The sequence below is a fragment of the Alnus glutinosa genome, chromosome 10 (genome assembly GCF_958979055.1).
Source record: "Alnus glutinosa chromosome 10, dhAlnGlut1.1, whole genome shotgun sequence".
In the NCBI taxonomy this organism is placed as follows: Eukaryota; Viridiplantae; Streptophyta; class Magnoliopsida; order Fagales; family Betulaceae; genus Alnus; species Alnus glutinosa.
This window is the reverse complement of record NC_084895.1, coordinates 2669091-2813269: the sequence shown is the minus strand read 5'-3', so window position 1 is coordinate 2813269 and position 144179 is coordinate 2669091. Positions and strand designations below refer to the sequence as shown.

Genomic DNA, 144179 nt, shown 5'->3' with positions numbered 1-144179 from the left:
TGGCGACGTGGCAATAATCCACGTGGCCAATTATCTACGCAAAATATTTCGCTACGTGGTAGATTACCCACATGGCAAAATCGCGACGTGGGTAATCTACTACGTAGCGAAATCACCACATGGTTACAGTACCGATTACTGTAGCCATGTAGCAAAAATATTAGTTTTTTGTAGTGTATAAGGAGGTGGATGCTTAACTAATATATAAGCACTATTATTTTTTAAAAAAATAATAAATAAAAGGGGTGGCTCCTCTCCTTGGTTGGGCTGACCTGCCAGCCAAAGCTAGCTGGGGTGGCCCTTTTATTTTTTAAAAAGAAAAATTAAAAAAATAATAATTCTTTAAGTTTTTTATTTATTTATTTATTTTAGTTTTATATATTTTATATTTATATTTTTTTATTATGAGTGACACGTGTCGTCATTTTATTGGCGCTGACGTGGCACACCAACGGAATTTGTTTAGTTTTTTTTACGAAATTTGACTGCAAGAAGTGATTTGTTTTTTTGCATACCGAAGGACCTCTGAAATCATTTTGATAACACATGAAACTAGTTAAGATCAGGTAAACCACATGCATTGATTTTGCATTTTTTTTTCCTTAATTTCTTTTAAGAATTGTGATTTCTAAGACTAAGCTATTCACGTGAAAGATTAGACATTATAGGACTTCATTACTTCCTTATCCACTGAGCTTTGACTCACACAAACTATACCAATGTCCAATGAGATGCCTTTGCATTCAAACAAGAATAACAGAGGAGAAGGTAACCATGGAAGGAATGAACAACACAATTGATTTTTGGGATCCATTGGAAAGGGTTGCCATTACAAAAGGCATTTTAATAAGGGAAAAATACAAATTTAGCCTTCAAACTACTACTGTTTTTTCGAATGGCCTTCCAAACTATTAAGACTTACAATCTAACCCCTTAAACTACCAAAACCTTTGAACAAATCCCATTTTGACGAAATATCTTAATAATACCCTTGCCACGTGTCATTTTTCAATTAAAAAATTAATAAAATTAAAAATTTTAAAATTTTAAAAAATCAATAAATAAATAAACTAAAATTTTGTTTCTTATTTTTATTTTTATTTTAAAAAGATGAGTGTTTGGGGTCGCGTTATTTCCCAACTACGATCCAATCTTCCCGACAGTACCCCTCCGGTCACCATTTGTTTGCAACGCCATGATGATTGATGTTATAGCCCGGCTCGACAAGTTTCGATTTGCAACCATCAACTCGCTAATCTCGGTTGAGCTCAAGCTCGCCCTACTCTAGAAAAATCATCAACTTGTAAGAAAAGCTGGTGATTCTTGAGCTCTAGGTAGCTATTGACCAACGTTTTGAATGCCAAAAAATTACAGAGAGGATTGATATGAACATCAACGAATAAGCTCACAACTATTGATTTCTTCGTCAGAAACCGATCGAAGTCTTCCACAACGATGATAAACTTGCTTGTCGTTTGCAATATTTTTTTAAAAAATAAAATAAAAAAATAAAAGTTTTTTTTTTAAAAAAAAATTAATTTTTAATTTTTTCTAATTTTTTAATTTTTTTTAATTGAAAAATAACATATGGCAAGAGTATTATAAGCATATTTCGCCAAAAATAGCATTTTCCAAAGATTTTAGTAATTTGGAGGGTCAGATTTCAAAATTTAATAGTTTGGAGAGCCATTAAAAAAAGAGTGATAATTTAGAAGGACTAAATTATATTTTTTCCTCTTAATAACGTCAACTGTGGATGTATGAAACAAGGGTTTGACCGTTTGAGAAAGAACTACTGATTCGATCAGCTCACTCTTTAAGGAACGGTAGCTATTAATTCAGCTCAACTGCCAAGTCTGCCATCCATTTAAGTCCCACGTGTCTCTCGCTTTAACATTCGTCGTCGTCGTCGTCTCTCTCTCTCTTTCTAATTACTCTAAGATATATACAAATCAGAGAGAGAGAGAGAGGGAGAGAGAGAGAACTGTTTGTGTTGGTTCTGAGAGTGTTTGGTATAGCCGTATAGGTAATCTTAGAGAATGGAGGAGTGGAAAGACGGTGTGGGAGCAAATGAGGCAGAAGATAGTTTCGCAATGGAAAGCAATCTTAGCCAAGATTGGGTATGCATGATCCCATGCATTGATCACAAGTGTGACCAAATAATTCATTTAAGACAGTTTCTGATCATGTCAGTTAGGCAACTGGCTAGGGAATCAGTAGGGCTAGCTATCAACTGGCCTTGGCTAAGTGTTTTCACGACTATAAACCAAACATATGAAAACACAGACTGTAAAGGACCTGGCAACAAGCTGAAACATTGAAGATGATCAATCTGTGCTCCCCAAAGTCCATAACCACAGTCAAAGCAGCCAAAAAACCAGGAACTAATTAAATGGGGTTCAGAAGAAAGAAAATCTTCACACTTCCATCACATTAGCCAGATATATATTGGATAAAAACATAAAAATTAATGTGGGTTTCAGTACTGTCTGCTTCACATTTGCATTTGTAACACAAACACATCCACACTGTAATTTGGGTTCAGAATAAAAGGGGGGGTCAATAAGTCAATTTAGTAGGCTTATATACTTACACAGCATAAACTCTCTCCAAAGGGGAAGACAAACAATAAGGTCACACAGCATAAACTCTCTCCAAAGGGGAAGACAAACAATAAGGTCAACAAAGGATCCCAAAATTTGAAAACTGGATGTTCGAAGAGGCAAACATCCTCTGTCCAACTTGAGAAACAAACAAAATGAAATAAGAACTGCACACAATCTATAGAATATATTCCCATAAAAAAGTAGAAATATATATATAGCAATCATCCAATAAAGAACAGATACCTATGTCACAAATGACTGTAATTCTGCAGGGTTGTTAATGAAGATATGAGACCAGCATTTGGGAACCCTCTAGTGAACAGCAAGTATCCATCTGCAGTGGCAACCCATCGCATGGCATCTGTTTTTTCTCCGTGATCCACTGTTTACAGGTCTCCAAAATATTTGAAAAAAGTAATTGTGCCAAGTCATGCATATAAAATGATACCCATCCTCTTTTTCTTTTTTTTTTTTATACATGTCCACACAGTAGGGGAGGGAGAATTTAAACTAGTAACCTCCACTTCATAAAGCAAGGCCTCCAGCCGATTGAAGTACTCCTTAAGAACGATACCCATCCTTTTCGAGATGATGTAAAATAGGTTAGTCTCAAAGACACTTAGACACTCATTTATCTTCGCACTCGGCATTTAACTACAAAATATTTAATACTATAAATGAGACTATTGCGAACACGGATTTGAATCCTGTGTAATGATCAGGTCGTTCGTTATATTGTTCAAATCTTATTTGTTCGGACAAAATAGCTCGAGCAAGGAGAGTGCTTAATTAGCTATCCGAACAGGTAAAGTTTGAGCTAGCAACCTCATTGCAATTGTACTAAAATGCAGATCCTAAATTCACCGTACCATGTGAATCTAGGAGTGGTACCACCCATGCCTTTGGGGTCTTGGGTCACCACAAAATTTAATTTTTTTTTTATTATTTATTTTGGTTCAATGGATCTCCAAAATTAATTTTTACCTCCAAATTTTTTTAATTTTTTTTTTAGTTTTGTCTCCCTCTCTTAATATTCAGTTCTGCCAGTGTGAATCTACCATGAAACCTGATGAGAGATCTTAATAACCATTAGAATATAACATTTTCTGACCATATTATCACCCAAAATTTCATATAAAATTTAGCTAGATGAAAGTTTGACTGCGTATGATTACCAGAGCCTCATTAATTTTTGACCAGTCACCAGTGATGCTACATTAATGCACTTTGACATAGACTTTTTGACAGTTGAAAATTAGTGCATTTTGTCACAATATATATATAGGGCCAGCTCTCCCACCGGGCTGCTTAGGCAACCGCTAGTGGAAGGAGGCTCCTATAAAATAAGTTTGTGAAAAAAAAAAAATTAAATTAGGCCTATGCAAAAAAAAGAATAAGGCCCTATCTTGATAAAAAAAAAATAATAATAATAAAAAATAAGGCCCATAAATAAGTTTTTAGAAAAAAAAAAAATATAAATAAAAAAATAAAAAAATTGAGGCTTTTACAAGGATTTGACAAAAGAAATGTTCATTATCTCTACTTGGAGACTTTTAAACTTTCATAAAAAAAATCAATAGTTAGGGGTTCAAGAACACAACATTAATACCCTCCAAAAAAAAAAAAAAAAAAAGTTCATTATCTCCCTCTCACAAAAAATCAATTGCCTAGAAACACAACAATTCTAAAAATAAATAAATAAAATAATCCATTATCACACCGGGAGGCTCTAGCTAGAACTCCGGCATATAAGAACAAACAGTCATGCCAAGGAAGACATTTTTTAAAAAAAAAAAAAAGAAAAAAAAAATATATACACAAATTTTATTTCCTAAACAATCTCTTCAGAATTCCTCTACAATCCTCGAGGTAAGAGGCCCAAAACCACCGCTAGGACCTCACAGCATGACCATCAGCCTAGACTTGCTTCCTCTTTCTTTCTTTTTTTCTTTTTTTTTTTTCTTTTCTTTTTCTGTTTCTTTTTCTTTTTTCTTCTAGTAGTCTAGTACTAACCTTGATGGTAGCATCACACCAAGAGATAAGGCAAGATGTGTACGTGGCTGTGGAGTGTGGAATACTTTTTTTTTTTTTTTTTTTTTTTTTTTTTCTTTTTTTCCTTTTTTTTTGGGAATTGAGATGGTAATTTGGGCTTTATTTTTTTATTATTTTTTTTCCCTCTCTTATTTCAGGTTTCATTTTTGTCAACAAAAACCAAGTACTATTTATAAGACAAAAGCAAAAACTTAAAAGTAGATCCATTGTGTTATGTCTCTCAATACAAGATAAAGTCTGAAGAAATTCTCAACCATCAACAGGCCAGGAAATACTATAAATTTATTTTGAATAATAAAATTGTTTTAAAAAAAATATTATTGTGTCTTTGCTTTTATAGGTTGAGCTAGGGAATTAGATGATCTTAACATAAAGTGAAGTTGAAAAAGATCTTTGATAAATCGGGTTCTGTTCTTCTTTTATTTTAATTTTATATCATGGATAATTTTTTTTATTATTTACAATTAATTTTTGTTATATATGTTTGCGAAAAATATGCATTTGAATATATAAAAAACTGCAAAAAATAGAAGAGTAAACGAATTAATTGAAACTCAAAATAAATTATACAAATTTGATACTAGCAATATATATAATATTCAATTTCTTGATAGCGTTACTCTAACTTAGGGTTTGTTTGGGTTTGCGATTTCAAAAAGTATGATTTAAAATAATGATTTTAAAATGTGCGATTTAAAAAAGAGAATAACTTTAATCCGGATGTGGTGTAAACTCACTTATTTACAGCATCCAATAGCAGCTGGACACATCAGCTTGAAACACAAAAGAAGATGTACACAAAAAATACAAGATTAGCCCATTGATGCAGAGGATACACGTTTCCCTCATCTACATTTCACTGCATCACCCACCCATGGTTGTTGCCCATTCCAGAAACCACCGGATCCACCAAGATCCGCCTCCTCCCCCAAACACTGCCGTTGAAATCAGCCAAAGGACATCGGCCCACCTCCTCCTAAAGCCTCCCGATCAAGATTTTCTAAGAAGCCATGCTCCCAAGGATTTTCTCAGCAACCAGGGACGGAGCTAGACATTTAGTTGGGAGGGGGCCAAACAAAAAATAAACTAAAATATGTAGTTAAAGTATAAATACAAAATATATTGGGTGGATTTGGTATCTCTTCATCTTCAAGTTTTTTCAATACCTTATTGAGTCTTTTAAGTGCTTTAAAAATAAAAAAAAAAATAAAAAGAAAAAGGCGGCTCCCCTTTTCTCTTCTTTTTATTTTATTTTTTGTCTCAACTCTACACTACATCATCTACAATACAAACTAATATTTCCTTTTATTCAACAGGTTATATCAGTCACAATATGTTGGAGTGATGCTTTTCACGGCGTGGTTAAACCGCCTATTATTTCAAAATTTCTTCATAAGATTCCAACTCCTGCAAAGATTAATATTCTTAAGTTTTTGTTTTTGATTTTTTTTTTGGAAAAATTACATTTTAGCCCCCCAAATTACCACCCGTTTTGCGTTTAGCCCCATAAACTGTCAGCACTCTGACTCTGGCCCCCCAAACTACCGACGACTCCGAAAATGGCCACTCCGTCACCTCTTTCCGTCAAAATGGATGGAAAAACCATCACGTGCCGTGCACGTGATATTTTAATACACAAATCACCGAAAATGCCCGTCTTCAAAATTGAAAGTACAAAATGGTCATTTTAAACAAAACAAGCGTACTACAGGTAGGCTACGGCCACCACTGATCGTCGGAGTCACAAACTCCGGCTTCTACTTCTACCACACTCCCCTTCTCAACAACTTTACAACGATTGTTGACATTTGTTGACATTCTTAAGAGCTCCCTTGCTGAAACTCTCACCTTTTGCAGGAAGAATCGTTCAAAACCCAAATACTGGTGAGCCTGAGATTTTTTTGTGACAACATTGGTGCTCTGGTTGTAGAAGCCCAAGCAAATATCCTTTTGAAAGAATTAAACTTTTACAACCTTAATCAATCTTTGCAAGGGAAGCTAGTTTCTATCAGCACCAACTTTGCCGTGCAAATCCAAGTAACAAAATACACTTGTGGAGGCATTTCAATAACCTTCACCTTCTACCATGCACTAGGCAATGCGAGCTTCATCAGTTCTTCGATGATTTGTTTGCATGGTTTTCATGTCTGCGTGAGTAGTCTTCAAGTCCTTTGAGAAAGGACATAAAAATCTAAGGTCCCTTTTGCAAATACGTGAATATAGCGCCTTCTAGTTTAAAATGTGGGCAACCCGCGTCCTTTGATCACATCTTCAAGTCCTGCGTCTTTATCTTCAAGTCCAGCATCCTGCGTCCTTTGATATAGCTACACGCAGAACTTGAACAAAATCAACGTGTCAATCCAGCTGGGGGAGAGAATCTAGAAGAGGTAACAAGTCTGGGATACGTGTAAGCCAAACCGAGTTTGCATGTGTACTTTTGGTTACAAGTGGGTGGACCGGTGGACCCTCCTCAATCAGCAAGATTCAGAATCATGCAACATGAGTTGATGCTCTTTTGAAAATACACCATTGCTTAGAAACTCCAAAGTCCACAACAAAACACACCAAAAAAACTTTTTCTTTCACTTTCGCCCCAACAACAGTTCGATAAAATATCTGCCATGATTCCTCTGAGCAAGCTCGGCACGGCATTCACCGTGGTGTTTGCTGTCTCTGTCGTAGCCATACTTGCTCAGCTCTTCTGCGTGCTACGGAGATGGAGAAGGATCCGACGGTAGACCCTCTTCGTCGTGGAAAATTCCCTCTACAACCCCTCAAAGGAGCTCTTCTACTTTTTCTGCTGGAAAAACCAGTCCCGCATCTCCCTCTACAACCCTTCGAAGGAGCTCCTCTACTTTTTCTGCTGGAAAAATCAATCCCGCATCTCCCTCTCCACCTCTCTACACGGAAGAAACGATGGAGATGGACAACGTTTTAAAGTGGCGGGGGCTATACATGTACGGACCGTCTAGGTTTTTGTTTATGATCGTGGAGGAGAGAGGGGGTGTGGACTCTGAGAACTGTTCTTCTTCGTAGAAAGGGACGAAGAAATCAAAGAGGCTGATTACAGAGGAGCGCATTGGGGTCGTTGAGGTGTCAAGCTCATTGCCAGTGGTTGCCGTGACAGTCGATGTGGATGAAGCGACGCCGTTTTTGTACTTTCAATTTTGAAGACGGGCATTTTCGGTGATTTGTGTCTTAAAATGTCACGTGCATGGCATGTGATAGGTTTTCCATCCATTTTGACGGGAAGAGGTAACAGAGTGGCCATTTTTGAAATCGTCGGTAGTTTGGGAGGTCGGAGTCAGAGTGTTGGCAGTTTGTGGGGCTAAACGCAAAATAGGTGGTAATTTGGGGGGCTAAACTGTAATTTTCCCTTTTTTTTATTTTTTTTTTTCTAAATCTTCATCTTCCCAAGTTAATTCTCAACACTCAAGAACGAACCTAAAAAAAAAAAATATTGAGAAATTTGCTCCTTTATTTTCGGCTTGCACCCATACTTAATTCATTTCTATTTCTCTACAAATTATAGACCATTTTACAAAAAGCCAATCGACACAAATAAGTTCTAAAAGATTTATTCCTTCACACTTTAATAACAAAAATAGGCCAAAATTTCTATAAAGCAAAAATGGGCCATAATTTCTGTACCATAGCACTGCTAGACATGCCTCCAAAGTTAGCAAAATAATCCTGATCATCATTCCCCCTTATCGGATTAAAATCCAACAGCAGCAAAGAGTAATCTAGTGGCTTCACGCAAGATATAGGCTGCGGGTAATTAATCCCCTCTACTTCCATATTCTTCTGAAGTATCATCGTCTGAGTACCTATTATTCCTGATGTTGTATCTTTCATGATCACCATATAATCATCATTTTTTTTTTTCAAATGAGCTGGGGGGGGGGGGGGGGGGGGGGGCATGGCCCCTACTGGCCACCCCCCAGTTCCGTCTCTGTCAGCAAGCAAACAGATTGTATAGATAGAGTGAAAATGGTGCCTTTTTGTGTTCTCTGGTGACTAGTGTTGTGTTTTGCGTGGATTTCAACATCGTTTGGTTCTTCCTCCGTCGTCATGGTGGTTGTCGGCATTGTCTGAGTGTCACCGGAGAACTTCCAGGGAGCTCCGGAGAAGAAGCCTACCATTTGGTTGCTGGTATTTACTGTTCCTCATCCAGGATAAGGATATTTGTGATCTAATTCAAGCCAAGTCTCGTTGAAAAGTTGACGTCGTAGTAGTAGTTGGTGTCACCGGCTAGATCTGATTTCCTGCCAACCTTTCATGGTGGTTTACGGCACTGACTGAACGTCTCCAGTGTGTAGTGGTCGTTTTCCAGTGAGATCTGGACGTCGTTGGCGAGATTCAGGCGAGTTATTGAGTTTTTGGAGACGAAGGTTTCTGTTTGGCTGAAAAATAGGGTGTTTTCATCCTATTATTTTGTATAGTGTTTTTCTGATGTGTTAAATTTCTAGTGAAGGCTGTAAAAATGATATTTTACAGCCCATTCGTATAGTTGGGGCTCTCTTTAAAAAAATGATTTTTAAAAACGCAGTTAAGCGTTTGGCAAAATCGTAGTTTAACCTTTAAAATCGTAAATTAGCCTTTAAAATTTCGCGTTTAAAAAAAAAAATCTTAACTGTGATTTGAAAAAACAGATTTTCTGCGTTTTCAAATCACAATTTTTAAAAACACAGTTTTCAAATTTATGCTCTGTGATTTGGTTTAAAATTGCACTTATTGTCTACGAAATCGCAATCTCAAACGCACTCTTACTCTCACTTTACCACATTTCGACTAAAAATAATCAGATCGAATAGCTACAGTCACAAAAGTTCATGACATATACTCAAGTAGTATCCATGATTTCATGTAAGCCTAGCCTTTGAGGGGTTGGGGGGGAAACGCTGATATTTCACTGCATGATAATGATGAAATATTACATAAAATCATATTGGTATATGCTAATCACTGCTTAAACTCAGAGACTTCAATACAACTCTAATAATCTAAAGCAATAAGGAGACCGATTTACTTTCCCCTATGTGCAGCTAGAACTGCCTTGGTTGGATGGGGAACAAATGCTTAAGTTGCTTCAAAAGTACATGGAAAAACCTATAATGGTAATGCCACTACAAGAATTGGCAAGTGAACTCTATTACGTACCTCTGGAGTCTAGATATACTACCATATGAATCCCAAATCCTACTACTATTAGTAGTTACCATAACTTTTTATTTGTTTTCTCTAAGAAGCAATATTCATCTTAATTTGTTACAAATCACATAGTAGATATATACAAGGAAATAGAATCTGGTATCTCAAAGGAGAAGAAAGAAAAAATTAAATCTAAATTTTGGCTTGAATTCTTGATCACTTACTTCCAGATATTCAATCAGCTCTTTTGTTGAAGGCTTCACATTGCTCTCGTTTACTAGAAGATCGATCGATAAACAAGTTCAAGGGCCCTTATCCGAATTGAAGCATCTGAATCCTGAAAGCGAAAAGGTCACATGATGTTACACACTACTAGAAGACTCAGTTTTTATCAATAGTAGTGCGGAAGAGTCAAACAAGAAGGCAATGCATCAATTCCACATAAAACTGTATTCCAGAAAATATCGGACTCGATCAATCCAAAGTCTTCATACTTATTCTGTAAACAAGTCAAAAATAATGCTTTAAACGATAAATATTTGCTTTCACAGGGAGAATAAAAGCATCACATATATATTCCGTAGACTACTGCAAACTAGACAAGCCAAAATATCTTGTGCAAAGAGGCTGTATATGAAGCGACTGTGTGTACTTCAATCATTGGAGAAAAGCAATAAGGAGGATAAGGGGAAGAAGAAAATAATAAAAAAAGGACATTTTTTGATTCATTAGATCCAAAATTTAATAGTGATTTTAAAAGCCACTTGTTGGTTGTTGCCACGCTGATAACATGGCCATTAAACCACCATATATATGTCTAACCGCACTTCAAAGTATGGTTGAACAATCCCTGATCAAAAAAGTATGGTTGAACAATGCAACCCAGTTTCATCTTTTGCATATATATTGACCATTTTGTGTGTAATTTGAGACAATAAATTATATAGTAATTAGGGAAACTAACCTCAATAGAGAGAGAGAGATTGATTATTTGCAAACAGAATTTTCATACGAGAGTGTTGCTAGGGGTATTATAAGCTTTCTTACAAACTGATGTGGTAGCCCAGCCCATGATTGGTGTAATGATTAACTAAACAATCTCGTTTGTCAATTTAGTTAAATAGTAGTGAGCTTGTCGACCATATACTCTTAATTATTTTACCAATTTATATAGAATATCACGTCAGTTTGTAATGCAAAAGAGGGAGTAACGTATGGCCTCGAGGACAGGGTCCTTGAGCGAAATGGCAGTGTCTAGGGCTTGGGATACGTGCACAAGGCTCAAGTGACTTCAATATGGTATCAGAGTCACAAGCCCTTGGATAATGTTGGGCCTTCCCTCCTGATGTTGAACACGTGTTTGGCCAAAAGATGCCACACGTGAAGGGGCGTGTTAAGAGTCCCACATTGCCAAGGTATGCCTGGGTTGTGGGCTTTATAAGCCTTGAGCAAACCTATTCCCTTGAGGTGCCTTTTGGGAATGAGTAAGGCTCAAGTGACTTCACGCGCTTCTACGCGCCTCCCCAGATGACAACCTGCTCCACGCTCCACCTCACGCCGCCACGAGCCACCTTTTTCAGACACGACCACCGGATCCTTGTTCGAAGGCTGCCGATCTACTTGACGCAGCCATGAACGCGCCGCCAACTTCAGCCAAGCGCTTCCACGCGCCACTATCCACTTTGTTGTTCAGTTGGGCTCATCTGTCCAACCTGTACCTGCGCCACACCGGAACCCAGCCCGAGGTTCCACCTGAATTGCAGCACACCGAATCACAGCCGTGAGGGCTCACAGGTTTAAGGTGCTCCTGCATGCACCAGATCTCAACCCATCCAGTGGGTTTTAAAAAAATAAAAAAAAATAAAAAAAAAATCAAAATCAAAAGAGGCCAAGTTGCCCATATTATTCTTGCCCATAGTTGGCTCATTCTCTTTTGGCCCATAGTTGGCCCCATCTATCTTTTCTTTTGGCATTTAAGGTACTCTTTAAAACCCATGCCCTTTTTCAGCCCATAGTTGGCCCCATCTTTCTTTTCTTTCTTTGGCCCATAGTTGGCCCCATCTTTCTTCTCCTTTCACTTTCTTTGGCCCATAGTTGGCCCCTTCTATTTTGGCATTTGAAAAGTGTTATCATGCCTTATTTAGCCCACAGTTGGCTTCCATGTAAGGTCATAGTTGACCCGTTCCGGCCCAAAAGTTGCTGCTGTTCAAGAGCTGCCGATGCTTCCAAATCTGACGTCATCAAGAAGCAAACTCAAGTTTTCACAAGTTTCCACCTTGAGTTTGAGGAGGAATGTTAGAGATAATATGTTGGTTGTCCCACATTGCCTAAGTGAGGAGAAGCTTTGGCCATTGGCTTCATCCTCTTGTCCCACATTGTTAAGATAGAAGGCTCATTTCTATTCTAGTCTCTATAAATAAGAGAGCACTCATTGTATTCAAATCATTCAATAAAAAAAACATAATGTAGCCCTTTGGGCTTTATCTTGTGGATGTAGGTCATAGACCGAACCACGTAAATCTCTTGTCTCTTTTATTTTATTATTCCGCATTTTATTTCTTTTAGATTTAGATTTCTTACATATCATCGCAAGTCATGCAATCAAACCATATCAAGCAAGATCTCACTATTGGCAAGCAACCACACAAGGAAAGTATATTCAACAATCAATTATGCAGCAAAGGCAATTCGTATATTGCAGACACGCAGTCAATCCTCTAGATTAGGAAAGTTGCTATTCATTGTCATTTTCCATGTAAACTCAGTGTGTATATATAGACATGTAAACTACAGAGAAATATATTGGAATAATAAAATAAAATGCGGAATAATAAAATAAAAGAGACAAGAGATTTACGTGGTTCGGTCTATGACCTACATCCACAAGATAAAGCCCAAAGGGCTACATTATGTTTTTTTTATTGAATGATTTGAATACAATGAGTGCTCTCTTATTTATAGAGACTAGAATAGAAATGAGCCTTCTATCTTAACAATGTGGGACAAGAGGATGAAGCCAATGGCCAAAGCTTCTCCTCACTTAGGCAATGTGGGACAACCAACATATTATCTCTAACATTCCCCCTCAAACTCAAGGTGGAAACTTGTGAAAACTTGAGTTTGCTTCTTGATGACGTCAGATTTGGAAGCATCGGCAGCTCTTGAACAGCAGCAACTTTTGGGCCGGAACGGGCCAACTATGACCTTACATGGAAGCCAACTGTGGGCTAAATAAGGCATGATAACACTTTTCAAATGCCAAAATAGAAGGGGCCAACTATGGGCCAAAGAAAGTGAAAAGAGAAGAAAGATGGGGCCAACTATGGGCCAAAAAGAAGTGAGCCAACTATGGGCTAAATAAGGCATGATAACACTTTTCAAATGCCAAAATAGAATGGGCCAACTATGGGCCAAAGAAAGAAAAGAAAGATGGGGCCAACTATGGGCCAAAAGAAAGTGAGCCAACTATGGGCTGAAAAAGGGCATGGGTTTTAAAGAGTACCTCAAATGCCAAAAGAAAAGAGAGATGGGGCCAACTATGGGCCAAAAGAGAATGAGCCAACTATGGGCAAGAATAATATGGGCAACTTGGCCTCTTTTGATTTTGATTTTTTTTTTTATTATTATTTTTGAAAGAAAACATGGGCAACTTGGCCTCTTTTGATTTGATTTTATTTGATTTGATTTTTTTTTTTTTTGAAACCCACTGGATGGGTTGAGATCTGGTGCATGCAGGAGCACCTTAAACCTGTGAGCCCTCACGGCTGTGATTCGGTGTGCTGCAATTCAGGTGGAACCTCGGGCTGGGTTCCGGTGTAGCGCAGGTACAGGTTGGACAGATGAGCCCAACTGAACAACAAAGTGGATAGTGGCGCGTGGAAGCGCTTGGCTGAAGTTGGCGGCGCGTTCATGGCTGCGTCAAGTAGATCGGCAGCCTTCGAACAAGGATCCGGTGGTCGTGTCTGAAAAAGGTGGCTCGTGACGACGTGAGGTGGAGCGTGGAGCAAGTTGTCATCTGGGGAGGCGCGTAGAAGCGTGGTGGCCGGTGGAGGGGCGTGGAGCGCGTGAGAAACATGCAGGAACTTCTGGAGGCGCGTGAAAGCGCGTGGATGGTCGGAAGGAAGTTTTCTGGGCATATTTGGGACGAACGGAGGAAGATCTGTCTGATGGAGTGACTTTCGATGTGGTGGGAGGACTGTGGTGGTGCGTGGCTGAACGGACAGATTTTTATTTTATTTTATTTTATTTTTTATTTTTTTGTTGTTGTTGGGTTCCTCTGATTGAACAGCAACATAAAAGACACTAGTAGCATGGGTTGGAAGAAAGTTTATCTCCAACTCATGCACACCACTATTTGACAAAACAAAAGAAAGAACAGAAGAAAAACAGAGAATGAAAATAAAAGAAACAAAGGGCTTTGATCGATGAATGATATGGTGAACCATAAGAAAGAGAGAGGAAGAAGCCATGACTCAAAGAGACATGGGCAATACAGTATTAAAAAAAAAATCCAAAAAAGAAATAAATAAAAGAAATTACAGAAAAATAAAAGAAAATGAAGGTTTCATGATTGTAAAACAATCTAAACCAAAACAAAAGAAAAAGAAAAGAAAATAAAAGAGAATAAAAGAAAATGAGGGTTTCATGATTGTAAAACAATCTGAACCAAAACAAAAAAAAAAAATAAAAGAACTAAAGAAAAGTAAATAAATTTTAAAAAAAATATAAAGGAAGAAAAAGACTTAACCCAGAATCTAATAATTGGCGTTAGCCTATTAGCTCTGATACCATGAAAAAAATCTAAATCTAAAAGAAATAAAATGCGGAATAATAAAATAAAAGAGACAAGAGATTTACGTGGTTCGGTCTATGACCTACATCCACAGGATAAAGCCCAAAGGGCTACATTATGCTTTTATTGAATGAGTTGAATACAATGAGTGCTCTCTTATTTATAGAGACTAGAATAGAAATGAGCCTTCTATCTTAACAATGTGGGACAAGAGGATGAAGCTTTTATATAAGCCAATGGCCAAAGCTTCTCCTCACTTAGGCAATGTAGGACAACCAACATATTATCTCTAACATGAAAGAAAACTAAATCTAAAAGAAATAAAATGCGAAATAATAAAATAAAATGCGGAATAATAAAATAAAAGAGACAAGAGATTTATGTGGTTCGGTCTATAACCTACATCCACAAGATAAAGCCCAAAGGGCTACATTATGCTTTTATTGAATGAGTTGAATACAATGAGTGCTCTCTTATTTATAGAGACTAGAATAGAAATGAGCCTTCTATCTTAGCAATGTGGGACAAGAGGATGAAGCTTTTATATAAGCCAATGGCCAAAGCTTCTCCTCACTTAGGCAATGTGGGACAACCAACATATTATCTCTAACATTCCCCCTCAAACTCAAGGTGAAAACTTGTGAAATCTTGAGTTTGCTTCTTGATGACGTCAGATTTGGAAGCATCGGCAGTTCTTGAACAGCAGCAACTTTTGGGCCGGAACGGGCCAACTATGACCTTACATGGAAGCCAACTGTGGGCTAAATAAGGCATGATAATACTTTTCAAATGCCAAAATAGAAGGAGCCAACTATGGGCCAAAGAAAGTGAAAGGAGAAGAAAGATGGGGCCAAATATGGGCCAAAAAGAAGTGAGCCAACTATGGGCTAAATAAGGCATGATAACACTTTTCAAATGCCAAAATAGAATGGGCCAATTATGGGCCAAAGAAAGAAAAGAAAGATGGGGCCAACTATGGGCCAAAAGAAAGTGAGCCAACTATGAGCTGAAAAAAGGCATGGGTTTTAAAGAGTACTTCAAATGCCAAAAGAAAAGAGAGATGGGGCCAACTATGGGCCAAAAGAGAATGAGCCAACTATGGGCAAGAATAATATGGGCAACTTGGCCTCTTTTGATTTTGATTTTTTTTTTTTTTTTTTTTTTTTTTTTTTTTTTTTTTTTTTGTGAAAGTAAACATGGGCAACTTGGCCTCTTTTGATTTTTTTATTTTTTTTTTTGAAATAAAACATGGGCAACTTGGCCTCTTTTGATTTTGATTTTTTTTTTTTTTTTGAAAGAAAACATGGGCAACTTGGCCTCTTTTGATTTTTTTTTTTTTTTTTTTTTTGAAACCCACTGGATGGGTTGAGATCTGGTGCATGCAGGAGCACCTTAAACCTGTGAGCCCTCACGGCTGTGATTCGGTGTGCTGTAATTCAAGTGGAACCTCGGGCTGGGTTTCGGTGTGGCGCAGGTACAGGTTGGACAGATGAGCCCAACTGAACAACAAAGTGGATAGTGGCGCGTGGAAGCGCTTGGCTGAAGTTGGCGGCGCGTTCATGGCTGCGTCAAGTAGATCGGCAGCCTTCGAACAAGGATTCGGTGGTCGTGTCTGAAAAAGGTGGCTCGTGACGGCGTGAGGTGGAGTGTGGAGCAAGTTGTCATCTGGGGAGGCGCGTAGAAGCGTGGTGGCCGGTGGAGGCGCGTGGAGCACGTGAGAAACATGCATTAACTTCTGGAGGCGCGTGAAAGCGCGTGAATGGTCGGAAGGAAGTTTTCTGGGCATATTTGGGACGAACGGAGGAAGATCTGTCTGATGGAGTGACTTTCGATGTGGTGGGAGGACTTTCATGGTATCACAATATATATTTTTTTTTTCTCCACACCCTCCATGGCCTCTTCCACCAACACTGATTCCCTCGACTCTGCCACTCCCCCAACATCAACCCCTGTCTCCCCACCAAACTCTGCACCACCCACTTTCACATTTCCAAATGTTACCACTTTTGTCTATATCAAACTGGATGGGCCCAACTACGACATGTGGCTCAGCCAGTTTCTCCCGGTCCTACGCCTCCATGATCTCATGGGCGTTGTAGACGGTTCCGAGTCATGCCCCTCTCAGTTTCTCCTTGATGATCAAGGGAACCCGACACTCACTGTCAACCCTGCCTTCTCCACTTGGAGAAAGAAGGATCAAAGTATTTTGAGTTGGATTAATGCCACTCTCATCGAGAAGGTTCTTTCCATGGTCTATGGCCTTAATACCTCTTGTCAGGTCTGGGCATACCTTGCTACCAAATTTGCCTCGCAATCTCGATCTCGGATTGCCCATCTCAAGCGTCAACTCCAGCACCTTCACCAAGGCTCCAAGTCGTGCTCCGACTACCTTCAAGCTACCAAGTTCCTAGCCGACCAACTTGCCATTGTAGGCAAACCGGTTGATGAAGACGATTTGATCTCATATGTGATCAGTGGCCTCAATGCGTCCTATGGACCATTTATCACCTCAATCTCAGTTGCTACACGCAACCATTCCATGTCATTTGAGGACTTTCAGGCTGAATTGCTCTCTCACGAGCTTTTTTTGGAGAATCACAACTCCTCCATTCCTCCCAGTAACACTTCTTTTGCTATGTTCTCTAACAAAAAGCACTCCTCTCCTACTTTCCACAGGAAGTCACGTGGATCCTTCTCCAATACACAAAGGAGGGATACTCGTCCCCCACACCAGCAGCCCCGGCAGTTTGCTCCACCACGACCTGCTTCTGCAAGAACATCCCAATCCAGCTCTTCTGTTCCAAGGCCTGCCTGCCAGATTTGTGGCAAACAAAGCCACCAAGCTTTGGACTGCTACCACCGCATGGACTATGCCTTTCAGGGCCGTCATCCACCATCTCAGTTGGCTGCCATGGTTGCCCAGAACAACACCCTTGTTGAAGATGACTGGTATGCTGACAGTGGGGCCAATGCCCACATCACTGCTGATTTGGACAAACTTTCTATTCAGCAGCCCTTCCATGGCCAAGACACGGTAGCAGTGGGTAATGGATCTGGTCTCCAGATTCAGAACACAGGTTCCACCTTTCTTCGTACCCCTCACTCCAAATTCCTTCTCACCCGTGTTCTTCACTGTCCTAATGTTGCAGCCAATTTACTCTCAATTAATCGTTTTTGTCTTGATAATGACTGCTTCTCTATACTAACTGGCACTCATTTTCTTATCAAGGCAAACCTGACGGGCCAAACCATCCTTGAAGGCCCCAGCATCAATGGCTTCTATCCAATAAATCTGCAACGCTGTTCTCTTAATAAAGCTCGTTCCTGCGTCGCCTTGCTTGGTGTGTCTGCTTCCTTTGATACATGGCATGCTCGGTTGGGCCATGCAGCGTCTGGTGTAGTTTCTCGTGTCCTTCGTACCACTCATCTACCAGTGTCATCTCGTCCGAATAAAACTTCCGTTTGTGAATTCTGTCAGTATGGAAAATCCAAGCAGCTGCCATTTGCTCACTCTTCTCGGGTTACAACATCCCCTTTGGAGTTAGTACATTCAGATGTCTGGACGTCCCCATCCGTGTCTCTTGGTGGCTGTCGCTACTATGTTGTTTTTATTGATGATTTTAGTCGCTTTTGTTGGGTTTACCCCTTAGCTCAAAAATCAGATGTCTTTCTTTCCTTTGTCAAATTTAAAGCTCTTGTTGAGAATCAGCTTTGTACTCGAATAAAACAATTTCAATCTGATAATGGAGGCGAGTTTGTTTCTAAAACTTTTTCTGATTTCTTTGCACTGCATGGAATATTACATCGACGATCTTGTCCTCATACAGCCCAACAAAATGGCTTAGCTGAACGTAAACACCGTCACCTCATGGAAATGGGATTATCACTACTTGCTCAATCTCATCTCCCTAATTTGTTTTGGGTTGATGCCCTTTTACACTCTGCCTATATCATCAACAGGCTGCCCACACCCTTGCTGTCCAATGAATCCCCTTTCTCCAAACTCTTTCAGTGCTCACCCGACTACTCTCTGTTTCGTGTCTTCGGTTGTGCTGCATATCCATTACTTCGTCCATACCTTCCCCACAAACTTGCATTTAAAAGCAAGCAATGTGTGTTCATTGGTTTCAGCCCCCACCACAAAGGCTATCGATGCCTTGATCCAGTTACTCATCGTGTTTACCTTTCCCGGAATGTGGTTTTTGATGAACAGTTGTTTCCAGCCCAACATCGATCTCTTCTTCCTCCTCCTCCCCGGGTTCCAGCACCTGAGACACCACCCGTTGTCATCCAGCTGCCCGACACTGTCATCCCACATTCTGCCCCTATTCCTCCTGCTACATCTCCCCCTTCTCCACAGGCTTTTCCAACACAATCTGTGTCCTCTCCTACTCGGAGTCCTGCCTCTTCTCCAGTTTCTTCTCCTTCCCCTGCTCGTCCTGATTCTGGAGCCCTTAACACATTATCTACTGCTTCTGTTTCTTCTTTGCAGGTGGTTCCAGCAACTACATCACCCCAGGCTGCCCCATCCCTCCCAGCCTCCCATCAGATGGTCACCCGCTCAAAGACAGGCTCCCTTCGGCCCAAGAGCTACACTGATTTCCAGCTCTTTTACTCCACTCGTCACCCCCTACGGGCCTTGCACAGCACCATTGTGTCAGAACCAACTTGCTTCTCCGATGCTTCCAAGTCCCCAGAATGGCGTGATGCCATGAATCAGGAGTTTGATGCTCTCCTGTCTCAAAATACATTGTCTCTTTGCCCTCTCCTAGTTGGACGTCATGCAGTTCGGAATAAGTGGGTGTACAAGCTCAAGCAAAAGCCGGATGGTTCCATCGAGCGCTATAAAGTGCGTCTTGTAGCCAAGGGCTTTGATCAGCGTTGTGGACTTGATTACACAGAGATCTTCAGCCCTGTGATCAAGCCAGCCACTGTCCGGGTTGTCCTTGCCATTGCCGTCCACTTCAACTGGTCCGTTCGACAATTAGACATCTCCAACGCATTCCTTCATGGCCAGTTGCAAGAAGATGTCTATATGACTCAACCTCAAGGATTTGTCCATCCAGAGTTTCCAAACCACGTGTGCAAGCTCCACAAAGCCATTTATGGCTTTAAGCAAGCACCCCATGCTTGGTTCAACCGTCTTTCAGATTCACTTTTAGAATTTGGATTTACTCAGTCCCTGGTTGATACCTCATTGTTCCTGTTTCATCAAGGAGCTGTTCATTTGTTTCTCCTCATATATGTTGACGATATTTTGATTACAGGAACCCATAGCAGTGTCATTGTCACTCTTCTTGCAAAGCTGCGGACAGATTTTGCGCTGAAAGATCTCGGTGAGCTGAGCTACTTCCTTGGTATCCAGGTGCAACGTACAGCCACATCCCTTCACCTACGGCAGTCTAAATACATTCTAGACTTACTGCATAAAGCCAGGATGGTTGGTGCTAAATCCTCTCGCTCTCCCTGCGTCACAGGATCCAAATTATCCTCCTTAGATGGCACTCCACTTGAGGATATCACTGAATACCGGCAGCTTGTTGGAGGCCTGCAATATTGCACTCTCACCCGCCCTGAAATCGCCTATTCAGTCAATCAGCTCTGTCAACATCTCCACTCGCCTACATCCACTCATTGGACAGCCCTCAAACTTGTTCTCCGATATTTGAAAGGATCGGTCGACCATGGCCTCTTCTACACTTCAGGTCCTCTTACTTTACAAGCCTACTGTGACTCCGATTGGGCCGGTGATCCTGATGATCGCCGGTCCACCACTGGCTTTGGCGTTTTCCTTGGCCCTTGTCTCATTTCCTGGTGTGCTAAGAAGCAGCCCGTTGTGGCTCGCTCAAGCACGGAAGCCGAATACCGGGCTATGGCTATGGCTACTACTGAACTATATTGGCTTCGCATGTTACTTAAAGACCTTCATCTTCCCCTCTCCATGCCTCCTATTATTCGGTGTGACAATCTTGGTGCCATGGCTCTTGCCTCTAACCCTATCTATCATGCTCGGACTAAGCATATAGAGGTTGATTACCATTTCATTAGAGAAAAGGTCTTGAACAAAGACATCAGCCTTGGATTTATCTCCACCTGCGATCAACCAGCTGATATCTTTACTAAGGGGCTGACTTCGTCTCGCTTTCAACTCCTTCGCGACAAGCTCATGGTTTGTCCCCCTCCCATTCGCTTGAGGGGGGATGTTAACCAAGATTCTACAGATACGAAGGTTGCAGCTCACCATGCTGCACCCTTCCTTCCAAGGCAACCAACAGCTCACAGTATGCCTTACAGAGATTCCTCCAATCAAGCATTTGTCAAGGATATCACAGATCATGGAAAACCTTCCATACCTACAGAGATGTCAACAATCAAAGACTCATTAAGATCATCGCAAGTCATGCAATCAAACCATATCAAGCAAGACCTCACTATTGGCAAGCAACCACACAAGGAAAGTATATACAGCAATCAATTATGCAGCAAAGGCAATTCGTATATTGCAGACACGCAGTCAATCCTCTAGATTAGGAAAGTTGCTATTCATTGTCATTTTCCATGTAAACTCAGTGTGTATATATAGACATGTAAACTACAGAGAAATACAATTCAAAACTTTCATTCTCTTCTGCAATATTCTTTCAGTTTCATCTTTTGCATACATATTGACCATTTTGTGTGTAATTTGAGACAATAAATTATATAGTAATTAAGGAAACTAACCTCAATAGAGAGAGAGAGATTGATTATTTGCAAACAGAATTTTCATACGAGAGTGTTGCTAGGGGTATTATAAGCTTTCTTACAAACTGATGTGGTAGCCCAGCCCATGATTGGTGTAATGATTAACTAAACAATCTCGTTTGTCAATTTAGTTAAATAGTAGTGAGCTTGTCGACCATATACTCTTAATTATTTTACCAATTTATATAGAATATCACGTCAGTTTGTAATGCAAAAGAGGGAGTAACGTATGGCCTCGAGGACAGGGTCCTTGAGCGAAATGGCAGTGTCTAGGGCTTGGTTGATGGAATTGGCCTTTTAATTAAAGCATTTAGGTCTTAAAATTGAAAGTGGGTCTTGGGCCAGGGATGAAACTATGAAATTTTGTTGAAGTGGATCGAAGCATGAATGACAAATATATTAAGACGGGATCAAAGTATGGACCGAAAATATATTAAGATTGAAGAATTAATCAATATATAAAAAATGTTAGAGCATCTCCATCATGTAAAGTTAAATTAACTATTTAAAAATTACAAATATTTACTATTTATTTTCTTAAAATATTATTTTTCAATCTTTTTTTATTGTTTTATTTTTTTTTCTCTCTTCCGTCCCCATCCTCAACCCTATCAAACCCACCCAAACCAGCCTGGCGGTGGAGATGGCGTCGAGGTCTGGCTTTCATTGGCTTCAAAGTGGAATCGAGCGGTGAGGAAGAGGAAAGTGAGCTTGTTCGACGTGGTGGACAAGACCTCGATCTCGGCGAAGATCTCCAAATCGAATGGTGGAGGAGCTGCAATGAACAACAACAATGGCGGGATCAATCGGATGACGGGAAGGCCGTACTCGCAGAGGTACTACGAGATATTAGAGAAGAGGAGCTTACCAGTGTGGTTCCAGAAGGATGAGTTCTTGCAGGTCCTCAAGGCCAACCAGACCATCATCCTTGTCGGTGAGACTGGCCGGTAGTGGCAAAACCACTCAGTTCCTGCAGGTCCTCTTGCCGTTTGGTTGCTGAGAAAGCGGAGGAAAAATAATGGCCATTGGCCGATAGCTTTTGGTTTCGTCAGTTGCCATCATTAAGAGAGGGACGAAGAGTGAGAGAAGAGAGATAAAATATTAATAAACAAAGTTTTATGTTCACCGTTAAGGAAAAAAGGCAAAAAGGCTAATCTGCTGAAAAAATAAAAAAAAAATGTAAAAATAATCAAATTTGACTATTTTAACTAAAGTAGTAACTCTGGAGTAATGCTACATGTCATACTCATGTCCCTCTTGTGTCCCTCTAAAAATGAGGTGGCTTTTAAAATCACCATTGAGCTTGTGATTGATCAAAATTGAATTTTGATCACATGGTGATTTTAAAAGCCACATCATTTTTAGAGGGACACAAGAGGGACATGGGTATGACGTTTAGAATTACTCGTAACTCTGTTGGAGATGCTCTTAAGAAATATAAGCAAAGATAAAAGATACAAAATGATGATTTCTTAATATATTCCAACTTTCATTTCATTCGCCCATCAAAATGGAATTCGACGTTCTTTTAAATCCTAAATATTATTTATGATTGAATTTGTACTAAATTTTTCAGAAATTTCTCTTTCGATGTACAATATCAAAGAATCAGTTAGAAACTCATCTTCAATTTTATTACGAAGTATAGGTTTAACAATATTCATGGCTGAAAATGGTTGTTCTATAGTTGCCTTAGAAACAAGAGCAAGCTAGATGGCATTAGGGGAAAAATCAGATTTTTTTCATTTTTTTTCCTTTTTATGATTTCTCATTTTTTTTAAATGATGTTGTGGTGGTGACTCAATCAGATGTATGTGTCAAAATTTGATGGGATATATAGCAAAACTGAAGTTCTGTTAAGAATTCAACAGAGAAAAAGAAAGAAATTTCAAGATAAAGAAAAAGAATTGAAGAGAAAGATAAGAATTTTATTGAACAAGCCTATTCAAGATGGCCAATCTCCAATCCTTGGCAATTCAAGGATCCAAGTAACCTCCAGAGTTCACTATGAGCGAATTACAAAACAGAATGCCTTCTCTTTACTCATTTTTCTCTCTTTTGTACAAGTAAAGAAAACAACTAACTTAACGACTAAAACGACTAACTGTTTACAACCGCCTCGCAACCGTCAACCCGCAACAGCTTCACCACGTGTGATGATCTTCTTCTCGAGCTAACTACCACATGTCATCACTACTTACAGCCACATGTACCTCAAAGACTGGTCTGTTCCAGGATATGATGTGATTATGAGCCTATGTCTCTTTGTTCGAGGTAATTAAAAATTCTAGTAGAATGGGGGATTGCATAATAGTGCATACTTTAAATGAGTAATTTGATGCATTTTAAACCTTAAAAGAATGATTTAATAAAAGGTTTTGATTTAGGGCTTCTGTGCCTTTCATTGTGCAATATAAAACACCATTCTTTCTTCTCAACAATGCAGCCGGGTATAGCAACAAGGGGTGGTTTTGAATGCTTCAATCAACCTATCAAACAACACAAAGGTTGTGTCTGCAAAGCATTAAACAAGGCACTGATAAGCAAAAAAGATACTTACGAAAGAAAACAAAAAGAAACAAGCTTTAATGAAACTTAAAATGAGAACCAAAATCAATAAGAAGAACTAAATCTGTTGAACACCCAGATGATATCTTCATGCTCAAAACTTGAAAATCAGTCAAAATCATAAAAATGACAGATTCTGAGGTCTGGACAGAAATCTTACCACAAGTAGCAGTAAATTAAGTTTCCAGCAAGAAACCTAAAAAGAATTGATTTTGAAGGGAACCCAGAAAGGATTTCAATGTCAAACAAGGTAATAATATGCCAATAAATAATAATAATAATAATGATAATAGTAGGCATCCGATACTTGCTAGAAATTACCTAAGGAGGGCTTGTACGTGTTTTAATTAGAAAGTAATGGGTTTTAATTTTTTTTTTTATTTATTTTATTGATATTCTTTTGGGAAAAGTACACATAACCCCCTCAAACTACCACCTCATTGTCAATGTCCTTCTTAAACTACCAATTATGTCAATGTCTCCCCCCTAAACTACCAAAAACTGTCAATGTCCCCCTAATGACAAAAATACCCTTCATAAAATTATTAAAATAAAATAAAAACTAAAAAAATATTTTAAAAAATATAAAATAACAAAAATTTATACAAAAAAAATTAAAAATTAAAAAAATGTTTTTTTTTTCGTTTTTTTTTTTGTTAAAACAAATTATTTTTGTAAGTTCAGATATTTTTTCGTTTAGTTTTTTTTTTAAAACAAAAAATCATTTTTTTTTAATTTAATAAAAAACTGGGTTTTCCTTTTTCTTTTTCGTTTGTTTTTTTTAAAAAAAAAATAAAATTGTTTTTATATTTTTCAGTTATTTTTTCGTTTTTTTTTTTTTAAAAAAAAAAACTTTCTTTTTCGTTTTTTTATTTTTTCTTTTTCGTTTTTTATTTAATTTTTTTTAAAAAAAATAATATTTTAGTTTTATTTTTTTTTCCAATTTATAAGGACATATTTGTCTTATTCAAAAAAATTTAGGGTTATTTTTGTCTTTTTGTTGGTGTTAGGAGGGACATTGACATTTTTTAGTAGTTTGAGAGGGGGCAATTGACACAACTGGTAGTTTGGGAGGTACACATTGACAATTAAGTGGTAGTTTGAAAGGAATATGTGTATTTTTCCCTATTCTTTTTATATACGAAATCGTAATAACAAATACACCTTCTCCAAATGTTTCATTCAAAATAACATTTTTCTTTTCACAATTATAAAAATCCTGCTAAAAAAAAATGTTTATTCACCAATTTATTTGTCAAAATTTTATATGAACGGCCAGATGAGTTTTGTAAAGAAACGTTTTCTTAGAAATAACAGTTTTCTAACAAAAAACTTCAATTCAATTCGTTGAGCTTTTTCACGAATAGATCTTTATTATACTTACCACTTTCTAACACAATGATATAAAAGTACTGTAAATTAGTGCTTTTTTTTTCCCCCTGTAAATTAGAGGTTGAAACATGTAAACGTGCCTTCTGCGATTTAAAAGGTAAAACCAGATTTTGGATATCCAGATTTCGTCAAACTGCAATTTCATTCTCAAAGTTTAAAAGTTTTCAATTTACTCTTTAAAATATATTATTTTTATCAATGTCATCTTGTCTACGTTTGGTACACTAAAATGTTGATTTTTTTGGGAGTAGGAATGAGTAGTATTAGTAAGGGTGTAATGCCGGCCAGTAATCGGTAACCAAGTACCAATTGGTAACCGGCCAACTGGTTTGGTACACGTATGAAAATAATCAATAACCGACTCTATTGAAGCGGTTATCGGTTTTAAAAATATTAAAACCGGTTATAACTAGTGACTGGGTATATATATATACACACACACATATATATATTTTAAAAAAATAAAATAATAAAATTTAGGGTTTTACACTTTTACTTCCATTCTAAATTAGGCCAACATATGATGCCAAAAAATGTTGAAATGTTTTTTTAAAGGGCTAAAAAATTCTATATTAAGCCTAAAAAACAGGTCTAATACCCAAATTAGGCCCATAAAATTGACTTTTTTAAAATTTTGGTTACCGATCTGGATAATCAAGTACCAACTATTAACCGCCGATTATTAAATAACCGGTTAATTGGCTACCCGGCTATCGGAGCCGGTTGACCATTTTGACCAATAGGCTACGCCGGTTACGGTTACCTATTTTAACTAATAACTGGTAATCGTAAACGAGTTTTCACCCCTAAATATTAGGAATACAATAAACTATAATGGAATATTGATCATTCTTTCGCTTGGTGACAGTATATAAATGACTAAATTTTCTCACTGAAATTGAATCAATTTTCTTAAAATAATCTAGCTCTAAAAACTATTTTCTTAAAAACCTTTTTTATTTTTATTTTGCACACCTATTTTTTTAAAAAAATAAATAAATAAATAAAAATCATCACATGGGTTGCTAAAAAGCCTGACATGAGGATCAGTTATGAAGTTTTTATTTATTTATTTATTTTTATTTTTGAATTTAAAGATATTTTGTTTTGGAAGATGTCATTCTATTAATGTAAGAATAGTTATTATTCTCATTTTTGGAGGAATAATTATTGTTTTTAGGATAGAATTTTCCTCTACATTAGGTTGAAGTTTTTTCAAATCAGTCTATAAAGATGTCATATGTTCCTTTTACATGTGAGAAGTATATGCTTTTAAAATGGTAATAACAAAGTTGGAAGAAATTTTATTTAAAAAACATGTGTCTCTTCCAAATTTGTCCTTATTATTTAAAAGGTAAATGTATCATAAATCCTTTAATCAACATGCAATTTGAAATCACTCATTCACTTTTTTAAAAATCAACTTTCACTCCTTAATTATTTCGCAGATTTGAAAGGCTTTATTCCATGAATTTTCCGTCCAAATATTTGACATTTGCTATTGCCACATCATAAAATACAACTAACTTTTTCTCTTGTGTCCCCATATAAGAGCATCTCCAACAGAATAAGCAAATGACTCATAATAGTCATTATGAGCTATTTTTCGTCTCCAGCAGAATAGACAAAAGGTATAATTGCACCATTGATCCATGTGGTATGTCGTAATTACAAATCACTCCCTATGATTTAAAAAGTTCATTGGAGGTCATTGTGGTAAACTATAATTACAAATCGATCCCTAGACTCAAATTCCGTTAAAATTTTTGACAGATTCTGTTAAATGCCACGTCAACGCCACATCAAACCAATAAGATGGCGACACGTGTCCATCTTAATAAAAAAATATAAATTTATTAAAAAAAATAAATAAACTTATTTTTTTAAAAAAAATTAAAATTCAAAAAAAAAAAAAAAAAAAGGAAGGGTGACCGCGCGCCACCCCCGGCCACCTTTGGGGGTGGCTGCGGCCTCCCTAGAAGGTCTAGGGGTGGCCAGGCCACCCCCATTCCTTTTTTGTTTTTTGTTTTTTGTTTTTTTTTGTTTTTTTTTTTTTTAATTTTGTTTTTTTTTAAAAAATACGTTTATTTATTTATTTTTTAATAAATTTATATTTTTTTTATTAAGATGGACACGTGTCGCCATCTTATTGGTTTGATGTGATACTGACGTGGCATTTAACAGAATCTGTCAAAAAATTTAGCGGAATTTGATTCCAAGGATCAATTTGTAATTATAGTTTACCACAATGACCTTCCATGAACATTTTAAACCATAGGGAGTTATTTGTAATTATAGCATACCACAAGGACCAATGGTGCAATTATCTCTAAGCAAAATAAAGTTTTTCCTTTTAGTGTGAATAGAAAACAGGCAGAAGTGCATATTCACTATTCACACTACAAACTGTTTTTTATTGTTTTCTTTCTCTTCGTTTCCTTCTTTTACATACTCTTTCTCCCTCTTTCTTTCACATTCTCTTTTATACAAAATAATATTTAACAAAAATAAAAAGTAGAACAAAAAATTTGTTGGAGATAGTATAGAAAAAAAAAATAGTTAAAGTAGAGAGTTGTACTTTTTCAATAACTACTTTAACTATTATTGCTGGAGATGCTCTAGGGTTGAAAACTCAATTTTCACCCCTAGTAGTAATATAGTGTATATATTATACTGTAGTAAATCTGTAAGCATAAATAACTAGGCTAATATGCTTACATTTCATTATATAACTATAGTGTATGACAATCTTTTTTATGTATATATAACATATTACTAATGGTTACCAACTTACTAGTATTAGCATCTTAATTATATATGGTAATATAATATGTGCATTATACAATACCATAATAACATATCATATATGGTTACTACTAAATAGTATATGTAACTATTAAGTACTAACTATTAACTAGCATACATATTATACGATGGTGACTATAATATATAATATGTAACTACTAACTAGTTAATATATATTAAGCATTAACTAAATCTTATTAGATGACAATCACTTATTTTACAAGGCAAACTCAGTGGAGTGGCGGTGGTTAATGAAGATTCTAGAAAAATACGAAGTAGTCTCGGGGCATAAATTAAATCTGAGCAAAAACTCTTTTTTTTTTTTTTTCTTTTTTTCAGTCGCAACACTAGTACATTGAAGAGGCAGAAAATTACCCAACTATCCGGATTGCAAGCCACAGACAGGTATGACAAATGTTTAGGCTTACCAGCACTGGTTGGGAAATCAAGAATGAATGCCTTCCAAAGCATAAAAGACAGAGTGTGGAAGCGTTTACAAAATTGGAATAACAAATTTTTATTCCAAGCTGGAAAAGAGATCTTCTTGAAAGCAGTAATACAAACTATCCCAACATAAAGTATGAGTGTCTTCCTACTACCAATCACTCTATGCAAAAGTTCTGGTGGGGGCATCAATAAAATTCTTTCAAGATTCATTAGCTGAGTTGGGAGGGCATGGGGTCTTCAAAGAATCAATTAAGGTGGCATAGGATTCAGAGATCTGGTTTTATTCAACCAAGCCCTACTAGCCAAGCAAATATGGCATCTGATATAAGACCCCTCCTCCTTAGTAGCTTGTATTATGAAAGCAAAATATCATCCCTAGTGTTCGGTAATGGAGGCACCTTTGGGGAGGAAACCTTCTTCTGCATGGAGGAATATATCCTCAGCTCAACCGATGATCAAAAATGGCCTAGTATGGCGGGTGGGTAATGGTAGAGACATTAACATATGGGGGGATAAAGGGCTTCCAACCCCAACAACTTTTGCAATCCTGACTCCAAGGAGAATTATGGTGGAACAAGCACGGGTAGACAAACTCATTGATCCAACCACCAAGAGTTGGAACTTGACACTCATCATAGCAGTCTTTCAGGAGGAGGAGGCACAGATTATTTCCAGCATTTCTTTAAGTCCTCTGCAACCAAAGGATCACTTAATATGGAGAGGTACGAAAAATGGTAAGTTCACAATGAGGAGTGCTTGTTACTTGGAAGTTGAGAAACAAGGGCAAAGTAGAGGGGAAAGCTTAGGGACTAGCTCTATGGAAAAAATATGGAAGATGCTATGGTCATTAGCTGTTCCTAACTCTGTAAAAGTGTTCATCTGGAAAGCTTGTAACAATATTATCCCAACAAAGGAGATTTTGTTTAGAAGGAAAGTAGTGGACAATACAACATGCCCAATTTGTGAAAGGGATGAGGAAACAGTTCTCCATGCTCTCTGGGCATGTCCAGCTGCCCAAGATGCTTGGGGATGTGGACTGGCAAAACTGCAAAAATTATCTACTAATTGACTCAGCTTTCTGAACTTAGTTGAGGATTTAATGGACAAATGCGAAAGAGAGGAGATAGACTTGGGAGCTATGCTAGCTCAAAAAATATGGTTGCGTCGGAACTCTGTAGTTTATGGGGGGTCCTTTCGCCCATCCTGCCCAAATATTCAAGGAAGCCAAGGCGACCGTGGAGGATTTTCACTGGTTTAATGTCAAAGAGAATGGAGGTATTGTATTGCAAGAAAATCAATCGCTATCCATTTGAAAGCCACTAGCTAGTGGAACTTTCAAAGCAAATTAGGATGCGGCTGGGAGGCATGCATTTTGGCTGCTCGCAGTTCCACATTTTTTTCTTGCAATTGATTCCACAATGGCAGAAGCATGGGCAGCTCTTCTAGCAGTGCTCTTTTGTAAGGACTTGGGTTTTTTTGATATTTGCCTAGAAGGAGATTCCTTGCAAATTGTAAGAGAATGAGCGACAGATTTGGCCAGCATGAGCAGATATGATCATTTATTGGAGGGTATCAAATCTGGCATGCAGTTTTTTCGAATTGCAAACCTAATCTATGTCAAACGTGAGGCTAATTAAGCAGCTCAATAATTAGCTCGAAAGGCTGTCACCTATATTGTATACTCAATCTGGATGAAAGAAATTTCTCCCCAGATATATGATATTGTAATTAGGAAACTTGTTGTCCCTAAGGGCGGTGGAGTGATCTCCCCCGAGTTCGAGCCAAGCCAAGTAATCTATTAGGTACTTGGCTAGGGTTCTACCAACCTGAGTACGAACAAAATTTGAATACTCGCTCGAGTTCAAGTTGAATTTGATCACTCTTATAGATTTGCTGAGCCGAGTCTGAATAGTCAAAACTCAACTCAACTCCGTCCATGTAGAGCCCTAATATCACTAGTATATTTTGTTTGATACATAAAAGTTAAGAGGAAAAAGTAATATGTCGCATGAAATTTTTAATCTTAGAAAAAAATTCACATATTCATTTTCAAAATACAACTCAATTGATATTGTCTCTCAAATTACTAACAAATTGTCAACATTCCCCGACGGAAGGAAAAAAAGCAAAAAAAATAAAAAAGCCCCTAAATTTTTTCAGTAAGACAAAATTCCACTCTACTTTTTTTTTTTCTTTTTTTTTTTTTAATTTTTTAATTTTTTTTTAATTTTTTTTTAATTTTTTTAATTTTTTAATTTTTTCTAAACTCCACGTGTAGATACTTTACATTCTATTTTAGTATTTAGTTTATTCGGCAGAAAGTGAACGCTGACAAGACTGTGAAGACATAAGCTAAAAACCCCATACCCCACTATCCGTACACTTTTGCATCCTTTTGGCATCCAGCAAGTGGGGGGGAGACACAGACACTTGCTGGGTTGCATGTGTACCATCCTTCACCCACTCCCTTTGTATCTCTCTCTGTCTCTTTGTTCCTGAAGAAATAAAGAGAAAAAGGAAAGGTAAGCCAAAGTTCCTCATGGGAAAAAAAAAAGGGATAATTACTACTCCAAAACAGCGGATTTTTTTTTTAAAATCTTATTTCTTTTTCCTCTTTAAAAGAGTTGATTTGATTATGGGTTTTTTCATTTGGAGCTATCTGGTTGGGATTTCATACTGTAAATAACAATTTAAGTTTCTGTAAAGTTTTTTTTTTCCCTTTAAATTTGGGATCTTCTGTTGTTGATAGAGTTAGATTCTTACTGCGTAGTGTTAACTGTTGCATTGATTTTAATTTTAATTTTTTTTAATTTTTTTTTTTCAAGTTTGATACATTTAATTATTCCATTAAATGTCGAATGTAGTTTTTTCCTCTGGTGCTTGTTATTAGAAGTTGCTTGCTTAGGAGGCTTTTGGACTCTTATACCTTGACAGAATTTCTGAAGTATTTCTTAACCTCCTGTTTGGTTGCTAAGAAAGTGAATGAAAGAATAAGAATACAGAGTTTTGAGTGTGTCTCAGGATTCAGCGAAAACCAATAGCGACAGAGAATTAGAGAAAGAAAAGAAAAAACCTTAAACTTGTTTTTAATGGTAAATACTACGAAAAAAAAAAAGAAGAAGAAAATTCAATTGAGTATTGACTCGCATTGATTGTTCTAGAGAACAACTTATTTTTGTAGTACTTTTTTCTGCGATTACTTCTATAGATTAGCAAATTTGTTGGGGCTTGTAAGTGTGCAACTTGTAATGTTGCAAAGAAAGTTCATCGTTTTTTTTTTTTTGGGTAATTTTTATTTCTATGTTTTATCGCACAAATCATAGTTTTTTGTTTTCTTCAATTAAACTTTTGTTGTGTCCTTTTTTGGGTTTGTTTTTTCAACCTCATAATTTTTGTTTTCCTCTTGTAAAGTTCTTTTCCAGTAAGTTAGGTTAGATTGATGGCAGAAACATGGCATTAAGCTTATAGAGGGAGGAAAATGTTGTCTTCTGTTTTGGTCATAAAAGAGACTGAAAGAAGTTTAATCATGGTAAATTATGAGAAGCCAACCAGCACCCTGTAAATTAAGTTCACCATGTCAAGGCAAGCTCGCCTTCCTCCACGCTGCCCAATCCAGAAGAAACCCATTGCTAGCATTAATGACTCTGTCTTTCAGTCCCTGCACATCGATGAATCATATCCGCCGCACCATAACTCTTCCTACCAAAGCTCCGTCCCGGAGGAGCCGCCAACATGGCTTGATGACTTATTAAGTGACCAAGACTCCATTGCCAAAGGAATGTACCATCGTCGATCAGTTAGCGACTCTATTGCACTTTTGGATGCTCTTGCAGACACGCTTCCAAGTCTGGCTCTGCATAAAGATGATGAGAACTCAGTTGTTAATGAGACTTGTAATGGGTTGGATTCAGCTTGTACCTATGGTCCTAATTCCCCTAGGAAAAAAAGCAATTTAACATTTGTAGAGAATGCCATAGTTTCAGCATTGTCTGAATCTGTTTCTCAGGACCCTACACATTATGTAGATGGGAATCTTCGCATTTCTGCAACTACTCACGCTGATTGGAAAGGAGACAATTGTAATTCAGTTGGTGATCTCAACACTGAGAAAAAGGCTGTAAAAGGGTTAGAATCTAAACTCATCTGTTAATTTTTTGAATTCAGTTGCTATCACAGGTATGGTTCAACTATGTGTTGCCCAAAAAGCGTTATGATGTGTGCTTTACTATATTTATTTCAGTAGTATGTTTTAATTAGGGACATAGTTTCTGTTAATGGAAATGTTAATTTTGTGTGTGTGTGTGTGTCATTTTGGTGATTCTAGACTTCTGTTAGTTGTAGATATTACCAACATCTTACTTAAATTTGGCTGCTTGTGCATTGCTTTTGAAATGTATACCACAACAGCCAAGTGAAAGCCTTTCTGCACATTCTGTCTTTCCAATTATAAAGTGAAAATTAGAGATAAAATGATGATAAATGTTCCTGTGATTCCATGTAGAGATCAAATTTCTCATTATCATTTCTTGGAATAATTTAGATGCAAGAACTTAAATTAGGAATAGAGTTTCAAGGGAGAAAAGAACAAAAGATCCACTCTGCTGTGCCCAATTCATTTTGAAAAACATCTGAAGTCAGGAACAGATGGCTTGCATAGGTGACAATGAAGTGTACTGATAATCTCACAAATAATATACATTGTTGTCGTAAACTTCATGGAACGTGTGTATGTGAGGATGTGCATGTGTGGGGGCAATCCCTTGCAGTGAACAATGTACATTTATATATGTAATCTATGCATCTGTCAGTTTGTAATTGTGTTTTCTCTTACCCGGTAATGGTGTTCATTTTCAATCTAGTTTACCTTTGGTGAACAAGTTTGTTGGCATATATAGTTGCACTGTCAAGGATTGCTCTTCTTACTTTTTTTTTTTATTGGTTATTGAAAACAGAGGACTTTGGCCACAAAACAAGGGCCCAAAAAGGAATTTTTTTTTTTCCTGAGCAATTTAACCATTACATCACAATAAACTAAAATTACAAAAGGAGAGGGTAGGGGACCCCAACAAACACCCCAAAAACAGCCAATGCAATGCAAGAAATTAAAACTACAAATAAAAAAAAATATCTAAATAGATCTGGTCTCATAGTTACTTGACCAAAACGCCAACGGCCACCATGACAACGGTAACTGATTCAATCTGATGATTGGTTGGTGAAAAAATGGTGCACTGACAATGACTGCGATAAGGCAGTCGATGAAGATCACCTTTCTTGCATCCATGGATGAACGAGCATGCTCCATGATAGTGTCCTTTTGGACAAAAGAGAGAATCATTCCCGCTTTATTTAGGGAGGAGGTAGGGACGAGCTCTCAAAGAGAAAGTTGGAACCGAAGACCATTGGAGGGAATGGTGCGTGTGCCTCATGTACCAATGGAGAAGGTGGCATGTGGGCCTCATGTCGGGGGAGAGGCTTGTGGTAGATCTGGGGGCTGGGAGGCCAATGGATGGGTGCGTGCACGATGGAGGTGGATGGACGACAGTAGATCTGGCTTCCAACTTTCAAAAAACAAAGAGACAAGTAAAGATAAAAATAAAAAGAGGAAAGAGATGAAGGGCGATAGTCAGTGGCAGAGGAGGAAGGGAGGGGAGGGAGAGAAAAATGAGATCGGCCACTACCAATGGGGGTAGCGCATGAGCCTTACGCACTGGAGGAGGGATAGAAATGATGGCAGCTTGTGGTGGGAAGCCAGGGAGGAGGTGCGTGCAAGGTGAACGTTACTAGGCGGCGGTAGATCTAGCTTCCAAACTCCCACCAAAAAAAGAGAGGGTAAAAAAAAAGGTTGAAAAAAGTGGTAAGGGAGAAGAGGTGGAGGGAGGGAGAAGGCTCCTCCTTTTCCCTCCCCCTAGAAGGCTCACAAAGGGGGTTTTCAAATGGGTTTTTTCCTGGGAGGGGAGAGAGCACTGAATAAAGTCGGTTTACAAAATTTTGTCACAGCTCATTCGAACCTAGCTAGGGTTTCTTTGTATACTGGGTTGAATTCACAACTTCCTCAACAGCTCGTTCGAACCCAACTTTAGACGAGTTATCGAATGAGCTATTCTGCCAACTTGTTTGAACGTGAATTATGGACGAGCTATTCTGTCCAGCTTTTCAATATTCTCTTTCCAGTCGGTTTTGACCCAGTAAACGTTGTAATTAGCAAAACTTCATGAAACATGATTTTGTAGCCCTCTAAATGGGCTTTCCAACGCCACCAAGTATGCCCTGATCCGATATCAGAATCATGGGATATGACCCTTTTATTAAAGCAAGTCTAATTGAAAACCGCTTTGCATGAGTAGTTAATCTACTCTGTCATGAATCTAATGACTTTACAAGCATCTTGGCCCCAAAATGCTTTGTCAATATGAACTTTGTTCTTTCCCTTGAAGAAGTGTATATAGATATATTTATGAAGTATCCAAGAATTGGGAATGTGGATTCTGGGAGAAAAACGTTCCACTTAATATGTATTGGTAGAGAGTACCATGTGCTGTTGGGCCTTAAATTTTGGATAACTTATAATAGATGATGAGGTTATGTTTGGAAAAGAACCATGGAAATCCATCACTGCCCGTATCATATTATATCCCTTGTTATGTACACATGTTTCCTTTATAATTTTCATATATAGTTGATGATAAATCCATAAAAAAATTTGACATTCAATCACCAAATTGTTTTATACATGCCCATTTGAATTTGATTATGTATCTGTGCCTTTTTCAAAATTTTACTGGTTTGATGACTTCCTACAGGCATTCTGGGCAGCGATCAAGGGTTCGTAAACTCCAGTATATTGCTGAACTGGAAAGAACTGTAGATGTTTTGCAGGTAACTTTTGAGGAAAACAAAATGAGATAATATGGAACTGTCTGCTACTTCATTGAAGTATACTCGGATCTGTCTTTGTTGAGATGGCATGCAAAAGGGCTCTCTCATTATTCAAACAATAAATTCTATGTCACCAAGATTATCTAAACTTCTGAGGTAAACTAGGCTGCATGTGGTAACATATATGCTGCTATTTTTAGCCAAAACTGAAAGGAAAAAGACAATCGGAATCAGCTTTGAGTGTCCATATGCAGGTGTGTGCAGAAAGTAAAAGTCAAATATTTACACCATGTTGTAAATATTTGAGGATTCCCATGATGTAATTCCCCCTTTCATCACTATTTGAGGATTCATTATCTCTAATGCTTTGGAGCTTGGCCTTATGGAATGCCTTTTTCAGTCGGTTTAGGTTGTCTTGGGTGATGCCTAGTCGATTGGCTAACTTATTTAATTATTGGTGGACTGGTGGTAGAAGTAGAAGTGTCGCTGTGTGGAAGATAGTGCCTTCTTACCTCATGTGATGTCTTTGGAGAAAAAGAAATTACCTAAGTTTCGAGGACTGCGAGAGGAAATTGGCGGAGCTTTGCTTTTTTTTTTTTTTTTTTTTTTTGGACAACTACATTTGTAGCTCGTTTAGTGCTTAGTTTTTATGATTTTCTTGTTCTTTTTTCCCCTTCTACTAAGATGTTTCTCTTGTATACTCCCTGTGTAACTAAGTAGCCCTATTTGCTTTTAATGATATTTCGATTACTTATAAAAAATGAAATGCTTTGGAGTTTGGCCCTATCCATAACTTAGGCTAGATCCTCCATTTTTTAATGCTTGTGGCATCATTGCAGTAAAATATGTCAACCAATTTACTACATGGAATCGATCTATTATTTTCTGTTTCTGGTCCTTGTATCCTATAGATCATGCTAGCATTCATTTTCTAGTTCCATATCTGTTTTTGATGAAATCTTCATGGAAGCTATTGGAACTGAATATGTTCTTTCACATTGTGCAGACTTTGGAATCAGGATTGGCAGTCAGAGTCGCTGCTCTTCTTCAGCAACGTGTATCTCTGTCCATGGAAAACAGCAAATTAAAGCAGGAGATTGCAAGACTGCAGCAACAAAAATTAATAATGGAGCGTAAGTTGTTATATCTTTTTGTTGATTTCTATGGGTAACTCAGAAATTAAGGGATGGTTTCCAAGAGTCCAAAATCATTTGACCCTTGACTATTTTGAAAGCTAATGAGATACTTATACATATCTGATTTTTAGCTTTTTGGTTTAATCATATGAAACCAATATCATTGCAGAATTATTCATTTGTTAGTGGAAAAACTAAATAGATCATTCAAAATAATCTGAGAATAGCTTTCCTGAAGTAGATTGTCAAATGAGAGAAGTGGTAGAAAAGGTTCCGAAAAACATCTGGAAGATGTTGATTTTTAAGTGAGGACGATTGGTCCTAAGAGACATGATTAATTAATCAATGATGGATGTTTGCACAATAAGAAGCTCGCCTGACTGAACACTATCATGTTGAAAGTGGGTTAGACAGAGTCTGCAGGGTAAGAAGTATGCATTTGGTCACTGTGCTTTTGGACTTCCTAATTAAAAGTTGGACAAAATGATGTTACATTAGAATTTTGTAACTCGTTATGTTTCTAATGATAGAAATTTTACTATTTTTTAATTAGAAGGGTTTTAAAAAATCTTTGGTGTGGTCAACATCAGTTCCAATCAACTTTTGTAAACAAAGTATTTTTATAACAATATTATGATCTCATGAATTTAAACACATTTAGGTTACGTTTGACTATTCCATTAGAAAAAATGAATAACTTTTATTAAGAATATTGGAAAAATGTGGAATAGAATGACCTTGACGTTAGAGTATATAATAAGGATCTACCACTTGGAATAGTCATTTTCTCATGGGCCACAAGAATGGCTATTACAATGCTATCTCATTCCACAATCTTCCATTTTCAATATAAATTATTCATTTCTTAATGGAACAATCATTCTGCATATCAAACGTAACCTTAATGTCCATTAGCTATCATATATGTTAAATAAGCCAAAGCCCTATATGTTGTCTGACTTAATTAAGTTGCTATGCCAGCTCCAAATAAGTGGTTTCAAGTAACTGCAATCTAAAGGATAGTTTACTTTACAATAAAAAACTGAAAACAGGAGTTTTGGGTGTAACGATAAAACTACACATTATGAAAGTAAAAGGGGTCATTCATCAAACATTAGTCAAACTTGTGCAATCCTCTTGACAATGTGCCATTCACGGTGAGCATTCACATAACAGACAACTTAACTTTGTTATGAACTCTAAAAAGCTTTTGGATTAACTTAGATGGATTAAATTAATTGATTTTTACCTTTAACACCATGGCATATGCGTTGCAACTTGCAAGTAATTGGTAGCCAAGGATTTAACCCCTTCACAATGTTAATAAAGTTTTCATTAATTTTGATAAAAAAAAAATAAAAATTAAATCTTATCTGAATCATCCAAATGTTTGAAGAAAGCATCTTAGGCAATACATTGCTGTGCAATGAGAAAACATTATTGGACAAAACTCTTTCTTACATTTAAATTTTCCAGAAGAAAAATGTATTGATGGAAGTTAAATGGAAAAGGCTTCTGAAACTTCATTTGCTTTAATTTTGTTCCAAGGCGTGGTTTTCAGGTGACCCTCAATCTGAAATTTCATTTGCTCTCATTGTGTGTATGACATATTTTCATTTTGGTAAGTGTTAATTTGCATGCATCATGGGTGCACCTCTTTGTCAACTTTGATATGCTAGAAAAATTTTCCAAGACGGAGAGAGAATGACATATGGTTGGTGGGATATAAGTTACTAGTTCTAGTTGAAATTTCTAGTCTTAACGAAGATACTCATAATTCCTATTTTAATTATATGGGTTTAAATGGCTATGTGGGTTATGCCAATTCTACAGTGAAATGTTGGCTTGTTGGATGGGATTTTTAGTAGGCATAGAGGTCGTATAGTTTGCAAGATGTTACACCATTGACTTATTTGGTGTCGAGAGAGAAATGACTTTCTCGTACTTATGAAGATATAGAAAATTTTGTGATGGGGTTGAAATTGTCGTTTCTAATATCACTTCTCGATTGGTTCCCTGCAACTGGTTTTTTCTCTCTCCTCTTTTATGCTCTTGGGCCTTCTAAACCTTTTAGCTTTCATGTTTTTCTTGATATTTGCTATTCTTCTGGTTAGTTGTATCTCTTGTATACTTTCTGTGTACTTAGTCGCTTTTTAATGAATTTGCAATTATTAAAAATAAAATGGTCTTCTAAACCTTTGATCTTAGGCTTTTAGCTTTATCAGTGTCTATTTTGTGTACCTCCTGTGGAGGGTTGCACCTTATATGGTGCTTTTAAGTGAGTTTATAATTTCATCAAAAAGAAAATATGTGAGATGGAAAAATATCTATATCTATATCTATATTTAGAGAAGAGAAAAAGGGATTAAAATGCATCAAGCACTGGAGCATCTTTAGTTTCTTCTAGGAATTTTGTTGGCTTAAAGAAGATAGTAATGATTTTTATTCTAATTTATGTGAGACCAAAAGGAAAAGATATTAATGCACTTCTAGTGATTTAGAAAAACTTTAGCTAGAACTAGGGGTGGGGCACTGACCTGCATGTGTCGAAGTTTCACCCTTTTCAAAACCCAACAGGACTGGAAGCAAAATTTTGTTACCAAACAAGCTGACGCCCCAGGTGATACCAAGCCAACGCCATCAGCTATTGGTTTTGTGTCGAGGCGGTTGGTTGGTGGTGGCTGCATGGCAGCAGAGGTGTGAGATCTCACACCCACAGCCAGATCTCCATCAGATATGGCGGCAACTGGTTGTGGGGATGTTAAATCTCATACCCCTACCACCAAATTTTGCAGCGATAGGCTGCAGACTCCTGCCGCCAAATCTATTGGCAACTTGCTCCAGATTTTGTACCCAAATAGTCAAAAAACTCAATCCTCAGCTTGTCAACCACCACCACCAAATACTGCTACTTAAACATTGAAAAACCTAGGACAGAGGGGCAAAGAGGTTAATATGTTAGAAAAAGATTAGGGTTTCTCGTGTATACATATGAAGACACAGTCTAGTCGGGTCATGTTTTTTGAAACCCAAATACCTATTACTGATTTCCAACCTGACATATGTTGGAAATAAATACTTTAAATACTGATCCCTGAGCCGACACATGTTGGAAGTCGGAATCTTCGGGTTGGGTCGGTTGGGGCAGTAATATGCACACCCCTGGCTGGAGCAGGCAGTGGAGCGTCTCTAATTTGCCTTTGATTGTCTCTGTGGGACAGCTTGCAATACCTTTCTCGGCCTTCTGTCTAAGACAGATGGTCGACAACCTTACACACTATGGCCGCAAATAGCAACATCCAATTTGGACATGTTAGTATTTTCAATTTTGATGATATTTGGAAGAAACTGAACTGAAAAGAAGTGTATTTTCTACTACTAATATCAGCTTTGTAGTAGAAGTTTCAGAGTTCCCTCTGGAATTTGTAACTTCAACAGCACGAGAAACTATCAATGCGACCACCATCCAGGATTTAGGATTTCATTAGTTGCTTGTAAATTTGGATCTCATTTCAATACCTTTCAAAAGATGCTGATAGTGGTATTATATTTCTTAGTTGACCAAAAGTATGAGACGGCACCTTTTGTAAGTACTGTCTGACCCTTTTTGTTACAGGTCAATATCTGTCTCTGAAGAAGCAACTTGAGAGATTGAAGATTTGTTTTGCAAAATCCCCAAATAGCAAGAGTAGCACATATGTTGGGTCTAGTCCGGCTGCCGACGCAACTAGAGTAGAGGCTACTTGGCAGATGTTAGATATGGAAAAACTTAACATTAGTTGAGACTGAAATGCTGAATCATGGTTTTTATGTTGATTCTCTGAAAGCTGCGGCTCTTTTGCTTCATCTGCATTGTGTTTGAAGTGGATGCAGCCAAAGCTAGAGCATGTTATTGATAGCCATTTCTTTCAGTCCACTTATGAACTGTTGTCTTTAGATGTCCTGTAGTACTTTATGTTCTAGTGACTAGGCTTTATCATAAAGTGGAATGTGACACGAGCTTCTGTGTTTATCTATGAAACCGTACAAATTATAATGGAGAATGCACCAGAGCATTTGCATTCTATTTTATCTACTAACTTTTTCATATCACATGCATTCGATTCTTCATTTTAGCTATCTATTTTTAATATTTTATTTAAAATATGTTTTTTTAATCTATTTTTACTATTCTCAAAAGAAGTTAGAATCAGACTATTTTTTTTTTTTCCTATGAGAAATGCTATTTCTCTGACTCTTATCTAACTCTAACAACTTTTTTGAAAAAATAAACCATTGAATATGTAGGACTTGCATGTAGAAAAATAGATCTAACTATTGATTTGAAAAAATGTTGGATGAGAACTGGACATGAGCAGGAGAAGTAGTACCTTTCTTTTTTTATTAGTTTTTTAATGCACTTTTGAGCACTGTAAAAGCTAGCCAATTCTTAAGACAAAATGGTTAGCCGGATGAAAAGATTTTTTTTTTTTGTTATTTTTTGTTACAAAGCTAGCTAAAATAGCCCTTTAACGATCTTGGCTAACTCACTGTGAATGCTCAAAGAAAAAACTAAAGGGGTTTCATGAGTGAAATCACCCTTCTGAATTGTGTCTTCCTTAAAGGTCTAGGCATCATTGGGCAATCAAGATCAAACATTTGACATGAACAAGCATTGTATCTTGCAACTAACTACATGAGATGACCGTTACCTAACACAGAATTTTTTTAATTTTTTTTTTTAGATACATGAAAAAACAGAATTACAATAGGAATATAAAAACAATAAAAACAAGGGCTGGGCAACCCGAAATTTAAACTAAGAATGAAAATACGCGGGGGCAATGCTTCCGAAGATGCGGGCCCTATGATTCGTAACACGGATGTCAAAATCGAGGCCACCAGTTAAGGTGATATAAGATGTATAAAGAGTCTAAAGAACTCAAACACCAACACAGAGATAAACAAAGAGAAGTTACAACAGAAAAGCCCGAAACAAAACATAACAATACAAAAACAGGAAAATAACCAACAACAGAGGCCCGGAGGAGAGGGGAGTGGGAGCCATCTCTGGTGGTAGTTGAGTTGGTAAAGCAGCAGGGGATAGGGTTTAACTCTCCCTCTCCTTTCTTTCTAGTGGTCACGGGTTTGGTCACAGGTTCGAACCCGCTTGCGGTAGTAGTCCGCGAACCGGATGCTACTAAGATGGGGCTTTACCAACTTGAACTTTGGTAGTGCTGTGATGATAAACTCTCCTTCCAATGCAGTAACTATAGCTCAAACCGAACATTCCACAGTAGGTGAGAACTCCGATGGTAATGCCCAAGGGGGACAATTACACTATTCGCCCCTTTCCGCCTTTTCAATTAAAAAAAGAAAAAGAACATGTATTCTCTTTTTTTGCATTAAAAAATTGGTTTTCTTTTTTTCTTTTCTTTTTTTTCTTTTTCTTTTTCTTTTTCTGAGTAATGATGCATATTACATACTCCACAAATATTTAACAAAGCTCGCATGGCAAGGTCTAGTGTCTAGTAGTCATTGGATATAATTTTTTTAACAATAACTAAAATATCTTATTAAATTAATTTTATGAGTATTAACTGTGATTTTGCTCATCGTTATGTCCTTGAATAAGACTTGCAAATGAAAAGACGAGATGTGATATTTTGCCATCCAAAGATAAGGCTATTGATTTTTATTTTTTATTTTTTTTTTAAAAAAAAAAAAAAAAAAAAAATACACACAAAACACAAAACCAAACCCCAAACCATTTACATGATTTTGTATTTTTTTTTAATTAAAAAAAAAGAGTCGATAGTTGCCATTGGGTGGCAAAATATCATATCTTGAAAAAGACATAGATTTGTTATTAACTGTGTTTCACCGTAGTGAAATAATATTTGGCTATCCAATGACTACTGTTGAGCACCTTTGCCATTTTTTATTTTTACCCCCAACCCATTCACATGGTTTTGTGATTTTTTTTAAAAAAGAAATAAAAAAAATAAAAAGACAAAAGTGATCAAAAGTTATGTCATGAGGTAGCCAAATATCATTTATCTTCACCGTAATCCTGAAACATACATATTAATCATGACTAGATATTTCCCCATTTTTTTTTTATAAATGCATGAAACAAATTACAACAAGAAATAAATTACACAACAAGGGCTGGGCAACCCAAAAGTTAAACTAAGAATGAAAGTATACGGGGGCAATGCTTCCGAAGATGCGGGCCCATTAGTTTCTGGCACGGATGTCAAAAAACTGGGGTCACCAGTAAAGGTGATTTGAGATGTATAGAGGGTCACAAGGACTCAAACACCAACACAGAGATAAACAAGGAGAAGTAACAACATAAAAGCCCAAAAACAAACACTGAAACAAAAAACATAGACAACAGATAAATAGAAGCAGTAGAGGAAGGCGAAGTGGGAACCAGTACTGACGGCGCGTGAGAACCACGCGCCGCCAAGTGGTGGCCTCTCATCAGCGGGAAATGACGGCGCCAACTAGATCCACCGAAAATCTAGGCGGAGAAAGGCAAGGGAGGCGAGTGGAGCCACCACGCACCGGAAAGAGAGAAACTCCCCCAAGCGCGTGTGGGCCACGCATCGGTGCGTGGGTGGAGGATGGAGGAGCGACGACCAGCGGTGGATGCAGGGGACGCCGGCGAACCCATTGATGAGGAGCGTGTCATGCAAAGATAAATAGAGGCGTAGATCTAAATCCAAAGATATCAAACTTACAATCTATCCAAAAATCACAAAACACTTGGTGGATGAAGATGGAGCAAACTGGTAGCATCTGTTGCGTAGAAACAAGGTACAGAAAAAACATAGATTTAGTTAGAAAAAGTTCTAGCAGGATAGACACCTCAAAAAAGGCAAAGGGTTCAAGAAAGGGTTGGAAGATAAGTTTTTGACTTCCCTTCCAAATCCTTTGATGCAATAGGTGGGTGGATGGGGAGTATGCCTCAGAAGAGGTAGTGATTACAGGGTGAGACGGTACAAGAAGGGGTGGGGAGGGAAGCAAACAGCCTGCCTCTCAAGTCGGTTTAAGTCTTCATTGTTGCATGACAAAGAAACTTATCCTAGACTGGTCAGGGAGGGATCCCAATCCTTTTTTTAATTCTTAGTACGAATTTTATAAAAGAACTCGAGCAAAGAATGAGAAAGGGTAGGGGCATCGGGCAGGTCTTCGAACATCATAGGGTGCAGAACTCACCTGCCCGACATCCTTGGCCCATCTAGGGGTGTAAACGAGCCGATCCTGAGCGGGTATTGCCTATTCGGGCTCGGCTCGTTTAACAAACAGTATAGCTCGAGCTCGAGCTCGAGCTGAAAAATCTTGTGCGAGCTCGGCTCGCGTAACAAAAACTATTGTCCGAGCTCGAGCTCGAGCTCGGCCATTTTGGTCGATCCCGAGCTCGAGTACTCGGCTCGAGCTCGGCTCGTATCATAATTTAAATTATTGACTTTAGCAAAAAAAAATTAAAATTAAAAATTAAACCACAAATTTTCAAAATAATGTGCAGTCTAGAATCTGAATTACAATTATCTATGAATCTATAATAAGTAATTAAATATGGTCAAATTGATCATTATGAATTTATGAGTCATAAATCATAATTTATAACTACCTACTAATAATACTAATATTATATGATCATACGATCTAAGTATTATCATATGATAGCATATTTAATGTATTAACATGATTTACCAACTCGTATGATCTTAAATCTTAGATCTTAGATCACGTGATGTAATGATTATTAAGTAGTTAATGATAAACTCATAACATATAATAAAGTGATTGCATATTTTATATTTACATGTCATATGGCACAATGTTATATTATTATATGATCATATAGCCATATAATCTTATTATATAACATGAATAATATGATTAAGTATACAAATTGTCATTATATCATATGACTAATAATTAATTATTGATATTATTCACTTTTATTATTTTATATACCTATAATCAATTAATATATACTAACTAATAACTATTGTTATTTATTACTTAATTTATGTATTTATTAATATATTATATTATAAAACTAGTTTTATATATATATATATATATATACACGAGTCGATCCTTATACGAGCGGGTTCACGAACTTTAGTCGAGTCGAGTCAAGTTTATACGAGTTTGCATCGTTTAATAATCGAGTTTGATTTTCGTGTTCACGAGTAGCTCATTTAATAATCGATTCGAGCACGAGTCGAGTTTATTCGAGCCGATCTAGAGTAAGCTCACGAGTAGCTCAGCTCGTTTACACCCATAGGCCATCACTTGCTTTCTCATTCCTTATTCAAATTTTCTTATATTCAAGCAGAAAAAGGAGATCCAAATCCATCAAAGTTCCATTTTTTAGAGAAAATTTGTCGGCTTTGGGTGAAAGAGTGATACTAACTACTGTATCCCCATTTCACTAGACGGGTGTAACGGTACTTATCAGCTCTTAAATCTTCAATTTTTTTTTAAAAATGACTAATTCAAAGATTAGTAGACAGTGTCACGTTAAGAAATAGAAAGTGCCGTAGGTAGAACTATTCTTACACAAAAATCCCTCCTTCCAAAACACGACATAAGTGCACGTGGTTGCTCTTAAAGGTGAATCGAACTCATGCAGTGTGCTTGCCTAGGCAGTGGACTACACCATGGTTTCTCTTATTTTCTTCTTTCTTTCTTTCTTTCCTTTTTTTTTTTTCACCTCTTAATCTTTTAATTAAAACAAGATATGTAATTCGTAGTACTATAAGATGAGAATCCAATCCACGGGAAATAGCGAAGCACAAAAGATGAAATACTATATGAATCAAGCCAATTCTGCACAATGTTTACAAGAGCTTACTCCATCCAAGCTTCCACAAATTACAAATCAATGCACAGAGTCCCGGATGGACAGCAATAATTCCTAACCACGAAGAGATGCCCGAGGGACAGCAGGTAAACCCAGTTCGTCCTCAGCCTGCCAGCGTCAAGGTTAAGAATTAATAAATGCGATAGAGAGGCATAAGCGTCCAACATGTAACAAATACAGTGATTTGAGCTATTTCTAAATTCTATTCAAGTATGAACCTTAAATAAAAGTTGCTCCCACGTGTACGTAAGAATCAAATGCTCTAAAGACATGTGTCAATTTAATAGAGTTTAATAGACTGAGTTAACGGAATTTTCTCAAACTCAATTTGGAGGAAAACTTCTTCCAACTTAAAAATAGTAGCAGTCTAGCTTTGCTGGCAATTGCACACAGTAACGAAGTGTCCAATGCTAATGTGACAAAAATACTAAACAGCAACAGCCATGCAAGCCAAAGATCCACCCGTTTCGTTAATCAGCACACCTTTCATTTTCTCACATTTTTGGACAATTCACCGAAAAGAGAATGGGTCCATTTGTTAATGCTTTTTAGAGGGTGTTTTTTTGTTTTATTTTCTATTTTTTGAAAAGTGTTTTGATGTGACATAAAGGTGAAGATCGTTTTGAATGTTTTGTGTTTTGGATTATATGTTAATTTTTTTTTTTTGTTTTGAAAAGAAAAAACAAAAGGGAAAAGGAAAATTTTTTATTAAACAAAGTTAATATCCTGCATCAATTTCTTTTTCCTGAAAAAATCAATGAATTTTACCTGGGCATTGGATCTGCCAGCAGGCACAGCTGCTTGTCCTATGGGTGCTGAAGGCAAGCTGAGCTCCGAATCCAAATCATGCTCTTTATCAGGTTGGAGATAAGAGGGCACACCATCAGCTTCAGTTTCCATTCCCATGTCGGCTTCCAAAGCATCCAGCTCTGCACCAAAAACTTGTTAGAATAGGATACTTGCGACCTCAAATAGAGTTAATTGACAAATTAAAATCACATACATTCTATAATATCTGTAAACAATCCAAAAGAATATTTCCCTCAACATTTGAGCCATTAGGTAATATAAAAGCTTACCACCCATAAGATCTTCCTCATCAATGTCATCCGGCACACTATAGCTTCTACCCAGGGTCTCTTGAATTTCATTACTCACATCCATTAGGTCCATCATCTCATCTTGCATGTTCTACATATATAAAAAATAATAAATAAATAAAGTCATTTGGTCAGCACCAGAAATTCTAGAACGTTATGAATGGAAATCAAGTAGGGAAAAAAGATATCAGAAGATCACATACATCAATGTCTTGGATCTTCACAGTTTTCATCATTCCTTTCAACTCCTTGTTTGCAGATTTTAAAGCTGTCATCTAGAGAAAAGAAAACAAAATCAAATTGTGCCAATATATAGTATTAACTTATCTATCTGGTTCCCTAATAATGCTTCCAGGGCATCTCTCTCTCGAAACTTGAATGGACAAGGAATGAGTGTACAAGTCTAGAGATTAGATTGAACATATATTTACGAATAATCCCTCCCTAGTGACAAATGGTCTGTCCCCTACCTCTCATGAGGTAGGCAGCAGGTTCCCATCAGGGTACAGATAAAGCTCCGTCTGAACTTCCGTGAACCATGCCCCTTGGGACGCTACCAAGAAAAACAATGTTTGAAGGTGAATATAGCACAACCCCAGTACAGCCAAACTTGATGTACCATACAGTGAACCTTCCACTTCAAAACCCGGTTCAAAATGATACTATAAACTAACTCCAAAATGATTATTCATCTAAAAAGAAAAGCTGAAAACAGACTGAAATTTGTAAATTACATCTTACATGTGTCTCACTATAAAAAATTGCATGACAAATTATGAAGCTATATTATCTTAATAATTCAATAGGTAATAAGCACAAATTAAGCAATAATATGGTCATGTCCAGGAATATATAGAACAAAGATTAAGTATCCAGTGTGTCCCATTTCATAGCATTCAGTTGCACTCGTTCGGAAAATGGATTAAACATGATTACAAACTACAGGTAATGCACCCAATATCCTGTTGCGGTTGCCCAGGCAATGGATGGCAACAAGTCATAACACTATTCACAAATCTTAAGCCCAAGTCAGCCTGTGAAGAAACCCAGAGTGTTTTAAGTACAAAGCCACTCGATTGCATGATATATTTTTTACTGTATAATTACCCATCCTGCGGTTCATGCCAGTGCTACAGATGGCTATACCATAAGGGCTCGATAAAGTCAATTTTCTATAATGAACATCATTAAGAAAATAATGAACGATATTAGGACATACAGTTTGCTGAGCATCTTTAATACCCTCGGAAGCAAAGGCAACTTGATCAAGATTGAATGTCTGATTGTACAGCATGTCCCGCTGTCCTTCATACCTGTCCAGAAGCTTAATGAATTGTATAAATCATGGAGGTAAATAAAGGGATACTCATGAAACCATATAGTATACTCGTACACACATATTCCTTTCAAGAAAGTAAATAACTTTAAAAATAAAAAATGAGCCAAGTCTTCGCTTTGACATCTCATTATCGATTTGATAATTCACAAATCAATCAAGAACTCTTTAGGAATGATTTTAAACATTTAACCTTTCTTTATTGTGTCTCAAGACAAAGCATTAGTTTAATCCAGTTAAACAAACTCTCTAAAATTCAAGCTCTTTACCCATTAAAACCTGCTTGAAAGGATTCCCCATCAAATTCGAAGCTTTTCAAGCTATGCTAAAACCTAAGCATATATACACTAGCACATGCAAAATTCAATCTGCAAACAATTCTGCAATATCGAGGCAATGACATCAGAAGAGGCACCTACATTCGCTTTTGCTTGAGAACCCTCATGGCTCGAGCTTTAACAGCTTCTTGAGCAGGGCCAGGTCTTGTTCTTTTTATCTGTTCTTTATATCTACTAAGTTCAACATCAAGCCTTTTGATCTTCTCATCAACTGTTTCGCCTCTTTTATTGATCTGGAAAAGAATATAATTCAGGCATCAGTCCAAGTCAAAACCCCATAGAGATACAACTAAGGAAAGATTGATTATCAGATAATGGAACAATAAGGCAATCAATTTCATGAGCAGCCAAAACAGGATTTTGAAAATTATGCAGAAAAACGAATTACAACCATTATATGAATACCATACATAATATTTAAAACATTTTTTTTTCTCAAAGTATGTTGACACCAACAGATGATACTGTAAGCTGACTACTACATCAACATTTTCAATATAAACACTATACATAGCAGGAAAAGGAAATAACTTCATCTAGCTTCAGAAGAGCAAAATGACTGAAATAAAGATTAATAACTGGATACTCAACAGCTAATTAATGTTTCCCTCCAAAAAAATAAAAAATAAAAAATAAATCTATTTTACCAAAACTATAGTAACTTATCCAATCACTATATGGGCTTAAAGTTGACAAGGCTTCATGATCGCAGCACAATTTTTCTGCCACCTAGACTAATTGGGAGGTGAATCTTCAAAAGTATGGGGAAAAGTTCAAAGCTGCAAATGAAATCACATCATTGTTTAATGCAACAGTGCTAATGCCATCAAACAGTACATAATAGATCTCCCAGCCCATGGAGTGTCCATCCGTTTCGCTGAGAAGCATATCCCCTCCACTGGGTTTCTACATCAACAGCTCAAAGATAGATCTACAAGCAAAGATGAAAGCCCCTTGATGTCATTCATACTTGACAACCCCATAACTTAGCGCCACTATCCCTTTCATACTTTTCATTTGAATCACAATCGTATGCAACAATACTTTAACAAATATTCTCTTACTCTATCTTCATCCACTTTTTGTCATATCAAGTTTTTTGAATCTTCGACCAAACACCGAAACCTGTAAACCTGACCACAGACTTAGCCGGCTCTGATATATTTAAACTATTTAACCTAACTGATACATTTGCACTGCACACACATAATTTGTTATCACCAACAAGAGCGTAAACACAATTAGAAAACCCTACTGCCAGAAAAACAAAAAACAGATTCATCAACAATTAGATAACAATCTGACTATCACCAAGCTATTCAAACTAATATATATCATCCTTCCGAGCAAAAATTTCCATGTAGAAATCTGAGATCTTCTCAACAATGTATTTCCATCGAACTACCAAGCTAGAGCAATCAAATTATTTGCAACTCAGAAACAAGTTCCACGAACAATCTTAAACACTGATCCAGCAACTCACACACCCATCGACAACGAAATCAATTCAAAACACCACAGTAACCCCCCTGTTTGGTTACCGAGATTCCCAAGGAAAAGCCTTCGTAACAAAAACCTCAAATCTCATCATTCTCTCCAATTTAAAATCCCGAAAAAAAAAACCTAACTCGACAAAGGCTTACAGAAACAACCGAATCACAATTCCGAATTCCTTTCCCCTAATTTCTCACACCTTCTCCGGAACCAAACGCGCGCAAAAAACAAAAATTAAACACACAGAGAGAGAGAGAGAGAGAGAACCCTCTCTGAGGCGTCGTTGATAGAGGGAGGAGGCTCTTTATCTTTCTTGACGCCGAAGATCTTCTTCATCTTCTTCTTCTTCTTCAGAGAAATCGAAGGGTTTGTGGATTTTGATTCAGTTTTAGCGAAAAATAATTTTGTTAACGCGAGAAATGGGAGACTTTCCGTTGTAGTTTCGAAGAAGGAAAGGATTGGACTGTTGTTTTGGATTCTTTTAGAGGTGGGGATTGTGTGGGTTCAGGTTCAGATAGGTTTGAGGTGGGATTAAATTTTGATTGGTCGTGATCAGTCAGAGCGACAAGCGCGTGGACTGTTAGTTTTGGAGAGGAATTGTCATTGGACGCGTCAAGGTGAATCGTCTTTGTGCACGTGGTGTAGGAAGCTCTTGGTGGGTCTACGCTGCCTGGGATTGCTTTCTCTTTGTTACCAAGAAGTCAAATGGAAGACATTAAAGCCAGTAAGCAACCTTTAGGATACATTGAGAAGTCATCCACAGAATACAAAGCCAAATAAACATACAGCAATTTTACTGTGGAATTGAGTTTTTATTTTATTTTATTTTATTTTATTTATTTATTTATTTTTAATAAAATGAGGAAAATGTCCTTTGCATTTTGCAATACGTCAATGGCACTTTATTTTATGGTCTTCACTTCTTTGCTCGATCATCCTTTAAGCTTTGAGCCTATTCTGATCTTGATTGGGCTGGTAATCCTACTAATCGCCTCTCCACCTCTACATATTGTTTTTTACTTCGAACTTCTTTAATTTCATGACGCAATAAGAAACAATATGTTGTTAATCGATCTAGTACTGAAGCTAAGTATCGTGCTCTTGCTGATACTACATCTGAATTTCTCTGGTTACGAAGGTTTTTGTCAGACATGGATGTTCCTCAGTCTACTAGTTCTCCCATTTATTATGACGATCGAAATGCCATACAGATTGTTCATAATGATGTATTCCATGAGCGTACCAAATATATCAAGATTGATTGTCATTTCGTCAAGCTTCATTTTCAGCATGGTATTTTGCATCTTCACTTATCAATAATAATAATAATAAAAGCATGGTATTTTGCATCTTCATTCTGTCTCCTCTAAAGATGAATTGGCTAACACCTTTACAAAATCTCATTCACCGAAACGACCCAATGATCTTATTTTTAAACTCAAGTTGGCTTTGCCTACTAAAGTTTAAGGCGAGATGTTAAAATATTTCCATAATACTCTTATGCTCCGATTGTTTCGGTGTAAAATGATTTCCATCGTAAAATAATTTTGGGGAAGCCATTTTTCAGAAAAATATTTTCCGTCGAAATCATTTTTCGGTGTTTGGCGCGTACGGAAAATTACAAATATTTTTTATATTTTAATTTAATCATATTAATTTAAAAAAATTAAATTTTATTCACAAAATAAAAAATATTAATATAAAATAAATATAATATAAAAATATTTTTTAAAATTTGGCATATACAAATTCCGGCACAAAACAGCCGGATCCCAGCCAGTTGACCAGAAACCGGCTGTCCTAGCCAGTTTCCGGCCAACTGGCCAGAGATTCGGCCAGAACAGCCGGATTCGGCCTCTCCAACCAGTATCGGCCAGATGGCTGGATCTCCGGCGTTTTGGCCGGATCAGGGCCGGGATCCGGCGAGATAGCCAGAGATCTGGCCAGATTCCGGCCAGTCTGGCCAGAATCCGACATGTAGGGGTGTAAACAAGCCAATCCTGAGCGGGTATTGCCTGTTCGGGCTCGGCTCGTTTAACAAACAGTAAAGCTCGAGCTCGACACGAGCTGAAAAATCTTGTACGAGCTCGACTCGCGTAACAAAAACTATTGTCCGAGCTCGAGCTCGGCCATTTTGGTCGATCTCGAGCTCGAGTACTCGGCTCGTTCATAATTTAAATTATTTACTTTAGCAAAAAAATAAAAAATAAAAATTAAACCACAAATTTTCAAAATAATGTGCACTTGCATGTATTAGAATTTTGCAATAAAAGCAAACAATAAGGCAATTGCCAATGACTCTAGAATCTGAATTACAATTATCTATGAATCTATAATAAGTAATTAAATATGGTCAAATTGATCTTTATGAATTTATGAGTCATAAATCATAATTTATAACTACCTACTAATAATACTAATATTATATGATCATATGATCTAAGTATTATCATATGATAGCATATTTAATGTATTAACATGATTTAACAACTCGTATGATCTTAAATCTTAGATCTTAGATCATGTGATATAATGATTATTAAGTATTTAATGATAAACTCATAACATATAATAAAGTGATTGCATATTTTATATTTACATGTCATATGGCACAATGTTATATTATTATATAATCATATAGCCATATAATCTTATTATATAACATGAATAATATGATTAAGTATACAAATTGTCATTATATCATATGACTAATAATTAATTATTGATATTATTCACTTTTATTATTTTATATACCTATAACCAATTAATATATACTAACTAATAACTATTGTTATTTATTACTTAATTTATGCTTACATATAGTATATTATTTATTAATATACTATATTATAAAACTAGTTATATATATATATACGAGTCGAGCCTTAATAAACGAGTCGATTCTTATACGAGCGGGTTCACGAGCTTTAGTCGAGTTGAGTTTATACGAGTTTGCATCGTTTAATAATCGAGTTTGATTTTCGTGTTCACGAGTAGCTCATTTAATAATCGATTCGAGCACGAGTCAAGTTTATTCGAGCCGATCTCGAGTAAGCTCACGAGTAGCTCAGCTCGTTTACACCCCTACTGGCATGGTATCCTAGGAATCCGACGACATCTGTCGGACGTCGCCGGATTCCGGCTTAATTTGTCGAATTCCGACACTGACCGAAGTCAAAATCTGACTTATCGAAATTCGGCAATAATCAACTGCTTGAACGTAAAGGTCGACTGCATTGTTTTAAAAAGAATCGACTGCATCCACCATTTACGGAAAATGATTTTGTCAAACGGAAATCATTTTTTGGTTGACTATTATTTTCGTCCCTATCAAACACCGGAAAATATCGAAACCATTTTTCAGAAATCATTCTACGCCGAAACAAACAGAGCATTAATATATTAAGGAAACATTCTCTTCATATTTTGATATTATTGTACATCACGGTATTGTCACTTACGTGACAGAATATTTCCATAATATTCTTCACATAATATGATCATAATATTTTCTACCGTGTTGACTATTGTAAATATGTTAGGAACAACATGTGATTTTGTATTTACTGTATTTCATTTCTTTCACAACTTTCTATGTTGTCAATTTCTTCAAAGAACACCGTATGTAATTCAACTGTGTTCTTAACGTTCCTGTTCTAACCATTGCAAGTTTGCAAGTTATATAAGCGAAAGAAAGAGAGGAGGAATATTTTAAAATATGAAATTAGTGTGCTTTATGTGATAAATAAATGTTGAAGTGACAAAATTTGAATGGAATGGTATGATATGCATTGAACTTGGCATGTGGCATGTGGCATGTGGCATGAGATGAATAAACGGGAGCGGAACCACACCAAACGTTGGGGTGGTAATACCCTAAAAAAATTATATGTTTTTATGGGATAATTCTTCTAAAATTTATTTTTTATTTCCTTAAAAAAAAAAGAAATTTGAGAAATATTTCCTTCAAAAATTTATTTGTTTTGCTCGTCTCCCTTACCGAAAAGTCTAGTTCCGCCCATGTGAATAAATGCTGAGATCACATAAAATCTGAACCATCCAATTTGGTTGCCAAATTGGAAGAGAAAAAAAATTTATTTATTTATTTTTTGGATAACTTTACAAAATGATATACTATTTTAAGATAAGGATATTGAACTAGTAAATGTCTCAAACTAAGATATCAACATTTCCAAACGTCTCACTTAATAGTATTCTATTAAGATTTGGTATTAAATCGTAACAGAACACCTAAAATACTCTCTTTTTTTTTTAAGGAAAAAAAGAAAAAAAAAAATGTTATGATTTATGTGTTTGTCAAAATTTAACAGAATTTACAAAAATACCCATGTCTAAATCTTCGAAATTTTTTATAATTTTTTTTAAAAAAACAAAACACAGGTATTTTGAAATTTTTTGCAGGATTTAACACATGTATTTTTTATTTTTTATTTTTTAGTTTAATTTTTCTTTTCAAATGTATAAAGATATTTTTATCTTATTAAAAAATATTTAGATAAATTTTTGTTTTTATATTTATTTATTTATTTTATATAGATACATTACAATAAACTAACCATAGCCAAAAGGCCCAGAGAGAAAGCAACAATTAAAGATCTGAAGAAGGAGCAACATTGCTCGATGGATCAATGCCATTGACAAAAAGAGTAGGAGATGGATTGAAACCAGAGGAGGTGGGAATGCTGTTAGAACTAAATCTAACTGCGGCCCAATGTGCCAGATAATGGGCACTAAAATTTGCACTTTTATTGACTTTTCGTATTGATCAAGAAATATCGGGAGGAGTAGAGTCTAAAGTATTGGTGATGATATCAATGATACGCCAATCCTTAACAATTGTTGGACATTGAAGAGCAGTGATAACTAGTTGAGAATCCCCTTTTAGGATGAACCTGCTAAGGTGGAGCAAGGAAGCCAAATAGATAGCAAGTTGTGCAGCTAAAGCCTCGCCTTTATTAGGGAAGCATTTGGACTGTATTTGGGAAGCTATCTTGATCAGTTGCCCACTATGATTCCTACAAATAGCAGCTTGGCTGGAAAAGGAGTTTCGTATTGCAGTATCAAAATTGATCTTATACCATTGCAGGGCTAGCTGAATCCATTTTTTTGGAATGGGGTTAAGCGTGTGTGGCCAAGCATCATAATGTTGGTGATATTTTTTGGTAATGAGCTTGGCAACAGTACGAGCATCAAAGAAAAGCCCATCATGGAGTGCTTTTATTACGATGAAACCAAAGCAGGTTGCACATGACAGCAGAAAAGATTTGAAAGCGATGATGTCCAGAACTAGGAATATTCCAATTGGCTCCAGGAGATAGAATAATTCTGATCTAGTCTTGTAAATTGGGGGAGTCCAATGTTGTAGAATCGAGCGGCCAAGGCGAAAGACGCCAAATAATTCTCGCAAAATGACAATGAAAGAAGATATGCCTAGTAGAGTCGGGTCCAGACTTACAAAGTGGGCAATGAGTATCAGGTCTATAAGTTGGAATAATAGACTATAACCTTGATATAGTTGGGAGAATATCACAAGCTATTTTTCAAATAAAAAGTCTAAGGCAATTAGTTTCCAGATATTCTTCTAGAAAGAAGAAGGGGGAGTGAGGGAGTTACTAGTAAAGTCATTATTCATAATTGCAAGATACGCGCGAGTTGGTAGTGAATCGGCTAGAGCAAGAGAGGATCCATAGGTAACTTGAATCGACCTCCTGTGAAATTGGCAAACGGCTAATCGCCTGAGCAGAGGAAAAAAAATCAAATATACCATAGAGAAGATGCTCGTTCCAATACCTTGTGCTTGGAATAATGAGATTGGAGATAAAGAGGGATGGAAGGTTCCTACTATTGGGTTTTATTGGAGAAGACTGATAAGAAGGGAGAAAATGAACCCAGGCCGTAGTCCAAATGGGCTTAGAGCTAGTTGTAGTGATCTTCAAACAAGAACCGGGAATCAGATATTGCTTACATTTTTGAATTCATTTCCAAAGCCATGAAGCCGTAGGGGTAGAGGGAGCCGAGAAGAAAGAACCATAATGTAAGTATTTTTTATGCAAGTGCTGAACCCATAAAGAATTGGAATTAAAGAATTTTCATCTCAGTTTAGTAATAAGTGCCAAATTTGTGATGGTCATTTTCTGGAGACCAAGGCCACCTTGATTTCGTGGGAGATAGATCAAATCCCAAGATTTGAGACTCAGATTACGTGATTTATCTGGGGAATCCTACACCAGAAATCCTTGAAACGTCGATCTAGAGTTTGGCATAGGGATGATGGCAAAAGGAAAGTACTCATGGCATAAGTAGGGATTGCTGCTGCCGTAGATTTAATGAGGACAATCTGTCCAGCTTGAGATAGAGTCCTTGCTCGTCAGCTATTAATTTTTGAAAGAACTTTATCAATCAAGGGTTGGAAAGCCTCCTTGCGAGAGGACCCAAACAACAGGGGTAATCCCAAATAAAAAGGGGTAGAGATTGTCATACGATAAGGAATAATCCCCAGGATACTGGAAATACTGGCAGGAGGGATGTTCTTGCTGAAAAGAATGGAAGATTTCCCATTATTAACTTTTTGACCTGACCAACTGCAGTATTTATTGAGACAAGTAGTGATCACTGCCACCTTAGAGAAAGTTGCCTTTGCAAAGATAATTAAATCATCTGTAAACAAAAGATGATTAATCGGCGGACAAAATTTGGAAATTGTGATTCATTTGAGAAGACCAATAAATTCTTGTTGTTGGAAAAGTTTGGATAGAACTTCTATACCTAGAATAAAAAAAAAAGGGGACAGGGGATCACCTTAACGTATACCTCGAGTTGGAGTGAAAAGCTCAAAGGGGATCCATTAATCAGAACCGAAAAGGAGTCAGACAAACACAAATCCATATCCGATTAACCCAAGTGAGTTGAAAAATGGTTAATAAAAAATCCCACTATATTCGAACAAGTGCCTTTTCCATGCCAATCCATTAACATATTTTAATAAATTTAAAAGAGATATCGACACATAGTAATTTGGAAACATTAAAAAGTAATCATTTCACAATTTATAAGAATAAAAGGAAAGAAAAGGCTGGGACCCCACTATCCATTGACAACAATATATTCTTGTCAGAAGCCACAACCCAACAGCTGCGCCAAAAGTCCAACCTGAAAAATTTGACAAAACCCATATTCTCTGTACATCCAAAGCCGTCGAGCATGGCGAGCAACATAGAGGGTTTCAGCTTCGAGCAGTGGCACGGGAAAGAGCGCGTGAGGGTGGGGAGGGTCTGGAAGAACAGAGCTGGCCGCCATTTCTTTGTGGAGTGGAACGTCAGCATCAGCCTCCTCTCCGATTGCGCCGCTGCCTACGTACGCGACGACAACTCTGACATCGTCGCCACTGACACAATGAAGAATACCGTATGTAATTCAATTGTGTTATGGATGTTCCTGTTCTAACTATTGCAGCTTATATAAACGAAATAAAAAGATGATGAATATTTCAAAATCTGAAATTAGTGTGATTAATGTGTTAAATAGATGTTGAAGTCACAAAATTTGAATGGAACAGTATGATATACAGTGAATGGAAGAAAAAATAAGAATATTTTAAAATATGAACTTAGCGTATGGCATGCGATGAATAAATGCTGAGATGACAGAATCTGAACCATCCAATTTGGTTGCCGGATTGGCGGAGAAAAAGAGAAATGAAAACAGGATCTAAATTTTATTTTATTTTATTTTTTTTTCGTTCCCCTTGTTATTAGAAAGAGGAATTGAAAAACCTTTTGGCTCAAATATGCTAAAGAAACGTGTTAGAATCTTTTTTGATGAACTGTAATGGTTATGTTTCATCGGGTCCTAAAATGGTTATCCAGTTTCTGCTGAATTTCATACTTCTTGACGTTTATTGGTGCAAAAATGGAAAAAAGAAGAATAAGAGCTCTTTAATGTTCTAGCCCTCTGTTTGGTTACTATGAAAGTGGATAATGTAGTTGTATTAGGCTCAGGTTACGGACCATATTATTTTTTTCTTTTTCTGGTGCGGAATGAATATAATCCAATGGTCAATGTTAAATTTGTTTTTCTCTGCTTTTTGGCAATTGAGTGCAACTCCTTAGAATATTATATGATGGGAAAATATTAAATAAGAACTAATTTCTTCTTTTTTGGTTAAAAGTGCTTCTTTTTTCCCCTGAGAATTATGCATTCTGGCTACTGCTTCTTTGTAAGAACTTGGTCCTGATCAGAGAAGTATAGAGTCTGCTTGGCTTCCTGAAAATTGATTACTAGTCAAGAGACTGGGATTAACCCTAATTCGGTTGGGGTAAAATACTGACATCAAGAGGATTGTTGTGTTCTATGACATGTTTTTAGGGGATCAGCATGTATATAATTTTTTGGTTGCTGAAAATCTGATTAGGAGTATATTGGCTGTTTAATAAATGTGTGTGATCTCCTGTAAATTATGTGGGTCTCTTGAGCATATGGAAGAACTTTAGGTAATGATGATTGATACACATACTTGTAGGTATAAGGTTGGTTGGATCTTGAAGTATGTGATATATACATAGGCTACAAAGCAATCAGCACATATATAGCCCAAATCCTAACACTTAATTCAAGTCCGTTGAGGAATGTGCTTCTTAAATGTAAAGTGGGTAATTAGTGACTGTGTTTTAAAGTTTGATAGCACAGGATATTGCATCGTGAGAATGGAAAAATTATTGGAAGCAAAAGATATTTACATTGTTCTGTGGAATTTGTGGAGAAGAGAAAAAGTTGTAGACTGTAACTTTATTCTAAACTTTTGGGAAATGTACAAGCATATTGAAGCATGGAGTATGTAAAAATGATTACAAAAAAAGCCAAATGGCAAAATTAGAAACACTGTAGTGGTATGAGCAATGTATAATTGGCTAGCAGCTGACAGGTATGTATATGAGCCAAGCTTGAAGTTATTATATCATTTAGAAATCTAAATACACAAAACATGACATACCTTTGCAAGTAAAAAGAAAATGGTTATGATGATTTCATATTCTCATTAGCTATCCCATGAGTGCCATCTGATATAATTTCCAGCAGTTAAGCTGCCATTCACCTTCCTGTTGAAGTAAAAATGAGTTGCAATACAGGTATATGTGAAAGCAAAGGAATGCTCAGAACAACTCTCAATGGAGGACTTTGCAATTTTACTTGCTAAGCACTTCACATCATTTTACCACCAGGTAAATACTACATAAATATATATGTTTTTCAACATTGAATATATCATAAATTTTATTATTGATGAGATTTAATCATATTTCTATTTTGGTCTCTTTAGCTTTTTATAAATTGAAAAGTAGGAGGTGCTGGCTGAAGCCTAGGGCTGAGTAGCCTGGCCAAACCTGGTCCATTGCTGGCTCTCAACCAGTTGGGGGTGGTGTAGACTGAAATCCTTCTTTTGATGGATCTGCTACGTAGTGAAAAGTACATTCTACCACTAAACCATGCACTATGACATACATACATAATATTTGATAACATCGATGGATCCATTATAGCGAAATGCCTTTAGTTGCAGATTCCAAATCTAGCAATTCCAGGAATCAGAGATATCTAGATAGTCCTGCAATCTTTTATAAAAAATGAGCATTCTATGTATGTACCATACTAAAACGAAATCCAGCCGAAACCTATAGGCAGTTGAAACGGTCTGTTTATCAAGATACTGAAATACATTTACCAAATACTTTTCGAAATTCAATATACTAAAATACATTTTGTGCATATGGATAGTAAGCAAGTTAAGCATTCATAAAAAAGAAAAAGAAAAAGGGAAGATAATAAGCAAGTTTAGTCTCAATAGTGCAGTCGTGAGTCATCCTTATTGATGCTTTAGGTGGATTAGAGGTCTGAGTTTTGAATGCTAGACACGTCTTTTAGGAAATTGCTAGTGCTATCTCCTGGACTGTTGCCAGAAGGAAGAAAGGGTAGGTATAAGTAAAACTTGAATATTTTTGACTGTTCTCATAAGCTGAATTTGAGAAAATGAAACAGGTGATGAAAAAGTATGGATGGGGGATACATATTTAATAGCATTTTACATTGGCATTCTATTTAAGATTTGGCGATGAGTCTTATATTTTTCCAACTTAAAATATGAAGTTCCACTGGGATTCCAAGGCAAGGTTTGGAGATGTCAATGCATTAAGAATTTGTGGGGTTCTAAGCATCAAAGTTTTTGCATATATAGATTCTAATTAGGTTATCAAATGACATGAAATGAAAAATTTCTCACTTTCCTCTGTATGAGATGCTTAATAGATCAATCTACTCAACAACAACCCCCCCTCCGCCCCCCCCCCCCCCCCCCCCCCCCCCCCCCCCAATTTCTTCAACATTCAGTCCACTTTCTCCTTGTAAGTTGATTTGTATTTTAGTTCTAGTAGAAAGAGGATTTTCTTTTTGTATGGAGCTCAAAAGATATCCAAAGTTCATTTATGAGTAATTCCCTTTGATGGGTTTTTTATTTTTTTTGTATATTATATCATTAGAAGTATTGCATTAGTTGGGGATAATCTAATATATGTTCTTCATTTCTGTAGGTTACTAGTGCCACAGTAAAGATAGTGGAAAAGCCTTGGGAGCGTGTATATATAGATGGTCAACTGCATGAACATGGTTAGTTTTTTTCAATCTTATGAAGGAGAGAGTAGGCTCATATATAATATATTCTTTATCCTGTGACCAAAGAAAAGATGTCTACTGAATTCTTTATTGTGGTGAATATCCTTTTGATCGTACATGGCATGCGTTGTGCTTATTTTTTATTGTTTTAAATGCTGTTTAATTTTTAACACATGTTGGGAGTAGTTTGAGGTGCGATTGGCACTGCCACTAACGCTTTTATGGGATTGGTTGTATAGAACAAAGAATTTACATAAAAAGTATTTATAAAGGAATAAGAATACTTATGCATACCATAGTATTAGTATTCACTCGATTGGTAATTACACTAACAAAACAACTCAAAATTTGTGCAGTAACAATCCATGAACCTTTACCACCTTTTGAGCCATTGTTCTATCATATAGACAATAAACCCCTTATTTTTTATTTGGGATATGTTTTTTAGTTTGATTTCTAGTATAAAGAGGGGTTCTGGGAATTGCAACTGTAACCGAAGTGCTGAATGGTCAGGAAAAGTGGAATTGCTGATTAATGCATGTATTAAGCTTGTTTGTTTGTGCCAACAATTTCTTGGCCATAGTACTGTGTTAGACACCTAACAATCATCTGGGAGCACTTCTCAGTGGACAAGGTTTATTTGTTTTTTACTTGCTGGTTATTTAGTCAGAACTAAGAAAATCCCATGTCTCATCCCTACGGTGATCATCTTTCTAGTGGAGCTGTAAAAGCTTTTAAAATCTTCCTCGAAGACACTCTTCTTGTTGGATCTTCGTAAGATTCCCTTAGTAGTCTTTACATGCCTTCTTATGGGATTCTAAGGCCTGAAGTTCTGATGGCATGGCAGTCCAAAATTAAAGCCCAAAGTAACTATATGCCTTTCATTAAATTGGGACTATGATGTCTTATAAAAAAAAAAAAAAAATTGGGAATATGATGCAGGACGAAAGTTTTGGTTGGCTCTCATAGCAGATCTGATGTAGAACATTTCCTCTCTCTCTCTCTCTCTCTCTCTCTCAAAAGTTATTTGATTTTAGTGTTATTTTATTTTTAAGTCCACTACGTTACCTCCAACAGAAATTTAAAAACAATCTATAAGAGTTTGCCATATACTATAAATAAAAGGTAATGCTAATGCTGCTGAAATTTAGTTCTACTTTTCATTAAGAAGACCGTAATAAAATATTATAATAAAATAATTTGTAGTTAAATTATTTTGAAAGACAAGGGCGAGATATGTACCATTTGTACATTCCTCCCCTTGCCCCAACCTTAATCTAGGTTCTGCGGCTGGCATTGCTCAACCAAATTGACTAGAACTTCTCATGTGTTACATTTATAGTTGCATTTTCATTGGTTTGTACAACTAATAAATGACCTGTATTTTTTGTTTCTTATACTTTTATTATCTTTAATTCTGTCACTATCTTCCCTATTGAAGGTTTTAAACTTGGATCTGAGAAGCATACTACAGAAGCAATAGTGAAGAAGTCTGGTGCATTACAGTTGACTTCTGGTATTGCTGGGTTGGCTTTGCTCAAGACAACTAAGGTGAGCTAATTTCTCTCACATTCAGATAGCAGAATCAGGTCTTTGATGTTCAAAATCTCTTCTGCTTGATAAGGCAAAATAGCCTGCTATGCTTATCAAAAATTTTGCTTCTATCTGCACTAAGATACTAAAACAAATCTGGTCATATGTTTTTGTTTATTGTCTGTGTTACTTGCATGCGTTTTATATTTTAATGAAGGTTATTGTTTTTAGATTTACAGACAAAGATTGGCATCTTTGTGGTACTGAAATTTATTCATACGGGTAAACATTGGGTACAAGTAGCAAAAGGATTGTATTATCTACGAATAGCCAATAGTCAAATTTAAAGATGAGTTCATCCAAAAAAGAAGAAGAAGCAAGTTGGTGATAAAGAGGAGAAAAAAATAAAAGAAATTTAAAAAATAGAATTAAAGAACCTTAAATTGTGACAAGCATAACCAAATTTTCTTATTAGTCCATCTGGACGGTAAACCGTAATGGATCTTGAATCTAAGAGCCACTGTGAGAGCCCTTCCATTTGACTTGGAGGGTTTTCTGGACAAGTTGCCCTCACCTTTTGCCATATTCCAGAACCTCGTGAGATGATATTGACTGCCAAGACAATGAAATCTGTCCAATAGAGGATGTACCCTTGCTTTTGGACAGCATTTGTTTTCGAACTTTATCAATAGTGAGTCTACAAGCTCTGCACTCAAGGTTCTTAAAAGTTAAATGAGGCACTACAGCTTTTTACCAATAGAGAAAGTCACAAATACACAAAATGAATCTTTAATATTTCACTCCAACCTGAACTCTCTTAGGAACTTGTCCTAACATGATCTAAACTGACATGGGGATTAGCACCTTGCACCAAGCTAGGGTTGGGCATGTAATTGGTTCTCTCCTGAATGCTTCATGTACTTGTTTAGTCTCTCCTTGGTGTCTTCTTAATAAATTTAATTGTTAAAAATGGTTTGAAATGGGTTTTGGGCAGTATATAATTTGAGCTAGCATTAACTTTCTGTGAGATCTAACCAACCCTAATAACCTTCTTATATATTTGTTGAAGTTCATTGTTAGTTTGGATAATTTGAGTTGTATTCTTTCTGTCTTCCCCTCACTTAAAGATATGGTACTCAGAGATTGCAAAGCCAATATGATTTCTGTATGCTGGTATCTAATTGCGGAGTGTAATCACGGCACATTCTGGTTTCTCTGATGATTGCTTACTATGCATTTTATTGTTACAAGCAGTCAGGTTTTGAGGGGTTTATAAGGGACCAATACACAGCTCTTCCTGAAACACGAGAGAGGCTGCTGGCGACAGAGATCACAGCATCATGGAGGTATGATATTTCAATTTAATCCAACTTGATGCAAGGGGTATCAATTGAAAATTAAAATATACACATGTTTTTGGCTTCCCCTCATTGTTCTTCTATATAAAGTTTCCAAAGGTTATGTTTTCCCATTTTGATTCTCTTGGAGTTTTGCACAATGCAGAATCATGTTTCTTGAATAAATGTGGATGCAGGTATTCATATGAATCTCTATCTAGCATCCCTCAGAAGCCATATTACTTTACAGAGAGGTACCTAGATGTGAAAAAGGTTCTGGTTGACACTTTCTATGGTCCTCCAAAAGAGGGAGTATACAGCCCATCCGTTCAGAATACTCTTTATCTCATGGCAAAAAGTGTACTCAACAGGTCTCTCTCTCTTTGTGGCACACGCACGCTTGCGCACACACAAATTCATCTCCACCCACATGCACACCGACACCCGCTTCCACATCCATGCTCATATACTTGCATGCCCACACACCCGCATGCAGTCAGAAACACATACACATGCATGATGTGTATGCTGACACTAGTATCCAGGCACAGGTGCATGCATGCACCGACATACTTGCACTTATCCACATATTGGTTTTTCTATGGTGCAATGTTTTTAGATTGATTCTTGATTTTTTTTTTTCATGCTTTCAGGTTTCTTGACATATCATCGGTCCAATTGAAGATGCCAAATATCCATTTCCTACCTGTTAATCTAAAAAACAAGGATAATGAAACTATTGTTAAGGTATGACTTTTCTTTACCTGTGATGTCTGCAGAAGTTGTTGGAAAAATACCAAAGTAGACAATATTTGACATAGATCATGTAGCAATTATAGGTTGCAATTTGGATTTGAGGATCTAAAATCAAGGGATGTGAATAACATTTGCTAATATAAATTGCTTGATATGAATTTTAACAAAATATGATGGAATTGAGTTTTGAGGATTCTGCTCCAGCAAAAACACTTGTTTTATGAATTTGAAATAACATCTTACACCTAATCATTTCAAATCCACATATAATAGGCTTAAATGTATCCATGTATTTCGTAAGTGGATAAAAAATTATATCTTTCAGATTTGGTTCCTGCCATTTAACTAACAACTAAAATCGAAATCATTCTCTCCAAATACTTCCATCCAAATGAACCACTAGGCACTAGCAATTGGATTTTTATTCAATTGCCTGAAAGCAACTGCAAGGTATTTGGTTAGCCTCTCATGTTGCATCCCCCTTGAAAAGAGGAAAAAGAGGAGGGGGGGACGTTTACTGAGCATGGGTCATTAAATTTTTTGATGTTGTATACATGCTTGCTTGCCTTAGTTGATCCTTCTTAGTAACTTCAGAACCACTGCCCAGTCACCTATTCAAAGCCTTCAACCAGAATAGTCTCCTCTCAGCATTTTGCTTGATGCAGGGCTATGCTTGCTCTTTATGTGTGTGTGTGTGTGTGTGTGTGAGCTGAGGTTAATGCATTTGCTGTAAAATGACCCATAATGTTGTGCAGTTTGCTGATGATGTATATTTACCAACGGACGAACCACATGGATCAATTCAAGCTAGCTTGACTCGCTCCTTGTCAAAGATGTAGAAGTTGCTGGTTCTTTGAGCTGTTGCACTCTCAAACTAATGAATGAAAATTTCAAGGTTTTTCTAATGTTGGAGACATGGCATGTATCATGTATGTATGATAAGTAATAATAATAATAAAAAAAATTGTGCTCTTGAACCAAGGTAAATAAATGTAGGCTCATGTTTTGAGTCGAAGAATCAGTGAGTTAAGTTCCTGTGTTGCAAATCACTTGGCTCTATTTGTTAATGCATTTTAGGGGATATTTTGTGTTTGGTTTGAAAAGTGTTATGATGTGACACAAATGTGAAAATTATTTGTGTTTTTAAGAGTATTTTGTATTTAAGTTGTTTGTTAATTTTTAATTTTTGTTTTAGAAGAGAAAACAGAAGACAAAAAAACATAAGTTTTAACATATAGACTCAGGTTGCTTGTAATAAATCTTCCTTGCTCCGCCCACCCCCAAAAAATAAAAATAAAAATAAAACATTCACCGACTTTTCATCGTTTTCAAAAAGTGGAAATCTAGTTTGTTCTTTGCACAGATCAAATTCGTAGTGCATCTTGACTTCTTTTAACGAAGTGAATTGATTAAATTAGTGATCCTCTAAATTTTGTATAAGCAACATAACCCGGTTTAACTAAGCTAATTGATTAAACTATGTGAAATGCTATACATACTACCAAGTAAAGCTGTACAAGTGAGCGGTTATTAACAAAAATTACTAACTGCATCCGTAAATATGATTACTTAAAAGTGATAACCGCATGATGCGGATATGATTATTGATAATAATTGCATGCGCATCTATACGTACAACCCTACTCTCAAGTACTCCCTCATTGACATGGTAGTGAAAGTTAACATTGGATATTGAAAGAAAAAATTAACTTTGAATTTGACAGAATACTGCAGCATTGTCATTGAATATATATAACACTTTACAGATGAGGATTACAATTGTAATAAGACTAATAATTATGAAAGTAAATAATTGTTTTGTTACACGTGACACAAATAACCAAAGAAACTCTTTGTCCAATGCTGTAGATAATCAATAAAACTCTTCTTTATCCAATAATGTAGATAACCAAGTAGACTTTTCTTTATCCAATGCTGTAATTGATAAACATGAAGGCCACGTGATATATATTACTCAGGAGACTCTTCATCCTTAACAACAATTACATGTACTTTCATTTGGTATTTTATCTGACGATGATTTTCACTATCCCATAACTAAATGCTTGAAAGTACACGTAATAGTCTTCTTAAAATATTGCAATAATCTATTGAGAGGACTAAGATAAGGTAGGATGTGGCGGTTGATTTTTTTAATATATATAAAAGGGGCATACTTGTATTTTACATAAAGAGAAAGAGAAGGAGAAAGAGAAAGATTATGCAAATCTGTTGATGAGTTATTATTCAAATAGAAAATGATATTTACACGACCCATTTACGGGAGATGGGAGACCTACCGTCTCACCTTATGTGAGTGTGTATTCAATTGAAGAGTGATATGTCTTTTACCTCGTGAAATGCTCTACAGAAGGCAAAGAATTCCCTCTTGTACCTCTCTCTCTCTCTCTCTCTCTCTCTCTCTCATATTTTGCAAGTTTGTAAGTGTTTCTTGCTTACATAGAAGCCACTTCTCTCAATCCCATTGCCATGGAATCTGATGAAAGCCAACAACCCACTAATCAACCCCAACCAAATCCAGCTCTCCCCCCGACATTAACAAAGAAACCACTTCTTCTCTACTTATCATCCATTCTGGTTCTGTTTCTAGCAATCTCCTTCGGTTTCACCAAAACAAACTACTACAAAACCCAACACCTAAAATTCACTTTCTCATCACACCCCACTTTTCTTCGGACCCTTTTAGGCTATCTTCACCCAAAACCAAAACCCAAGCAAACCCATCCACCAAATCCCATTTCCCATTCCCCAAACTGTGTGCTATGGATGGCTCCTTTTCTTTCTGGTGGTGGGTACAGTTCAGAAAGTTGGTCATATATCTTAGCCCTCCATGAACACACGAAAAACCCAATATTCAAGCTGGCTATTGAGCATCATGGTGATCTAGAATCCCTTGAATTCTGGGAGGGCTTGCCACAACATGTCAAGAACTTGGCCTTTGAGCTTTACCGAACGGAGTGTAGAATGAATGAGACCATTGTGGTTTGTCACAGTGAACCTGGTGCTTGGTACCCTCCCTTGTTTGAAACCACCCCTTGCCCACCAGGTGCTTACCGAAATTTCAAGTCGGTGATTGGCCGAACCATGTTCGAGACCGATAGGGTGAATGCTGACCATGTGAACCGCTGTAATCAAATGGATTATGTTTGGGTTCCCACTGAATTCCATGTATCTACATTTATAGAAAGTGGGGTTGATCCTTCTAAGGTGGTGAAAATCATTCAGCCTGTTGATGTGAAGTTCTTTGATACCCTCAAGTATAAGCCATTAGACCTTTCCTCTATTGGGAAATTGGTCTTAGGTTCAACAACCCAGAATTCGAATTCGAAAAAGGAGTTTATATTTTTGAGTATCTTCAAGTGGGAGTACAGAAAAGGTTGGGATGTATTGTTGAAATCATACTTCAAGGAGTTCTCTGGGGTTGATGGGGTTGCTTTGTATTTACTAACCAATCCATACCATTCTGATAGAGATTTTGGGAATAAGATAGTGGAGTTTGTGGAGAACTCTGAAATAGAAAAACCAGTGGATGGTTGGGCTCCAGTTTATGTGATTGATACCCACATTGCTCAAATTGATTTGCCGCGACTATACAAGGCGGCTAACGCATTCGTTCTTCCATCAAGAGGGGAAGGATGGGGGAGACCTATTGTGGAAGCCATGGCAATGTCATTGCCAGTGATTGCCACGAACTGGTCTGGGCCAACGGAGTATTTGACAGAAGAGAATAGCTATCCATTGCCGGTGGATAGGATGAGCGAGGTTACAGAAGGGCCATTCAGAGGGCATCTTTGGGCAGAGCCTTCTGTCGATAAGCTTCGAGTTCTTATGAGGCATGTGGTGAATAATGTTGAGGAAGCCAAGGTCAAAGGCAGGCAGGCAAGGGAGGACATGATAGGAAGGTTCTCTCCTGAGATTATAGCGGAGATAGTTACTGATCATATACGAAAGATGCTTCAGATGAGTTAAAGAGCTGCTGTTCATCAAGTTAGAGATGATATGCACATTATTTCTTTCTTCCATGAAGTTGGCTTATTATCAGTTGAGAGGCTAGTGAAGGAGTTGGGTGAGTAAGATAACAAAAGCCATTCAAAAGCAGATTTTTAGTGTAGCATTTTCTGAACTGATTTGTCATGAACGGATTTGTTCGGCAGGGAAGTTTCTCATGGAATGGTTTTGATCCATGGTGTTTCAAATACTTTCGCCAAAAATAAAGCTCTCTGTGGGCTTATTCTGCTCCCTCTGATTTTTTCTAGGTTTCAAGAAGAAACAGAGACTCATGAGCACATTTTTTTCTTCTATTCAGCCACATATTATTTAATATAGCTTAGCTTGGGACATTGAAGAGTACAGACTTCGATTGAAGGATCTCACCTTCTTCAAAGTTTGAGAGGCTCCATAACCATAATCTCGCCGTGGTTCGTTTGAATTTGCGATTTCAAAATGTACAATTTAAAAATAACGATTTTAAAAACGCTATTAAGCATTTGATAAAATTATAGTTTAACTTTTAAGGTTTAAAACTACACTTTTTGTCTGCAAAATCACAATGCCAAACGCACTCTATATTTAAAAAAGAATCAATATTTTATTAAACATGTACCCCTTTGTTCCGTCTTTGTGCTTCTAGGGACTCTGCAGTGAGATGAGGTTTGTCATTTGTTGTGTTACTGCACTTTGCTTCAGTACTTTGTATGTTCATGTCACATATTTAGTCGTTTTCAGCTAAGTTAATTATGGGGATTTATGAATCTAAAGCAAATAACTTTTTCTGATTTTAATTTTGTAAAGGCAGTCACTCTAGCGGTAATTGATTAATTGAAAGCTTTTAGTCTGAGATGCATCAGGATTTTAATGACTATATGTTGCCACTCTTGTGACAATTTTAGATGAGATGCACAGAACCTATATTCAGTTGCAGGTAATCCCATCCTGTTGGAACTTTAGCATAACTTCTATTGAAGAAAAATCAATGGGCCAAAAGCAGAAAAAAAATAAAAAATGAAATCATTTGATTTGCCCTAGGTTTGGGCTAAAATAAACAATCAGAATTGACCATGAAATCATAGGAATGTGCCTCTGGATTACTTGCACTCTACAGAAATGCTAAATATACTTCGTGATAATGAAAATCACCATTAATTTATCATATATAGATTAACCCGTCCAAAATCTAATGATGATTTTCATTGGCACATTAGAGAGTAAGCACTTGAAAATTCATGTAACATTTCTCTTAAACTTATCCAGAAAGCCTAAGTAGTTTGATAATAGGATATTTAATCAAAACTTGTGAAGGATGAAGAGAAATATATTCTCACAAACAGGACATTATCACAAATAATCATAAGAACGTCATTACAAGAAAACTCGTATCTAGGATTGAAGACAAAGGTTGAACTTTCATTCTTATAACCATTTGGACATGCAAGCTGATATCCAGTACGTATAACTCAGATAACTATTGCTCATTGAATTAGTTTTATTCACTGAAGTAGCTCATTTGTGGTTAATTAAAGGTCTGGTTGGAAGCAACCAGATGCTCAAAACTTCAATCTAAGATTCCTGAAGATATGGAGCAAAAGCTGCCATAACTTCCTTATAAACAGGCTTCTTAAAATCCACTGCCTGCACAGAATGGAAAAAGGACCATGTAAATAAACCAACAAGACCAAAATACCAATTCCAACTGCAAAGAACAGTGAGGTCTACCCACATGCTCAATTATTTGTTCTGGAGACATCCATGACCATTCGCCAAATTCAGCTTTCTCTGTCCCATCACCCAGAAGATTGATTTCTTCATCCTTCCCAGTGAATTTAAGAAGAAACCTGAAAGTTTTGCAAGTTAGATGAAGTTAAACCGAACTTATATTTCATGGCGTACCCAAAAATAAAAGAGAAATGTTTGGTTTCTTCTTGCCCATCTCCGTACGCAAATCTACAATTGAATATGTGGGACTCACGTGTTTTGCAAAACAAAATCCTTATATCTTGTCACCCTCCCCCTCCCTTGAACACTATGTTTCGGAGTTTGGTGGGAGAGAAGTGTAAAGGATAAGAGGAGTAGGGAAAGGAGAGGGAGAGGGATGTGTCCATTTCTTTCCCCCTCTCCTACCCCTTCATCTCTCTCCATCCAAAATGTAAAGGAAAAGCAAAAACCAACCCAATTTTGAGCCCTGGGTTACGTTATGTTAGGTTGAGTGCATCCAATGTTTACATGCTGACATTCAACTGGTCCTGATGAATTAATCCTCAATTTTGTTAGTTCCCTTATCTCAACTGATTCTGACCTAATCTGGATCCAGTTGCAGCCCTACGCAGTGCATAGTGTATGTAACAATCTATGGCCGAATTCATATGCTCACCACTTCTGTGCTTGACCCTTCCAGTCTGATCCCCACTGATGTTTAAGCTTTTCCCTGACTTCAGGAGGGAAGTCATATGTCAACCAATAAGGTACCTGCATGAGAAATCTGACTCAGGCATGAACTTATTGCTTAAATGGAATTGTAAGATTAAAATATCATGCATGGGTTGTTCGACAGCTGCAAGGAATTGATATTAAAAATACTATGTTGAAATACATATTTGGTCGTTTAATTTTGTCCTTGAAATTTAAAAAGTTCAATTTCTTGCATGAACAATTTAAATGGCAACACTTCGGTCCTTATATGAAGTAATGATAGGCAGTGGTAAGCCAGCCGGCTCCAGCCCGGCCCTTTTCATTTAAATGAGAATTTTTTAATCAAAAGCAACTTCTGATGTGACTAACTTTTAATGTCATATCAGAAGTTGTTTTTATTAAAAAAAATTATTTTTTTATTAAAAAAGTCGGCTAGGAACGGTAAAACGTCCCCTAAGTATCATTATTCCCTTATATGACCATCAAATTAGAGATTCCATGACAAAAACTACTGCTGTGGTAAACAGATAGACTATGTGGCACGCCATGTAACTTTTTTTTACTGACATGGCACGCCACGTAAATTATTGATAAAAAATTATTAGGATTTTGTTAATTACTTTTTATTAAAACAAGAAAAAGTTATTTCTCTCTCTGATTAACCTCTATTGGAGAAGAGCTTGTCCGCAAGAAGTCTCGGCACCAGATCTTCGTTCATTGAAGGTTAGTTTCTCAGGTGGATCCATCAGCTTCTCAACCAGAGGAAACTTTTTCTAGGAAGTTAATGTGTGCTGATCGAGGCCATCTCTATGTCCGCACACTGGTCTAGTCTTCTTCCCCAGCATTGTTTTTTTCAAAAAAAATGTAAACGACAACGTTTTCTCCACTTTAAATTGAAACTTTTTAAATTTCAAGGATGGAATTCAAACATGGGTCAGATCGATCAAAAGTGTATTTCAATCAAAGTACTGATAGACAGGACAAAACTGTCCATTCATAATTAGTCTGAGCAAAAAGATGTATGTGAGAAGTAAAGAAGGATAATAGACCAGACATCAGCATATCTGTAAGTTTTTGGCGGCAGGTACTTTATTCCTTTTATTTTTTGTTAGTTGGCTTCTGGCTTTAGTTTTGTGTGCTCACGTGGCAGGTTGGTCAGATTTATTGGTCTTTTGTTAAGGTTCAACTATGCTGACTTGGACAAATTGGGTTGGTCGTCATCTATAAAAGCTTCGTGTTCACATACTCTTAAGGAACGACAATTGGTGAGGAGGCTACTGGTTGGCAGTATTGTGGGTGGCGGCATAAAGGGAAGAAAAACACAAAGGAAAAAACACAAAAGCTAGAAATTAAAGGAGAGGGAGGAGGATGATGATGGCCATAGCTCGTCCCCAAGAAGTACTCACAAGGAGGCGGTGAAGCATCATGAAAGGTACGGTGGGAAAACCACTTGGATTTTGGTGAGCCTCTCTCAGGAGAGAGAGAGAAGCACAGGGTTGATGTAGATTACTTGATTGTCTTGAATTTTGACCATTAGACAACTAGGGAAATCTTGGTGCTTCCACTTACCAAGCATTAATAAAGAAACGATATCGCAAAGTGAATTGTGATTTTGTTTACTCAATTTTCTTCTTCCATCCAACTTTTTTAATATCAGTAATTAAATATATGGAACTCATATTTAACTGTTTTATTTTTTATTTTTAAAAAATGTAAGAGAAAAATAGGAGTGTACTAATGATCCGTTTGTTTCGGTGTAAAATGGTTTCCGTCGTAAAATAGTTTCAGGAAAGTCATTTTTCAAAAAAATATTTTCCGTCGAAATCATTTTTCGGTGTTTGGCGCGTATGAAAAATTACAAATATTTTTTATATTTTAATTCAATCATATTAATTTAAAAAAAAATAAATTTTATTCACAAAATAAAAAATATTAATATAAAATAATATAAAAATATATTTTTATATTTGGCAGATACAAATTCCGGCAAAAGTTGCCGAAATCTGGCCATTTTTGCCGGATTCCGATGATCTTTGCTTGAATCCGGCACAAAACGGCCAATTGACTGGAAGCCGGCCGGATCCTGCCAAATGCCGGGGGTCTGGCCATTCTGGCCAGATACAGGCCGAATCCGTCCAGGATCCCGGCCAGATGGCCGGTGATCCGGCCGCTCCGGCCAGATTCCGACTAGTCTGGCCGGAATCTGGCATTGGTATCCTCGGAATCCAGCGACATCTGCCGGACGTTGCCGGATTATGGTTTAATTTGTAGGATTCCAACATTGACCGGAGTCGGAATTTGGCTTGTTGAAATTCGGCAATAGTCAACTGCTTGAATGTAAAGGCCGACTGCGTTGTTTAAAAAAGAGTCGACTGCATCTACCATCTACGAAAAATAATTTACGCTTTTAAAAAGAGTAAATCATTTTCCGAAATTTATTAATCATTTTTTGTCAAATGAAAATCATTTTTCGATTGACTATTATTTTTCGTCCCTACCAAACACAGGAAAATACAGAAATCATTTTACGCCGAAACAAACAGAGCATAAATATCAAAACTCTTTACAAAATCAAAGTAAATTGTAGTGGGGCAATAATATATGCACAACAAATGCACAACTCCAAGGTAAATTGGGGTGAAACTCACACATGAGTCCTACTCCAATATACCTTGGAGTTGTGCAATTATAGTATTATTGTTTGAGCATTTCCCGATTTAGTGCCACTTCTCACCGGTTACCATGTTCTTCCATAAGTTTCTCTCTATGGCAAAAACACCCCCACTCACCTAACGTGGAATAAATGAAAGGGTGAGAAGTTATCACATATATATATAAGAGTCAAATGGCGACATGAGTGATTCTATGACTTATTCATGAGTTTTTTTTTTTTTTTTTTGATTTCTCGGTATGGACAGGTGTTAATTTGAGTTTTGAAGAACTACATATGAGCGGTGGTTTTTTTTTTTTTTTTTTTTTTTTTTTTTTTTTTTTCTGTTTGTGTCGGTACAGAAAAGTAAAAAAGTCTCAAAAGAATTCAACATTTTAGCCTATTCTCATTTTACCCCAACCTTTTAATATGAAAAAACAAAAAAAAATGAGAATAAACTAAAAGGTGGGAGGTAAAATGGGAATAGACCGAAATGTTGACTTCTCCGATATGAAGAACAAAAAAAAATGAAATAGACTAAAATGTTGGGGTTAAAATAGGAATAGAATAAAATATTAACCATTTCAGTCGGGGCGTCATCCGTACTGACAAGGTGGAAAAGGAAAGGAGAGGGAAAAAGGGTTTCCTAAACCTAAACACGGTCGCTACGCGTTTTTGCAGAAACCCAAGGGACCCACCAAGTAAATGACGACATAGATTAATTAATGTAAAACACAGACCCATTATCATATTCTTATTTGATATGAAAACTCGAGGAAGAGCTGCATGTCTTAAGAGTATTTTTAGTGAGGTTTTTAAATTGTTTTTAAATTTTAAGTAAATAATTTATTTTTATTATTTTATCTATCACTTTTAACAAATTTCATACACCTAACTTTTTAAATATATCTTTATTTTAATTAAATTTTTTTTTTTTTATTTTAAGTAATCACTCCTAATAAATAAGAACAGAAAAAAATTAAAAAATGAAGTGAAATGAGAGAGAAATGATAAAATATTCAATAATTCATGAAATTTGTAGTGAAATTTTGACGAGAGACAAAATAAAAAAATAAAAAAAAATTTATTAAAGTGAACTTTTTTGAGATTTTCATTCAATTTTAATAAAAATTTTAAAACGAAGAGCTTACTAAAATACTCTAATCCTATGATTACCGGAACCTGGTTAAACAACTTCAACGTATAAAAAAGTCAAAGGAGACAACAGGAGAGAGAAATATCCGTACATGTCCGAAAAATATCGATCATTTTCGATTATGAAATGATCGATATTTTTCTGACAATCATGATCGATAAACCGTAAAACCACCTGTAATGGAGGAATCGATTCAAATCGATATGAATCGATTTGCAAATTCCCAGTATATAGGGTATAGCTAAGCGAAAGCATCCGTTAGAGTTGTTATCTGCCAAAAAATGGGTTTCTGGTCCTCGCTTCCTCGTCTACGTTCGTGCTCCAGGCGCTTCGTTTACTCCACTAGTCGGAGATCACGTTCCACGGAGTTTGGAACTACAGAAGCAGGGGTCACCAGTCATGTCTTTCCCTCCAATAGCTCAAGACTCAGAAACCCAATATTCCTGTCGCTGCTTGGAATCTCAGCTGGAACAGTTGCCCTTCAATCCCAACCAAGCCTTGCATTCTGCAGCTTCCTCTATAATGATACTAAGGTCAGTCAGTCTCTGGAATCTGAATTCGTTTATTCTCTCATGTTTTATCGATTCTCTCTAGTTACAAAACAAAAAATTCGTTTGGTATCTTTATTATTGTTTTCCATGCTTATATTGCATCATATTTGTTTAAACTATAGACTGCTATGCTTGAGAATGAAGGGATGCAGACTAATGATTCTTGTTCGGACTTTGGTGATTTTCTGGAACAGTTTCTTGATGTATCGGTTCCAGGTCAGAGTTTATTATGTATCCTTGTTTTCAATAGGAAATATTTGGGATGTATTAATTTGGGATGCTGTTTGAAATGTTTCGTACCAAGTTTTCTTAAAATCAATTTTAAAAATTAAAATTTTACCTCTAAATTTTTTATTTTTTAATTTTGCTTCCCCAAATCACAAATGCTAGCTCCGTCCCTGATCAAGAGAAAGTTAAAAAATGTCAAATGCATATTAAGTTCTAACACTTGCATATTATTTTTTCATAACAATATGTAATATAATATTTAAAAATTTTTAGACTTTGAGAGGTAGTTCGATTCTCCAAGAAACAATAATGCTTTGAATGAGGCTGTTCAAGATACTGGTTTGTTTGGGAATGGAGGGATGCAGAATAATGATTATTATGATCTGGGCAATGATATACCGAATACAAATACAGGTCAGAGTTTATTATGTATCCTTGTTTTCAATAGGAAATATCTGGGATGTATTCATTTGAGATAATAAATTTTAAAAATTAAAATTTTACCTCTAAATTTTTTATTTTTTATTTTTAATTTTGCTCCCCCAAATCCTAAATGCTAGCTCCGCCCTGGATCAAGAGAAAGTTAAAAAATGTCAAATGCATATTAAGTTCTAACACTTGCCTATTATTTTTCATAACAATATCTAATATAATATTTAAAAATTTATAGACTTCTCGAGCAACAATGATCTAATTCAGCAATATCCTTCGAATGAGGATGGTCAAGATACTGTGGCTTCTCCTACTAATGAGGATTCAAATGAAGGAAACGAGCAAAAGACTGCATTTGAGACAAAGCAGGGTAGACCAAAGACCTCTGTTGTGTGGACAGCTTTTGAAGAAGTTTTTGCCAAGGATGGTACTGTGACAAAAGTTAAATGCAAATCGTGTCCCGCAGTATTTCGCCCTTCAAAGTCAAGCAGTACAACCCACTTGCGAAGACACATGAACAACTGTTGTACCAATAACATAGCTTCAAAAAATAAGCAGAAGGTTGATCAAATTGAGGTGAGAGAACTTTTATCTATTATGAGTATTTTTTTTTTTATAATTGTGGAGCATGAACTGATTAATAAGTTTATAAAGCTTGCACACCGTATTGGCAAAAAATTTCTCAAGCTCCTTCTATTTAATATCAGTTTGATTTTTTTGAACAGTGATTAGTCACTTGTTTAATTTTTTTAATGGATTACTGATTATTGTTTTTTAGATAGAATACTGTTCAATGTTGGTTTTGATTACGTGAACTGTTCAGTGAACACGGATTAAATTACGTGAATTGTTGTACATTGTTTGGGTCAAATATGGAGAAAATTTTGGAGAGCTTGATAATGATGCTCTTAAACAACTTCGACATACAAAAAAGTCAAACGAGACAACACTTTCTACATTTTTCAACTGAAATTATCGATATGAAATTATCAATATTTTGCTGACAAGCATGATTGATATTCAAAATTATCGATATGAATGATCGATAAACAGTAAAACCACCCATAATGGACTAATCGATTCAAATCGATATGAATCGATTTGAAAATTCCCAGTATATAGGCTATACCTAAGCGAAAGCATCCTTTAGCGTTGTTATCCACAAAAAAATGGGTTTCTGGTCCTCGTTTCCTCGTCTACGTTCGTGCTCCAAGCACTTTGTTTACTCCACTAGTCGGAGATCATGTTCCACGGAGTTTGGAACTCCAGAAGCAGGGGTCACTAGTCATGTCTTTCCCTCCAATAGCTCAAGACTCAGAAACCCAATATTCCTGTTGCTGCTTGGAATCTCAGCTAGAACAGTAGCCCTTCAATCCCAACCAAGCCTTGCATTCTGCCTCTGCCTCTATAATGATACTAAGGTCAGTCAGCCTCTGGAATATGAATTCGTTTATTCACTCATATTTTATCGATTCTCTGTAGTAACAAAACAAAATATTTGTTTGGTGTCGCTATTATTGTTTTTATAAGAGAAATGTTTTGCAGCTGTTTACCTTTCTAGAATAGAGCACTGAGCATAGGTTTGTGTATTTATAATAAAGGAATTACTAGTATACTGAAATACAACTTCTGCATGATGTAGCTCAAGATAGATGATAAGGATAAAGTTTAAATTCAAAACTATTTAACATACCTAGCCAACAAGAGACAGTCGACTATGATAGGACTTATCTCTTAGTGTTTGAGTTTAAGTATATGACTTAAGGATTAGATGTACAAGATCTATCTCTATCTTCAGTTGAGCAGCGGAGAGTCCTAGAGTCTTGAGTCTCTGTATTGGATTGAACTTTATCACTAACACGCCCCCTCAAGCTAAACGGTACAGTAGTAACGTTGAGCTTACTTCTAAGTAGACTGAATCTTGAAGAAGAAAGTGGTTTGGTGAAGATTTCATCCAGTTGGTCTTTGCTGGACAGGAACTTGATCAATAGAGATTTGTTGGCAACCAAATAACCAAAAAATTCATTTGGTGTCGTTATTATTGTTTTCCAGGCTTATATTGCATCATATTTGTTTAAATTATAGGCTGCTAAGCCTGCAAATGGAGCGACGCAGATTAATAATAATCATGAGCTGAACATTGATGATATACGGGATACAGGTCAGAGTTTATTATGTATATACCCTTGTTTTCAATAGGAATTATCTGGGGTGTTTTAATTTTCTTTCTCTCTGATAGTTGAGGTGTTGTTTGAAATGTTTCATATCAACAGCAAGGGCGCTGCCGCTTGGAATCTCATCTGGAGCACTTACCCCTCAATCCCAACCAAGCACTTCATTCTGCCACAATAATCCTAATCATGAGGATCAGTATCAACTTGATACTAATGTCAGTCAGTCTCTGGAATCTGAATTCGTTTATTCTCTCATATTTTATCGATTCTCTCTAGTTACAAAACAAAAAATTCGTTTGGTGTCTTTATTATTGTTTTCCATGCTTATATTGCATCATATTTGTTTAAACTGTAGACTGCTATGCTTGAGAATGAAGGGATGCAGACTAATGATTCTTGTTCGGACTTTGGTGATTTTCTGGAACAGTTTCTTGATGTATCGGTTCCAGGTCAGAGTTTATTATGTATCCTTGTTTTCCAATAGGAAATATTTGGGATGTATTAATTTGAGATGCTGTTTGAAATGTTTCGTATCAAGTTTTCTTAAAATAAATTTTAAAAATTAAAATTTTCAATTTTATTTTCCCAAATCTTAAATGCTAGCTCCGCCCCTGATCAAGAGAAAGTTAAAAAATGTCAAATGCATATTAAGTTCTAACACTTGCCTATTATTGTTTCATAACAATATCTAATATAATATTTAAAAATTTATAGACATTGAGTTGTTGTTCGATTCTCTAAGAAAAATAATGCTTTGAATGAGGCTGTTCCAGATACTGGTTTTCTTGGGAATGGAGGGATGCAGAATAATGATTATTATGGCAATGATATACTGAATACAATTACAGGTCAGAGTGTATTATGTATCCTTGTTTTCAGTAGGACATATCTGGGATATATTAATTTTCTCTCTCTAATAGTTGAGGTGTTGTTTGAAATGTTTTGTATCAACAGCAGAGGCACCAGTTGAACGCTTTCCTGGAGAAATTGTCCGTCAGTTGAATCGATCCCAACCAAGCCCTTCACTTTGCGACTATAATCCTAATCATGAGAATCAGAATCAACCTAATACTAATAATGTCAGTCAGTCTCTGGAATCTGAATTCGTTTATTCTCTCATATTTTATTGATTCTCTCTAGTTGCAAAACAAAAAATTCGTTTGGTGTCATTATTATTGTTTGCAATGCTTTTATTGCATCATATTTGTTTAAACTATAGACTGCTATGCTTAAGAATGGAGGGATGCAAACTAATGATTATTGTCCGGGGGATGAAGTACAGCAGAGAGGTCAGAGATTATTATGTATATATCCTTGTTTTCAATAGGAATTATCTGGGATGTATTAATTTGAGATGCTGTTTGAAATGTTTTGTATCAAGTTTTCTTAAAATAAATTTTAAAAATTAAAATTTTACCTCTAAATTTTTTATTTTTTAATTTTGCTCCCCCAAGGCCTAAATGCTAGCTCTGTCCCTGATCAAGAGAAAGTTAAAAAATGTCAAATGCATATTTAGTTCTAACACTTGCCTATTATTTTTTCATAACAATATCTAATACAATATTTAAAAATTTATAGACTCTGAGGGGTTGTTCGATTCTCCAAGAAACAATAATGCTTTGAATGAGGCTGTTCAAGATACTGGTTTGTTTGGGAATGGAGGGATGCAGAATAATGATTCTTATGATCTGGGCAATGATATACCGAGTACAAATACAGGTCAGAGTTTATTATGTATCCTTGTTTTCAATATGAAATATCTGGGATGTATTCATTTGAGATAATAAATTTTAAAAATTAAAATTTTACCTTTAAATTTTTTATTTTTTAATTTTGCCCCCGTTTTTTTTTTTTTTTTCAATTTTGCTCCCCCAATTCCTAAATGCTTGCTCCTCCCCTAATCAGGAGAAATTCAAAAAATGTCAAATGCATATTAAGTTCTAACACTTGCCTATTATTTTTTCATAACAATATCTAATATAATATTTAAAAATTTGTAGGCTTTGAGAAGTACGGATATCGAAACGGGGAACGTCCGTGGAATGAGCCTGATGTGGATACTAGTTTGCTTGCGAATGGAGGGATATGGACTAATCATTCTAATGGTCTGAACACTGATATACCAAATTCAGGTCAGAGTTTAATAGTTTATTATGTATTCTTATTTTCAATAGGAAATATCTGGGATGTATTCATATGAGATAATAAATTTTAAAAATTAAAATTTCACCTTTAAATTTTTTGTTTTTTGTTTTTTAATTTTGCTCCCCTAAATCCTAAATGCTAGCTCCGCCCCGGATCAAGAGGAAGTTAAAAAATGTCAAATGCATATAAAGTTCTAACACTTGCCTATTATTTTTTCATAACAATATCTAATATAATATTTAAAAATTTATAGACTTCTCGAGCAGCGATGATCTAATTCAGCGATCTATTCGGAATGAGGCTGCTCGTGGTAGACCAAGGAGCTCTCCTGTGTGGAAATTTTTTGCAGAAGAATATGACAAGGATGGTACTGCAACACATGTGAAATGCAAATCATGTGGCACAGTTTTGCACCGTTCAAAAGCAAGCAGTACAACCCAAATGCGAACACACTTGCGAACTTGTTTGCGCCGTTCAAAAGCAAGCAGTACAACCCGGATGCAAACACACTTGCAAACTTGTGGCAATGGCAAGAACATAGCTTCAAAAAATAAGCAGAAGGTTGATCAAATTAAGGTGAGAGAAATTTTATCTATTATGAGTATTTTTTTTTTAAGAATTGTGGAGCATGAACTGTTTAATAAGTTTATAAAGCTTGCACACTGTATTGGCAAAAAATTTCTTATTTATTAGACATTATGTTCAAAGATATTGCGGCCACTGGAGAAAATTCATGGACCCCTTCTTTGGGTGTTTTTCCTCCTAATTTTGAGACTCTCGTGGATGTGTCATGTGACTCATCTGGTGAGCCGAGTCCTCAAAATGGTCATGATGATATTGAGATACTTAGTCATACACAACCACCTAATTTTACACAACTGCCTAATCCTATACAGCCACCCCAAGAAAAGAGAAAGAAGCAAGTAGCTACTTTCATGCAAATTAAAGGGAAGAAAAGAGGAACAAAGTCAAAGTTGATACACGAGTTCAGTCCTATCAGTGATGTTGTAGAGCTAAAGAGGCCACCTAGTTCGAGGAATTCAAATAGCAATATTCGTAATGTCATGGAGCATGTGTGCACATTGGAAGGTGTTGAGGAGGGTTCATTTCTCTATCGTATTGCAACTCATATTTTCCACAATGAAGAGAAGAGAGAAATGTTTGTTGTGATAGAAAAACCACATTTACAACTTATGTTTCTAAAAGGTGAAGCAGAATTGTTGACAAGACGCTTCTGCTCTATTCGATTAGCAAGTGGATAACCTATGTGTTTTTTATGCTTAAAAAAAATGTTTGGACTATGTGATTTTATTTTCTCCACTTGCTGCAGCTTATGGTATTTTATATTTGAACAATGTGATTTTTTAGATTGTGATTGTTAAGCAATTTCTCCAAAGCCTTTAGTTTGTAATGTTCTATCTTATTAATTGTTATTGTTTTTTAGGTTTCATATCATGAACTATGATGACTATATGGATTATGGTAATGATGATCATTTCCATGATAATGATGAGAATGATGATAGTCATGATGATGAATTTTACCATCTTGTTTCTGCTAGATGTCGTGCAGTAGTGGTGTATGTCCTTAAACACATTGCTAAACAACCTTGTAGAAACTCTAAAGAAACTGGGTATAAGTGGTTAATATATACATTAACTGGTAACGAGACAAAATGTCATGATATGTTTAGAATGAAACAACGTGTTTTCTTTCAATTATGTAATGTTCTACAACATACATATGAACTTCAGCACATGAAGCAAATCAGACTTGAAGAGTCAATAGGCATATGTATGATGACACTTGCACAAGGATCGTGTAATAGATTGGTTCAAGAAAGATTTCAACATTCTGGTGAGACTATATACAGACATTTGCATAAAGTTATAAAAGCGCTTAACCTAATAACAATGGATCTCATCAAACCTTCTGACCCTACATTCAATGAAGTTTCAAAAAAAATACTGCATCGTCAATTGTATTGGCCACATTTTAAGGTACTTATTTTATTTGTTTATTAGTATTACTCAATTTATGCTTACCTTTTGTTAAAGTAATATAGTAAGTGATGTGGTCTTTTGTTTACCAAAATATATCAATAATAAATAACCACTCGCAATAGGACGAATCTTTGTAGGATAAGGCTATAGAGAGGGTGTCGAACCTCAAGGATTGCGTAGGAATTACTATCAAGTTTTTCAAGATTAAAAATAACTTAATTTAAAAGATATTTGATTTTTGTTTTCTTAAAATAAATACATAAAAGTAAAAGACATAAATTTAAAGATAATATGGATGAGATAAAGAATAGGGGATTGATTTCACCACTCACCACATAACAATGGTCAATCGTAAATTAATAAGGAAAATTCATACTATGCATGATAAAGGGCTCGTCTCACTCGAGTAGTCAAGAAATTATCTATAAAGAATAAGTATAATCCATCTTCGGTTGGCACGGACCGTCCACCTAACCACTAAGATGCGGTACGACCCGTCTTCCCTAGGCATGGACTAGCTACGTCTTTAATAGGATATACACACAATCAATGGAATAGTATAACCCATCTTCGATTGGCACGGACTGTCTACCTAAATTACACTAAATTAGGGTGTAGTACAATCCGTCTTCCCTAGGCATGGTCTATCTAATCCTCTTGATCATATATCAATTAAAACCGTTGTATAACAATCATTCACATAATCACAGAAAATATGAAGGATTGAGTTCAATCAATATAAAAGACTTTCTAAGACAAGATAAGAAATTCATAATGATTGAATATAAATATTAAAATCAATTCTCACAGTTATACAACCATCATGCATAGAGAAAATTCCAAATTAAAATACAATTAAACCATCGTTACTTGGAAAGGGTTACATCAACACCCTATTAGGAATTTAACCACTCATCGTGGTGCTGGGATGACCTCCTGCCATGTTCTTCTCCTCTTCAACTTGTCAGGCCTCTGAGAAGAATTTTCTGTCTAAATCTAAGCACAAGCCCAAGCACCAAGCACCAAGCACACATTCTCTTAAAGCTTAGGGGTCTATTTATAGGGAGCACACAAGTCCTAGAAGCCCTTGGAATTCCAGAAAAATCGTCTCTTGAGTCTTCTTGTCTAAGTAGGAGATTGAAACTTCAATCCAAGTAGGAAAAGGATTCCAAATTCGGCCAAAATTGCGGTCTTTTATTGCGAGGAAATTTTAGTATAGTAAACGTTTGAATTAGAGAAAAGCTATTTCTGACATATTTGTTGAATATTTTATTAGCTTTCCAACGCCACCAATTTCATTGCAATCCGATATCTGAAGCAAAAGTTATGATCCAAACACTGAGATATATGCAGAATCCAAATTTGAATCCAATCCGATTTTGACTCTTGTTGGAGAAATTCCGATTTAATCCTTCACTTGATTTGATTAAACTTAACCACATCATATAGGTATTCTATTATGATTGGTTAAGCTTAAACATATCTTCCAAGTCTTCTCAAAGTGTGCTTTAAGCCCAAAATCAATGAAATTAATTGCATCTTTATTTAAAACCTGAAAACAATAAAACAACACAAAATCAAATGAATAACAATGCTAAGGAATTAACATATATAAGTTAAGGGGCTTGAATGTGCAACATTCGACGCTTATCAGTAATGTTAGGGAAAATATTAGTTTACCAAAGCCCATCCAAATCATTTGGGCCTAACCGGTTCACCCGACCCGACCACCTGAGTCCGACCACCCGACCCGGGTACCTCGTAACACCCGAGTCCGCGAATATCTCGGGATTACTCGGGATTTAAGGGACACGACACACTATACATAACTAGATCGTGCGCCCGAAGTCTCTCCAAAAGACATGTCACCCATAAGGGATCGTGCGCCCGAGATACGCGGTCGTGGAACCCGAAGTGTCCGTGCGCCCGAGGCCACGTCTTCCTCAACCGCCGATCCCTGCACAAACCGGGAACAATCCTAAACTGCTCCTCAATCTCTATAAATACCAGAACCTCTTCTAATATTAAGACACATGCTATTCTATGCTTCAAAAAATTACTTCGCTCATATCCAAACAATCTTCTGACTTTGGCATCGGAGGGGGATCGTCGGCACCCCCCGACGCAGTGTTTATTATTTTGCAAATCATAAAGAACAAAGCGAATCTTCAAGCGAATCATCATCAGGCCGCGTTACCATGCCGGAAACTGTATCAACAGTTTGGCGCCGTCTGTGGGAACGATTAGTCGTTTCTTAAAAAAAAAAAGCTCCAATTTACACACACCCGTGATGACATCACGCGGCTTTAAATTTTTGTCGGCAAGAACTTAGAACAACGATGAGTTGCTGGAGACCGAAAAGGTGACGCCATGATGCTGTCACTCATGGTCTGGAAATACCATGCCATTTTCGCCGAATTTCCAGATAAGTTAACTATTTGCTTTGTGATTTACAACACCCGATTACGTTTTATAAACATAGCATGCTTTGCCGTTTCCTTCTTTTTAAGATAAAGACAAAAAGTATATGTCAAAAGCAAAAAGAGAGTTGACCAAGTCCTCTTCAGCAATAAACAAACCTTTGCGAGAGGTTTTCATAATTAAAAACTTCATTGAAGTGATGCCAAGGGGAATCACACACCCTGACACGTACATGTTTACATGTTGAAAGTATCTTAAAAGTTTCAAGTGTTGACTATGCCTCAACTTGCCCAGTAAATATACATGGTTTATATATTTATTATCCTCACTTTTATATACACTCATATTATCTTTAATCTCAAAAAGAAGGTGTTGATCCAAAGAAAAAGTCATAGTCTTCCCATTCTGTTTCCAGATAACTTTGAACGTTCTACAAAGAACCAAATCGCATGCAAGTCGGTATCACAACTCCAGGTGCCGCATTCTGTGATCTGATTACAAACAAATATAAGCCACTAGTGGAAGTTGTCAAGGCAGTCAAGAATAAGTTCTATAGGCAATCGATTTTGGATTATAAACAAGACTTGGCAAATATGAATGTTGTGGACAGTTCGGATATGTTGGCTAGTTCATCCAAGCGGTCAGGTCTTGCAAATATTGAGAGGAAGTCGCCGATTCATCTACATTCCCCACATGAGAAAATGGCATAAGAAAAAAAAAAAAAAAAAAATATATATATATATATATATATATATATAATTCTGAAAGCCTATTTTCTCTCTGTTTCTCCGAGCCAGCCACGATGCCAAGCCCAGACCCAGGAGCTGTGACCCGAAACTGGAGGACCCGTGATGCTCGGCAAGTCAAAGACCGAGACTGAACCCGGCCTCAGCGACCTAAAGGTGTCTCGGTGGATCAACCCAAAAGTCGCCTCGGTGGGACGGCCCAGCGCCCAAAGTCGCCTCGATGGGTCCATCCGAAGCCCAACGCCCGAAATATCGCCTCCTCTGGTCAGCCTTCGAATCGATCCCAACCAGACCAGCGGGTCGGCCCAACCTGGGTCGCCCAAAATGGAACCACTTCAGGTCAGCCATGGCTGGACCCTCCATAAATGCAGAGTTTGGTCCCAAATCCTCAGCACAAATTGGAAGTCTGAGGTGGATCTATCCACCACGGTGCACAATTGCCACCCTGATATCCTGAAGCCGAAACCGAAACTGAAATCGGGACCAAGCCATGAGAACCGAGTGCTCGGTCTCAACTTTAGCCTCTCCATCCATAGCCACCACTGTCCTCTTCCCAAAGATGAGACCTTGTGAATCCTCCTCCATCTTATGCAGAATCCCCACAATTCTTGCACCAGCTAAGCGGCCACCTCACTTTACAATAGTGTCACATACCTCTAAAACAATCTCCCTTGCACTTAAATTGCTCTCGACCTAATCTTAAGATTCGGAAAGAAAATAGACGTAGGGAAATTGGCTATTTCTCAAGATTCGAAAAGAAAAAACCTCTTATTTATCATCACATTATAGAGGCTGAATGCCAAAAGGGTGGGGCAATGTGAGGAGTTTACCCCCGCTATATCAGAGAGGATTGATCCAACAACTTTAAGATCATCAGAGTTGTCCTGCTGCATAGCAGTAAGATCTGGGGTCCTGTAAAAATTAGTTCATAACACATTAGTAAACTGAAAACTCTAATATATTTAAATTAGGATTAGCTGCTGCAGAGAAAGAAATGTAATCCTGAAAAGAGGTCAACCCACTGCACATGCCAATTGAATAAGTGAAAGCAAAGTCCTCAAGACGTACTTATGTTTCACGTGATCAGCAGTAGAATTTATATTTCATGGTCTATTGTAAACAGATTTTCTTTAACTTCTAGCTTTTAGTGTCATTGTAGAATAGAGCAAAGTGAAAAAGAGGGCAAAAGAGAAAAATATGAGAATATTGTTTGGAGACGGTCATTTTTCCTCCAAATACAATTACAGTACCAACAACAAATGCCTTCCTAACTATGAACTATGAAGAAACAAAACAAAAAGACCAAGCATATTGATATTGAGTCAGATATCCATTAAATACAGAAAACAACCAAAGATCGTAAGCATAATCCTCAAAAAGTGTAGGGCATAAGAAACAATGGATTTTAAAATACAAGCATAACATAAAAACATGATTTGCTTAGAAAAAAAAAAAAAAAAAAAATCAATTGCTGAGTCTAAAAGCCCTATGAAATATTAAACCCTGAAAAAAAAAAAAAAAAAAAATTATAACTTGAAGCTAAGACACCTATAACTTGAAGCTAAAAAACTCCAAATTCAATCCTAGCCAAAGCAAGAGATTACATGCATATAAGTATTTGAATTCGCCTGCAAATGGATTTGTTTGTTATTATTGGGAGAACATAAATAATTCACCAACATTAAGGTAGTAGTTATCTCTGTTGGTGGATGGGTCGTCGGAGTCTTTTGCGGTGGTGGTGGTGGTTCGGCTTGGCTCGTCGGCGATGGTGGTGGCTCGACTGGGCTCGTCGTGGCGGAACGGTCGATGGGTCGTTGAGGAGGGACGGAGCTGTACGGTGGATGGAGGCCGGAGATGGACGAATTGGTGGCGGTGGTAGCTGGTAGTTGGCGGTGCTCAGCTGGTCGGTGGGTGGCTGTCGGTGGGGTGGAGGGAGGGAGAGGGAAAGACGGAAAGCTTTTGGGGGTAAAATTTTTTTGGGAGATATTGAAATGAAGGTGAGTTTGTATAAACACAGGATTTAATTTAATTTAATTTAATTTATTTTTTATTTTTTATTTTAAAAAAAAGGCCAGACGTGGACTATGCTACGTCAGATGGGGAGGGACACTTGAGGGATGGATGAGCGCCGTGTACAATTACTCGTGAAATGCTCTACAGGAGGCAAAGAAATCCCTCTTGTACCTCTCTCTCTCTCTCTCTCTCTCTCTCTCACATATTTGCAAGCTTGTTAGTGTTTCTTGCCTACAAAGGAAGCCACTTCTCTCAATCCCATTGCCATGGAATCTGGTGAAAGCCAACAACCCACTAATCAACCACAACCAAATCCAGCTCTCCCCCCGACATTAACAAAGAAACCACTTCTTCTCTACTTATCATCCGTTCTGGTTCTGTTTCTAGCAATCTCCTTCGCTTTCACCAAAACAAACTACTACAAAACCCAACACCTAAAATTCACTTTCTCATCACACCCCACTTTTCTTCGGACCCTTTTAGGGTATCTTCACCCAAACCCAAAACCCAAGCAAACCCATCGACCAAAACCCATTTCCCATTCCCCAAACTGTGTGCTATGGATGGCTCCTTTTCTTTCAGGTGGTGGGTACAGTTCAGAAAGTTGGTCCTATATCTTAGCCCTCCATGAACACATGAAAAACCCAATATTCAAGCTGGCTATTGAGCATCATGGCGATCTAGAATCCCTTGAATTCTGGGAGGGCTTGCCACAACATGTCAAGAACTTGGCCTTTGAGCTTTACCGAACAGAGTGTAGAATGAGTGAGACCATTGTGGTTTGTCACAGTGAGCCTGGTGCTTGGTACCCTCCCTTGTTTGAAACCATCCCTTGCCCACCAGGTGCTTACCGAAATTTCAAGTCGGTGATCGGCCGGACCATGTTCGAGACCGATAGGGTGAATGCTGACCATGTGGAGCGCTGTAATCAAATGGATTATGTTTGGGTTCCCACTGAATTCCATGTATCTACATTTATAGAAAGTGGGGTTGATCCTTCTAAGGTGGTGAAAATCATTCAGCCTGTTGATGTGAAGTTCTTTGATACCCTCAAGTATAAGCCATTAGACCTTTCCTCTATAGGGAAATTGGTCTTAGGTTCAACAACCCAGAATTTGAATTCGAAAAAGGAGTTTATATTTTTGAGTATCTTCAAGTGGGAGTACAGAAAAGGTTGGGATGTATTGTTGAAATCATACTTCAAGGAGTTCTCTGGGGTTGATGGGGTTGCTTTGTATTTACTAACCAATCCATACCATTCTGATAGAGATTTTGGGAACAAGATAGTGGAGTTTGTGGAGAACTCTGAAATAGAAAAACCAGTGGATGGTTGGGCTCCAGTTTATGTGATTGATACCCACATTGCTCAAATTGATTTGCCGCGACTATACAAGGCGGCTAACGCATTCGTTCTTCCATCAAGAGGGGAAGGATGGGGGAGACCTCTTGTGGAAGCCATGGCAATGTCGTTGCCAGTGATTGCCACAAACTGGTCCGGGCCAACGGAGTATTTGACAGAAGAGAATAGCTATCCATTGCCGGTGGATAGGATGAGCGAGGTTACAGAAGGGCCATTCAGAGGGCATCTTTGGGCAGAGCCTTCCGTCGATAAGCTTCGAGTTCTTATGAGGCATGTGGTGAATAATGTTGAGGAAGCCAAGGTCAAAGGCAGGCAGGCAAGGGAGGACATGATAGGAAGGTTCTCTCCTGAGATTGTAGCGGAGATAGTTACTGATCATATACGAAAGATGCTTCAGAAGAGTTAAAGAGCTGCTGTTCATCAAGTTAGAGATGATATGCACATTATTTCTTTCTTCCATGAAGTTGGCTTGTTATCAGTTCAGAGGCTAGTGAAGGAGTTGGGTGAGTAAGATACCAAAAGCCACTCAAAAGCATATTTTTAGTGTAGCATTTTCTGAACTGATTTGTCATGAACGCAGTTGGTCTACAGGGAAGTTTCTCATGGAATGATTTTGATCCGCGGTGTTTCAAATACATTTTCCAAAAATAAAGCTCTCTTTGGGCTTATTCTGCTCCCTCTGTTTTTTTTTTTTCTAAGTTCTATGAAGAAACAGAAACTCATGAGCATATTTTTTTTTTCTTCTCCTATTCATCCACATTATTTAATGCAGCTTAGCTTGGGACATTGAAGAGTACAGGCTTCAATTGAAGGATCTCACCTTCTTCAAAGTTTGAGAGGCTCCATAACCATAATCTTGCCGTAGAGGGTTTATTTGGATTTGTGATTTTAAAATGTGCGGTTTAAAAATAACAATTTTTTAAAACGGTGTTAAGCATTTGGTAAAATTACAGTTTAGCCTTTAAAATTGTATGTTCTTAAAAACACATATCCCTTGTATGTAAATTGAAAACACATATTTTACTACGTTTTTAAATTACAATTTATTTTTTTATTTTTTAAAAAATACAAACTCTTAAACGATATATTTTCTACGATTTGATTTAAAACTGCATTTTTTATTTATGAAATCACAATACCAAACACGCTCTATATCTAAAAAAGAATCAATATTTTATTAAACATGTACCCCTTTGTTCTGTCCTTGTGCTTCTATGGACTTTGCAGTGCACTTCGCTTCGGTAGTTTGTATGTTCATGTTACATATTTAGTCGTTTTCAGCCAAGTTAATTATGGGGATTTCTGAATCTAAAGCAAATTAATTTTTCTGATTTAGTTTTGTAAAGGCAGTCACTCAAGCGGTAATTGATTGATTGCAAGCTTTTAGTCTGAGATGCATCAGGATGGGAGTACCTGCAATCATTTGATTTGCCCTAGGTTTGGGCAAGTTCTTGAGTGTATTGACCTGGGCTAAAATAAACAATCAGAATTGACCATGAAATCATAGATAAAATCATAGGAATGTGCCTCTGGATTACTTGCATTAAAAGTGATATATTTAAACTTACAAAAATGCTAGATATACTTCCTAACGTAGCAGTGAAAATTACCATTGATCTCATATACAGATTAACCCGTTCAAAATCTAATGGTAATTTTTACTGTCACATCAGAGAATAAGCACTTGAAAGTACATATAGCATTTCTCTTAAACTCCAAAAAGCCTAAGTTGTTTGATAATTGGATATTTAATCAAAACTTGTCAAGGATGAAGAGAAATATATTCTCACAAACATGACATTACCACAAATAATCATAAGAACGTCATTACAAGAAAATTCACATCTAGGATTGAAGAAAAAGGTCGAACTTTCATTCTTATAACCATTTGGACATGCAAGCTGATATCCAGTACGTATAATTCAGATAACTATTACTCATTGAATTAGTTTTATTCACTGAAGTAGCTCATTGGTGGTTAATTAAAGGTCTGGTTGGAAGCAACCAGATGCTCAAAACTTCAATCTAAGATTCCTGAAGATATGGAGCAAAAGCTGCCATTGCTTCCTTATAAACAGGCTTCTTAAAATCCACTGCCTGCACAGAATGGAAAAAGGACCATGTAAATAAACCAACAAGACCAAAATACCAATTCCAACTGTAAAGAACAGTGAGGTCTACCCACATGCTCAATTATTTGTTCTGGAGACATCCATGACCATTCGCCAAATTCAGCTTTCTCTGTCCCATCACCCAGAAGATTGATTTCTTCATCCTTCCCAGTGAATTTAAGAAGAAACCTGAAAGTTTTGCAAGTTAGATGAAGTTAAACCGAGCTTACATTTCATGGCATACCCAAAAATAAAAAAGAAATGTTTGGTTTCTTCTTGCTCATCTCTGTACAAGAGATGTGCAAATCTACAATTGAATCTGTGAGACTCACACGTTTGTTTCGCAAATTCAATGGTGGATTTGCAAAAGAGACGTGTAATAGAATGACACCAAATACATCTCAAAACAAAATCATTATTTCTTGTAACCCTCCCCCTCTCTCGAATGCTATGTTTTGGAGTTTGGTGGGAGAGAAGTGGAAAGGATAAGAGGAGTATGGAAAGGAGAGGAGAGCAGAGGAGAGAGGGAGAGGGATGTCTCCGTTTTTTTGTTTAATTGTAGGGTGGAAAGGAGGACAGGACAAGATATTATGTAAATTGACAATAGCGTAACATAATTAACAAGATGTTTAGGCATTGTTGAAATTTTAATCAATTTGAGAGGACTAAACAAAGGGGATTTGATGGGGTACAGTATCCATCCAAATCCCCTCAAATCCTCTCCCGCTTCCCCCTACCAAAAAAGCAAGAAATATTGCTTTCCCCTCTCCTACCCCTTCATCTCTCTCCATCCAAATGTAAAGGAAAAACAAAAATTAACACAAGCAAGCTGAAATTTTGAGCCCTGGGTTACGTTATGTTAGGTTGAGTGCATCCAATGTTTACAAGCTGACATTCAACTGGTCCTGATGAATTAATCCTCAATTTTATTAGTTCCCTTATCTCAACTGAATCTGTCCTAATCTGGATCCAGTTGCAGCCCTACGCAGTGCATATTGAATATAACAATCTATGGCCGAATTCATATGCTCACCACTTCTGTGCTTGACCCTTCCAGTCTGATCCCCACTGATGTTTAAGCTTTTCCCTGACTTCAGGAGGGAAGTCATACGTCAACCAATAAGGTACCTGCATGAGAAATCTGGCTCAGGCATGAACTTATTGCTTAAATGGAATTGTAAGATTAAAATATCATGCATGGGTTGTTCGACAGCCGCAAGGAAATAATATTAAAAATACCATGTTGAAATACATATTTGGTCGTTTAATTTGGTCCTTGAAATTTAAAAAGTTCAAATTCTTGCATGAACAATTTAAATGGCAACACTTCAGTCCTTATATGTCCATCAAATTAGAGATTCCATGACAAAAAGTACTGATGTGGTAAACAGATAGACCATGTGGCACGCCATGTAACTTTTTTTACTGACATGGCACGCCATGTAAATTATTGATAAAAAATTGTTAGAATTTTGTTCATTACTTTTTATTAAAACAAGAAAAAGTTATTTCTCTATGATTAACCTCTATTGGAGAAGAGCCTGTCCGCAAGAAGCATCAGCACCAGATCTTCGTTCATTGAAGGTTAGTTTCTCAGGTGGATCCATCAGCTTCTCAACCAGAGGAAACTTTTTCTAGGAAGTTAATGTGTGCTGAGGCCATCTCTATGTCCACACACTGGTCTAGTCTTCTTCCCCAGCATTTTTTTTTTTCAAAAAAATGTAAACGACAACGATTTCTCCAGGAACTTGGTTTACATGCAATCTAAAAGCTTTAGCACCACATAGTAGTTACTGAATATAAGTGGTCATTGGATCGTGAACAAATCTTAACCAAATGGATATTGGTGGTGATGGATTAGAGCAAGATTGCCATTTTAGGAAATGGTTAGTGGACCCACGACGGACTAAATTGCTGCAATTTCAGGATGAAATTGGAACTTTTTAAATTTCAAGGATGGAATTCAAACATGGGTCAGATTGATCAAAAGAGTATTTCAATCAAAATACTGATAGACAGGATGAAACAGCCCATTCATAATTAGTCTGAGCAAAAAGATGTATGTGAGAAGTAAAGAAAGATATAGACAAAAATAAGCACCCCAATAAACCTAGATGACACGACAATTCTACCCTTTATAACACACACCACACACACAGAGATTGGATAAATAGACTAGACATCAGCATATCTGTAATTTTTTGGCAGCAGGTACTTTATTCCTTTTATTTTTTGTCAGTTGGCTTCTAGCTTTAGTTTTGTGCGCTCACGTGGCAGGTTGGTCAGATTTATTAGTCTTTTGTTAAGGTTCAAGTATGCTGACTTGGACAAATTTGATTGGTCATCATCTATAAAAGCTACGTGTTCACATACTCTTAAGGAATGTATACCAGAAAAAAAAAAAAAAAGAAAAAAAAAAAAGATAACATAAAGACATAATCTTAAGGAATGAAGAAATATGGGAAAACGAGCTATGTCATTGATGTGCGATACTTTGTTCTTTTGGGTGTGATACCCTAGAACCCTATTTGATGTTTGGTTCTTCTATCATCTTCTTCCTTTCCTTCCCTTTCCCTTCTCTTTGTATGTGCTGTTAGGTGTATTACAGCCCAAAACACAACCATATACCTTTTCGCTATTTTTCAAAAATCTTGACCTTAGTCACTAAACCAGCCTTTAGATCCATGCTTTCTTATAGTTTTGGTGCAGGTTAGTAAGATCCTGTATCAATCTCACACAACAAATACAGACACAAAGGACTCAACTCAACTAAGCCTTAGACTAACTAATTGGGGAAAGCTAAATGAGTCCTCTTTTGTCATTCAACCCTATCTAGGCAACACAAACACCCATCGGGAAGAGATGATTGAATATACTTTGCCAAGCTGTAAAGCCAAATATTAAAGAAGCTAAACAGAGTCACTTTCTTTTGCTAATAAATAGCAATTAAGGTCTAGATGTTTCAGCCAAAAGCAACTATTTCCTTTCACATGCTGGGTTGAGTGGAATGAATCAGATAGTCTCCTAGACAATGAAGATTAGTTCAGGATTTGTTAAAACTCCCTATTGTAACTTATCCTCCATTAAGGCTAGCCTGTGTCTAACTATAAGAGACCAGCAATAAAGACCTCCGAAGCTAAAGTGTCAACAGCTTTATTAAGACATTTTTCTTCCGTTCTCACACTTTCCTCAAGTAAAATGCATCTGAAAATGTTAAAAGCATCCCAAAAATTTGTAAGTTGCAGAAGAAAAAGTCCAAAATTCATACCTCTGAAAGAATTTCTGCTGAACTAACTCCTGTCTCCTCTCTTAACTCCCTGATGACTGCACTTCTAGGATCTTCGCCCTCATCAATACCACCCTATTAAATTAAAATGAATAAAATACCAATCATAAATCTCATATAAAAATAATAAAAACTTCCAAAAGAGGAAACATAAGTTTAGTAAAGACTACTTCAATTTTAAATAACTTCAAGTTCTAAATCAATAACCACAGCCATGGAACATTAACATATTCATAGAAACTATGATGCCTTTCTCCCATCACATATTCAAACAGAAGATAGAGAAACAGAGAGAAAATTAAAGAACAGAAAAGAAGTCTTGGTTTTGGTTTTGATTTGCCAAAGTTTACTTATATATAACTGGCTCACTTCAATCAAGAAGCACACCTATATTGACAATTGTTAAAGTACATAGCGGCTAATGATTTAAAGTGGTTGCTTACATCATGCAACAAGAATAAATGTTTCAAGAGATTACACAGTATTTGTACCGGCCCCCAATTTCCAATAGCTGCGCAGTCCTAAAATTCTAATACTGACCAAGCACCAAGTTCAAGAAACCAAATGAACAGCCGCTACAGCACAATCACTAAATAAATTCATAATGAATCAAGAAAAAAAATTAAAAAGAAAAAAAAAAAAAGAAAAAAAAAAGAAAAAACACAATGAGACAGAAAAGATGTTGGAATTTTCAGTTACAATATGTAAAATACCAAACTAACTTGCATAGGAAAAGAAATAGAAACCTAGAAAGTACTAACCTAAAAATAATGTCTAAAATTCTTTTCTCATGCATAAAATTCTATATTATTAACATTTGAACAGGTGTGAGTGGAGGCTAAAGAGCAGAGCAAGGCCCACACACGTGGATGAAGTTCAGAATTTTTTGTCCCTAGAAGAATAAAAGACAGTAAGTATAGCCCTCACATAATTGTACTCCACAAAATCGAGCAAACCAGCAATAACACCTTGAAATCAAGCACTTCCCAAAGATGAAGATATCAACTTTCTCAATGCACCCAATTAGTATAAAGATAAGACAATGTGGATGCTTTTAACTTTTTAGACAGACTACCATAATGATTATATGTTAGACTTGTTCATGACATGATGATGTCTTGTTAAATTGCATTTTGGTAGTTGATGAGACCTCTGGATCAAGTAACACGTTAAGTACTGAGGATCGCTGAACATTATTGAATAGATATGTTCAAGTAAATCTTTATAACGTTTTCATTCCCCTTTTATGACTTTGAATGTTCAGTCATCAGAGATCCGGCATTTTCATTTTCCAAATTTCTTATTTCAATAACTCAGATAATATGATAAGAGGTACCCATCCACATAGTGCAAGACAAAGAAATTATTATCCACACACATAAAGCTGTGACAACCTAGAAAGTTAGTCCCACATTAAGAAGATGAATTGTCCACATTAAGTGAGTGAATTACAAAAGTTCTATGAGAGGACATCAGGGAGGCCAAGAAGAGGACATTAGGGATTTAAGTGAGAGAGATTGTGACACCCCAGAACGTTAGCCCCACGTTGGCCAAGATAAATTGCACACATTGAATGAGTGAAATATAAAGGAATTATGGGTTCTAAGTCACACGTTAGTTCCTTACTAGGTGATACTAGGCTTTATAAGTGATTCTAGGGAACTATAATTGCAACTTAACTATTCATTTTGGAGTTATAGCGCAGATATGACTAACATTTTTCCTAGGTCATTACAAAAGTTGCCATATGACTATTCTCAATTGTCATTCATAAGCTCTACATTTACCCCTTATATTGGCGTATACGAATCCTCACTCCAGTGCTATATACAATACTTGTCTTCAAATTCAAAATGTTGAACTTACAAGCAAAATGTCAATTTTTTATTTTTTTATTCTATTTTCTTTTTCTTTTTCCTTTAATAAGTTACATGCTGTGAACAACATAAACTTTCAATATATGACAACTATCATAGCCTTAGCTTCAAGCGCATGACTACAATGAAATTTCTATTTGAGGTCCAAAAAGTTGTTGTTGGGACCTAAAATTGGGCTTCAAAGTAAACTGAGGCACATGCAGAGTTCTTTTGGTTGTATGTAGACGACTGAGATTGCTAGTGCCTTATGGAATACTATATTCAGTCATGTTGAGCTAGCTTGGGTTATGCCTTGACGAGTGGTAGACCTATTTGCATGTTGGAGAGGGCATTTTGGTAGTATTCAAAGTGTGGCAGTGTAGAAGACGGTTCTATCCTGCTTAATGTGGTGTCTTTGGATGGAAAAAAATATTCAAAAGATCACGAGAGAACGGTAATGGATTCATGGAACTAAAGACTTTTTTCTTCAATACTCTTTACAAGGCTTTTCCCCATTTCTTTTAGTAAGATATTCACGTACGCAATATCTTCATCATCTCTCATTGTGGTCATTACGTATTTCTCAAGTCATCAATTCCTCATTACGTATACACAAGGAAGATTTAAAATAGAGGCTTCATTTGTTTCAATCCAAACATATCGACCTAAAACTTTTCCAATAATTTTCATTTTAAAAAAAGTAAAACATGCTGATTGAACAAAAAAAAAAAAAAAACCAAAAAGGAATTCATTTGGAACAAGCGATGACTTAGGAAGAACACAGGTGCACCAAATACAAAAGGATGCCTAAATCTTAGTTCATTTTATTTTTCTACACTTCAGAGCAGCCAAACACAGTGCTTTACTTTCAAAAGCAATCAAATTAAAATACCTCATTCAAAAATAAAACAAAACAAAAATCTAAAAATGTACCTGCGGCATTTGCCAAGAATTGGGTATATCCAGCCTTGAAGCAGCAAAAATCTGCCCCAAAAAAAGAAAATCCCACAAGCCAAATACAAACATATAAACATACCAACACACAAATACAATACAAACATACCCAAATAAAAAAGCAGATACCTTTTTAGAAGGGTTGATGAGACAAACGCCAACGTTTCTCCTATAACCTTCAGGAGCAGATTCCATGGACGATGATGATGAGTGCAACGCAGAGGAGGAGACTCTATGAGTAGGCTTTTGAAGCAGGAGTGGCAGGTGCATAAATTCAGGGGATTTATGAGGGTAATTTGGGAAGAATGAAGGAAGAGGCTTGGGAAAGACTGTGAATCGGCATAAAGCCATTTCACCTAAGCGCACCCTTCGCTTTCTGGGAGTTCCGATTTTACCACAAAACCCTTCGCCTTGATATATGGTATTTACTAAATTAAGGCCATTTGGATTTTGAGATGGTGAGGGTGAAAAAACCCAAACCTTGGTGAGAATTTGTGAAAAATTCTACCAAACGGGGGTATATGTCCCTTTTTAAATAAGGTTGATCGAAAAAATAAAAAATTATTTAAAAAAAACAAATTAAATAAAAAAACGAAAATTATAAAAATATTTTTTTCTAAATAAAAATCAAACGAAAAAAGAAAAAAATAAAAGCCTGTTTTTTATTAAATTAAAAAAAAAAAAAAAAAAAAAGAACAATTTTTTTTTTAAAAAAAAAAAACGAAAAAAAAACTGAAAATTATTTTTTTTCGAAAAAATAAATAAAAAATCGAAAAAAAGTAAAAAAACAGTTTTTAATTTTTTTGGAATAAATTTTTGTTATTTTATATTTTTTTAATAATTTTTTAGTTTTTATTATTTTTTTAATAATTTTATAAATGGTATTTTTGTTATTAGGAGGACATTGACATTTTTTGATAGTTTAGAAGGGAAACATTGACATAATTAATAGTTTAATTTGTAGAATATATTTAAAATGTAGTAGTTTGAGAGAATTATATATAGTTTTCTCTTTTTAAAAATATGTGATCAATATGATATTTATGACGTTCCATTTTGTTCTTTTTTAGGGGATATGAAGTGCACAATAGTAATTTATGAAGAATTTTCCGTGATGAGAAAGGATTAAAAATTAGGGTTAAATATCTTTTTAGTGCTTGAGTTTTGACAACTTTATTTTTTAGTCCCTGAGTTTCAATTCGCATCACAGATGATACATCAATTTTGGGAAATGACCAAATTAGTACCTCGGTTAACTTTTCCGTCCAAAAATTAACGGTCCGCCATGTGTCAACCTCAGAAATTGACACGTGGCGCTATATAAAAAAATAAAAAATAAAAAATTTTAAAAAATTAATTAAAAAATTTTAAAAAAAATTGAAAAAACTAAAAAAAAAAAAGGGGTGGCTCTAGCCACCCCCTTGGCCACCATGGGGGTGGCCGGCCACCCCCATTTTGGCCAGGGAGGTGGCCGGCCGGTCTGGGGTGGCCGAACCACCCCCATGTGGTGGTTCGGCCACCCCCTGGACAGAAAAAAAAAAAAAAAAATTGGGTTTAGGGTTTTGCCCTTGGGGGTGGTTCGGCCACCCCAAGGGCAAAACGGGAAAAATAAACCCTAAAAAAAAAATTTCCCGTTTTGCCCTTGGGGTGGCCGAACCACCCCCGTGCCGATCTGGGGCCGAACCACCCCCAAGGGCAAAACCCTAAACCCAATTTTTTATTTTTTATTTTTTATTTTTTTTCTGTCCAGGGGGTGGCCGAGTGGTGGTTCGGCCACCCCAGATCGGCCGGCCACCTCCCTGGCCAAAATGGGGGTGGCCGGCCACCCCCATGGTGGCCAAGGGGGTGGCTCAGCCACCCCTTTTTTTTTTTTAGTTTTTTCAATTTTTTTAAAAATTTTTTAATTAATTTTTAAAGATTTTTTATTTTTTTATATAGTGCCACGTGTCAACTTTTGAGGTTGACACGTGGCGGACCGTTAATTTTTGGACGGAGAAGTTAACCGGGGTACTAATTTGGTCATTTCCCAAAATTGATGTATCATCTGTGATACGAATTGAAATTCAGGGACTAAAAAATAAAGTTGTCAAAACTCAAAGACCTTAAAGGTATTTAACCCTAAAAATTAAAAGACAATTTTCTTCATTATGAAAAAATCAAGAATTGTTATTGGAAAAAGGTTTATACTTTGTGTTGCAAGCTAAAGGTTATCTCCTCTGGCAAATGCAAATGGAGGGCAAACATGTATAGTTACTTGAGCTTTGCTGCTGAGTCCTAAGTCCTTCGCCCAGAAGCTTAAATTGTACGAAATTTTAGACTTCTATTAACGGTCCATTTGGATATAGTAAACATCTCATTTGGAAAATTGTCTTGAAATACAAAGTTCGAGGTCTTTTGAATCGGTCTTTAAGAGGTAGCTCAATTAGTTGGGGACTACATTTCATGAAGCGAAGGTCACTATTTCAAATTTCCCCTTCTCCCTCTTGTGTGGCCATGTCAAGAAAATAAAAAAAAAAAAAAAAGAAAAAAAAAGAAAAAAGTTTGTATGTTGTCTAAAATAGACCTAGTCTGAATAAAACAGCTATATCTTTGTATTCCGATATTATATGAAGCCAGTTATTGTAGTGTTACAAAATTGAGGAGATTCGAATTAGTGATATCCGCTTCATGATAAGGCGTGGTCCTCAACCGATTGAACTACCCTTTTGGGACAACAACGTACAAACTTAAATTCTCATATCTTACATCACTTTTTCACTAACTTAACTCTAGACGTAAAACGTAAATAAAAATATATTTTGACATTGAAATTGCTTTGTATTTATCTCTGAGATGTTTGAATTTTTGGAAACTCTATAGACATGTAAAAGAGAAATGTTATACCTTCTCAGAGTAAGACATAACTTTTACTTGGCGCTTAATCGAGGTATTTCAAAAGAACAGGTTATTCTAGCTAGATACTGTTAAGAATTCCAGACTATTGATTGGGAACAAGTCCATCTTCGTAGTAGTTTTCTCTTCCAATATTTTTCTCTTGGTGCTTCCCTCATTCTAGAAACCTTACAAGTTTTAATTGCCATGTGGTCTATCCATATGTGTAGATGGTTATCATTAAGAGTACACATTACAGAGGAATTATCATTAAGGGCTCTTCTGGATGCTGCAGTGGAAAGTTTGAGGGTAGATGTTGTTGGAGATGGAAACAATCTATATGATTTGGTCATCCTTGATTTATGCCTATTATTATTCTGATTTTATTCTGATTGCTTAAGACACTGACAAAAGAAACGTATGCAAAGGAAATGTTATAAAATTCTCATTTTATTGATATTAATATTATTATATATTTTAAATGCATTTTCTTACTTTATTTATGTCTATATAACTATATTATGCATGTGATTATCTATTCTCATTACTAGATTGACTATCCTTTTTCAGATTCTTAATTATCGATTAAAATTTCTATTCTCTCCTTGAAAGAAAATCAGGATTATTACAATAAAGCGTTAGAAGCTCTATTTTTGCTCTTATTCTTGATGATTTTTACGATACCAATGATCTTTACTTATTGGGAAAATGTAATAGGTGAATACCAATATTTGATTATCAATCACAAGGATATGATTTAATCACAATTATATGGAAATGTATTCTAACTATATTCGGGCATGCAATCAACTTCATAACCTTCATAACCTTCATATTTTTTTTTAAAATAAATTTTAGTGAGTAAAGAGAGATAAAGAACATTAAAATGGAATTGAAGATGCCTCTTTTTGGCTTCTACAGAGCTCAAAGTAGATGCCTTGCTTGTGAGTTATGTAGGTGTTCAAAAACATGCACTCCACTAAGCTGTTCTGTTTGATATGTCAATGCTCAATGCTGGGAAGAGATTTTGCACATATAATAACATACCTATGCAAGAAGAAAGTTAACAATGATTTAATTATTGAATTTGAAGGCCAACTTTGGGCAATCCTACTATATATATATAATTATTGGGCTCCAAGTACGGGCATATCACATCTCCAAGTAAATGGTGATTGCTCGTGATCGAGGAGCCCTAGCTATCAAAAACCACTCACAGCCCTGTCAGTATGGTTTTCTGCAGAAAATGTAGATAGGTTTTCTGTAAAGGGTTTGTTTGTTTGGGTTGGGATTTGTATAAAAATCTAAAGTACAAGAATAAAAGCAGAAGTAATAAAGAGAGAGTAACATAGAATTTACAAGTGGATCGGTGTTAGACACTTACGTCGATAACTATGAATTAATCATAAGGGTTATATTGTGCTCATTAACTTGTTTGTCTATAATACAAATGTCACTATTTATAAGATTTAGAGTAAATACAAGTATGATAATCAAATTTTTAATATTTGATTACAATTAACCTGCAAATAGAGAATATTTCAATAATAACAAATATAGAATATACGGAAAATATTATATATTTTTCATATATTCTAACATCTCTTTTAAACTCAAGGTGGAAGATTCTGGAAGCTTGATTTTGAAATTGAAAATAGAGACCGATGATGAAGATTAAAGGATGCTACTAGAGGAGACAAGAGGCTAGCAGGTAGAAGGCCAGCGACGACGACAGGTGACAGTTGGTGGTGAAGATTGATAGCAAGACCAACTTGGACCAAACACCAAAAGAGCCGACAACAAACCAAAAAAAAAAAAAAAAAAAAACCGAAAAATGGGCTGACTACCGGTCAAAAATTGAAAAGGGGCCGAAAACGAGCCAAAAACTGAAAAAGGCCGAAAACTGACCAAGAGCCAACAATGGGCAAAAAAACTAAAAACGAAGTGAGCCCCCACTTGGGCTGTTGTCAAGTCGACTCGCGCATGTTGTGTTCTTCTTCTTCTTCTTTTTATTTATTTATTTTTTATGAAACCTACTTGATAGGCTCGGATCTGGTGCATGCAGGAGCACTCTAACCTTGTGAGCTTGGCTGATTTGGGCAGGATACGTAGCAGGGTGCACTGGAAAGCTTGTGAGGCGCAAGAATATGATGTGGTGTGGGTGAATGCAACGTGTTGTTTGTTTGTTTGTTTGATCTTTGGTTTGGTAAGGATAGCAGTATTTTTGGTTTGGTTGATACTGGTTTGTAGTAGTACCAACGTGTTTGACTCGTTTGAGCTAATTAAGTTGCTGGAGAGTTTAAATCATGTGTTGGTGGTTATTAATAGAAATCTTATGCATGAAAGAAAAGAACAAATTGGTAGAGTTTTCGACTTTCCAACGCAACCAAGATTGCTTCTATTTGATGCCAGAATCGAAAGATATGTCAACATTTTACTTAAATGAAAAATTACAATGAATTAATTACAAGAAGAATTCTATCAAACACTAATTAGTACTTACTTTCCTACTCCTCTTAACTACCATTAGTACTTACTTTCCCACTCTTTAACTTTTAATTCCCCATTTTTGTCACAAAATAAGAAGGAGAAAGCAAGCAAAACATTAAAAGAAAAAAGAATTAAAGAAAAAAAAAAAAAAAAAAAAAACACTACACAACAAACAAACATAATCCTAAGGCTTAAAAGATGCAAACAAAAGTGAAATGCCAACTAGTACGCAAATATGCGACCATGGGATATGTCTAACTCAAATATGCAATGTCGGACGACGTATGTGTAATGCAATTTCAAAGCACACAACATGTCTTCCGCTAACTCAAATACTAATCTTCACTCACAAAAACATATTGACTGCACAATTCAAACATTAGATCGACACTCAATGATTTAAAGCACTCTCAAATGCCAAATGTGAGACTTATGCCTGAGAGGTACAAAAATTTAAGCCAATTTTCACAATGGCATGCAAACATGATTTATAAATTTTAAACTACATTTGCATGCTAGTAGGGTATGTGCGATGTAACTTAATGAGTGAGGCTTTGGATGTATTTAAAAGGACGCCATACCGGGATGTTGTGGCATGGACTACATTGATTTCCGGATATATGAGGAGGGAGGATGGGTGTGAAAGAGCTTTGGAGTTGTTTAGGAGAATGAGAGGGAGTAGTGACGTGATGCCTAATGAGTTTACATTGGATTGCGTTATAAGGGCTTATGGGAGATTAGGAAGCCTAAGTGAAGGCAGAGTTGTCCATGGGCTTTTGATCAAATATGGGTTTGAATTTGATCAGTCGATTGGTGGTGCGTTGATTGAATTTTATTGTGGTTGTGAAGCTATTGAGGATGCCAGGATAGTTTATGATAGGATTGGAAACCCATGTTTAAATGCTTCCCATTCACTTATTGCGGGGCTTATATTGATGGGTAGGATTGAAGATGCTGAGCTGATTTTTAATAGACTGATTGAAAAGAATCCAATCTCATATAATTTGATGATTAAAGGTTATGCAATAAGCGGTCAAGTTGAGGAATCAGAGAGATTGTTTAAGACAATGACCCAAAGAACTATATTTTCTTTTAATATATACTATGATTTCTGTGTATTCTAGGAACGGAGAAATTGATAAAGCTTTGGAGCTATTTGAAGAAACCAAAGGGGAAAGAAACCCTGTGACATGGAATTCATTGATGTACGTCAGGTTATATTCAAAATCATCGGCATAAAGAGGCTGTCAAACTCTATGTTACGTACCATGCACAGATTATCAATAGACCGTACTAGATCAACATTCGCTGCTCTATTTCATGCCTGCACATGCCTTGGATCTCTTCAACTAGGACAATTACTTCACGCCCACCTGATCAAAACACCATTTGAATCGACTGCTTATGTTGGAACATCTCTTGTAGACATGTAGTCCAAATGCGGGAGCATCCATGCATGATGCTCAAAAATCATTTATTAGTATCTCTTCACCCAATGTGGCGGCTTGGACAGCTCTTATTAATGGATATGAACATCAAGGAATTGGCTCTGAAGCAATTTCACTGTTTGGGCATATGTTAAAGCAAGGAGTTGTTCCTAACGGAGCTACCTTCATTGGGATTCTGTCTGCTTGTGGTCATGCTGGTCTAGTCAATGAAGGGATGAGAATTTTCCACTCAATGGAAAAATGTTATGGAGTAACCCCAACAATAGAACACTACGCATGTGTGGTGGATCTTCTTGGTCAGCCATCTGCAAGAAGCTGAGGAGTTTATAAAAGAGATGCCTGTTGATGCAGATGGGGTTGTCTGGGGAGCTTTGCTTAGTGCCTGTTGGTTCTGGATGGACATGGAGATGAGTAGGAGAGTGGCTGAGAAGATGTTCAGTTTGGATCCTAAGCCAATATCTGCTTATGTTATTCTGTCTAACATGTATTCTATATTGGGAAAATGGGGGGAAAAGCTGAATTTGAGGAAGAGATTAACAGGCATAGGGGTAACAAATTAAGGCTTCCGGGTGTAGTTGGATTGAGCTGGACAGCAGAGTTCCTGTGTTCTCTGTAGAAGATAAAACCCATCCTCATTGCAATGACATTTATGCTACTTTGGAACATCTAACATCGAATATAAGTTCCATTGTTCAATTTGATTTTTATTTTGATTCTAGACATGCAAATAGTGGAAGGCTAGTTACTTTAAAGCAACATACTCTCATTGAACGATCTGATATTAATTACTTGTGTGATCTTTTTATTTTATTGATTTTTTAATTCTTTTCTCTCTATACTCCCTTTTAGCTCGGGATTTATTTCTAAACTTTGGACTGCTAATAAATTCTATGAAATTTCAAGAAATATGTCAAACTATTGGTTAAGGTTTATCTTCTTCCATATGTATCTGTGACATTTTTTTTTATATTGTTTCTATGTTTTGTTGAAGCATCATGTTATTATCTCTTTACTTTTCTTATTTAGACAGATGCACTTCTAGGACGGCATGTTTCATGTTTTTTCTCTGTTAAAAAAAAAAAAAATGTTTTGTCCAATGTCAAGCTCATTGTACGTAGCAAACTCTGCATCTAGTGACTTGGGTAGGCATAGGCTTTAATTTGTTAAAAAGGTTTCTGGTTGAGTTTTTAAATATGATCATGTTCTTTTTTCTTTTGTCAATCATGTAAGATTGTGTTAGAACTGATTCTTTCAATTGGTTGTGAATTGGTTCAGCTCATGTTACGGGTTCCTGAACAATGGCCGCACACCTTGGTGACATAATATTCTAAATTCAAGCTTTGATGTCTCCTTCCTTCTAATTGCATTGTTGTGAATCATGGGCATATTGGATAATGACAGCTGACTTGCATTTGTTGATGCAGAATGGGTTCTAAGGACATATTCTTTTTTAAAATTATGTTCCATGCAAAGCCAAGCAACATTTCTTTTATTCTTCTCATATCTAAGAATGATGCTAATGGCAATGATGCAAATTAGTTGTTGGTTTTGTATTTTTGGCAAACAAAATCTGCTTATTGTCCTAAGAGGTGAGAGCTACTCTTTCTTTTAAGTCTGTTTAGTGCTTCTGTTTTAGCATACATCTTTTGAAAAATTAAAAATGCAGACCAACTGATATATCTCAGCTGTGAAATCTTTTAAAGCAGATATATGCCCCCCCCCCCCCCCCCCCCCCGGAAAATTAAAAAAAAAAAAAAGAAAAGAAAAAAGATAGAAAAAAGGCTGCTTGCTACTTTTTTGTCCCTTCCATGAGTCAATACTAGAATTCAAAAAGGGCCTTTAGTTTTGAGAAAGAAAAAGGAAGTTATCTTTACACAATTCATATGGATGCTCCGATTAATTTAAGTTCTTCTTTTTGGTGGCTTTATTGACTAAGGGATGGTCTTTGCATAGACAGCGATACTGCTAGGTAATAAACAGGGTTTATCTTGAGCTTAGGTGACTGATCGAGTAGGTATATATGCTGGATCAAACAGCAATTTTTGCTATAATTGTAATTGCAACGAGTTGGCAAATATAATTGCATTTTGGACATATAATGGGAGTTTTATTTTTCAAATCAGTACCTTTTTTTTTTTTTTTTAACAGAAACAAGGAATTGAGTTGAGTTTATTTTGTTGCATGCGTGGTTAAATTTCAAGAATTCATGCATGTAATGGTATAATTCTAGATTTTAACCTTGTTTGAGGAAATTAATATTTAGGAGTTTATTTTACTGCCCTCTTTGTACTTTTGTAGGTTCATTGAAATTTATTTTTTAATGAAATAAAGTTCTCCCTCTGGCAAACAAACCTCTTGGAATAGCACAGATCATTACATAAGATAAAAGACGAAATACACACACATGCATGTACATATACATGCAATATTGATGCATGAATGGTCTTGAACTAAAATTTTTAGAGACCCATCTTCTGGGACACAATAGTGAAATGGATCTTAATCAGATCTTAGTTGATTTTTTCAACTTTTTCCATTAGTACTGTCATTAATCACGAGCTGCAACTGTTTGGACTTGTCATCGTTCTTTTCCATATCCCATTTGTTTGGTTCTTCTATAATACCTCGTTTCCTATACTTGCAGTAGAGCATGAGTTGAAGGATGCCTAAAGGAGAACCAACTAGATTCGGGGCCTGCAAAGGAGTTAGAAAGAAAATCTAAGCGTATGTAAGTTTTACAGTACGGAGATTTTTTTGACAACAAAACTAGAGCTTAATCGTGATACAAACCGTAAGAAATAGATCATGGCTGAGTATTCCATAAGCCATCCAACATGAACTACCAAGGAATGAGAAAAAAGATAAATAGAACGGCATGAATTCCACGCTCTTTGTAAGTATCACTTGCTTCTGCAATAATAAAATGAAGTTAATTATTATATGCGGAGTTGCTGACAGAGCAACAGAATATCATGTATAAGAACTTAACATGAAGCGAAATTGTTTTGTGTACTATAATTTTCACAATATATTCTTCCATGGATTTGAAACATTAATAAAAAAAAGTTTCCACTTCATCTTTTGCCAATTACGATGCTACAGATATATATATATATATATATATATATATATATATATATATATATATATATATATATATCACTTTCATGTAGTAATCAGAAATTAATGATGACTCACCACAACCACCAGTGGAGAACCGTACATTGCTACAGAGGCCACTATTCCTATACTCCCAATAAAAACCTTTCGATGATGGTGATCATGGAAAGCAAGAGCTGAGATGATAGCAGTGGTGCAGAATCCTATGATAACAGTTGTCACCGACACAGCCACCTTCATCTGAACCCTCACGGAATTCATACATCATTAATGCACTCTTCGACTGAATATATGCATGTACTTGTGAAGGATTTAACATGGCAAATAGAAAACCTACGTTTGACGAAAAACATATACAGCATGCATGCCATAAATATCGAAATCAGTACATATGAACTTGAATATCTAATATATCTCATGCCTGCATGGGAATCATAATATATCAAGTATACTGGAAAAACTTTGCTGTTAAACATTGAAATGTGAAACTTGCCTTCCCTCCGTCTGAAGCGAACCAGAAATATATGACAATGAAGGAGAACTCGAGAAGAATCCCCAGGCCATTGGTGGTAACTAGAGGAAGATTTTCCCACCTATGGCTTACCACTGGCAGTCCATACCAAGTATAAAGGAGACAGTTTAATAGTGCAATGATGTAAGGAGCACATGAAAACTCCTCTGTGCTCTTCTTCCGTATGACTCTTGAAAAAGTTAATCTGAAAACAATAAAGAAATCATTGATGGAAAAAGTTGAGTTACTTGATCAAGGATTCAACCTATTTAAGTATTGCTCACTGGAATTAAATAAGATAGAGTCAACTATGAATTAGTAGAATAGCATGTTTAATTGACATTACATGGGAGCTGCATAAAGTAACACAGAAGCAGCATTCCCTGCAGTAAACGCCAGGAAAGTATAATTATAGGAGAAACTTTGGACATTTGGTCGTTCACAATGATTGAGAGCTGAGAAAATAAACAAATTAAGAAGAAAGTACCCATGACTCCGACTGCCAGCCGCAACCTTTCTCCCATGTTTACTCTGGAAGGATGGTCCCAACAATAAGAGTCTGAACAAGTATTTATGGATGATATGTCGACTGTTTAACACTCTTCAGGGGGAAAAAAATAATGGGGTAGACATAAAAAATAATAATAATAATAATAATAGAAAATTGAAAGAAGAACGAGTAGTGTTGTCTGTCTTTGTAAACTTGTTTTTTTTTTTTGAAAGAGTCTTTGTAAACTTGTAGGTGGAGGTAAACAACTTGTACGTTCTAATGTGGAGCTTTTTAAAGCTCCATGAAAACTCTTTGTTAGTTTTTGACATTGAGTAATTATAAAAAACAACAGAAAGGGAATTGCTACCTGTTTTGGTTCTCTGCTGACTGTCAGATGTCACCAGATTTCCACTATATATCCACTTGACAGTAATATCCATCGTGCTATTCGGCAATGCATAGTTATATAAAATATTTGGTATACCAAGTGCTTTCTGCTTTTCTGCCTCCCATCCAGAGCATTCTATTTTCCAATAATGTGTTAAAATACGTTATTAATAGAAGTGCCTCTTGATTGATGATGTTGCTTCCATTTTCATTAAGGCATGGGACTTATTGGCAACTTAACCTATAGAGTAGATTTACTGGGATTATTTTTTATTTTTTTCAAGCATCTGTGTTGAGAATATTCCTTATAGTGAAAAGAACCAAAATGTTTACGAGAATTCAATTTCTCAAAGAACATGTCATCACAATAATTGCAGTGTAACATTATCAGTTGCAAATAATAGAAATTCCATGCAAAGTGACTTGGCTTCTTACTTTTCTTCTTTACTGTTAGGTGTTTAGTGTTGGCAAATTTAGTGTTAAAACAAGTTTGGTTGTAAGTTGTAGGCTTGGAGTTAAGCCAATATAAAAGTTGATCCAAGACATCAGAATTTGAGCTTGTGTATGTTGTCCAGTATAGACCTAGTCGGAGTAAAACAACCATATTTTTTGATTTCGACATCAAATGAAGGCAAACTTAGTAGTGTTAGAAAGCTGACTCAAAATGTTATAACATATTTCGTGAAGAGTTTCATATCAAAATGATTTATCTCATTTGAAGTGCCCCCGCCATAAAATTCTCATGGTACGTCAATATTATAAATCATTCGTAAGAACAATATTTTCTCAAATAAATAATTTGCGTATGGACACCCTGTTACGGATTACAGAAAGTTATTATTCCCATCCACACATCAAAATAGTTCTTAGAACACAGAGAAGAACATTTTAAATGGGAATCGACCTATCTGACTGTAATGCATTTGGTGGTATGCTTTCTAGAGAAGAAATTAAAGTAAATAAGATTTATTCCAATTCAGCTCCTAGTTAAATTAAAGTTGGTTGTACTGGCCGTCAGGTTTTTGGAGGAATTAAATCAAATGACAGGGCACATATTCGAGAAGTCGTCAAAATATGTTAATGATCATGATCTCAGCTTATTTTGGCTGTCTTCCATTCATTTTTGCTTTGGAAGTTCTAAAATTCTATATTCTCAACCCAACATTGGGTTTCTGATGCTTTATGCAGGCTATGCTTCAGTACTTGAATATTCTTCTATATATTATTATTATGTGTGTCTATTTTTAAAAGGTCGGCAACTTTATGGTATTTCTGGTTGCTGCTAATATAGTGTTACAACCTTTATTCTCCTTAATCAGATTGTCACTACTATAGATAATTATATATTTGGTTTTCTAATACTGAAAATTCCATTACCTAGAAGGTTTTGATTGATAATTATAGAATACAGAATATATGTAGTTCTTGCGGTGTTTACAAGCGAATTGAATGATATGTGAGCATTCATGCAGAATATATTCCCAGCTAGAGAAACAAGCCGTGTGCATTTTGTTTGTGATATCAAGCAAAGAATCACCTTGATGTGGATGTTTAAACTCTGCCCTTGTTATAATACACATTTTTAATGCACTTCACAACAAACTTGAAATTCAAGGAATTGTTGAACAATTATCATAGGCTTCAATGTAATGTCCGGGACATTATTTAATAATTAAAGTATAAATTTAATAAATAATTGGTTAAGTTAATTTAGCGTATTTAAAATGCAAGTGAATATTTTTAAAAGACCAAAGTTTATAAAATGGGTTTATCAGGATTAAATAAAAATAAGTCTATTTAGTGTGATAAAATAAAATAAAATGTTTTAATTTTATCTTATGAACTTGTAAATGATAGTCAAGAAAATAAAATGCATGAGAATATTGTTTAAATCCAAAGAAAGGAAAAAAAAAAAAAAAAGAAAAAAGAAAAAAAGAAGAAGAGAAATTAGAAAAGAAAATTGAAAAGAAAATTAAATAAAAAGTTAAATAAAAAGAAAATAATAATAATAAATAAGGGCCTAAAAGGTGTAGAAGGCCTTTTCATTTCGAAAGACAAAAAAAAAAAAAAAAAAAAAAAAGGGGCAGTGTCTGTGTTATTTTTCCAATTTCTTCTAGATCTCTTAGGGTTTTTTATAGAAAAATCATGGTCTATGGAGATCCAACCGTTCAAACTCAAATCCGATTTTGGTAACGTAATCTACGAAACTCGATTTGCATTTCTACCAATTAGTTTAAGGTATTTTGGTTAATTAAACTCATGTTTTGGAGATTTTGGTTAAATCTTGTAAATATGAGTTTAATCTAGCGTTTTCTTCAGGTAATGGGTTACTTGGAATTTGCTTGAGGTTACCCAAACCATAGGTTTTGGTTTGGTGAAATTTTGGTAAGTTCCCTAAAGCCTAACTTTCGGGTATTAAATTTTAGTGGTGTTTTTATGTGATTAACCCTTAGTAAATGCTATTGGGTTAATAATATTGTGTTTGTGGTAGTGTTTTATAATTTTGGGTATAAGTTTAGAAACCCTAATTTGATGTGTTAAATTAATTTGGGGATTTTTAAGTGTTTAAAACCTAGATTATTAATTTATGGATTAATTGTGGTTATAGTGATAATTAATCCCAAAATAACTATGGGTTTTGTAAAAATAAGTATTTATGGGTTATGTTCTAATGTTAGTAAAAATAAATAATTATAGGAATTTAGTTTAAATTGTATTTGCGAAGTTAACCCTAAGATTTTCTTATGGGTTAATGTTATTTTAAATACGGTAGTGTTTTATGTAAAAGTTTAATGAATATAATTCGAGGGTTAATATTATTGAGAAAATGTTAGTGAGAAATAATTTAGAGATTAATGAATATAATTTTAGGTCTAATATTATTATAAGTGTTAATGAAAATAATTTATGGGTTAGTGAAATTAATTGCAGGTTAGTAAGTAATAATATGAGTAAATAGTTAAATAGTGATTTTAATATCTAAACCTTAATAAATTCTTCGGGTTAGTATTGTTTGAGTTTTAGTTAGTGTATAGGATTTATGAGTAGACGTTTGGAACCCTTAAAAATATTATGGGTTTTCCAACGGTTTAGCCTTGAGCGATTCAAGTGCTAATTAGAGTGTTAATTATTTAAAGTGATAAATAGTGCAATGTATTATTCCATAGTGATACATTGCAAGGTGGTGTTTAGGAGACCTAGTGCTTAAATCCGCGCAGTTAAGGTGAGTATTCTACTCACTGAGAATTATTATTTTCATATATGATGAATTGCAAAATATATATTGTTTTACAAACCTGAACCAACTGTATGTTGATTACGAATTATTTTGGATGATTTGAGTACTTTTGAGTATATTGAAATTATGATAATGTTTTGAAGTGTGAATATTATACGTAATTTTATAGTGAGCATAAGTTGGAGATTTAAGTTACATAAATTGTCTAAGAAATGATATGTTGGATTGTTTATATTTTTATAAAGAAAGTACGTGTTAAAGCATGATTCATGAAATAAAATGTATTGTTTTAAGGCATGAGGCATATGCATATGAATGCTAAACGTGCATCGAATTGAGGTTCATAGCCCACGGAAAACTACGCCTGGGGTAACTCCCATGTTGCTTGGGGTAACACCCATGATGCTTGGGGTTATTCCTATGATGCTTGGATTCATTTCCATGATGCTTGGATTCATTTTCATGATGTACTTAGGTTAATTCCCATGATGTTCTTGGGGTAATTCCCATGATGTGCATTGCATGATCATTTAAAGCATGGTTTTGATGAGTTTGATGTTTTTATATTATGAGTAGTTTTGTTAGACGTATTAGTATGCATAAGAGTTTTAATGGAAAAGAACTTATGTATGATTTAAATGCCGTTGATTTCTAACATAAGGGTTATGTAAATCTAAGCAAACAAACCTCAAAGTATTATCGTAGGTGAGGTCGTACGTAGTTGTTTCTACAACAAAACTTCTACGTATAATCTTAGCTGCCAAGTATGTTTAAATATTTTCTATTAGCTGGTGTGTGCTATATCAGGTATGAGAGTTTTCAAACAAAAGTTTATAAAATTGGTGACTGTTATAGTGTACGCACGACTAAAAAGGAAAAAATTGGTTCTTTGCGAAAACTCAGTGAATAGTATACCTCTGAGGTCTTAGTGTATTTATTTATGCAAAGACAGTGGGCTCATAATTTCACCTGTACGGATGCGGCAACCCCCGCAACCGTGCAGCTGTTTATGCTTTGGTTGTAGGTTTTGCGGATACAATATTGGCTCGTCCACCTAGCGTATGTGATGCTTTGATTGGAGCACATCGCGACAGTCATAAGTCATGGACTCAGGGGTAGTTCGTATTTGGGTATTATATTTATGGCTGCGTGGCATATGTATTTGTTGAGCCTATATTTTAGTATATAGTCAGTGTAATATGTTTTATAAGCCTTAAATAGATAGACTTGTAAATGACTCTTGTTGTAATTAACTATTATGTATTAGATGTATTTCCGCTTATGATATGTATTCCGCTGCACATTGATTATTATATTCCAATGTTAGATGTAACTCTGATTATCAAGTACATGTTATGGGGTATGTGTCTTATGTCGGCTGAGCGACATGTAGTCGTGCCACTGTAAAGATCCATTTATATGTTTTCAAAAAAAAAAAAAGGGGGGGGGGGGGGGGGGGGGTCATCACATTCAACATGGTGATATGAATACCAGAAAATTCTTATCATTTGATGATTGGTCTCAATCAAGCCTAAACATATAGGACTATATATATATATATATATATATATATATATATCAAGCCTCATCTAACTTTTTTTTTTCTAATGAATTGTGTTTTTCATATGATTCCTGCGTTTCAAATTTTCTGCATGGGAAAAGGGAAAATTGTAGGGGTGTACTACAGAACAAAGATGTCTTCATGATAAGGACATAAATTTCATTTCCTTCCTTAAATGTAAAGAAAGCTTCTAACAAACCCATTGAATTACAGTACTAGCAGCAGATACCCAACAATTTTTTCTAAATTCAAGTCTTTGTATCATTAAAATAATATATATATATATATATATTTTACTTTTACTATTTTTTTTTCTTTTTACTCTCATGTATTTTTGTTCATTCAGTCCTTCAATGAGGGAGTTGGGGTGCGAGAAAAAGAAGAAGAAGTAAGAGAAGAGAGGAGAGAGAACATTTGGTGTTTTTAAGATTATAATAAAGCATTGAATAGCTACAGCCTACTGCTACCCAATACAATGGGTAGTGCATTGGGTAGCACTTAAGCTACCCAATGTTCTAGGGAAGCTTTTGGAAAGCTGTTGCGCGGATGGTTTTATGTGATTTTTTAGAGATTTTTCCTATATATATATATATAGGGAATGGAATGTGCTATTAGGTATATGGTTATATTCTGCTAGTGCTCTAAGATTTTCTTATTGTTTCCTAAACTAAGGAAATACCAAGGGAAACAAAAGTTGTACCATAAATCTAAGAAAGTAAAAACGGTTTCCTTAACATTATTTTAATATAAAAAAAATCTTAATCTTTCTTCTCTTATTCATCTTGCATTTATTTGAAACAATATAAAAATAACTTGGAATGTTACGAGTAGTGCCTCCATACTAATTAACTTATAATTAGTTGGATTTACTACCTTAGACACTAATTAATAGAGTAAAATACTGCGAAGGATCCGGCTACTATGCTGTGCTTAAAAGTACCGCATATCTGCGGTACTTTTAAGCACGGCTGAGATTCAGCCTTCTTCCTTTTAATGTTTTTTCTTTTTCTTATTTTTTTCTCTCTCTCTTGGCTTTGTGGGAAAGTACAGCTAATCCTCCTTTTTAGTTTTTTTGTCTTTTTTGCTTTTAACTCCGTGAAGGATCCGTTAAACACTTAAAAACAGAAGCTGCTGATTTGGGTTTTTTTTTTTTTTTTTTTTTTTTTTTTTTTTTTTTTCTCTCTCTCTCTCTCATTCACAATGACGCGGGAAACGAAAACTAAAATAATCAAAAATTGCCAAACAAAGGCACGTCTCTTTGCTGCCGTGGGAAACCAAAACTGAAAGGTCTCAATTTTACACCGCATCTCTCGCTCTCGTTTGCTTGCTTTCAAGATTTCCATTTTTTTTGTCTAAATAATCAAGATTTCCATTCACAACGACACGGGAAACCAAAACTGAGGAAAATCTAAATAATCAAGGTGAACACAAGTAAAAATGGCGTCGAATTTGCACATGTTTTCAGATAAAGAGGCCATCCAAGACTCCCATGACAGGTTAGTTTGTGTTTTGTGTATTGTTTTTATCGGTTTAGAAGTTTTTATTGTTTATGAAAGCAAAAAAAAAAAAATCCTTTTTGAAATGATGTTCCGTGAAAGAAATAATTTCTGTTATAAAAGAGATGTATTTTTGTGTGAACGAACAAAAAAACTGTTCTGTAATGCCCAATCATATAATTATTTTTTATAGAATCTACTTGTTGGGATATATTTCCCTTTTAAAGAAAAGAAAAAATGTGTTGAAATATTCTATCAAAATTGACATAGCATCTTTTAAGTCTTCTAGCATATTCTAACAAGATTTCAAGATTGTTACACATTTATATTTATCTTTTGAATAGTTATATGGAGGAGACGAACAAGAACAATGAAAATGTAGTTACTGATTATACGCCAAAGCTTGACATGGAGTTTGGTTCTGAACAAGAGGCATACGACTTTTATAATGAGTATGGACGAAATTATGGGTTTAGTATTCGTAAAGATTGGTGTAATAAAAGAAAGGTAGATGGCGTGGTCACTTCAAGACAATTTGTATGTTGTAAAGAGGGATTTCGAGACGAATGGGAGAGAGATGGTCAAAAAACACGTGAACGAGCTGAAACAAGGACAGGTTGTCAAGCATATATGAAGATTCGACTTGATAAAAAGAAGGAGAAATATTGTATACAGAGCCTTGAGCTCAGTCATAATCATGTTCTTCATGTTTCACAATGTGCTCACATGATGCCATCACAACGAAGGATTTCACATGCACAAGCATTGGAAATTGATTTGGCTTATGATAGTGGTATAAAATTGAAAGATTCGTATGAGTTTATGGGTAGGCAAGCTGGTGGAAAAGATGTTCTTGGTTACACCAAGCAAGATCATAAAAATTACCTTCACAGCAAGCGACAACGAGAGCTGAAATATGGTGAGTCAGGGTGTTTACTTAGATACTTTGAAAAGAAAAAGCGAGAGAATTTTTCCTTTTATTATTCATTACAGTTGGATGCTGCAGAACAAATAACAAATATTTTTTGGGCAGATGCACAAATGATTGTTGATTATAAGTTATTTGGTGATGTAGTTTCTTTTGATACGACATACAGAACTAATAAGGAATATCGACCACTTGCAATGTTTGTTGGGTTTAATCATCATAGAGAGGTTGTGATATTTGGGGCAGCACTTTTATACGATGAAACTATAGAGTCCTTTGAGTGGTTGTTTGAAACTTTTTTTGAGGCAATGTCAGGAAAGAAGCCAAATACAATCTTTACTGATCAAGATCCAGCAATGGCAAAAGCTATCTCAGTGGTGATGCCTAATACTTACCATCGATTGTGTACGTGGCATTTAATGCAAAATGCTTTGAAACATATTGGTCATTTATTAAGAGGTGAGAATGGGTTTAGAAGTGAGCTTAATGCATGTTTTAAAGTTTGGGAAGAGGAAGATGAGTTCCTTAGTGCTTGGGATGCTATACTTCATAAGTACAATGTATGTGATAATTCTTGGCTACAACGTTTATTTGAAGTGAAAGAGAAATGGGCTAAAGCATATGTCAAGATGTCTTTTTCTGCAGGAATGACTTCGACACAATTGAGTGAAAGTTTGAATGCTGACTTGAAGGATTATTTACAGTCAGATTATGATATTGTAAAGTTCTTCACACATTTTGATAGATTACTTAATGATAAGCGTTACAAGGAATTGTTGGCGGAGTATAATTTAAGACAAAAGTTACCAAAGATTAAGATGTTATCACCTATGTTGGTACAAGCGGCAAAGATTTATACTTCTCAACCATTTTTGAAGTTTCAAAAGCAATATGAAGAGTTCCAAGGAGCTTATGTCAAGGAGTGTATTGAAAGAAACTCATCTCATGAATATATAGTGTCATTTTATGATAAGCCTCAATATCGTAGAGTCATTTGGAATTCTTTGGAACACAGTGTTTCATGTAGTTGCAGAAAGTTTGAGAGATGTGGAATTTTGTGTGGCCATGCTTTAAAAATTCTTGATGTTATGAATATCAAGGTACTTCCAAAGAAGTACATCCTTAAGAGATGGACAAAAGATGCAAGAAATGAGATTGTGCAAGACTTCAACGGACAAGAAATAATAATAGATACCAATTTAGAATTCACAACTCGATATAAGTCCTTGTGCCCCTTGTATGTCAAACTTATCAGTCGAGCAGCTGAATGTGAAGAAGCATACAAGATAGCATTGGAAAACTATACTGAGTTGAACAAAAAGATTGAAGATGTCATGAGAAGGAAATCCGATCTTTGCCAAGTTGATAATTCTCAAGAAAATCCATTAAATGAAGATGTCATAAGCGCTAAAGGCCTAAAAAAGAAGCAAGGTTGTAAGGGAAAGCGTCGGATCAAAAGTTCTATTGAAGTGGCTATAAAGAAGAAGAAAAGTATCAACAATCATCACCCGCAAGCAAATCAGCATTTACAAGTAGTTACCTCATAGCTTTATATTTTGTTTTCACATTTATACATGTTATTTATTTAATGTGAGCTTCATTTACTAATCCATGTGTAACTAAAATAGGGTCAATGTACGACTTCATTGATGCATGGAGCTGACAGTTTTAATCCTTTGTCATTATGTCATTCAGATCAGGTACCAATACTTCACCTTTTTCTTTTTCTTGTTTTATTGTTTTTGTTTCACTTTATTTTATTTTAAGAAATTATATATAGTTATTGATCAATAATATATGGCATAGGATTTATACATACCTCATGCTGCAACTAATGCCCCTTGTAGTCTTTATCCTTCATCAATACATCAGGTACTATTCTAATAAAATTTTATTTAAGGCACGTAGAATCCTAGTGCTAATCACTATTGTAATGCTTCTTTCATTTGGAAAATTGCAGGATACCGAGAGTAATTCATGTCTCCCTACAAGTTTGAACATTCATGATACGACTCTATGGAATTTCTTTCCTAACCATTAGTTGGTGTTGCTCAGTTTCTTTTTATCTGAAAAATTTGTTGGATTGTCCAAAATAAATTCTTGTCCCTTTTGCACTAGCTTTTGTTATTTGAATGTTCAAAACTTGGAATAGATTGCAACATGAGCTTTTTGTTTTATGTAATTACAAGATTTGGTTAGTGTTAACTAGTTCCAATTCTATCAAGTAGAACTACAACCGTTATTGCTCTATACCATTGAGTTTTATCCATCTTTTCTGTAGACAGTTCAAATCCAGCACAACTAAGAGTGTTGCAGTAAAATCATCATTGTTCTTCAAAAAAAAAAAAAACAGTAAAATCATCATTGTACAATTTGTGCCATAAAAAAGCAACGTTGATAACACTCAAATAAAAAAATTTCATTAATTCAACAGAATTTTTACAATGAAGTAAAATGCAACTGCACATTTACAAAAGATGCAGCTAGTCAAGCATACTCATAGTTGTACATTTCATATACACTTATTCTCATGGGGTACAAACATTCTCAGAGTTGCTGCATTATCAATTTATCATAACAACTGCAAATTAGTAATGCCTAGAGTAAACGGCCTTGTCTCTTCTAGTAGCTGTCCATAATCTGGCTTTTGTAGCTCTATTAGTGCAAGTTTCAGTTGGATACTTCTCATCTTTATGGCTAAAGAAATACCATTCCTTCTGCTCTTCAGATTCTATTTTGTACAATTCTACACCTCCAAAATTAGCAAAAAGGTAAATAAAAAAAATGTTGATTGCCCAACCAAACAAAGATAAAGCAACTAACAACAATAGGAGTGAACTTTGTTTTGCAGTATATCCAAATACATAGGCAAAATTAGAGGTTCTCAAAGAAATCTAATATTAAGCAAAATACAATCAATATGAAAAATGACAAGTTACATGCCTGTCTTTTAACACTAGAACCGGGTTCCATCATCTCGAGCTTGGGAGCAATACGGACTACACAACCACCTCCACATACAAATTACAAGATGTAAAGTGACACTCTATAAATTACAAGAAATGGTTATATGGCATATTTTAACAACCACAAAAATCATGTACACATATCAAGGAAAACAGAGTCGTAGCAAAGATATATGAGTCACCCAACAGATGTTCTTCAGAATTCTAGAACTTGTACCAGAAATAGTAAAATAGACAACAATTTCTGCAGAACTTGTACAAGAATTCCAGAACTTGAATCATGGGTGCTAGCAGAAACCCATCAATTTTTGCTTTAAACACTTGTCAATCTTCTCCTTCACCCTTGCCCTCTGCTTTTCCTGCATGTTCTAAGAAATGCTTTCACTTACAAACCCACAATTTTACAACAAAACCTAATAAAAAAACCCAAATCACTTCCCCTGTGCAGTCCCTGAAATCCGACCAAGAGAAGAAGCTTAAAAGAAAGCTCGGTGACTTGTTGTCTCCCTTTCCTTTGCATCAACTACACACACTCTCTCTTGCTCGTCTCTCTCTCTATTCTTCTGAGGGATACACATTGAGATGGGACTAGAAGCAGCGCGGGAGCAACGGGAAACCAAAACTGAGGGAATCTCTGGTTGGCGGGAGGAATTTTCCGGCGCTGTCGCGGCACCGACGAGGTCAAAGTTTGACCGGAATCTCCAGGTTCTCGTCGGCGTGCGGCAGTTCCTGGAGAAGAGATCCAGGTTCTCGTCGTCGGCGTCATTGTGAATGAGAGAGAGAGAGAGAAAAAAAAAAAAAAAAAAAAAAAAAAAAACCCAAATCAGCAGCTTCTGTTTTTAAGTGTTTAACGGATCCTTCACGGAGTTAAAAGCAAAAAAGACAAAAAAACTAAAAAGGAGGATTAGCTGTACTTTCCCACAAAGCCAAGAGAGAGAGAAAAAAATAAGAAAAAGAAAAAACATTAAAAGGAAGAAGGCTGAATCTCAGCCGTGCTTAAAAGTACCGCAGATATGCGGTACTTTTAAGCACAGCATAGTAGCCGGATCCTACTGCGAAAAGCAAAATAATAATGATCTAAGCTACACCTAAATTATCTTCAATCAATATATCATTTACTATCATCAAATGTAAACACAAAGCTTCCAAAGAAACACAACTATAATAAATAACATCATCTTAACCATTCTATGTAAACCTGGCTAAATGAGCTATTTGTTCAACATCTTCAACCCATTGAAATGCCTAAATTCACAATCCATCAAACCTGCTAATTTACAAAACAATGAAGTGCTTCACAGGTGAAAACTAACAGCGTGAGTGCACAACTTAGTAAGTAATTAAGATATCATGGAACTAGTTATGCAATGAGCCTTACGTATCAAATTGTATTACTTTAACCTTGGAAATTTAGAATATTATGTATTTTGCAAAATTGATAAGTGCTGCCTTAGTTATTATGTCAATAAGGAAAATGGGTACGTATATTTGAAACAAAGCATAATTCCGGAGACATGCAATTCACATATTGGTTAATGCATAAATTATGTTGGTGAAAATTTTATACATAAATTATATAAATAGTCATAACTTTCTTCCATATGTATGATCTATTCAAGCACTGAATCCCTTATTGATAAGGTTTTCATTGTACTGAGGGCCAAGATTTTTTTTTTTTTTTTGGTAGAGTCTCAACTTAATTATTTTGGCTTAAATATATAGATTTAACTGTTTATATACTATAATAAATAAAATTTTCAAAAAAGGGGAGGCCAATGGCCAATGCTAGCCATCTCCTCCCTCCCTCTAGCTCCAACTATATATAGTGATGTAGTAATGGGATCACATGCAAAAGTGAGATTATTAAGTAAACACGTGCGAGTATAAAAAGTACATTTGAAAGATATCACAAATAGAAATAGTTAACATAGTATTAGATTCAAACGACCAATAAACTTTGAGATTTTAGATTGAGTAGGAACTCGTCGTAATTATCTCATTAAGAGACTCTCTCAAGCGTTAATCTTCATAATCCAGAAACTTGAGAAGAGAAAGAGAATGACGCGCGTGTTTTCCTTAAGGAAGACTAGTTAACGTCCGTTTGAAGAGTCCAAGTTAATACTTAATAAAAAAAAAAAAAAAAGAAGAAGAAGAAGAAGTTAAAGTTAATTAAAAAAGTTACGTGAGAAACACATAGTTATTAAATAAGTTTGTAAGAATTTTTTACGAGTAGTCGATTGGTAAGAAATTTTTGTTTTTAACTCGTAGATGAAATTAATGCAGAAGCAAAATATTGAATCCTTTTAGGCTCAAAAGATGCTCCTCTGGCAGCACAAAATTTTCACGAGTCTGGCTGGCATTTACGCATGCAATGCTTGCTTTTCAAGTGGATAGATATTTTTAGCCTAATCGTGGGTTAGGTGTGGGGTAGGATAATGCAAAAAAAAAAAAAAAAAAAAAAAAAAAAAAAACCAAATCCAAAAAAAAAAAAAAAAAGGGAAAAAAAAAAGTGAGAGATTTAGTGAAGATCGAGCATATATACTCTGGAAAGCAACAGTACTTGAAGAATGTTTTTGGCTTCAATTAAGCACGATCTTCTATATATGTAAGTTCGTATATATTAATGGGCTTTATTGGTAAGGCAACAAGACAAATTTGATTTGGCTGTCTGGTAAGTGGACCTGAACATGTCACAACCTATCCAATATTTAAATATTCACATAGATAAGCATGTATCAGCCCATGTATTGAAATAAAGCATCAATCATTCTTTAAGTTTATCCCAGAACTAAAAAATAGTTATATTTTTATTATTGATGTGTACACTCATCAGTCCTTGATGATTTTAATTGTATTTTTATTTTTATTTTTTAAATAAGAACTCATCCAATGGTTGATAGGTACTACTACATCAATATAGTAAGATAAGAATAATCATATGATAATTTGTTCTAGAATGTTATTTCTTTAATATATATATATATATATCCCATAAAGTATGTGATTTATAAAAACACTTATGAATATATGTTAAATTCATTAGTTTCTTATTAGGTGAAACTGTACTTTAATTTATAAGTGATCGTAGGAAAGCTTCAAATTAACTAATCCTTTTAAACTAATAACATAAATGTAATTATTACTTTTCCTAGATCATTACATCAACAACAATTACATTTTTATGTTCCACGCTTACAACGGTTTTTTAGTTTAATGGGACTAGCTAGAAAGGACATTGACGCCGGAACAAAATAGCGATTATTCTGTAGGCTAATCAACAGGCAATTTGTAAGGAAGAAAACAGGAAATTCACCCCAAAAACAGAGAGAAAACTCTGAATTCGATAAATTATCAATAACAACAAGCCGCTGGAAAACGCCTACAAGCCGGGCTAATATAGCTGAAAAATTACCAAAAATAGCAAAATCCCGAAAAGCCTAATAAATCTCCTAAGACTTGAAATAAATACAAATAAGCATATTATGGAAATACTTGGTGCCAAAGAATTACCATATTAGGGAAAATATAATAACTATAATATTACTTGACGACAACGTAAATATAAATATGGAAATTCTTTAAAAGATAAATCAAGAGATTTGTCGATAGTCTCTTCTTTCCTTCTTGGTCTTTCTCTTGATGGATGTTGACAACTCGGTAGAAAATATCTTCTAAATCACGATTGCCAAAGGTCTCTTCTTTCCTTCTTGAGTAGTTGACCCTTTCCTTTCTTGCCTAAGCTAAATGAATCCCATCGCCACATCATAGACCAATTAATTCTATAGTTGTATCTGATTTCCTCCTGCATCAGTCTCACCGGGTTGGAAAGAATTCGTCCTCGAATTCGAACCTTCTTTACCTCAATCTTTTGGATGGCCGATCAATTCATTCCATTCCGTATTTCTCAATACCAAAGTAACTTGAAACCAGAAGATAAACAAGTTGCAACCCATCACAATGACTAGCCTAACACTAAATTGAAATAAATCAATCTTCTCGCGTCTTTCATTTATTTTCTCCAATTCACGCTCCATAAAAGTCATCAAAGAATTATCAATTCTTTCTTGACCACAAAAATTAAAATTATCAGCTAACACGCCAAAACTAACATCCAACTTATTACTAGATGAATTTGATAAAAATCTTTCAATCCCAATGAAATCAACATAACGAATTTCCTCATTACTCAACTAAAATCCCTGGTTATGTGGACTTTCATCAAACACATGGTAATCATTATTTTCTTCAATAAATTTTATTTCATCAACTAGAAAACTTACCTCATTCAATAAATCATCTTCGTCAGGATAGATGTCGTCACAAATTGTTGGAGAGACCTAATCTAAATCTACTACAGATTTTTTTTCTTGATCATACAACAAAGAATCTTCCACAAGATCTTCATCCTTGATATCAATATCATAAATTGGTGGAGAATCCCAATCCACGAATCCTTGTGAAGGATCTTCAACATCTTCATGTTCAACATCATCATGAACATCTCCATGTATGAACTCCTCATCAACGAACTCGTCTTCTTGGAACTCTTCATCAACAAATTCTTCTTCATCCTGACCACACTGTTCCTGATATGAAGCAAGATTGTGATACGGGTTGTCGAAGGTGGAATCGGAATCGGAGTTCTCCATCTCACAATTGCCGACTTCCTGCGCCGCTAAGCGCTGGGCTAACTCTGCAACTTGCCTCTGCAAATTCTCAATCATCACATCCTGAATGTTACGATCACGGTGCGGAGCTTCCTCATTCGGAACCTGCCCACGATGACCACCGCGACCACGACCACCAACCATCGAAACTGATGAAGACCACGTCTCAGGAAAGTACTGAAGCTCTGATACCAATTGACGCCGGAACAGAATATCGATTATTCTGTAGGCTAATCAACTGGCAATTTGCAAGGAAGAAAACATGAAATTCACCCCAAAAACAGAGAAAAAACTCTGAATTCGATAAATTATCAATAACAACAAGCTGCTGGAAAACGCCCACAAGCCGGACTAATATAGCTGAAAAATTACCAAAAATAACAAAATCTCGAAAAGCCTGATAAATCTCCTAAGACTTGAAATAAATATAAATAAGCATATTATGGAAATACTTGGTGCCAAAGAATTACCATATTAGGAAAAATATAATAACTATAATATTACTTGACGACAACGTAAATATAAATATGGAAATTCTTTCAAAGATAAATCAAGAGATTTGTCGATAGTCTCTTCTTTCCTTCTTGGTCTTTCTCTTGATGAGTGTTGACAACTTGGTAGAAAATATCTTCTAAATCACGATTGCCAAAGGTCTCTTCTTTCCTTCTTGAGTAGTTGACCCTTTCCTTTCTTACCTAATCTAAATGAATCTCATCGCCACATCATAGACCAATTAATTCTATAGTTGTATCTGATTTCCTCCTGCATCAGGCATTCTCCAAACAAAGATAAACTTTGTTTGGTGAATGCTACTCAACTCAATTGAGTTTCTTACATGACCATTTTATTGATAAAGTAATTAATGTTATTCTTTACACCTATTTATCATTTTTATTTTATACCTGCTGAAGTTATATATTTTAAGTGGCTCACATCACATCAATCAAAATGAAATCAGTGATAAGAGTAGTAGCATGCATTTTATTCTTATCTTGATACAGGTAAAGATATGATGATATTCAAAGGTAGGAGTATATAGCTTGGGACAACACTATATAATTTATACGGTTAAAAGGTCTCTATACAAAAACGGATCCTTCTGATGAAAATAACATATATATGTTCGATAATGAAGGAGCAGTACTACAATATCCATCGATTTTTTCGATCCTTCCCAACAAACAATATGGTACTCTGGAATTGGTCCCGGCCAATCTAGTTTTGTTCATATTTATGGTTCCATTTCGCTGCTTTGAAAATCTAATCCCTTGTCACTGTCGAAAAATGGTCTATAATATGACTAGAGGAGGGGATCGCAATGTCAGAGTTCTTTCACTCAAGCTAATGTGGATGGAAGAAACAGCAGCCTGCTGACGTGACTAACTCATATATGGAGTGTTGTTAATGGCCGTGGCTGGCATGGTGAGCTCTTCGCTTATATCGTACGCTTACTGCTGCAATATATATGTGTAGTTGCGCGTGCGGCGTGACAACTCGATGACAATGATCATGATGCTTTATAGCGAGTTGTTCGACCCCCCACACCAACAGATCGAAGCGAAAAAGATAATACAAAAGACTAGCGTCCGTCTTCGATCTATATATTTATATATCTTTAGGGTTTTGTTCTTTATGATTTTTGCGTTGTTTTACTTGGTGATTTATGAAGTTCTTATGTTTATTATTGTATTACATAAATAAATAAACGAGGACTTTATTTTTGAAAAAAAAAAAAAAAGGAAGAGAGAGAGAGTGTTAGTAGGGATGTAAACGAGTCGAGTCGAGCGAGCTGGAGCCGAGCTCGAGCTCATTCATCACGAGCCCGAGCCAATCTCGAGCTCATTCATCACAAGCTCGAGCCGAGTTCGAGCTTAAAAGAAAAAATACTTGAATTGTTTTGTAATTCTCTCACTTGTATTTCTCACCAGCAGTGTACATGGTATTTTATATACATGAATACTCATTACGTTACAAAAGCATCATTCCATGATTTATGGGTTTATTTAATGACAAATATGATTGTCATTCATTGTGTGGGTCATCAACAGATTTCTTTGACTTCTGCAGAGGTGTGTTTCTTTCTTGCTGGGACGTTACTTCCTTATCTTCATAATGAGAGTGTTGTTCAGGAGTTGTAGCATTAGTAACGTAAGCCTTCATTGTTTGAGGTGATTTACGTTCATGAGCTGTAGCGTCAATAACGTAAGTCTTACTAGGTCCCCGCAATCTAAGCGGAATAGCAAAGACGCTAAGATTGTCACAAAGAGTAGCATAACGGGTGGAGACTAATGGCTTGGTAAAAATATCTGCTCTTTGATCCTTGGTAGAGATAAAGCGAACCATTAGATTTTTGGAGGCAAATTTGTCACGGACGAAGTGAAAATCAATTTCAATGTGTTTTGTACGGGCATGGAACATAGGATTGGCCGTGAGATATGTGGCACCGAGGTTGTCACACCATAAGGTGGGTGGATGAGGTAGAAAAATACCCAATTCTTTTAAGAGTGATTGTAGCCATTGAAGTTCAGCAGTAGCATTTGCTAAAGAGCGATACTCTACTTCGGTACTAGAGCGAGAGACAGTAGCTTGCTTACGGGAGCTCCAGGATATTAAATTAAAACCCAAATAAATGCAATAGCCTCCAGTAGAGCGCCTATCATCAGGACAACTAGCCCAATCAGCATCAGAGTAGGCATGGAGATTAGTAGAGGATTGTCGTCGAATAAATAATCCATGATACAAAGTGTGCTTTAAATAGCGTAAGATCTGCTTAACTGTAGTCCAGTGATTTACTGTTGGGCAATGAAGGTGGCATACCTTATTTACAGCAAAGGACACATCCGGGCGAGTAAGAGAGAGATACTGCAAGGACCCCACAATGCTACGGTACAGTGAGGGATCTGAAAATGCTTCACTATCAAACCGAGACAGATTTGGAAGAACACATGGGGGAAGTTACTGATTTAGCATTTTCCATGTTGGCCTTTTGCGATAAGTCAATAATATATTGCTTATGTGATAAGAACAACCCAGTAGCATCATGAAGAACTTCCACGCCTAGAAGGTAGTGAATAGGTCCAAGGTCTTTCACTGGAAAATCAGATTGAAGCTTTCTGATTAATGCTACAATAGCCAGAGGATTAGGTCCAGTTATAAGAATATCATCCACATAAATGAGTATAAATATCTGAGAAGAGCCATGGCCATAAATGAAAAGCGAGGTGTCAGATTTGGAGCCTACAAAACCAAGCTCAAGAAGCCGTGAACTGAGACAAGAAAACCACGCTCGCAAGGCCTGCTTAAGACCATAGAGAGACTTCTTTAAATGACAAACATGATCTGGGAAAGAAGGATGTACATACCCAGGGGGCTGAACCATGTATACATTCTCCTGCAAAAAACCATGTAAGAAGGCATTTGTGACATCTAATTGCTTAATACACCAGTTGGAGGACACAACAATTGAAAGCACAGTGCGAATAGTTGTAGGCTTCACAACCGGACTAAATGTTTCACTGTAGTCAATGCCCTGTTGCTGATGAAATCCTTTGGCAACGAGACGAGCCTTGTAGCGATCAACACTTCCATCAGGCTTACTTTTAATTCGAAAGACCCATTTGCATCCAACTAAATTCATATGAGATTTGCGAGGAATTAAAGACCAAGTGCCATTATGCATTAAGGCATTAAACTCATTATTCATTGCCTCCCTCCAAAGTAGATGTTTGGAAGCTTCAGTAAATGAGGTGGGTTCAACCTCAGTAGAGGCAGTGACAGTGAATGAGGACTTGGGTGCAGGATAAGGTATAGTTCCATTTGTGAATTTCTTGGGCTTCTGAAGTTATTTCTTGAGCGAGTCTGCATGGGATGAGGGGCAGCTTGTGAAGTGCCAGGAGGAGAAACAATAGGCATAATTTCCGTGGCAGGTAATGAGACATTGGTAGAGATTGTAGGGAGCATTTTGGGGGAGGAGGATGGAGACGGTGAAGACCCATGTGTTAAAGGAATAAAGGAATTCATGATGGGAAGTGGGGAGAAAACCCGAAGGTGTGATGGAAGGGACACTGAATGGGAATTTAAGGAAGAAGCAAGTGTATAGGGAAGATTAAAAGGAAAAATAGTTTCATCAAAAATGACATGCCGTGATATATAGATTTTTCCGGACGGAATATGTAAACATCGATATCCTTTGTGGTGCAAACTATACCCCAAGAAAACACAAAGTTTAGAGCGAAAATCAAGTTTATGGGTGTTGTAGGGACGTAAATGAGGCCAACAAGCACACCCAAAAACTTTTAAGAAGGCGTAATCAGGAGGTTTGTGAAACAGTAATTCAAATGGGGATTTATGATTTGTGACCGGAGAAGGTAAGCGATTAATCAGAAAGGAGGCTGTCAAAAAAGCTTCATCCCAATACTTTAAAGGCATGGAAGCAGAAGCAAGGAGAGACAATCCAGTTTCAACTAGATGTTGATGTTTTCTTTCAACAGAGCCCTGTTGTTGATGAGTATGAGAACAAGAAATGCGATGAGAAATTCCTTGGTTGGCCAAAATAGAATTGAAGGAACGAAATTCACCCCCCCCCCCCACCCCCCAATCTGATTGTATAGCCTTAATTTTTCGGTCAAATAATTTTTCAACATGCTTTTGAAAAAGCAAAAAGGTAGATAAAACTTCAGATTTTGTAGTAATAGGAAATAACCAAGTAAATTTACTAAAATCATCAATGAAACAAACATAATAACGTTTTCCATTGATAGAAGGAAAAGGGGAAGGGCCCCATACATCTGTGAATAATAAATCTAAAGGATACGAAGAAATTGAAGAAGACAAATAAAAAGGAAGTTCATGGCTTTTGCCCAACCGACATGCATGACAAACGGTGGAAGCCTTATTCTTGAGAGTGGCAAGGGCATTGGTATGAACAACTTGACTCACAATCCGGAGAGATGGATGACCAAGTCGACAATGCCAACAGTCCAAGGAAGCACGTTCACCAACCAAAGCAAAACGAAAAAGATTGGGCAATGGAAGGCAACGTGTACAACCCATTCTTACTCGGGCCGCGGAGTAGAGTAGTTCTCGTTCGAGGATCCTTAACATAGAAAAAATTGGATGAAATTCAAAAAACACATTATTTTCATGAGTAAATTGAGAGACAGAAAGAAGATTCTTTTGAATATTAGGAACATGAAGAAGATTTTGTAAGCGAAATGAGATATGAGGATAAGACAATTGGGAAGAACCGAGATGCATAATAGTCAAACCTTGCCCATTGCCTACAAGGAGATGATCGGGGCCAGTGTACTCCTCAGCATGAAAAGTGAGATTAGCAAGGTCCGAGGTAACATGATTGGTTGCCCCTGTGTCAGGGTACCAATTGAGATCTTTGCCAAAGTGAGAGGCTGCAGTGTTGGCCTGCATAGGCTGCATAGTTGAGGAAGAATCTTTTTGATAAGAGTAGTCAAATCGGTGGTAGCAGCTTAATGCAGCATGACCCGGCTTGTTGCAAACTTGGCAGACTGTTCTGAAATTAGTGCCAGATGATGAGGTAGAAGAGAACCTCTTTCCACGTCCTCTGCCGCGAGTAGTTCCATAATTGCGATTTGCAAAAGTAAAAGAGGAATTGTTGCCAATAGAACCTAAGGGACTACGAAAATGTCCTTTGTGCTTTGGAGCAGAAGAGCGATCAGCAACATTAACTGAAGGAAAACCAGCTTCAGTAGATTGGAGGTTGTGCTCCAGCCGCATCTCATGTGTGAGAAGATGGGCATATAGCCACATCTCATGTGTGAGAAGATGGGCATATAAGTCTTCAAGAGACATGGGATCAACCCGGGTGGGTGCAGAAGTGACAAACGGATCAAATTCTGATCCCAATCCAGCCAACAAAAATGAGATAAGCTCAAAATCATTCAGGGGCTGGCCAGCTGTAGCAAGAGAATCAACTAAACTTTTGAATCGTTGAAAATATTCTATAATAGAGGAACCACCCTTTTTTATGGTTGCTAACTGAAAATGCACTTGCATAATTCGAGCTCGAGAATGAGATGAGAACATGAGTTCAAGGGCTTGCCAAACTTCGTAAGATGTAGCAAAGCCAACCACGTGAGAAATCAAATTCTCAGACAAAGAAGCAAGAATGGCACTGAGCACAAGCTGATCTTGTTGAACCCAGAGTTGAAATTCTGGATTAGCAATAGTAGCAGGGGCGTCAGAGGAAGATGTGGGGTTGGGGATGGTTTGGGGAGGTGGAGCAATGGTGCCATTAACAAAACCGTAGACTTGCTGAGTTTTGAGGTAGGTGGTCATTTGAAAATGCCATATGTTATAATTATCACGGGTTAGTTTGGTTATGGAATTGTGAGAGATAGTGTTAAAGAAGGAAGCAGGGGAAAGTCCAGGTGAGGTGGGTGAGGACATGGCAGGGAGAGTGGTTGAAGACACTGCAGGTGAAGAAGAATCCATAGGATCGAAAAAAAAAATTTAGACATGAGTCTTGAGAAGCTCTGATACCATAAAAGATAAAAATACTTGAATTGTTTTGTAATTCTCTTACTTGTATTTCTCACCAGCAGTGTACATGGTAATTTATATACATGAATACTCATTACGTTACAAAAGCATCATTCCATGATTTATGGGTTTATCTAATGACAAATATGATTGTCATTCATTGTGTGGGTCATCAACAGATTTCCTTGACTTCTGCAGAGGTGCATTTCTTTCTTGTTGGGACATTACTTCCTTATCTTTATAATGAGAGTGTTGTTCAGGAGTTGTAGCATTAGTAACATAAGCCTTCATTGCTTGAGGTGAATTACGTTCATGAGTTGTAGCGTCAGTAACGTAAGTCTTAATAGAGCTCATGACGAGTTTTAAAAATTAGGTTCAAGTCGGCTAAACGAGTTCGAGTCAAGCTTGAGCTTATGACGAGTTTTAAAAATTAAGTTCAGTTCGGTTGAGTTTGTTGTAAGTTATATAGTTTATTTAACATAAAAAAAAAAAAAAGAGGTGGACTCATTTAAAAATTAATATTACATTATATAATATATAAACAATATATATTTATATTGTATGTTAAATAAAGTGTATAACTTACAATAATAAATAAACAAATAAATGATGTAATAATTGTTAAAATATTTAATGATAATACTTATAACATATAATAAAGGGTTTCATGTTATATGACATAATGTTATATTATTATATTATCATATAGTCTTATAATCCTATTATTCATGTAATATAAACGAGCTAGTTAGGCTTGCGAGCCCTTAAATGAGTCGGCTAGCGGGTTGGCTCGGGCTTTAAACCAGTTAGGCTCGCGAGCTCCTATTGAATTTTATCGAGTGAGTCGAATATGTATCACTTACTAATCGAGCGGGTTTCTACAGTAACGAGCGAGTTTATATAGTGCTAAGCTCAAGTTCAAGTCGAATTTAACCAAATGTGTATCGAACGAATTGCCGAACGGACTAATTTATTTACGACCTTAGGTGTTAGTCTTTCTTCTCTTTTATGATGGCAGGTTATAGCCAATTAGGATACGGGCCATACGGCAACAACCACAACACTATTAGGTAATGATTATGACATTAATGGAAATATATATTATGAGAAACATAATTTATTTCTACATCAATTTTTTAGTTTTTTAAATTTTCAGGTACACCGCTCTCTTTTATCTGGTGGGTTCTAACTTTTCACCCCAAGACAAGACAGTGTAATATGGAAAAAGAAAGATTAAAATTGATCTGAAAATATATAGGATCTTCCTAATATTAATTACATACATATTTTTCTTCATAATAACTTTTATTATCTTTTTATATATTATTAAAATATTTTTTTCTTTACAAAATACAAGTGTCTTATCACTAAAAAAAAAAAAATGATTTTCGCCACTTACATTTCGCCACGTGTACGGACACTGTACACGTGGCGAACTGTTGGCCACGTGCAAGTGGCCACGTGTGCCCCACGTAGCAGATCTGGGTGTCACTAAATACACATTTAGCCACGTGTATTTTAATACACGTGTCCAAGTGGCCACGTGTCACAAAATACACGCGGCTAACTGCCAGCCAAGTCTAAAATACACGTGGCTAAATGTTTTTTTTTTTTTTAAAAAAAAAAAAAAAAAATAGAAAATTTTGTATTTTTTTGACACGCATTCTTAACACACGTCTCCAACAATAATATTATTGCTTAAAAAAAGAAGAAGAAAAGAACAGATCTGTTCTTTTTTTTTTTTTTTTTTTGGTAGCAGCAATGCACCGACTCGGTGGCCGGCTGCCTCTACCAGGTCGCGTACAGCGACCACTGCCTCTACCAGGTCGTGTACGGCGACGGCTCGTACATGGTCGGCGATTTCGTCACTGAGACGCTGTCGTTAGGGAACTCCGGCGCGATGAACGACGTCGCTTTGGGTGCGGCCACGAAGATGAAGGTCTGTTCGTTGGCGTCGGAGATCAAAGCGTCTCAGATCAAAGCGTCGTCGTTTTCTTACTGCCTGGTCGACCGCGACTCGAGCAAGTCCTCGACGCTCGAGTTCAACTCAGTCCCACCCGGCGACTCGGTCACAACTGCGTTACTGAGAAATAGCAAAAATCGTACGTTCTACTACGTCGGACTCACCGGAATGAGCGTGGGTGGTCAGGGAGGCCGTCGGGAAGGCCGACCACGCGGTGGTCGGGGAGCTGGCCGGTGGTCCAGTACTGACGGAGAGAGAGAGAGAGAGAGAGAGAGAGAGAGAGAGAGAGAGAGAGAGAGAGAGAGAGAGAGAGAGAGAGAGAGAGAGAGAGCGAACGAGAGACGTCGGGAAGGCCGGAGGGAAGCCGGCCACGCGGTGGTCGGGGAGCTCGCCGGTGGTGCAGTACTGACGGAGAGAGAGAGAGAGAGAGAGAGAACGCGATTTTATTTGATATTTGAAATTTGAAAGCTACCGACCCAAATTCTGGCCACGTGGCCAACTCTCTTATATATATATTTATTACAAAACCTTAATAAAAATTCTGAATATTAATATATAATTGATAAAAACAATTGGCCACGTGTAATTAATATACGTGGCTAACTGCAAATATAAATACAAAATATATATATATATATAAATAAATATTTTGGCCACGTTTAATAAATACACATGGCTAACTGCAAATATAAATATAAAAAAAAAATAAAAAATATAAATATTTTAGCCACGTGTATTTAATATACGTGACTAATTAGGCACGCTTAATAAATACACGTGGCTAATTGGCCACGTTTAATAAATACACGTGGCTAACTGTCATCTCGCCATGTTTATTTATTACACGTGGCCAATTAGCCACGTGGCTACAGTAACGGTTACTGCCCTCATTTTCTTTTACAAAATTCTAAGAGAATCTCAAATAAAGTTAAAGAGAGGACATAAAAGAGGGAAGAAATAAATATTGTGTTAAAATAATAGATATAAAAGCTAAAGTGCTATTGCTGCATGCTATCAAATGCATTAGGTAGCATGGTAACAGACTTAATGTTTAAGAAATGTATGGAGTATTTAATGCATGTGGTTTTTTCTGACTTTTGAAATTTTCCTTATATTTAAGAAAATGAATAGACTTCAGAGAAACTTATGAGAGTGCCGAATGAGATTATGGAGTGTATTTGTATATGAAAGAAACAAATAGTTTTACTCTTTAATTTTTTTAAAAAAATAAAGAGAAAATATTAGATTGCTCTAAAAATGAGAGATATGGCTCAATATCTAACCATTGACTTTAAAAATGAATTATAGATATGATTACAATGATGAGGATAAGTCTGGTGCACAACTTTTTTAAACGTCTCACATGCAGGTATTATTTTACTTTTAAGATATAGACAAGGCTTATCATTTTCAGACCAAATATATGATGTGTGTGAATGATTGTCAATAAGTGAGCTTAAAATCTTAAATTTGTGAGAAGGTTAGGCATACACATGAAACCACAAGTACAGGATAAGCACAGACTAAAGACCAAAAGTCAAACAAATTTTATTAGGACCTAGGGACGCTCATATATATATATATATATATATATATATATATATATATATATATATATATATATACTCACTTAACACCAAGCACTAAAAGGTCATCCAAGTCCATTTACAATTTTTTTTTCAATGAGTCAACATTAGGTCTTTCTATAAGGACAAATAGTTGTCAATTTTAAGTTATGCATTGTTCGATCACCTTCTGCTATATCTAGGAACATCGATTTTTGCTGTAGTGAATGTGAACTTTAGTGAATGGAGATAGATATGACATGAAATATGCAAAATTTAGGTTTAATTAGTTTGTGGTCAATTTGATCTGCCAGGATATGCTACCTCCATTAGTGATTGCCCACCAAACTCACATGCGGTCAAAATCCAACCTATGACAATCAAATTGTGCAAGCATTCTGAAAATTTTAATTACCACTTATGCACCATTTTGAAAATGACTTCACATATAAAATTACTCCTCTTCCATAACACCCACATAAAGCACCCATAAAGGCTTACAAATCATTAAGCACAAAAGAGGAAATCATACTCACAATATGGACCCCACATAATAATTTTTTTTATTAAAAGAACTGAAAAACACACAAAAGGTACAATGCAAGTTTTTTTTTTTTTTTTTAAAAAAAATGAGTACGTATGATAATGCAAAATGGCATGAAAAATGAACCATGAATGAGACACCAAGTCCAATCCTGATGCACGCCTGTTTTATCAAATTTTTGTTAGACCCATTTTACTTGAAAAAGAAAAAATATATTTTTAGATTCTCATGTCAGATTGAGACAAACTTGGTATTGTTGAAAAAATTATTTAGAGGGCTAAAATTTCGTATTTCATAAAAATTTCTTAATTCTAACGTTTGCTATGTAAAAGTTGTTCTATATTTTGTTAGCTACATGGTATATTTTTTTTCAATTTTTTTATTTTTTTTATTTTTAGAGTTTCAAATTTAGGCTCTATATAAGTCTAATAAAATGGCTTTAGCCGCCGGACTATATAGTTTGATCAGTTTATGATCAATAAGAAATACTCAGAGGTTGAGTTTTCTCTTATTCTCCTTAATTCCATGATTGACTCTTTTGTTTTGGGAATATTTGTGTTTCTTGTATTGTTGTCTTTGCAAACCCACTGTACCACGTTGCATTTAGTCTTAGGTATGCGACACAATGTCCTAGGTCAATGCATAACTACCATTACCTTCTCTCAAAGGGTGGATCTGGTCACCTTTTCTAACCCAAACTTTCTTGAATATGTGTGGTGCCCAATTACTTTTAACCTTCTGTTTTTTCAAGACATTTAGCCTATTCAAGAAAATTTTAACCAACCCAAACAACCCCTTTTTATTTGACAAGAAGAAATAATTTGACAGGATATAACCAACCTTTCACAATGATGACAAATAGGCACGAACCTATAAGTAAGTTGTTTTTAAAGAGAAGGAATTAAAGACTAGGATTTTGAGGTTTGGGGACTTCGGGAGATTCGAGAATACCTTGCGTATGGATTTAACAAGAAAATTATCAGTCATGAGTTTTGTCAACTTTGTTCCCAGAAGCTCACTCCATGGCCACATGCGTCAAAAGTAGTGGGGCCGATAGTGACTCTTCTTTTATTGACACCCATTGCACTTAGTTAGAGCATCTCAAATGGTAGTGTCTATTTTAGCTACTCAAAATACATATATATATATATATATATATATATATATATATATATATATATATTTATTTTAACTAGCTTTTTATTACAAATTCCTACAAATTATCTATTTCATTATTTTACTTTATTTAAATATGACCTTGAAGCACCTTACATGGCCTTAGAAGTTGAACATATATGTGTAAGGCTTATGATTGAGTGAATGGAGTTTTCTAGAGGAGGTAATGAGGAAGCTGATATTAAAAATTAGAAAATTAAGGAAGGAAAGGGGAGGAGGATGAAGGCCATACCCTCTCCCCAAAAGGCAATACTTCCAGGGAGACGGTGAAGCACCACAAAGGGTGCGGTGGAAAAATCACTAGGGTTTAATTTGGTGAGCTTCTCTTAGGAGAGAGAAGCATAGGGTCGATGTAAATTACTTGATTGTCCTGAATTTTAACCTTGAGATTGTCTAGGGAAATCTAGTTGCTTCCACATACCAAATATTATTAATGAAGAAATTAAACGATATCGCAAAGCGAATTGTCAAAATTTGTATACTCATTTTCTTCTTCTATCCAACTTTTTTAATATCATTCATTAAATATATAGAACTCATATTTAATGGCTGTGGCAAAATAGAGAAAACAATAACGAGAAAAGCAAAACACCCCCACTTACCTAACAGTGGAGTAAATGAAATGGTGAGAAGTTATTTCAATAAATGACTACTCACCATTTCATTGATTCCAGTGTTAGGTAAGGTGGAGGTGCTTTGCTTTTCTCATATATTATTGTTTTCTTATTTCCTACGTAGTTCCTCATTATATATATACTCTATGCGTGTAAGCTTTAGGGTGATCAGAAAGGCATGCATCTTCCCCCAAACTAGCTACTACGTTCATTTCAACTTCAGGTTCTCTCTCTCCAACCTAGGTCGACAGTGGTCAGTACTCTGTACTTACTATTAAAAAATAAATTTGAATTAGTGTCGTTTGTATAAAATGACGCTAAATAGCATCATTTACTATTTAAACGACACTAAATCATAATTGTTCAGAGCTTTGTGTTGTACTGTATTGGGTTAAATCATAATTGTTCAGCAAAGAAATCATGTTATTTTTTTTCACAAAGCCATTCTTGGAATTTTGATTTTCTTTGTCATCAATTTATGTGCATTTGTTTTTCTTTCTTTGCTCTAGCTGATGGAAACTTGTTTAAGATTAATCGAGGAACTTTATGGAGTTGATCACCATGGAAATAAACATATCCCAAAGATATTTCCTTTTGTTACATTTAAAGCTGTAAATATATGGTGCCGTATCAATAATTTTTTTTTTTTTTTAAAGGAATATCAAGATTTTAAATAACGAGATATATATGCTATTTTATTATTTCTCATTTATCCTTCCTCCCATATGAGAAGTATATAACAAAAGCTCATTAAATTGCTTCAAAAGTAATGTAGTATCAAGTAGTTATAATATTGATTAAATGATCGATTATTTATATATATATATATTTTTAAACTTTTGAGATAATTGGTGATTTAACATGCTATTAGGGCTAAAGATTTTGAAATTGAACTTTGTATCCGTCATTTACCTGTGTTCATTTCAATTAAATATTCAACGTATGTATTGGGCCTTACCAATTAAAAAAGAGTTTGAACCCACACGTAATGTGGATCGAGTGTTAAAGTATATATATATATATATATATATATATATATATATATATATATATATATTAAATGATTAAATTTACTTATTTCTTTTAGCTTAGCTTTTGAAATAAATTAATGATGATTTAACATAATATATATACTGCATTTTCAGAGTATTTTTCCCGGCCCTCCCCACAACCAACCTAGGGATGTTTATAGTACTGGTAACCTTGTTAATTGCGCTGTTGGCTTGGGGATTTCAAGCCATCCGACCTCCACCTCCCCGAATCTGCGGCATCACCGGTGGCCCACCTGTTACAGCACCTAGAATAAAGCTCAGGGATGGAAGGCATTTGGCCTACAGGGAGCTTGGAGTGTCAAAAGAAGCGGCAAGATTTAATATTATTTATATTCATGGGCTCAGAACTTGTAGACATGATCTAGTGGTTGCAGTAAACCTCACTCCAGTATGGAATTCTTTTAAGATTGAAATCCTTAAATCATGACCTTGGTTATCACAAGAAGTTGAATTAATTAACTTCAAATATGGTTGAAATCATTTTCAGGGATTTTTTGAAGAACTAGGTCTCTGCGTTGTGTCCTATGACAGACCAGGCTATGGAGAAAGTGATCCAAATCCGAAACAAACGGTGAAAAGTTTGGTTTTGGATATAGAAGAGCTTGCTGATCAGTTGGGTCTCGGATCCAAGTTTTATGTAATGGGTAATTCTATTGGTGCCCAGATTGTTTGGGGCTGCCTCAAGTATATTCCTCATAGGTACGTAAGAAGTAGCCAAATATATATATATGTGATATCCCATTGTTAAGCTTCAGAATCTATGGGATTTGCCTTTGCAATAATACTTGAATTCAAGTGATATATAGTGCATGCACAGAATGAATGACTTCAAGCATGAATCTGAGTGAAAGAATTGTTTTTTTTTTTTTTTAAACAATGATTGATATAAAAAGTTGGTTTGGACTGTTATTTCAGCATTGTAAAGTTGTGTGATAAAAATGGAAAACTTTACTTAACTCCCTTAATCTTTTATTGCTTTTGCAATTTCCTCTCAAATTTTAAAAACTTTACATTTAGTGTATCGAACTTTCAGTTTTTTTAATCTCATCCGTTCGTTATGATGTTCTATTAAATCCTAACTGAGGATGTGAAAATTACCAAAATACCCTTGTGTTTTGTTTTTTATTTTTTTAAACATTGTAATTAAGAGTAATTTTGTAATTTCATAAAATTTACAAGGGTATAAAGGTCATTTCACCCTTTGTCTGTCTAATTTAACCCTAAACCTAACTGGAAGGATGAGGTATTATAAAAATTGAAAATTGGATCTATACATTAAATTGAGAGGTTTTAAACTTTGGGGAATAGATTGCAAAAGTGATGAAAGTTCAGGGAGCCGTTAAATGAAGTTTCCCGGTCATAAAATAAAATAAAATAAAATAAAAAATAAAAAATAAAAAAAAATAAATAGTATATATATAACATTAGTCTTATAATTAAGCATTTGAACTTTATGCAGAAGGTCTAAATTAAATATTGGAAATAGGCATGATTTAATTAGTATTTGTTCTTGGTATTTAACTCTAGCTAGCTAGAACAAGAAGCTTTATATCTTAATTACTTATATATACTCTAATTTTCTTGGATATCTCCAGGCTTGCAGGAGCAGCACTACTCGCTCCTGTGGTCAACTACTGGTGGCAAGGATTTCCTGCCAACTTGTTAAGAGAGGCCTATAACAGAGAATTGGCTCAAGACCAGTGGGCGCTTCGAGTTGCTCACTATATCCCATGGCTAACCTATTGGTGGAACACGCAGAAGTGGTTTCCTGGAGCAAGCTCTGTAGTCGGTAACATTAATACATTATCTCCTCACGATTTTCAAGTGCTCTCCAAGATTGTTGGGACTAAAATGTGCAAGGTACTTCAACTTTCCCTTCTTATATATATTGGTAAAAGGGTCAAAATGAGCTTTAGCAACAACCCTGAGTCATCGCTAAAGCCCTTAAAGTGGTCATTATTGACTATCAATGACGACTTTTGTCATCATGCACTAAAGTGGTCATAGATACTTTGTCGTTAAAAATGCCTCCTAAGAGCCAATGTGGTTACTATTATCACAATATGAACCATAAAGCAAAAAATTAGAAGTTTGATATATTAAATTGAGAATTTTTGAACTTTGAAGGGTAATTGCAAAAATAATTAAAGTATAGAGAGGTTAAGTGAAGTTTCCCCTAAAATTAATCATAATTCTAAATGAAGAAACTAATATTAACACAATAAACTAACCCTTATTAGATAAAGCTCAACCTACCTAATTCTCGAATCTTAATTTGCATTAAATTTAATTTCTCAAGCACGTAATGAGAAAATTTTTACTAGACTTTTAAAGGGAACCTAACCTCTTAACACCGTAAGTTGTCAAATATAATCTTTTCCTTGATCTTTTTATTAACATTCTCAAGTACTCTTTGAACAGACTTAGAATAAAATAAAATAACAAACAAAATGACAATAAAACTAATCTTAAAACAATCAATTAACCCTTATAAAGGGCCAAGCTACTTTATCACAACTACACTTAATTTTATCAAAGGAAAATGATAGCAACATCTGTACTATCACTAAAAAAGAACTAGTCAATTTGAAACTTTTTTAAAATCACTTATAAAATCCAGTTTCACCTAACAAGTAATGTGAATTTAACACACATGAATGTCTTATAATCCACTTACTCTCTATAGGCTAGCTACTCATCTTTCCTATATGGAACCGGCCGGAATGTTACAGAATGCCTATCTATATATGCAGGTACAGGCAACACAGCAAGGAGTATTTGAGTCGATGCATCGTACACTGATGATTGGAGTTGGGAATTGGGAATTCAGTCCATTAATGGATCTTGAGAACCCTTTTCCTAATAACGAAGGCTCAGTCCATCTGTGGCAGGGTGATGAAGATAGGATAATGCCAGTTAAGCTGCAACGCTATATTGCCAATAAGCTTCCATGGATTAAATACCATGAGTTACCAGGTTCTGGTCATCTCTTTCCATGTGCTGTTGGAATGAGTGAAGTCGTCATAAGGGCACTTTTGTCTGGGGACAAGAAGCCCACTTTTGATTGTCTTGTGTAAACATAAATAAAAAAGAAGAGCACCATAGCATATGTTACGGTGTTAATAAGTCCAATTACTGACCTATATATGTCAGTTATTGATCAGGCAGTTTTTACTTTAAAATTAGGGTAAATCTAAAATAAATTTTTGGAAGCTCAATTTTAAATAAGTATTTTCTTTCGAGTATCATTGCATAAGTTTATCGAGAATTTGAAATGGGTGCTTTTGTGAGTTTTTTTGGCTAATTTTGCATCGTTCATTATTGTTACAACGTTAATCTTTTTGTCAGATCACTTTAAAATAATAGTTTTTTAATTTTATTCAAAAAAATAAATCCTTAGTTTTATTTTTTATTTTCTTTTTTTTTTTAAAAAAAAAAAGAAGAAATCCCTTGGAGGAGGCACCCCGCCCCTAGGTCACCCCCCCCCCCCCCCCCTCCCTCCCTCCTGTGGGGCGGCCTGCCAGCCACTCCCATTGGTGAGGAGTTTGCAAAATAAAGAGTCCATGAATGTTTCAAGTTACCACATTTAATAATAATAAAAAATAATAATTAAAAAAAAAAACTCAATATTCGTATTTTGGATACCAATTAAAGAAAAACAAAACAATAGTGAAGGGATGATTGAATCCCAACCGAAAACTGCAAGAACACTACCCCAAGTCGGAAAGGAGTAAAACAAATTAAGGATAGAATGACCAGCTCTTAATTCCTAACAAACCACACAGCTCTTAATTAGTACATCCTCAGAAAATTCTCATGAATGTCAAAGCCACATAATTTTTTAAAGATGGTGACTACCCGTCGATGGTGTTAATGTAAGAAATTCCCTATTAATTAAAGTGTGGCACAAATACTACATACGGTTTAATTAGACACTAATTATGGTGTTTGGTAATTTATGCAAAATAAAGAATTATTTGTGAAATCCTAAATGGAATCAAATTCTTATTCATTTATGGGAGGAATAATTAAGGTAAAATTCTAATTGAAGGTCCCTAATTTAGCCTATAAATAAAAAAAAAAAAAATGTGTATTTTATCAATATGGACAATTAAGCATATATTTGAAAAAATCTCTCTTAAATTTTTAGGATTTCTATTGCTAGAGTTTTCTCGTCCAAGACAAGCTTAAGCAAATATGTCTAGAAGTATGTCTAAATCTTCCGCTAAAAATTTTGATATATTATTTTCTGTGCTAATTAGTGATATTAGAGCTACCTTTTGTGCTATTTTGCTCAACAATGATTATGATATTATTATAATTAAATAAGTGCATGTGCATGGCATCAGCGCGCGCCATGTAAGTGTTGGGTGCCTTTACTGCCGTGTAAGTACTTCAAGGTACATAGTGTGGGCGATCCTTTGGGCTCGTTTGGACATGCAATTTTTTTTTTTTGTATTGTATTATACTATTCTTTACTATATTCTAAATTGCAAATATCGAGAAATTTTGTGTAGATGGTTTAAAAAACCTGAGACAAAATTAGAAAAAGTTTGATAAAACTTGAGTATAATTTATAGAGTGGCATACCATGAGTTGCCTTATCGCTATTGTTGTATAATGTAACGCTCCACCTTTTACAAAAAGGCGTAAATAATTTTTTTTTTGATTTCTACGTAATTACTAAAACATCAGAGTTATCAGATAGCAACGGAATATATATATATATATATATATATATATATATCGTTGTCTAATAGACTTAACATAATTAACACATCAGAGCTTTTAATAAAAATACTTCGAAATGGATTAAAGAGTGTAATAAATAATTACATAGAAAATAGTACTTGTGCCACATACAGATAATTTACAACTAACATATTTCTAGTACCATTATTACAAACCAATAGAAATATAAATATTGTTTCTGAATATTAACATAGAGAATCATAACATAGTAGTCCACAAAATGGGAGGCAACCTAGCCTCAACACCGCCATCAAGATCCACCTAAGAGTCTAGTTAATCCTGATACTCATCCTTCTTATACCTGTATTAAAAAATAATACAGAGAATTAAAAACAGTAACACAAAAATACCTAAGTGAGTCCGCTGTTTCTAATAATATAATGAATGCTGATTTATTTATAAATGCAACACAATGTAATATATATAGCTCTATGAATATATGTATATGCAATTTATGGCCTATGGTCATGAGTCAGTCATAGATTGAATATATATACATCTATAAAGCAATGTTATGACAGTTTTATATGCAATGTCTTAATTATACACTTTTGCATTCCTCTCATAATAGAACCAACGGCCCAGATTAGTGTGTTGTGAGAGCCAACGGTCCCAGAAGCCAAAGGTCCCCCCCACTTATATGTTTGTTGCTGGAAGCCAAAGGTCCCAGCAGACCAAGAGCCAAAGGTCTTAGCCCGTCTATTTATTAATGTCACGGAAGTCAAAGGTTCCACTGGCAACCATCAACCCCTCCCACTGCATACTAGCTTTGTTATTATCCAGTTTATTTAAAATATAAAATATGTAAAATCACATGCGCAAACAAATAAATAAGTGTTCATAATATTAAGGAAAAGTCCACCAACATCACCTTCAATAAGTATAAAGATACTTCCGGCCAGTGCAGTTCTTAGTTTATCATCTGCAATAAATACATTTATACAAGAGGGGTGTATTTATTAGTTTTCTCTTCTAAACATAAGACGCGTTACTATATATCCATATACACCTGCTTTTAATCCACAGAGACTCAAACTGCTATTTTAATCTAAGTGAACTTAAATCATATCAATTCTTAGTGACTCCATTCACATGTTTACCTTCCTTAAATCAATTATAAATTCACATAAATCTTTATATAATTTTCACTAAATAACCCCACTACAAGGAAGAACATCACTCAAAACATCACACTGCAAATAACCAAAATACCCTTTTAACCGAAAACACTGCCCAATACTTCATCTGGTCAACACACAATGGGGAACAACAGACTAAACATCCTTATAGCTACTGCCGACCCATAAGACTTCAAAACTTGGTCTACAAGTAGCGAGAGAGTGATGACGCAGGGGAAATGACGCATAGGCTGACATATCTTCATAAATATATATATGAAAGTATTTTTATATTTGATCTTTCTCCTTTAATATTTCACTAGGGTATAATTTTAAACCCGTTTTAAGCCTTCGTTTCATAATTAATGTTAATTTTTTTAATAACATTATTACACTAATAATATTATTATACCAAATAATATTATGTACAATAAATATTACATAATAATATTATTCCAATAAATATTTTCATATGATAATATTAAGAATATTATTATCCCAACTAATTCACCAGATATTTAGGTTTGTCTATTTAATTATTAAGCAATATTATTAGAGCCTAATAATATTTCATTTTTTTATTAAATCAGAGTTTATAGAACTAATGAATATTTATTTTCTTAAATATCCATTAATATCATAGTCATTTTATTTAGCCTTAAATTCTAATTGAAGACGCTCAATTCTAGGGTTTAAAATCTTGAGCGCTACATACGCGAACTCAGTAGATACTGAATCTAATTTCCCTTGAAGTCTAAAACGCATGCCCCAAGCATATCTTCCAATATATGGATGGTCCTCTCCGACTGGCCATCAATTTGTGGATAAAATGCTTGAAAAAAATAGAAGCAATTTGTTTATGAATGACAAAGAGTTACTAAAAAACTCGAGTTTCTCAGTCGTGTACTTCTTCTATATATTGGATAAGAATACAAAAGGAAAGCATGTCATTGTATGGCATATATGCAGTGTTTTAGAAGGAAAAAAATCTGCTATAACCTTTAACCTACAACGGGTGACTTTCACCCGTATGGGAAAGTCCATAATAATACAAAGGTTCACCAAGATCCACAACATATGGTAACTTCCTAAACCAAAGGTTCGGACCACAACAGTAACTTCCTAAACCAAAGATCTACAATGGTAACTTCCTAAACCGAAGGACCACAACGGTAACTTGCAATACAAAGGTCCACATACAATCCATAACGACCCAAAACGGTAATATTCTAGAGATAATATCTTCCTAAACCAAAGGCATATCTTCTCCCATGATTTATGAAGCTCGATCTGTATGGGATTCATTTGTTTTATCAATGCTGTAATAAAATTTAGTTATGTACCCATCTCATTTGGTATGCTTTGCCAAAACCTTGAAATAATCTCGAATCACGATCTGAAACGATTGTGGAAGGTACTCCGTGCAATCGCACCATGTTTTGAACGTATAATCTTGCCAACTTAAGCATTGAGTCCTCAACCTTCACTGGAATAAAATGCGCAGACTTCGTCAGATGGTCCACCACCACCCATATGGCATTCTCTCCTGTTGGTGTCCTTGGCAATCCCGTTACAAAGTCCTTAACCTTCACTATAGTACTCCGATTGAGGAGTGACCGTTGTTGTTGGTGCAATTGACAAGATTTCGTTTGTGGTGGCTTTTGTGTTGGAACAACCATATGCCACAATTTCATTGACGAATGGTCTGCAGCTAGCTTAATTGGCTCGTGGGACAATTTGGCTCAAGGAGACGATCTAAGGCCCGGCGCGATTCTGTTTCATGATCGAACTCTCTTATATCACGTCAACCGCTTATGCCTCCATACTTTGATCATATAGAGTTTTTGAAGCCTCCACTCTTAATAGGTTCGGTAAATCACTTATTATTCCAAAAGTTTAAACTAATAGAAATAGATAAATTTAATCATTGAATTAATATTCTAACAAGGTTTTTGGACATGAAGGCAGAGCAAATCGAGTGACTCCAGAAGAATGCCAATGAGATATCATATGATCAGACGAACCATGGTGGTGATGTTTGTATTATGTTTGGACTTGAATTGTGATTAGGTTTTGCACTTAATTTTGAGTTTCGGAATACCCCAAGTATTATATAGGGTTAACTTAGCTTTAGAATGGCTAAAGGAATTGATAAGGATTGTTAAGGGTTGTTAAC

The 144179-nt window shown here is 35.8% G+C and overlaps 10 protein-coding genes and 1 pseudogene across 20 annotated transcripts; 8 read left to right on the top strand and 3 right to left on the bottom strand.

Annotated features, from left to right (window-relative positions):
• The first annotated feature begins 30933 nt into the window (after positions 1 to 30933).
• Positions 30934 to 40648, top strand: LOC133878884 (basic leucine zipper 34). 2 transcript variants are annotated; one of them, XM_062317443.1, is made up of 5 exons: positions 30934 to 31082; positions 31972 to 32685; positions 35364 to 35439; positions 36446 to 36572; positions 40192 to 40648. In XM_062317443.1, the coding sequence occupies exons 2-5, from the start codon at positions 32135 to 32137 to the stop codon at positions 40356 to 40358; spliced, it is 921 nt and encodes a 306-aa protein (XP_062173427.1). In that variant the 5' UTR covers positions 30934 to 31082; positions 31972 to 32134; the 3' UTR covers positions 40359 to 40648. The 2 variants fall into 2 exon arrangements, with proteins under 2 accessions (XP_062173427.1, XP_062173428.1); XM_062317444.1 differs by having other exon boundaries at positions 30951 to 31082; positions 31983 to 32685.
• Positions 40649 to 45368: 4720 nt separating this feature from the next.
• On the bottom strand, positions 45369 to 50148 carry LOC133880240 (vacuolar protein sorting-associated protein 60.2-like). Its single transcript, XM_062319153.1, has 7 exons — positions 49977 to 50148; positions 48297 to 48448; positions 47761 to 47854; positions 46745 to 46816; positions 46521 to 46632; positions 46210 to 46370; positions 45369 to 45549 (listed from the first exon to the last, which is right to left on the bottom strand). Exons 1-7 carry the CDS (start codon positions 50043 to 50045, stop codon positions 45496 to 45498), a joined length of 714 nt encoding a protein of 237 aa, XP_062175137.1. The 5' UTR covers positions 50046 to 50148; the 3' UTR covers positions 45369 to 45495.
• A 6667-nt stretch (positions 50149 to 56815) lies between these two features.
• On the top strand, positions 56816 to 65165 carry LOC133880381 (uricase-2 isozyme 2). The gene is made up of 8 exons (XM_062319335.1): positions 56816 to 57134; positions 58856 to 58948; positions 60311 to 60386; positions 61834 to 61943; positions 63180 to 63271; positions 63460 to 63633; positions 63916 to 64009; positions 64774 to 65165. The coding sequence occupies exons 1-8, from the start codon at positions 56931 to 56933 to the stop codon at positions 64855 to 64857; spliced, it is 927 nt and encodes a 308-aa protein (XP_062175319.1). The 5' UTR covers positions 56816 to 56930; the 3' UTR covers positions 64858 to 65165.
• Positions 65166 to 66258: 1093 nt separating this feature from the next.
• On the top strand, positions 66259 to 68567 carry LOC133880149 (uncharacterized). The gene has a single exon (XM_062319040.1). The coding sequence runs from the start codon at positions 66509 to 66511 to the stop codon at positions 68006 to 68008; it is 1500 nt and encodes a 499-aa protein (XP_062175024.1). The 5' UTR covers positions 66259 to 66508; the 3' UTR covers positions 68009 to 68567.
• A 946-nt stretch (positions 68568 to 69513) lies between these two features.
• LOC133879736 (nudix hydrolase 26, chloroplastic) lies at positions 69514 to 97019 on the bottom strand. Of its 2 annotated transcripts, none has more exons than XM_062318453.1 (6): positions 96660 to 97019; positions 96510 to 96560; positions 93703 to 93795; positions 70407 to 70501; positions 69756 to 69870; positions 69514 to 69667 (listed from the first exon to the last, which is right to left on the bottom strand). In XM_062318453.1, exons 1-6 carry the CDS (start codon positions 96879 to 96881, stop codon positions 69596 to 69598), a joined length of 648 nt encoding a protein of 215 aa, XP_062174437.1. In that variant the 5' UTR covers positions 96882 to 97019; the 3' UTR covers positions 69514 to 69595. The 2 variants fall into 2 exon arrangements, with proteins under 2 accessions (XP_062174437.1, XP_062174436.1); XM_062318452.1 differs by lacking the exons at positions 69514 to 69667; positions 69756 to 69870; positions 70407 to 70501 and adding exons at positions 90089 to 90420; positions 90509 to 90623; positions 91468 to 91562.
• On the top strand, positions 74303 to 81235 carry LOC133880008 (uncharacterized). 7 transcript variants are annotated; one of them, XM_062318857.1, is made up of 14 exons: positions 74304 to 74783; positions 74924 to 75017; positions 75700 to 76037; positions 77547 to 77622; positions 77735 to 77850; positions 77991 to 78084; positions 78409 to 78483; positions 78590 to 78714; positions 78855 to 78924; positions 79214 to 79354; positions 79636 to 79767; positions 80034 to 80245; positions 80303 to 80356; positions 80677 to 81235. In XM_062318857.1, the coding sequence occupies exons 1-14, from the start codon at positions 74532 to 74534 to the stop codon at positions 81040 to 81042; spliced, it is 2145 nt and encodes a 714-aa protein (XP_062174841.1). In that variant the 5' UTR covers positions 74304 to 74531; the 3' UTR covers positions 81043 to 81235. The 7 variants fall into 7 exon arrangements, with proteins under 7 accessions (XP_062174842.1, XP_062174841.1, XP_062174840.1 ...); XM_062318856.1 differs by having other exon boundaries at positions 74305 to 74783; positions 78593 to 78714; positions 80034 to 80356; XM_062318855.1 differs by having other exon boundaries at positions 74305 to 74783; positions 80034 to 80356.
• On the top strand, positions 87108 to 89057 carry LOC133880086 (uncharacterized). Its single transcript, XM_062318967.1, has one exon. It carries the CDS (start codon positions 87230 to 87232, stop codon positions 88727 to 88729), a length of 1500 nt encoding a protein of 499 aa, XP_062174951.1. The 5' UTR covers positions 87108 to 87229; the 3' UTR covers positions 88730 to 89057.
• A 5384-nt stretch (positions 97020 to 102403) lies between the features above and the next one.
• On the top strand, positions 102404 to 104161 carry LOC133879854 (pentatricopeptide repeat-containing protein At2g13600-like; annotated as a pseudogene).
• A 1531-nt stretch (positions 104162 to 105692) lies between these two features.
• LOC133880467 (bidirectional sugar transporter SWEET3-like) lies at positions 105693 to 107971 on the bottom strand. Of its 2 annotated transcripts, XM_062319416.1 has the most exons (7): positions 107828 to 107971; positions 107458 to 107501; positions 107317 to 107353; positions 106953 to 107175; positions 106538 to 106699; positions 106130 to 106249; positions 105693 to 106033 (listed from the first exon to the last, which is right to left on the bottom strand). In XM_062319416.1, the coding sequence occupies exons 2-7, from the start codon at positions 107492 to 107494 to the stop codon at positions 105863 to 105865; spliced, it is 750 nt and encodes a 249-aa protein (XP_062175400.1). In that variant the 5' UTR covers positions 107495 to 107501; positions 107828 to 107971; the 3' UTR covers positions 105693 to 105862. The 2 variants fall into 2 exon arrangements, with proteins under 2 accessions (XP_062175400.1, XP_062175399.1); XM_062319415.1 differs by lacking the exon at positions 107828 to 107971 and having other exon boundaries at positions 107458 to 107664.
• A 6112-nt stretch (positions 107972 to 114083) lies between these two features.
• On the top strand, positions 114084 to 116617 carry LOC133879853 (protein FAR1-RELATED SEQUENCE 5-like). The gene is made up of 2 exons (XM_062318641.1): positions 114084 to 114142; positions 114487 to 116617. The coding sequence occupies exons 1-2, from the start codon at positions 114084 to 114086 to the stop codon at positions 116615 to 116617; spliced, it is 2190 nt and encodes a 729-aa protein (XP_062174625.1).
• Positions 116618 to 135264: 18647 nt separating this feature from the next.
• Positions 135265 to 139381, top strand: LOC133880641 (uncharacterized). 2 transcript variants are annotated; one of them, XM_062319623.1, is made up of 5 exons: positions 135265 to 135304; positions 136227 to 136521; positions 136621 to 136832; positions 137729 to 137993; positions 138887 to 139381. In XM_062319623.1, the coding sequence occupies exons 2-5, from the start codon at positions 136264 to 136266 to the stop codon at positions 139208 to 139210; spliced, it is 1059 nt and encodes a 352-aa protein (XP_062175607.1). In that variant the 5' UTR covers positions 135265 to 135304; positions 136227 to 136263; the 3' UTR covers positions 139211 to 139381. The 2 variants fall into 2 exon arrangements, with proteins under 2 accessions (XP_062175607.1, XP_062175608.1); XM_062319624.1 differs by having other exon boundaries at positions 135270 to 135334.
• The last annotated feature ends 4798 nt before the right edge of the window (positions 139382 to 144179 follow it).

Bases quoted from the DNA above. Each gene is read 5' to 3' on its own strand.
- LOC133880086 (XM_062318967.1), top strand. From the start codon at position 87,230: ATGGAATCTGGTGAAAGCCAACAACCCACTAATCAACCACAACCAAAT.
- LOC133879736 (XM_062318453.1), bottom strand. From the start codon at position 96,881: ATGGCTTTATGCCGATTCACAGTCTTTCCCAAGCCTCTTCCTTCATTC. The intron at 70,502-93,702 runs GTATGAATTTTG...TTTCTCATGCAG, and splicing joins CAGCAGAAATTCTTTCAGAG to GTACCTTATTGGTTGACATA. The intron at 69,871-70,406 runs GTGAGCATATGA...CAAAACTTTCAG, and splicing joins AAGGGTCAAGCACAGAAGTG to GTTTCTTCTTAAATTCACTG.
- LOC133878884 (XM_062317443.1), top strand. From the start codon at position 32,135: ATGTCAAGGCAAGCTCGCCTTCCTCCACGCTGCCCAATCCAGAAGAAA. The intron at 32,686-35,363 runs GTTAGAATCTAA...GACTTCCTACAG, and splicing joins GAGAAAAAGGCTGTAAAAGG to GCATTCTGGGCAGCGATCAA. The intron at 35,440-36,445 runs GTAACTTTTGAG...CACATTGTGCAG, and splicing joins GAACTGTAGATGTTTTGCAG to ACTTTGGAATCAGGATTGGC.
- LOC133880381 (XM_062319335.1), top strand. From the start codon at position 56,931: ATGGCGAGCAACATAGAGGGTTTCAGCTTCGAGCAGTGGCACGGGAAA. The intron at 57,135-58,855 runs GTATGTAATTCA...GTTGCAATACAG, and splicing joins CTGACACAATGAAGAATACC to GTATATGTGAAAGCAAAGGA. The intron at 64,010-64,773 runs GTATGACTTTTC...AATGTTGTGCAG, and splicing joins ATAATGAAACTATTGTTAAG to TTTGCTGATGATGTATATTT.
- LOC133880008 (XM_062318855.1), top strand. From the start codon at position 74,532: ATGGGTTTCTGGTCCTCGCTTCCTCGTCTACGTTCGTGCTCCAGGCGC. The intron at 75,018-75,699 runs GTCAGAGTTTAT...AAAAATTTATAG, and splicing joins TCTTGATGTATCGGTTCCAG to ACTTCTCGAGCAACAATGAT. The intron at 76,038-77,546 runs GTGAGAGAACTT...TTTAAATTATAG, and splicing joins AGAAGGTTGATCAAATTGAG to GCTGCTAAGCCTGCAAATGG.
- LOC133880641 (XM_062319623.1), top strand. From the start codon at position 136,264: ATGTTTATAGTACTGGTAACCTTGTTAATTGCGCTGTTGGCTTGGGGA. The intron at 136,522-136,620 runs GTATGGAATTCT...AATCATTTTCAG, and splicing joins TTGCAGTAAACCTCACTCCA to GGATTTTTTGAAGAACTAGG. The intron at 136,833-137,728 runs GTACGTAAGAAG...GGATATCTCCAG, and splicing joins CTCAAGTATATTCCTCATAG to GCTTGCAGGAGCAGCACTAC.
- LOC133879853 (XM_062318641.1), top strand. From the start codon at position 114,084: ATGGCGTCGAATTTGCACATGTTTTCAGATAAAGAGGCCATCCAAGAC. The intron at 114,143-114,486 runs GTTAGTTTGTGT...TCTTTTGAATAG, and splicing joins ATCCAAGACTCCCATGACAG to TTATATGGAGGAGACGAACA.
- LOC133880467 (XM_062319416.1), bottom strand. From the start codon at position 107,494: ATGGGAGAAAGGTTGCGGCTGGCAGTCGGAGTCATGG. The intron at 107,354-107,457 runs GTACTTTCTTCT...CGTTTACTGCAG, and splicing joins GCTGGCAGTCGGAGTCATGG to GGAATGCTGCTTCTGTGTTA. The intron at 107,176-107,316 runs GTAATGTCAATT...TATTGTTTTCAG, and splicing joins TTACTTTATGCAGCTCCCAT to ATTAACTTTTTCAAGAGTCA.
- LOC133880149 (XM_062319040.1), top strand. From the start codon at position 66,509: ATGGAATCTGATGAAAGCCAACAACCCACTAATCAACCCCAACCAAAT.
- LOC133880240 (XM_062319153.1), bottom strand. From the start codon at position 50,045: ATGAAGAAGATCTTCGGCGTCAAGAAAGATAAAGAGCCTCCTCCCTCT. The intron at 46,817-47,760 runs GTATGTCCTAAT...TCTTTTCTCTAG, and splicing joins TTAAAGATGCTCAGCAAACT to ATGACAGCTTTAAAATCTGC. The intron at 45,550-46,209 runs GTAAAATTCATT...TGACGCTGGCAG, and splicing joins CTGGCAGATCCAATGCCCAG to GCTGAGGACGAACTGGGTTT.